The 144,179-nt window shown below is 40.6% G+C and overlaps 3 protein-coding genes across 4 annotated transcripts; 1 reads left to right on the top strand and 2 right to left on the bottom strand.

The window, feature by feature from the left end:
- The first annotated feature begins 87,515 nt into the window (after nucleotides 1-87,515).
- On the top strand, nucleotides 87,516-88,913 carry LOC147218594 (dual specificity protein phosphatase 18-like). Its single transcript, XM_086174182.1, has one exon. The coding sequence runs from the start codon at nucleotides 88,240-88,242 to the stop codon at nucleotides 88,774-88,776; it is 537 nt and encodes a 178-aa protein (XP_086030308.1). The 5' UTR covers nucleotides 87,516-88,239; the 3' UTR covers nucleotides 88,777-88,913.
- On the bottom strand, nucleotides 88,902-95,709 carry tgoln2 (trans-golgi network protein 2). The gene is made up of 4 exons (XM_086174180.1): nucleotides 95,523-95,709; nucleotides 91,961-92,787; nucleotides 90,617-90,700; nucleotides 88,902-90,527 (listed from the first exon to the last, which is right to left on the bottom strand). Exons 1-4 carry the CDS (start codon nucleotides 95,584-95,586, stop codon nucleotides 90,522-90,524), a joined length of 981 nt encoding a protein of 326 aa, XP_086030306.1. The 5' UTR covers nucleotides 95,587-95,709; the 3' UTR covers nucleotides 88,902-90,521.
- A 4,068-nt stretch (nucleotides 95,710-99,777) lies between these two features.
- tcf7l1b (transcription factor 7 like 1b) lies at nucleotides 99,778-132,447 on the bottom strand. 2 transcript variants are annotated; one of them, XM_086174178.1, is made up of 12 exons: nucleotides 131,628-132,447; nucleotides 131,398-131,470; nucleotides 131,163-131,290; nucleotides 113,910-113,993; nucleotides 107,282-107,417; nucleotides 106,001-106,103; nucleotides 105,220-105,303; nucleotides 102,149-102,292; nucleotides 101,861-102,023; nucleotides 101,611-101,718; nucleotides 101,192-101,243; nucleotides 99,778-100,699 (listed from the first exon to the last, which is right to left on the bottom strand). In XM_086174178.1, exons 1-12 carry the CDS (start codon nucleotides 131,811-131,813, stop codon nucleotides 100,206-100,208), a joined length of 1,755 nt encoding a protein of 584 aa, XP_086030304.1. In that variant the 5' UTR covers nucleotides 131,814-132,447; the 3' UTR covers nucleotides 99,778-100,205. The 2 variants fall into 2 exon arrangements, with proteins under 2 accessions (XP_086030304.1, XP_086030305.1); XM_086174179.1 differs by having other exon boundaries at nucleotides 101,861-102,020.
- Nucleotides 132,448-144,179: the final 11,732 nt, after the last annotated feature.

Genomic DNA, 144,179 nt, shown 5'->3' with positions numbered 1-144,179 from the left:
CCTTGTTTATACGGCATACTGTAGAGGATATCTTAAATCAAGTATAGTGTTGCATAACAAGGGCACTGTCTGTTCTAGTAGTGTCAACTCACTATCTTAAAAAAAATACTGCTACAGCTTCAGTATTAAATGTCATTTCTTTTTCGATCTCACAGATTGATTGTTGTTTAACTTCACGGCTTCTTTTTTCAGGAAGACTAAATCAGGTAAAAGAGGATTTTTCCTGACATTGTGGTGTCTTTTCAGATTCTCAAGAGCTCATTTAATGTAAATACAAAGCTACATTATCAAGCCGTTGCACTAATTGGTCTTTGTTGTTTAATCTCGGTTTCTTGTTTATGTTCATACTATGGCATTCAGATTTCTTATCTTGCTGAAGCCACTGAGGCATCAGTAGGACCATATCACAGCTGCAGACCTAATTAATGTGATTTATGCTTGTTTGGTTGCTTGCGAGCTTGCACATTTTTGAGGATAGCAAAATCATCTGCAAGTCATTGTCTTTGGTAAATATGAGAAATTTCAGTAAGCCTTTCGCTGGCTTTTTTTTTCCTGGTGGTCTACAAGCACACAAAGCTCACTTATTCTACCTCACACTCTTATGTAAGCTCTCTTTAAGCCCTGCTTAAAGCCTGCAATAAGCCTGAGGGGTTTTATGAGTAACCACTTTTAATGCAAAACAACAAGCTGCAGACTTTGTGATGTTCCAGTTTATTCATGGTCTCAATTGTCTCTTCTGTGTTTGATGATGTTATTGGTTTTAAAATGAATTAAGAATTACTAATTAGCTTTTAAGTGTCACCTTGCTCTAATTATTTGTCATTCATGGACACAGATGGACATGGGCATATTTATGTATTTCTTGTCCCCGTGTTAATTTTATTCAAACAAACACCAAACAAGGGATGATTCCAATGTACAAATATGTGTTGCAAATATGAACTGCTGTGAGTTGAGACTCTGAACCATGATAATCTCTAACTTCAGCCCTCCAGGTGTAATTGTATTTGACAATGTAAGTCATAAAACCTTAAGGGAGTTCTAAATCATACTCAAGTTACAGTGTTTTCCAAGCCATAACCAAGTAGTTTAATGTCTGACCTAAAACAAATATGATAGTAGTGTAGTAGAAACATATTCTTATTAACATATCTCAGAACTGAAAAGAAGTCACAAGACATAACATAAGAAATGACAGGCTTTCTCCAGCCTTGTCTCTGACCATAGGCTCATTGCTTTTTAAAAAATCTAGTGGGCATAATCACCTTTGTTTTAGCACCAAACTATGTTTGGTATCCCCTCGATGTGTTAAGTTGTCTCAACCCGTTCTGAGCTTGGGCACTCTGGGCTATTTTATACTTTAAAAAAACTGACTCTATGAAGTCAATGGATGCTGTTTCCGTCTCCCGTCAAGTACAACTTCCACCAAACTCCGCTCCTATGCTTTAATTTCTAAGAGCTGTTCTGCGTCGCTTTCCTTTTTTGGATGATGAGGACAGACAAGGCAGGCATTGGAGTAGGTGGCGCAGGGTTTAAGAGAAAAGTGATGCAAAGATCCAACAATGACAGTCCATTAGTGCATAAAATCAAAAGGATTTACATCACACCGAGATCTATAAGATGCTAAGTGCCACCTCAATTCCATAATTATCTTCCATCTTTCTGCCAATGCAGGATGTTGAAATTGACATAGCCATACCTTACACTTTACTTCAAGGTCAGTTAGATGAAACATCAGGTGCGATAAACAATCAAAACTGATATGTTGATATAGTTTTACGGTAATTACTCACGTTGTGGTGTACCGTATACTACCCGTGTTATACAACATGCTGTTTTTCTATTTAAAAGCCAGTCCAGTCCAGTTTTCCTCCTGAATAGTAGAGTGGCTCTTGACAGAGGACTAAATTCCCATAGTGACGTTTTAAATAGCACAGTCTCCTCAAAGTTCCAGTCCATTCACATAGTTCCAGGCTTGCCATTCAAAAATGTAATTAAAAAAAAATAGAAAAGACACAACAAGAAAACTGTGAAATACTGATGTGCTGTGATATTGTGGTGTGAAAATCTTATATTTTGACAGTTCCAAAGTGTCAGGGTCACTGACCAATCTTCCAAATCTGACAAGTTAGAAGTAAGAATATGTTGACACAGTTGGTTCTCCCCTCTACCCGCTTTTTCTCACTGTCTCCCTCTAGACCACACAGTGCAATGTGAGAGGCGGAGCTATTTAAGGCTGCGGAGCTGCCATTTGGCTTGGGGGTCCACATGTGTGCCGGAGGTCCTCATTTTGATTCTAAATCGCCTTGACACCAAAACAAACAAACTCTCCTCACTGCAACAGACCTGCAATATTATGGTGTAGGCGGGGATATGCAATTACAGCAGCTAATTTGTGGTCACCCAAGCTAGTCTCCTTCCCAGTGCCCCCAGACACACTTGTTTTAAATATTGGCGAACAAAGAATGTGTGTTCGTGAATATGCGTACATGTGTGATTGGTTGGGGTCCGAGAGGGGGCTAAGAAGAGATTCCCCCCTCGCAGCTGTAGAAGGGTCAAGTGGCACCGGGGACTATTAGCTTTGCTCATCACGTACAATTAAAATGAGCACTCTGCAAGGTGGAATCTGTTGCTAATTGAAGGAGAATAGATATCATGGAGTTCCATGCATTCCCCGTGCATAAAAATAGGCTCAACTGGAGGTAAATAGACTTTGGCTTCTGTGAAATTGAAATAATGAACCACCTGCATGTCACCCAGGATAAAATTGTCCATCAGCTTCTGAATGTGTAAATGTTCAGAATTATTTTGGCTTAAGCTTGATAATTACTTGTCAGGCAATTTTAAAATGTGTTTTAAATAGTTTCCAAAGTATTACCGCTGTTCAAATGTAGACACGTGAGCAAACGAAGAGACTGGACTTATTTAGGGTGAGAGGGAATGTGAGGTACAGACAAAAGGATGAGCGTGATCACATCAGGAAAAAAAAAAAGAAACTGCTCTTTGAGCTCGATCTGATGCGACTGAATTGTGTGCCCACTGGCCAGCTGACATCAGCCAGTGCCTCTTTGACCCATCTTCCCAGCCCCTTCATGCCAAGGCCAGATACAAACAAAGAAAAGAAATCCAAGGCAAACACTAACACGCTTACATTCAAAATGGGGAGTGCAAATTTGGGAGTTTAAATTCAATCGCTACACATTCACAAAATGCGGATGATACAAACTCTGCTTTTATTTAGGTAAGGTGTAGATATAGATGCAGTCGTTGACGTAGACAGGATGCTCCAGATTTGTTAAAAATAGCGAGAAAGGGGTGTCTCCACCCCGCTCACATTAAGGTATGTGTTACTGATATGATTGGAGCAACCAAAGTAAACTGTAAATTTGGACAAACTTCACAATAGTAATAAACAAAGACTGAAAATTGGTATATGTTTTCCCATTTCCTAACATTATCTGCAAAATGATGAATAACTCAAAACATTCAGTGACTATGACTACATTCGCTGGATACACTGAAGTTACTTAGTTGCTACAGATGGAAGAAAACATTTTGTTCTGATGTATCATGTCCAAATGTTAGGAAAGACAGGGTTTAATTTAAGTTCATAGCAGCAGGACTGAAAGGAATAGTGGTCTCTTGTGAAGCTTACCAAGCTTATCAAGTCCACTAGTCTGTGCAAATGGGGTTTCCAATGTTCACCTTGACTGATCCCAAAAATAAAAATCATCATAATATTATGATAATGTTTAGCTATTTCACACAGGATATTGCCTTTCTAGAAAATAAAATGTATTTCAATTTCTAACATGTTATAAATGAAAACAAATCTCCCTAAAAACCGAATTAGTAATGAACTTAAACTGTTTGTTGAAAAATGAAATTCAGCAACTAACAAAGTCATTCTTCCACATCTGTCAAAAAAATTCTATTTCCAGAGAAGTACCACACAATTGTACAAAAAGAAAGGGTTAGTTTAGGAATGATTTGTCACCTACAACATCTCTAAAGATTTCTAAAGATTTCGTGTTGAAATAGGGAGCATTTCTTTCTATTAAAAACCTGTAAGTTGGTTTAGGGATGGATAAACAACAAAACTCATACTCAAAACAAAACAATCACAAATTGGGTTCGGAAAAAAAAAATAGTTGAAGCTGTTTTGTGACCTTCCAAGTTTCTTCAGTGCCCCCCAATTTCCTCAAACTGGTTCTGATGTGTCTCGTGAACATGTTCTCATCCCAATGTGTCCATCGCATGACAAATGGAGAATTGTCCCTTAGCATCAGGTACCGATGCATTAGAACCTCTTTCTCCATGGAGCGTCATGTCTACATCAAAATCAGTATCTACATCTAAACCTAACCAAAGTAAAAGCAGAGTTTGTATTTCCAACATACTGGACTTCTGTTTTAACTGAGCAATTGCGCTCGTCCACCGACACCGCAATGGAAAAAATAGAGGTTTGTCAAAAATGACGCTCCAGGTTCACCGACACTTGGCTAGAAAACAGTTCCGATGCGTCCGGCCAGGTAGAAAAATTTTCTGGCTGTGATTAGTTGTCAATGTCATAAAAGCTGATTACATACCACAGCAGAAATGGCAGGAAAGCTATTTTGCAAAGTAATAAACTGACACGTACCTTAAAACCTGGCATTGCATGGTGGTGACGTATTTCTTCTGCGGGGAAGAGATTCCCCACTGGTGGACCGTGGAGGGCGGCGGTCTCACCCTGGGACTCTTCGAGGAGCAGCTACAGGTGTGCGGAAGACGAACAACTGAGGTGTGTCTGGAGGCTCAGAGCAGCTCGAGGCTGTTCGGAGGTCACACACACACACACACACACACACACACACACACACACACACACACACACACACGTGCTCAGAGAGAGATGGAAAACTTCAGCAGTTTCATCTGAGACACTCAGTTGCCCAGATGTGTGAATGAGAGGGTGAACAGTTGTTTGCTGGTTGTCTGGTGTGTGAATGAGAGGGTGAATGTTGTATGTGTCCATATAACATGTAATTCCAGTGAATGTTGTATGTCAATGTACTGTAGCGTAAGGTGTGAATGAGGGGGTGAATGGTCGCATGCATCTATATGACGTATGAATGACAGAGTGAATAGCTGTCTGCCTCTATATGATGTGTGAATGAGAGGGTGAATGTTATATGTCTTTATATGACATGTTGTTTGAGTAAATGTGTGTCTATATACAGTATAATCTTCTGAATGAAGGGGTGAATATTGTCCTTCACACCTCAAGTCATCACACCATTCACCCTCTCATTAAGATATCATAAAGACTTATAACGTGAACGGTTGTTTTCGGTGTGAATGACAGGGTGAATGTTGGATGTTTCCACATGACCTGTAATTAGAGTAAATGTTGTATGTCTAGATACAGTTTGACGTATGAATGACAGAGTGAAAACTTGCATTAAGGTTAGATTTAGGGGCGACGTGGCACAGGAAGTAGAGCATTCCTGGTTCGATTCCCGGCTCCTCCTAGTGTGTCAATGTCTTGTTGCGCAAGACGCTGTACCTCTAACTGCTCCCCTGGCGCTGGTGGACAGCATGCCCACTACGCATGGTTCATCCATGATGGGTTAATTGCAGAGAATGAGTTTCCCCACGTGGATTAATAAAGGATACATTATTATTATTTGTAGTTAACCCCAACCCCCTAAAATGGTAATGAAAGTTGCAAAAACTTACCCTTGTGAAACTGGCCACATACAGAGACATGCAACAATGAATCCTCCCATTCACACATACAAACAATTTAGAGTCTTAATCTAGTGCACGTTTTTGGTCTGTGAGAGGAAAATAGGGAATCCAGAGAAAACTCACAAAGGTGGTGAGAACATGCAAAATCTACACAGTATAACTATTGCTCTCCTGGAGTTTAGGACCTCCTTGGGCTGATGCACTAGTTTTAGCTACCACACCATCTTTTTCTGCATCACCAAATTGTCAAAAGAAGCGGATATGTTCACGTATCAGAGCCGAGGTGGTTTTGAAAACAGAACCTCTTAGAAAACGCTTATATGGTAATTGTTTACTGAGCTCCCACACACAGTTATTACTATGCAGACTGTGGGTAAATGCCATGAAGTGAGCAGTGTGGGTGTGTGCAGTAGAAATCATTACAGTGAAATCACCGTCAGATTAAAAGGACGTTTCGGGCTAGGGATAACTATTTTAGTTATTTTGAATTATCGGATGTCTGTACTGAGAAAAAAAAGTGTGTTCCTGTAATGGTTATCAATCGCGATGAATAAAACACGTTATCCAAGCAATCATTCTTTTTATTGTGCATTTCCTTTAATGTTATATTGCATTGAATTCTTGTGGGTTATTGCGTCATTTCGAATAATTTTGGCCCTGAATAATCATTCAAATTTAGGTACATGGGCAAATAAGCCTGTGGTTTAAACACAAAAGAATTAATCAAGAAGCCAAAAGAAGCTAGCATAGATCCTTTTCTTTTACTGTGAAATAATTTTATTTGATCCTTACATCTTATTATTGTGCCTAATGCAGAAAAAACAGTAGGGGGGAGAAGAGTTTATCCTATTTGACCTTGCAGTTTTTCGGACTTGACTCTATGATCTCTTCTTGCTGTTGTCATGTGTGACAAAAGCGAAATCAGAATTTTCTAAATGTAAATGTTGTTGACATTTAAATGGATTCATATTTGATGTTGAGACATTTACTGATACACTGCATTTTTCTTTTTCATCGTGAGGCATGGACATACTTGGAGGTCTTGGCATAATTGCTTCTCCATGGCCAAACCACACACAATGACTTCCTGAGTCATCATGACAAATATCCACCTGTGACCTTCATTTGCTTATAAAGTGTTGAAACTTGGACGAGAGCAACTTTTGATTGGTGGCAGAAAGAAGTATGGGGTATGCAAAATGATTTTCAATAATAAATTTGTGCCTATTTGGAGGAAATGTATTTTATTTTAGGGTTGTTAATCAGTGAGACCCATCGTGGTCTGTTTAGAATACATAAAGTAGGTGTTAATTCCTGCCTCATAATATCACACTCTAATTAGGACTGAGACACTCTAACAAGGGACACCACTATCATCATCACTCAGCCACCTTATCATTATCACCGTTCTCATTATCAAGCCAGGGATCAAATTCCTCCATGGCTCCAGGAGAGTAGGACCTAAGCCTGATGTATTATATGTCATTACATTGTTGTTATTACTGTGCCATAGGGAATACAACTGGAGGAAGATTCACTCCAGTAGGATACAGTATGACTTAACAGGGTTTACACATCCGAAATTTTCCGCCAAATTGCAACAATCGAATGTGGTAAAGGGCTTTTTAAACATGAACATTTCACTTTTTTCACTCTCCCTGTACTTGCCCCATGTGTACATTATATATAAAATAAACATTCCATGCACCAAAAATGTAATTTTATCTGTTTCAGTCCGATATTGATTTTTAACAGATTGAAATCACTCGCAATATCTTGTTTAAATGTCAATGAGATCAACCATAACCCATTCGCGACACCTGCCAGTGGTAACCAGACCTGTCTTGCCCAACATCTTGCTCAGACTCAGCTCTGCCGGGCAGCTCCTGCTAAAAAGGCTGTGCGATGATCTATGGCTTCATCAAGCCTTCCTGATTCCTCCACTTGTGTTGAGAGAACACTTACTTTAACAGGCCCACAGAGAAACGCTTTGATTAGGCTGTGAGAGCACATAACCACAGGGAGCCACTTACGAGAAGAAGCTTTCCATGCAGGAGTCTTTATCAGATTATACATACCCTAACTGACATATATGTGGTGCCATAAACACATAGCATCATTTGCAATTCATTGCATAGCTTCATATGCATGCACTCCCGTGCAAATAGACATGCACACTGTTCCACTCAGTGGTATCAGGAGGGACAGAGTATCCAGCATGGCTGTTGCATCCTAATACTGGCTCTCTGTTGGGGCAGACTGCTGGAGGGATTTACTGTATCACTGGGGGCAATGCAGGGATTGGACGAGTATGAGTCCATCAAGCTTTATCGCTCCCTCAGGTACCAACACAAATCTCTCAATAAATAACCTGTTCTTAATTCTGAGTTCTTAATGTAACTCCAGCAGAGAAGATTAATCAGTTTGAGTGACGCCCCATGATAGCTTGTTCCCATGGAGTTTTGCAATATCATCGCGCAGTTATGTTTGGTTGAACTGAGAATTGATTACTTTATTTTGTTTCTTTTCATTCCGGGACTTAGCACCCTCTACGTTTGGCATGTGCATACTTGTACATTTTTCCACATGTAGCGACACACAGGCAAATTGCGCACCAAAACATGAACGCCACTTCCTTCCAAGGCCTTCTAACATCTGCTTGTTCTTCCTCTGATTAAAAAAATCGTCTGCGTTTCATTATCACTGATTTGCATAGTAATAGCGTGCATATTAAGCAGCTATTTCAGAGGGTGGGCGGTCTAATGAATGCTGCAGTCTCCTCTGTTTTAACTCAATTTTTCCTCATCCATATTCAGTTGTATGCCCCCTCCCAGCTCCCTTACGACCTCCTTTCCTCTGGGACAGCAATTCTGTTTCCGCTGAAATTCCTCCTCCAGCCTTTCCCCAAATCCCAGAACCCTCTCCATTAATCCAATTAATTAGAGCCATTGATATGCAGCCCGCTTAGACCAAGCAGCTGTTTGCCTGCCAATTGCCGTGCTATGAAGGGGAGGTCAGGTTATTGGGGCTCACCAAATGCATATACAGCAAGACTTCATAGAAAATCACCACCAACAATGATCCCACCAAGTCACAGACATCCTTGCAACCACAGAAAAATCCCATGGTTCAGCAGTTTCCAAGTAAGAGAAAGTTTAACAGTGTGTTCAGTCATATCTGTAAAGTGTAAAATCCCTTTTACCCTTTTCACTTTTCCACACAACAGTTGCGCCATTGAAAGCTTTGGCGCCTCGCCATCGTGAAAATGTATTCGGTATTCGTGAAGATTTGAGTTGTGTAAGCAACAGTAATGCCAGATGCAAACAAACTGCTTCGCAGTATGGACTTTGGAATAGAGGTTTGGTAAATAACACTCCACTTCATTTTGTATCATTTACACGTGTATTGTTTTATTACCCTCCTTCATAAGTTTTGTCATGGGGAAATAAAATAAATGAGCAATGGAAGTACCCTTGGCCTTTTATTCAGTAAGCCGCTATATTCCTAGAATACCTCTGTGGCTCGACAAAAAGAACTAAATATACATCAATATCTATAATTCGTCCAATAAAGGAACTAAAATAGACATCCCTTGGTGCCCAAAGTAAGAAGTGTACTTCAGAATTAACATACATAAATGAATAGCATCGACAGTGTCTAATGTTTTCTGACAGTGCATGAATGTGCATGCTCTGTCCCAGCCCAATGCTGGAGCTGCTTATTGAAGATATCAAATTACGAAGCGTTAGAGTCGGAGAGTAATTCACTTTTCTGCTTCACTGGCTATCATTGTGGAGCAAAGGAACATGGTGGTAAACTATATCTATCTCACCTTCAGCCTGTCTCTCTCTTCCTTTTGATTCAACCCTGCCTCTCTATCTCACTCTCTATCTCTTTTAGTGCATATTACCATCTGCCACCCAAATGTCCAGTGTATTTTCTTGGCATTATCTTATTGCTCCTTTTTTATGTTTATTCATGATCGGTTTGAATAAAGCTTTGCATGAATTTATCTTCATGTAATCAATGTATGATATTTAAGTATTACAACACAGTAATGAAATAGTGAGATTTTTTCCAAAATATGTCTTGCATATACTTCTGTTCTTTTGGCTTTTCCCTTCAGAGGTCCCCACAGAGAATCAACCTTCTCCAACTAAAGCATCCTTCTACCAATATAGTCACTATCCCGCTTATGCATATGACCAAACCATGTTGCCTTATCTGCAAAACATCGAGCGTGTGCTGTCCCTCTGATGGTAATAAGCTGGTAGTATCCATCAATGAATTGTCAACCTGGGAAACTGAGAGAAAGGAGGGCTATAAGTCTGTATATTGTATTAATATTTAATGTTTTACCAGTCAAATACACTGATTGTGGTGCAGTGGTCGTCTTACAAGAACACGCCCTATCAAGATACGAAATAAATAAATAAACAATAAAATAATCATAAATGTCCATGTATTTAAAGTTGTTCACTTGCAGACCATTACTCTAGATGAATAATGATGCCCCCATTGTATTCATTCTCTCATTATCTATGATGCTTATCTAGCACTCAGGATGACATAGGTGCTGGAGCCTATCCTGCTGGGTGAGTGATGAGGTACAACCTGGACTGGTCACCAGTCTATCGCAGGGCCGCAAACAGAGCCATTCACAGTCCCACATTTTGGCAACACTGGTCTCCAGTGTACCTATTGCTGGTTTTTGGACTGTGGAAGAGAACCAAAGAACACGGAGTAAAACCCACACAGACACAGGGAGAAAATGCAAAATCCACATAGAAAGACCCCCCTGTCGGAATCCCAGCAAGGATCTTCTTGCTGTGAAGCGGAAGGGCTAACCACTGCTTCACTGTGCTGTCCTATTTACTCATTTATATACTTATATATTTATTTATTGATTGATTGATTTGTCAAACTAGTGATGCAATGGTTAATGACAGGGTGCCAAGAGAAGAACTTTGGTATTGTAGGAGAACATCTGGAGTGGCAGAGAAGTATGTTAGACGGGTGCAGGACATGTATGCTCGCTGTGAGACAGTGGTGCGGTGTGCTGTGGGAGTAACTGAGAAGTTCAAGGTGGAGGTGGGGCACCATCAGGGATCACCTCTGAGCCCCTTCCTGTTCGCAATGGTGATGGACAGGCTGGCAGATGAGGTTAGACAGGAATCTCCATGGACCATGATGTTTGCAGATGACATTGTGATCTGTAGTTAGAGCAGAAAATCTAGAGTAGACATACCTCGCAAGACATGTGTATATGTGTGTGAATGAGAGGAACTCGGATGAAACGGTGAGGCCACAGGAAGTGGAAATCAAGAATTTGGAGGATTCCAGGTACTTATAGTCAACAGTCCAGAGCAACGGAGAGTGTGGAAAAGAGGTGACGAGATAGGTTCAAGCGGGTTAGAATGGGTGAAGAAAAGTGTCAGGTGTACTAGGCGAAAGAAGACTATCACCCAGAATGAAAGGAAAGGTGAACAAGACAGTTGTGAGACCAACAATGTTGTATGGCCTAGAAACAGTTACAATGATGAAAAGACAGGAGGCAGAGCTGGAGCTTGCAGAGATGAAGACGCAAAGGTTCTCTTTGGGAGTGACCATGATGGATAGAATAAGGAATGAGTCTATCAGAGGAACAGCACATGTTAGATGTTTTGGAGAGAGAGACAGAGAAGCTAGACTGAGATGGCTTGGTCATGTACAGGGGAGGGATAGTGAATATATTGGTAGACGGATGCAGGAATTGGAGGTCTCGAGGAAGACCAAAGAGAAGATTTATGGACGTAGCGAGAGGGGATATGACAGTATTTGGTGTGAGAGAGGAGGATACAGAAAATAGGGTTAGATGGAGAGGGTTCATTCGCTGTGGCGAATCCCCTGAAGGGAAAAGCCGAAAGAAGAAGACGGAGAGTGATGACTCGGTTACGTTTTTAAATCTGCAACCTACAGATTATGACAAGAAATATTTCTAACCATGTTCTAGAGCTGATTTGCATCTACCCAGATGTTTGGGTCATTTCTTACATAATGTTTGTCAGATCCCTGTAGGATGAAGCCAGAATCATCTGAAGTGGATTGACCACTGGGCCCCTGCATGGTGCCTGTCCTTCATCCAGGAATATTTAAAGGATTCTTCCACATGATTGGGCCATGGGGAACTTTTTTTTTTTTTTCATTTTCAGTTCAACATGAAACAAAAGTTCACCTGGCTTCCACATGCAAGTTGTTTTTGTGCATAATACAAGTACCCTGTTTGTTCCAATCGCTTTCTTGTTCATATCAATTGTAGAAATGTATATAAATAGAAATCGTCGATTATTCTCTCTGAATTAATGACAAAATGCCCGACAGGCACGCTGCTTTCAGGACCCCGCCCACCACAACTCTAATTCCAAATACCTCATGTATTCACCGTATATGAAATACAACCATTATGACCAAGCTATTTAAAAAAATCAAAGAAACAAGATTTGAATATATAATGTGTATATACAACTAAAAACAAATATTGATGTAAAAACCTTTTCCAAAGGTTGTCAGAGAAAATTCTCAGCGCTTTCAAAATTGGGCATATGACATCAGCAATGTATGGCATATGTTCAACTTCTTCAGCAATATCAAAAGACCATCAAATACATTAAGTTAAATACAGTGCCGCTGTATTCACAGTGCACAATGCGCACAATGATCCAGTGCGAAACCAACTTTCTTCTTGAGTTCATGTGTCACTCCATGAGTGTGGTGGTGGAGTGCAATCCGAATCCAAAGGCAAATCAACAACAGCTTTCAAACAGGACGCGTGAAGGTTGAATCAGATGAGAGAGGGGGTGATTTGTTTACCCTTGATGAAGTGTTGATGTTAGAGGTCTTTGTTTTTAGGAATATACAAATCATTTTGTTTCAAATAGTTCTTCACTTAAGAGACAGAGAAACTTTGGCTTGAACAATAACATGTTAGTTTACAATTCCTCTCTCAGTCTGTATAAAGCTGGCTTTTCAGCTTTACTGAAATGTTATTGCTTTGCAGGACCAAGTAAGAGATCATTCAGAACAATCTGGCCTAAAGCTGTGCCAAACATTTTATTTTCTGGCTGAGGTAAGTTAAGAGTTTGTTTATGCTCTATGGTCGAATCAACCAGAAACCATAAGAAACATGTGAATAACAGAAATTAGATGGGAGTTAGCCCGCCAAACACCTTGAAATTTGCCTATAGCAGATATCCCACCATTCATGACAGGACTATATTTTAACAATTTCAGAACATGTTAGGACTCCATGCAAAAACATACGAGAGAGGAAGGAGAGGACGGGAGATATCTGTTGGTGTAGTTGAGGAAGTACCTCTCTAACGTCCTCACCACTACCCTTTCACATGTCTTCCGGGGCAGAGAGCTGTGACTGAAATACATGGCTGCACCTCGCTTGGGATGGGATCCAAATAAATGGGGAGAATGAGGGCACAGTGGGAGCGATAAAAAGACGGGAGAATCGAGGCTGAAGAGGAGAGATTCTTAAAAAGGGTTGTCAAAATAATGAAAACAAATAGAGACAGAGTCTCCTGAGATGGAGAGGAGAACTTCATTTGTAAACCGTCTTCAGTAGGAGTCCGCTGCGCCAAAGCAAGTCCTCAGTTTAGAGAATAATGGGTGCCTCCCTGGGTGACGGCCGAGGGAAACCGAGGAGAAGAAAAATGAGAGCAGTCATTGTAATAATTGTTCTGGGTCAATTATTCCCACATTGGAGCAAATCACGCTGATACATGTTAGCATGTGGCTGTGAAACGGGGCCTGCTGAATAAAGCAGCACCGTGTGATCTCTAGTTTTCCCTGCGCAAAAAAACAAACTGTAGATTAATCTAAATCAGCTGATCCAATTTCGACCAGGGGATTCAAATGTGTTTGAAGTGTTGACTATACTGGGTTATCAGAGCGTCCCAAAAATGGGAAAAATTCCCGGGCTGTGGATGGCAAAAACATTGTTTTCCAGATGCATAACCTTATTTATCAATTTCACTGAAAAGTCATATCAATTTTAAAAAAATGTCGCTATATCAGGAATATTTCACATAAATAAAAACCAGCGCAAACAACTTTTCCAGTCATGCATCCTACATCCATCTCCTTAGCATCCTGTCTGCATAGTCTAATGTTTGGATTAAAGCAAGGCCAAATGTTATTATCGATTTCACTGAAACACATTATACATTCCTTCCTTTTCCCTCTGCTTCTCCCTTTATCTTTTCTTCCTCTTTCATCCACCCTCCTTCTGTTTCTGGCAACTAACATCTTTTTCTTATCACTGCCTTCCCTCTTCATCCTCCCTCCTTCTCTGACTTTGACTTCATCTTTCAAGTGCAGCAGCCTCAATAGCAGCGTCTTCCCTCCCCTTCCCCATCCTCTTCACATCGCTGTTCGCGGTATTCATTCCTGTCACGTGCCCACCAAAGGTTATATGGCCCACTTTCTTATCAGCTGCATTGTGGGATATCTCAGCTCTCAGGCCTGTCTTCTGGAGAGCTATCTGTACCCCCCTCCTCCCTCTTTTGACTGCTGGGTGGACAACCTTTGTCGACCTTGTTTTTTTCTTCCCTTTAACAGAATAAAAATGAAAGACAGAGCGAATGGCATGCAGAGTGAGAGGGGAAAGAGAAGGGGTAGAATGTAAGAATTAAGGAAAAAAAAAAGAAAAGAAAAAAAGAATGCTTTTAGTCCCCGGAGAGAATATGTGATGAGATTGGTCCAGAGTTAGCCTTGTAAGAAAAGTGCCGTTGGCTTCCTCTCACCAAGTACAGTAGACATTGAATCAATAATGCCCACCCACACCCCTTCAGAAGCATTCTGCCCCGGCGCGTGCCGTCCACCTGTCTGCCCGTCTCAGGGGCTGCAGTCAGCTTGTAGGGCTAGAAAGAGGTATATAGATTTTTGACAGAGCAATGATGTACAATTTCATTTTGGATCTAGCTAGACTTTTGTTCCAATAAGTGCTCACACTCAAGGTCTTTGCGGTCAAGCAGAGAGAGAGAGAGCGGCAGACTGATGCGTGGCAGACAGATGCATGTCTCCGCCGAGATCTTCCACAACCAAAGGATGCATCTTTTGAAGCGGCGTACCACCGACGCATCTCGACTCTTTTAAAGTGGATGTAGTACGTACGCCAGTCGACGGAGCAAATGAGGACATCAGTTGACATCCATAGCTCTATAGTCAGATTCTTTTATTGCGACTAAAGGAAGGGGGGGGCGGATGACCGAAACCAGTTGGACTTCGCCAAAGGGATGGGTAATCTATCTATCCCTTTTTAGGATTCCTCACATTTGCACCTGCTAGTCGGAACGGTTTCGAGAGTGATGTTTGTTCTCCAACTGCAAGAATCACATTTCATGTCGCAATGAAATTATGGGAATCATAACACAGGCAGTAAACATTGGTTAATCCTTAAAAAAGGATGTTTATCCAGCAGAGGATAGACAGCAGACCGCATGTCATTTTGGTAGATGTGAGCAGAAAAGCAGTGACAGATGAGGCCAGTGAAGAATCTCATCAACGGTGAGGGTGGAGGCCTTATTTTACAAAGTAACTATTTTGAAATTATTCCAGTGAACAAAACAAAACTTTACGACCAGATGTTAAGTAGCTTCATGACACAAGGGACAAGCAGAGGAAAGCACGGGTGATCGAGGCAACGCGGCATAAATGCTTTCGCGTACCTTGACTTATATTAAAGCTTAAAAATACGTTTTGACAAATTTTGGAGAGAAAATATAAATACGAACGTGAAATGAAGTATATGTGTGTTTGTGATGCGGTCGAAAAAATTTAATTCTCTCCGAGAGAGTTTTGTTTTTAAAAGAATTAAACGTTGATATTGACTTTGTGGGAGAATCTTAAAAGAGCTTTATTTTAATAGGTACAAGCTCTGCTAGAATCCAGACATAAAATAACAGACCTCTAAATAATTGCGTCACATTTATTTTACCCATTCTTTACAACCATAGTAACAAAGTAACTGTTTAATTTTGTTTTCCTGCTGCTCTGACAGCTTATTTGTTTTTCCACTGACATAAAGGAAGCCTTGTCTGTCTCTTCTCTACCGTCTGCTGGATTCCGTTTGAATGAGCCATTAGCCTAACCAGACATTAACAGTAGTAGTCGCACATCATACAGTTAATGCGATTTATAATGAATACACTAAACATGCCAGATTTTCCTCAATGAAGAAACAACAAGGCCACCGGAGGTGATTTATGATACGCCCTGCACAGAAGTCATTAAAACATGCAAAATTAGACAAAGGTGAAATGCAGTGCATGCATTTTGAATGTGTTAATTTGACTTATCTCTTTATGTTAAGTATGTGCCGTGTCTTCATGCTGCAAAACACGTGATAAAACGCGATATTTCTTTGAAATTGACACGTCTCCTTAGCTAACTCACATAGCTAACCACTTAGTGCGATTTTGGCTACTGGCATTCTTTTTAATTTTTACAATTATTTTTGAAATTATTTTCAGTTATTGTTTAATCACCGTTGCTCTTTTTATAGAATCAAATGAAATGGTGCCGATTGATATAAAAAAATGCATATTTGAATCCATCGTGTTTTTCCGACGCCGAAGAACATTTCACACGGTGTGATGAATTATATCTTACTTTAGTGCCAGTAGGTTGGAGCTACAAACAGCAGCAGGTAACAAAGAGAATTATCCCTCCACGGTGGGCCTGCCACTGAACTGACTCTCAGCCTGCAGCTGCTCAAATGAGTTGGTGCAGTTTAAATTCCTGTCACATTTGAACTATAAGTTTTTTTGTCCTCTGTTGAGTTCAGAGCGTACCAAAAAAAGAAGAGACAGTCATTTTATTATAGGTCTGTTACAACATTTTTATAATGAAAAATTACAAACGGCGGCACTCACATTATTAGTCACTGGTATTTAAACTTTAAAGAAATATAGCCAGGTCCCCATGAGAGGAACATCCATTTTCATTTTAAAGGAAACTTTGGATCCCCATTCACCTAGTGCTGGTCAAAGTACTTCCTCAAATAATTTAATTGCAGCTGCAGTAACTTACATAAATAAAAGATGAGGATGCTTGTTCATTCTGCATCAAAATAAACATCTCTTTGAATTTCAAAAAAATGTCACAGCGAATAAAGATGTTGTGTCTCCACAAGCTCAAAATCTTTTAAGCATTTTTGTAGCTTGGTACGTGGACTACATGTTTTCTGCTATACTAGTGACAGGAACAAAACCTACCGCGGGTGGGAAGCCACACACACACACACACACACATTCCCTCAGAGCCCATTCTGTCTGATCCACCTGAAACCAACCAGCACGGTGCGGGAGTTCTCTATCTATGGCTTGGATTTATCCCTCTTTGCCCCTGTTTTTTCTCAACCGGGTTATTCTTTAGCATCACACAGGACAAGAGCTGGGTTAAGAAGGGCAGTGGGGGTAGCACTTAGTAAGTGAAGGCCGCAGTGGCAGTGTTGGAGTGTTATTTAATGAAGTAGAGGATCAAGATGCACATCGTTGAACACATGGGGTGCTGTAGGTGGTGCTACCAGTGTAAAGAGTGTACGTTTGTGGGTCGGTGTCTCTGCATCGAAGGTGACAGCAGGTTGTTTCGTATGTTCCACATGGAGGGAATGAGCGGTGCTGATATAGCAGGCCCGGGGGTGGATGGGGTGTGGGGTGTGGGGGGTGGGGGGGCTAATAAGACCACTTTTTATTGGCCCACAAGCCCAGAGGAGTGTTTGTTTGTCTGCATGCTTGATGGAGGGGATAAAAAGTTAATGCATAGGCACAGCGGAGCACACACTGGGCTGGTCACTGCTGCCCCCTGCAGGGCGTGTTCAATCTGCGAGCATCACAATGGGTGCTCGGTGTGAGGGAGGCTAAAGGTGTGTTTCTGTTTCTTCTAATGAGGCTTTGGTCATCATTTATGTAAATTAAGAGTCATTTCTTTCGTGACTTTCGTGTGACATGCCTCTCCCGTGCTTTTTTTGTGACTGAAAATTAGGAAGCGATCTGGTGGCCAACAAATTTGTGTGTGTGTGTGTGTGTGTGTGTGTGTGTGTGGGGGGGGGGGGGGGGGGGGGGGTTGGTTTGTTAAGTGATTTATTTTTTTTAGCAAGAAGTAATTATTTGCCAGATAAGCGAAAACATTTTAAGGGGGTTTTAAGTGTTATCTTAAAACTTCCGCCGCTGTGCACGACAGGAGATGGACGGAAGTTTCAGGGTTGGGTAGTAAAACAGAGAGTGAACCGGGGTTCAGGGGGTGTAAATTCAACACAGGAACTTGGTGAGAATATCAATCGGGCATGCAGCGTGGAGGCAGCCTGCCATGGTCTGCTCCAGGAGAAAGATTAGAGAGGGGATCAGTGTCATCAGCAGCAGGAGAGTAATGGTGCAGGCCAGGTTCAAGGCTGGAGCCAAGAACGTATCGGCATCGCAGCCACCCCCATCCCATCACCCAACGCCGACACCCCTTACATGAAATAGAGGTTAACCGCCAATCCAGACTTTTTCCCCTCTTTTACTCAGGGTGAAAACTACCACTGGGAGTCTCAGGACAATTTTTATAAAGGATTAGAAAACAAAAATCAATATTTAATTATCTTTGAGCTTTTTGTGTCACTGCATCTTTAGGTCAGTAAGTGTTCGGCAGCCAGGGTCGCCCAGCACTGTAAGTGAAGGAGTCATTAAAGAACAGGTATCTTTTTTTTTTTTTTTTTATAGAGCTAACATTCTCCAAGGTTAAAGTTTCACAAAGGAGTTGTAGCCTTGTCGTGCAGATTTAACAGTAATTTGTCAGCCGGTTATCAAATAGCGATTCAAAATCTTTTAATGGGTTGTTTTTTGTTACTTTAAGGACGGATATCAAACCAAAATCCAATTTTGTCAGAATGATAGGTATGAAACGAGATGATACAGTCAAAAACATTAGATGGCCCACAGCTATCTCTGGTCCTTTTCACCGAGGCAAACATCCTCACGCGGCCCTAGGTCCAACCCAACACATAAAACACTTGCTATTTACGCAGCTTTCAGATGCTATATTGAATTAAAGTGGCTCTTTAGCTTTTTTTTCCCTTTGGCAGTGGCCGATGAGCCTGTGGAGTGGATGTGACGGCCGCTTAAGCGGTGACAAGCAGAAGGTCAGTGTCGCTGATGAAGGAGTGAGGCCAGCTGGCCCTTGTATGTAGCCATCCTTTAAAGCACAGAGAGAGAATCTATCCTCTTTAAGCCAGACACTGAGACAGACATGGCTGGTGGGCAGCGAGGGGGGTGTGAGCGAGAGAGAGAGAGAGAAAGAGAGAGAGAGAGAGTAGTGAAGAAGAGACAAAAGAAAGTAGGCAAGGTACGAGGAGTGGCAGAGACAGAGAGCTTGAATGTCCCCATTCTGATCAGTACCTCTGTAGCAGGCAAAAATGTTCTCTGGTCCCCTGGGCCATTTATTAAAGTGATGAAGAGCAGTGTAGCCCACCATGAATCAGACCCAGTCTGCTATTTGCTGCATAGGGATACTCATGGCCAGGTACTCTTCATCCTTGATTACAGAGATGCTTTTGAAGCTATCAAAGGACCCGAGATTGCCGTGGCATGTGAACGGGTAGAAGACAGCAAAAGATGCCTTTCTCTATGAACACAAATACATAACTCTTGCGACGTATCGCGTGCGATTAGATCACTTAAAATGACACTTTAATGATTCCTGAAGGGAAATTGTGCCATTACAGCAATACCAAATGAGACATGAGAAGAGGATATTAAAAGAGAATATTGTAAATAAGCAGCGACTTAACACAACTTGCACATTGAAAAAAAGAACTGTTTGGTACGGATGATTCTGCGTCACCACACTGTTTCATGTTAGTCTGAATTCGCATTACCTTTGTTTTTGTAATGTTACATCTGAATTTACAGTAAAAATTTTAATGTAATTTTTATATATATTTTATTCATATCTGTATGTATATACATATATGTGTGTGTGCGTGTGTATGTGTGATTGCATTTGCTTGTGTGTGCTCCCTACACACATTACGAGGTTCAAAAAAATGTCCGTATTGCTAACAGAAATAAAAGTTGCAGGAGAGATTGAATGGATGGAGACATACGGTAACACCTTAGAAGAATCTCTATCTACCTAAGTCTGTTCAGAAAAGGTTCCAAGAAGGTACTTTTGTCACACATATGAGTGAGCTGTCAGGACATTTCCTGCACCTTATCTCCCCTTTGTCTTTCACCTCTCTCCAACACCACCTTTCTCCTTCTCTATCTCTGACACCGTCCCTCAACATAATGCACACCAGCAAGGAATCGATACATACTCAGCTGAGAGCCAAGAAGAATTGTGGCAGCGTAGGCACCACACATTACAGGTTGGCCAAGGCCAATAAGCTGTGGGGGGGAAGAAGAAGAAAGACAAAATGGGAGCTGCGGCTAAATAACAGCTTCTAAACTCAGACTTCCCTCTAATAAAGGGGACATCTTTTTACCACGCACTAAGCTTTTATAGTTCGCTGGTGTTGACGTCTATTCAGATCCGGAGAGATGCTGTCATGTTGATTGAACAGACATCAATTTACAGCCGATCTGATCCTTTTTAAAATAATTTTGCACCACCCACATTATTATGTATATTATGTAGCAAATGTGATGAAATGCACAGAGCGCTGCGGCAAGAGATATGTCGTTTCCGTGGCAACGCGTTATACTGATACAGCTGCATCATATGCTTACGATCTATCAAGCACCTAGATAAGTAATACATTTTTAGTACTGACTGCAAAGCCTCAATCAAGCAAGATTAATTCATTTAATACTGAAATAAATAGTTCAGAGCGACAACTGATAGGTTTCAACTGTACCCGTCATCGAAACATGAAAATAAACGTGTTCATCAATCATTCAAAGTGCTGTTGAGCAAGAATAGATTTACAGTTAAATCCAAACATCAGTGCATTAATTGTGAAACTTTAGCATTTAGCGTTTGATAGAAAAAGGTATCTTGAAAGTAAAAGTGGAGATGTCACCAAGATTATTGAAAGTGGCGTGTGAATAAACAAAACCAAGCATTAATGCCAACGAGTGAACATTCTTTGTTTAGTTCTAGCATTCAACAGCTGTTTTCTCATCATAAATGTAAAATGCGCATCCCATAGTTTTTGTTTGTTTTATGTCTGATTGTTGATAAATGGAGGGGGGCACTTACCATTTTAGTCTCCTGCTGGTAAAAAAAAAAAGATCCCCTGAAGTTACTGAAAGGAAAGGCCTCCTGCGTCATCAGTCCGTCTGATTACAATCAGCAGAAGCATCCAGACGAAGGCGTTGGCAAAAATGAGATGCAAAACACCTGTCATTTTACCTTGGGTATTCAGGAGAAGAATAACAATAGATTAAGAAAAAAAAAATATTTGAGACAGTTAAGCACATCCCTTTATTATATCAATTTGATTTTGTATTTACATTTGAAATGGCATCAATCACCTATACGATAGTTTCTATAGAGGCTGCTTATTCTATATGCATTTTGAATGCACTGGAATTGTTTGTTTTTAGCTATACCTTAGGAGACGGACACATTTGCAATTTTGTTGTTTAATAACTCTATATGAAATGATAACGATATATATGTACAGATATGCTTTTGATAATTACCAGGTTAATAATCGTGGCATGTATCTTGGTACTGCTCAAAAATCCTTGACATCCCAGTAATCTGAGCACAAGGTCAATATACAAAGATACAAAGGTCGTCAACAGCAGAATCCAGTCAATTGTCAGTGCAGACAACACCCAGTCATAAACCGTGGGCAGACAGCTATGATCTCAGCATGATTTTATGATTTTTTATTTTATTTTTTTCAAATTTGAAACACCGCTTTCACACGTTCACACAGTATGAGTAATGTTTGATTCACAGGGAAAAAAAAAACATACAAGAGTGTCACCTACAGGCACGATGCCAAGGATGCTGCCCGCTCAGTTTCTATTTCGGAAATAAAATGAAGTTTTCTGTTCGAGCATTACTTGTATGCACTTTAACTTTCATCTCCCTTCTTCTGTCTTATATTTCCATTTGACACTGATGTCTCAGCTCAATCTGCTCTTTGCCTCCAATTTATCTGCTCTACCTTCCCACCCTCCATCTCCACCTTAATCTCTCTCTTAATCTGTCCTTGCCCCTTCTTCCCTTACAGATTGACTTTTTCCAATTACATGAGCAGTTTCTTCAATCACACTCTAACAAATTACCTGACAACTTTTAAAAAAATACACACCGGTGATATTTCTGGGCTTTAACATGGATGATTTTTACCCTTAATGAAATTTATGTAGCAATACATCAGAAGTCCCTTGTCAGATCCCGCCCATCCTGATCCCACCACATTTTAATAATCTTTGGTCAGATAATCATTTACTGAAGAAATACTCATCGTGATAGCAACTTTGAGGGTGTTGTCCCTCTTTTTCTGATTGTTTTGTTCTTTGAAATCCAAAATAGTCAAGGAAAAGACAGGATATTTTCTTCTATGAGCTGCTTTTAACTGTTGGTATATGTTTTGCTGTAAATAATTGTTTTTAATGTACCACTGCACTGCATTACAAGAAGCCGAACAAGCTTCTGAACAAGCAACATATCCTGCATTATCTGATTGCAACACTTAAATGGTCAGATAATTTCAGTGATTAAGGACTTACATACAGTAATCAGTCAGGTTAGCTTCTTGCTCATTTCAGTCACACTGTCCTTGACTATTCTTTAGTGTAGCCAACAAACACATTTGCAGGGCTTTTTTTTTACTCGGGTGATTAACGTCAGAGTATCTTGGAAATGTGTAAATAAAACGTTTGTCCTGTTCAATGATAGATCTGAGAATACCTCGAAACAGATATTCCAGTCTCTGAGAGGTAAAATCAAATCAGGACGCAGAGAAACATCTGCATTTGAGGCTTACTATTTTTTTTTCCTTCCAAAGTATTAAAATGTTCTTTATCATCCTGTTCCAAATTGAGATCTGTGATGCATCATTGTATAAGCACATCGCAGTGTAAGTTGCGTTCTACATGAGAAACCATCACTGCAAGAAGTATATTCTGTGTACAATGACACACTGATAGCTACCAATAGCAAGCTGACAAAAATAAAGTTGTTGTTGGACATTGTATATAATATGATAATATGCATAAGACACAACTGCTCAGTGGACTGAGGACCTCTCGCTCTTGTTTTGTATAATGAAAACAGCAAGTATTTAGGTGTAATAACTGTCTATGTAATCGGTTATTGTGCTTTTCTCAGCCCTGCACTAATGGCCTACTGAACCTGCCAGTTCATCTTCAGCTGTGTGTGTGTGCGTGTGTGTGTGTGTGTGTGTGTGTGTGTGTGTGTGTGTGTTTGTGTGAGAGAGAGCAAGAGAGAGAGAGAGAGAGAGAAAACCCTCCTTATTGTGAGAAGTCTTATCATTATTGGCAGCTTCATGGTATCTTGGCCTGTACATATTCTTGGTAGGAACGAACAATTTCCAACAATCTCTTTCTCCATGAACATCCAAACATTCCATCAAGAGAAGGGATTCCTGCTGCTGGATGAGGCTCAGGACGCAGAAAGCAGATGCTCGTCCTGGAGCCAAGCCAACATGTGCAGGAGACCAGGGACCTGGACAGTGTGCATGAACAGAGAGAGGGAGAAATGTTTGCTTTTTAGCTGTGGGTTTAAATTTGGGGGAAGAGCTATAAAAAGTGAATGTCCAGAACTGAGTCTTCCAGTCGAGGCCAGAGGTATGTCAGACAAGCAAATGTGCAGTATTGCACACTTTAACTTCCAGTTACACTTCTAGTATCTTTAAAAAACCCTATGGTCAAGCTTTGTTGCTTTACCAAAAAAAAAAATGTAGCTTTCAATTGAACTTACTGGGCTGTTTTTTTAATTGTAGGGCACTTTGTGCATTATTTGCTGCGTAAATCTCGGAAAAGATAGAAATGATATCACGTTCAGAATTGCCTGTTCACCTGTTTATCTTACGCCCATTTAAAAGTTGAAGAAAAAAATGATCACAGAAGTGAAATTGAACAAGCGCCCTGACATCTGTAAGCTTTCCATGAACCTTCCCGGTAGATTTTGAGGGACATCAATCTTTGGGAAATAGCTGTCTTGCTGAGCACCTGCTGGATTACAGGACGGTTCACCTCGGCCTCAACTCAAGGCGCTTCCTCAAGCAGTTCCAAGTCAAAGTAAAGCACACCTAATTCTCCGCTCACGACACCGAATGAGTCGGACGGCTTGCGGTGGCACCGGTCAAGGCCACAGTCATGTTGTTTTACGATGAGCAATGTCATCAAATGCTTTGAATGTATCAGATCTAGATGTTTATGTTGGTCAGGTGCCATGGCTTAACCCCTCTATAAAAGCCTATCGCTTTTAGTTGTTGATTTGCTTGCTTCAAGGTCTTTTTGTTCTATTGACTTAACCTTTAATGAAACCAGGATGTGTGGCCGGTTTAATGACTTTTACACATTAGGTCACGGTCAGACCGAGAAACAAAACAGCCTTCAAGATTGGCAATAGTCACTAGTGTCCTTCTCTTGTATAAATATCAGACTTTTTGTATGTCTGCATTTCCACCTGTTGTTGGTTTTACAACTCGGTCTGGTCTCCCAGAGTTTAACAGAATGCCGTAAAAGTTTAAAAAAAACAAAAAAAATCGTCCCCAGACCTTTCCAGCAAGAAATGAGTAGTAAAACATTATTTGTTCTATGGGAGCACTTTGAATGCAAACAGTTCAGCACAACATGATGCCTCAGCTGCCTCAACATGTGATGTATCTACTGGGATGCTGGTAACTCTGGTCACTTCCTGTCGAAAAAGAAATAGAATTTAGTAATCCATTGGTTCGCCACAGTTCAGCGGTCTGTTTGTGAGGTTGAATTATATTTTATTTAAGGAACAGTGTTTTCTCAAACCTTAACATTTATAGCTGAGTTGCTCTTGAGCAGGACATCTATTTGGAACAACTCCCCTGAGCACGCCACCATGCCTGTGCAGTGTGAGTGTGTGTTCACATTCAGATGGGTTAAAAAAGCAGAGTGCAAGTCCAAGGATTATTTCTTAAACTATCCATCCATCCATTGTCTACTACTTATCCTGCTCAGGGTTGCAGGGGATGCTGGAGCTTATCCCAGCAGCCATCGGGCAAGAGTCGCGGTACACCCTGGACCGGTCGCCGAACAATCGCAGAGTCACATAAACGGACAGACGACCATTCAATCGCTCATTCACACATCTGGTCAATTTTCCAAATATTGCAATTTAACCTGCTGCATGTTTTTGAAGTGTGGAAGCAAACCACAGAACTTGGAGGAAACCCGAGCAGTCACGGGGAGAACACGCAAACTCCAACCAGAAAGGTCCCCCGTCGGAGTCAAACCAGGGTCCTTGGATGCTGTGAGGCCGAAGCGTTAACCGCCACAACAGCGTGCCGCCCTATTTCTCAAACTAGAGTATCGATATAATAAAGGGGAACATATGGAAGAAATAATAACAATAAAAAAATGTATGTTGTTTATTACAATACCAACAAAGGGGAGGCTTTTCTTTAGAGCTTCCTCAAACAGCTCTGTGATAACATGAGCTGAGACATGTGGAAAAGCACTGCTATTGTATGATCCGGTACAGACAAATACTCGAACATCTTTGAAAATAGCCGTTTTCCATCTCACGCCATCATAGAATGTCCCGACATATATTGTTTCGATGGACATTTAATCAGAACCACAGGTTCTGACGTGAGCAACACCACACTAAAGCAATCCACAGGCAGAGTTCCATTAGTGCTGAGTAAACAGAAAATACAAACGCAGGTTATTTAACAAGCCTTCACGTCGCCATCCTTGGATCCCCTTTTCTCCTCCCACCTCCTGCTCCCATCCTGCACCCCTGCCCCAACATCCCCGCCTCTTTACACATTAAGTATGCATTGATTCAGCCTTCCCCTGTGTTATAAATACAGCATCGATCCACGCTGCGATCAATAGACTCATTCACATGCATAGAGCCACTTTGATAACCCTTCTACTCTAAGCCACTTGCAATAGCATCCTTCTGCCTCTCCCCTTTTCTCTCTCCATCTCAATACCTTGACATATCCCTCTATATCATTCGGTGTTTTTTATCCTTTACAAAATATGTGTATATGCACCCACACAAATCCCTCAGACAACCAGCGGTACACTAATTTCTGTAATTTATCTAAATCACTATTTCTGTGTGTCAGCCTGGGCGTATATCCATTATGTTTCTGATAATATTGACGCATGTAGTGACGGTAAAAGTTAAAGCTTTCCCTGTATCCCCCCCCAACCTGTTTTCTTGAACATGGTTTCGGATGTTTTTTGTTTTGTTTTGTTTTTTTAAGAGCCAATGTACAGACTGCAGCATTCAAAAGCAAAGGACTTGGGAACATTTTTACCTATGGGGCAGCACCTGTTTCCTTTCACTGACTCATTTGTTCAAAAAATTGACAAAAGTATCATCTTTAGTTGGCAATTAAGGGTGATGGAATTAATAATCCTCATGTTGCCCCCCACCTCAGACAGTTTCAAAATGCCAATGGACAAATAAACATGAGGACCTGACTCCTTTCTTTTGTAAAGAAGCAAAAATGTGTCTTCAAAACTCAAGAGCAAAGTCAAATGTCAACAGCGACTGTAAATGCACACACACAGAATCCCTTGTAAATACAGGGACATTTGTTCATCTGGATATAGGACGGCCTCTTGGCACGACCGGGAATAATCAGAAACAACCCCGTGTTGCTGTGACATGATATCATAATCTAAAAGAAAGATTTCAAAAGCTGGAAGAGCTTGAAGGCATGGCATAACACGGCAACTATTATTTTCATTAAAACCGAGGGAAAGTGGTGTCAAGTGCATTTCCAAAATTAATGAAAAGAGCTAGGAAATATAATACAGCATAAAAGAAACCATGTCTTGCTTATGGTCTCACATAACACGTTTATTCAAATGGCCATTCCCATTCGTCCAAGTCGTGTGATCGTTCTACTTTCCGAGCAGATGATATTCCACTGCGTGAAACACCAAATGTTGCATTTCATAAGAAAGAAAGGAATTCATTTTGGGGAGTTTTACTCTAAATTATCTTTTGATTCCTTTCTATTTGTGTATGTACTCTTGAGAAATGTTTTGTTCTTCTTTTTCTCCTCCACCTTCTCCCTCTTCCTTCCCCCCTGCCTCTTCTCTTCTTCTTCTTCTTCTTCTTCTTCTTCTTCCCTTGTGTATAACAGCACACGCAATGGATGGCTCTGTTTTCTCCCGCCGACGGCACCGGCCCCCTGCCGCAGATAAATGACCCAAGGTCCAGTCCGCAGTCTTTGGAAATGCTGATTTAATCAAACGTTTTAAAAGGCGGTTGTTTGATTGAGAGTAGAACAATCATTGCCCATTCGACAGCACCGGATCCATAGTTACTCACTTTCTTTACAGTTGTCTGGATGGAAAACCATTTCCAACAAAAACAGATAACCCAACCGAGAGGTAAAATAATTCACGACGTACAATTCTATTTGCAATTAAATAAATATATAGATAAATAAAGATGTAAACAAAATCTTCACAAGTTTTAATCAGACTGCCAGTGGTCGGCTAGATACCATCTGATTTGTTTATGTTTGTTTTACATGCATTATGAACCAGAAATAACTGTACCCAATGTTACTAGTAATTAAAAGGGGGGGGGGGGGGGCTTCCTCACAATTACTTTCACTTCTTTTTACTACCTGGCTTTGACATTCCTATATAGTCTCCCCTCAAAAGGAAGTGAAGGCTGAAGAGGGTTGTTGATGATCTTTACAGGGGTCTGTCCCTGTTGTGCACTTAAGTAGCTCCTCATTGCTTTTATGGCAACTCACTAAAAACTGTCTTGTAAAAAGCAGCCCAGGGAAGGTAAGGAATGAGGGAACACATTCATAGAAGACAGAGACAGAGGGGGTGAAAAAAATCAATGGCCATTTCTCTGCTGCCTATGAATTTTATTCCCATCAGTAGGTCACAAATTTGCCAGTTTTAGATTGAGGTTTGTGAGCATACCTTGACCGCTATGCCATAAGGAAATCGTTGTATTTTGATAGATTTTAGCAGGATCATGAAAATATAATGAACTATATATTTTTTTCTGTCAAAAAATCTTCTTCGCTGTTCTTAATCATTTCTAAATCTATTTTTTACCTTTCGATACTAGTGAATTATGATATCATAAATCCCCGTTTAATTTCTTCTTAAAAAAGCACTCTATTCTTGGATGTTCTCCATATATTGCTAACATTTAGACTAAGCGGGAAGACATGAAGCAAGCGGATCTTGAACACGCAGCGGCACATTTAAAATGACTTGTCTTAATGTCAGAACCTCACTTTACATTAGCCAACGTGTAGAACGAGCAGACAGATAATGTCATTTTGTCGCAGTGCTTTAAAGCTTCTCTATTCTGACGCGAAAGAAGTTTGTCTGGCGGTGTCTCTCATCTGAAAGATCAGCCTTAATTGTGTCAGTGTGCAGGAAGACCCCGCCGTCCTCACTGGGATTCTAATTGGCTTAAACTTAACTTAACCTTTCTGCAGTTGTGGCGGACAAGTGGCGTTCCAAAACTACATTATAAATGAATCTTTTCTTAAGCTACACCGTATTACACGCTGTCACACACCTGTGTCCATCCATTACCGCAGTGGATAGATTCACATAGAGCGTTTGAATTATTTAATTTAGTTAAATTCTAATCGAAGGGATGGATCGATGGACGGACGGGTGGATGGCGGGATGGAGAGGTGATTTTTTTTTTGTTATTTTGGTAGGTAAGTAAGTAGGCGGGTGCGTAGGTACATAGATAGATGGATCTTGCTCCATCGTTTACCTTCATCCGGTAAACTAAATGAATCGCATCAGGGAGAACCGAGGCGAAAGCGTGCTTGGAGTGCATTCAAAGGAGTTGGTGATGTGAGCTCAGGAAGTGAAAAGATTGGACCTCCTCTCAGTGTCCCTATTAATGTACACTTCTTCATTTAGCGCCAATTATATTTTAACATCCCTTTCTGCCGCTAATGCCCGGGCTTGCTGAATCCATGCTAAATTAAGCACTAGATCTTCATTGCAGGCTACGAAGCAATTGACTTAGCCCCTTAATCAATTTATTTCATTAGTTATACATTCCTCTTTTTCCCTCTCGGCCTCCTTCTCCCTCTCTCTCCGCCTTCTATCGTCTCAGGAGTCTGCATGAGGAGAGTGACCTATCCTGGAGGGTGACACGGAGGAGAGTGATTTGAATGATAACCGAATAGCTAGCACGGCCTCTGCTGTGTTTAAAGATCATATGTAAATCAAATGTCGGGGGGGAGAAATTGCTTGGTGGGGTTCTGTCAGAAAACAATTTAGTGATCGTTAAAAGGGATGCCTCGCCATCGTGCAAACCTCCACAAATTAAATCAATGCAGCCACCGGTCTCTAGACCCCTCCCTCTCCCTCGCCCGCTCTCATCTTTCTTCTCTCTCACACATGTGATACACACTAATGCAAAGTGAGGAAAGCAGAGAGTGAGAGCCTAAACCTTAAAGATCCAATGGATAAGAAAGATAAGGATGTTTTTATTACTCTGCTGTTACGCTGCTCAGTTTTGCAGTAACGAAAGGGAAACCTGGAATTGCTAAGCCGTTGTGTAAATAACACAAAGGGACACAGCGTGGCACATGCATGATGACAGGCGTGATAATGCAACATGAGATGGAGGGAGACAGACCCCACCCAGGATGATCTCACCATTTATCCTAATGAGATGAGTTACTAAAGCAGCGCAGACAGCTTTGCAACACAAGACATCTCTACAGCAGTAGTTATGGAGAAAAATACTCCAAAATGTTTACCCACCTCCTCCCCCGGCCCCCCAAGAGAGATACTTATGCTTGGCTCCTATCCCTAAAGCCTGTATGTGTCAATCATAGTCCCCGGGGATAGTCTGCATGTTTCAGAAGACTTAGGAAATAAAAACATGTTGTGGAAAATCTACATTTGGTAGACGGAGGCAATATCACTCACATCACACAACATGTTTGCAGAGTTGTGTGCCATTGTGGGCTACAGATGTGGTTTCCAGTTGAAAAGTAGTATGTATTTTTTTTTTTTTTTTTTTTTTTTGTTCAACCTCCCCCCTTCTTGAGAGATGTGGGTGGGCTCACACATAGGCCCAGGCATGCCCGCATGTACATGTGCTTGTGTTGTCTGCAGGGTGTGTCATCATACACAATAAACACACACTGCAAAAGAAAAAGAGCTCCCGCTTGTGTTGTTTTAGAGCTTCCTCTAGTTGAGAACGACACACAGGCGCTTACACAAGCGACTCACACACACACACACACTCAGTCACACAGAGATTTTGCATTCATACACTCATTGTGTCTGCTTGTCAAATGGCACCTGATATCCGCCAGCGTCTGGGAATCAAATTAAGTGAACGACTGCTGCCAAGGCCTCCTTTTTTCTCATCCGCCATCCCTGGGCATAATTAATTTTATCATCAGCCTCATTATTATTGTTAAATTGTTTTTCATATTTCTTCATTTTTTTTTCCTCTCCCCCCCCCCTCCCTTGTCTGGATGGAATACCAAGTGAATGCTAATGTGTTTTGGAGATTGCCAGCACACACAGAGATGGAAAGAGAGGGAGTGAGAGAGTGGAGGGAGAATGAAAGAGCGTCTGAGATGAGGAGTGGATGCGAGAAGGAGGTGGGGGGGTGGAGGGGGGGGAGGCAGCTGCGGTGGGAAGAGGAGGAGTCCAGTGAGGTTGGAAGGCAGGTTGAGGAGAGGAAGGGTGTCGATGGAAGAGGAAAAAGGTGGGGTGCTCAGGTGGGGGAGGAGACTCTGTTGTGAGGGGCGCATTATGTATTCCACAGACGTATTTGGAACCCAATTAATCAAGCAGAAGAGAGGAGAGATGCAGAAAGGATGAGATCGCCCTTCACATTGATGAGGCCTGGCCGGGGCAAACGCTCAACCACCTGAGCTCCTAACAGCCATGCCGACACAGAAATTATGGCAATACCTTCACTGTTTTTTTCTCCCTCAAACACTCGCTCGAGCTCGCTCTATTCTCTCCTCTCTTCCCTCATCTCGCTGTTTTTTTGCCAGTGAAAGATAGTCTCACCTTTCCTATACAAAGCTTTATTTGCCCATTTGTGACCTCTAAAGTAAGGAGTACAAGTGTGTGTGTGTGTGTGTGTGTGTGTGTGGGTGTGGGTGTGGGTGTATGGAAAGGGGGGTATCTGCCACTGTCTCTGTCTCTTTTTTCTGGCCAATTTTGTAAAACAAATAAATCACATAAAGTTTGCTTACAATAGATTGACACAGGCTTGTGACATCGATTTAGACAGACACAAATAAAAGCTTGCAAATTAATAAGAAGTTATGGTCTCACTGCTTTGATGACATTATTCAATTTGTATTTCGATTTTCCCGCAATAAAAATCCCGTCTAGAGTCGCCTTTAAGCACATCCTACGCTGGCATCTGCCGTGTAAAGCTCTCTCTTTTTACAAATACCGGGTCAAACACGTGATCAGCCGCCACCGACGGTCATTGGGAAATTGACGATCGCACGTAGAAAGAGACCGAGAGAAAAACTCCACTTACTTGGTGAGTTAATTTGATTCCCCTCCCTCGAAAGTGAGCCAATAGATCCCGTATCTACATAGTGCTCCGAACAGGGTCTATAAATATTGACCCTCCGTTTCCTGTGTGTGGTGTTAATGAAGCATTTAGTATACCTACAGCATTATGGAGGACCTATGTAAAGCCACCTTTCCCTTTGTCAATGCCATCCCATCCTACAAGATTACACACACTTAAACAAACGCACGTTGAAAATTACAGTCCCCAAAATAGGGCATCTTAATTTCTTAAGAAACATCTTAATTTCCTGTTTGGTGTGAAAACCAGTAAGAACATACACGTTTGGTTTTTTGTTGTGTTTCACATTTAAAACTTCTGACATCTAACTGGAAAACCACTTCCTGAGCAAGCCAGCAACACAAATATTCTTTCTTCTTATAATTTTTCATATAAACTCTACTTTATTTTCCCTCTTTTTGCTCCAACTTCTCGATGTACTGATGTTAAAAGTGGTGAAATGTGTACAATCCAAGTGGTCTGACCCCGAGTCGAAGTTTGTTGGGAGCTAGACTTTTTTTCAGATCACACATTTAGTGTGAAGGACAGTTTCCCAAAATGTCCTCTCGGTTTTGTTGTTGTTGTTGTCGCTTCTTTTTTCACATCATTTCCCATATCTTTCTGCACCCCTTTATGTCGCTCCCAATACTCACCTGTCACCCCCAACTCAGATCCAAACACCCTCTATCCTTTTTGGGAAAAAAAGAAATAAATTTGTTGTAGGGTCCCCAGGCAGTTTTGTAATTTCATGCCTGTGTATGATAATTTTATGCTGTCCTGCGTCGCGTAATTCAGGGCTGCCAAATGCTGACAGGTGATAAATACGATCTTTTCCGCCCCGTGTGCAACAGACCTGGAAAAAAATGTCAGACAGGGGGGTGGAGGGTGGGGTTCTGGTGTTCGGAGTCGAGGGTTTGTGGGGGTTTTGGAGTGGGGTCGTATTGCAAGTGGCTGGCTGAGGCCTTGATGTGCAGTGTTTTTAGTGTGGGAACAATACCCCTCCCCACCCTCCATCAGTTCATTCACTTGCAACCTGCCCTATCGTTTGCCATCTTTCTCAAGTCTCACCCCTCCCTCTGTCCTTCTCCAGCCAGCAGAGACAGGAGAGGACAGGAACCTTCACGTAGCCTTGAGCAGCTGGGATAGCGCATTTATGCTGTGCACAGGAATCACAGAAAATAAACAGGCGGGCAAGGAGAAATTTACGTCAGGAAGGGGCATAAGAACAGAGGGTGTGGACTATGTGTGCGTGTGTGTGTGTGTGTGTGTGTGTGTGTGTGTGTGTGTGTGTGTTGGGAGGGTTAAGGAAGTGATCCAAGCGTAGAGGACTGATGGTTTTGTGAGTGACGTAATTATTCGCCTCCTTGCGCCGTGCAGTTAGAATGATGATATCAAGAGAAAAAAGTCCGTGCACACATGGCACATGTACACAGAGTACACTGTGACCTTCACATTATACCTGCATGTCATGTGCATTATAGTTTATGGGTTATGGCACAGTCTGGGGAAGGTTCTGCCTTATGCACTATGGCTTCCCACATCTAAAAGACCGATATTTTAAATTCAGCCGTCTGACATTGACATAATTATATTAATTTTGTCAATGTTTCTTTTTTCTTCTTTGGCTGCTCTTACAGGATCCTGACGGCCTTTTAACATGGTAGTGATATTAAAATTTAATATGATGGCTCCTCACATCATATCTGTGGATGCTGCACCATGTCCAAGAAATCCAATCAATCAATCTGGAGATGTGGGCAAGGGGAGGGGGTGTCTGCACCATTGAGGTTCCACGTCATTAAGCAGCCAGAAATTAATTGACTTCACGGTGCTTATATGCCTGAGCGTGGTTTTAGCTCAGGCATTGCAGCCGCTATTAGTTTTGTACTGCATGTTCCTAAAGCTGCAAAATCGGGGGGAGATATAGCCCAACTCGTGTAAGCAAAAAGTGTGTGCTGTCCCAGATAGTGTGATCAATATATAGTAAATATGTCAATGATATATTGTAAATGAAAGGTTAATAATGGACATGCGTGCACTCATTATTCTGCAGATATTGCATGTACATGTCGATACATTCGGTACAGTTTGAACTGAAGTGTGTTGTTCATTAGACAGATCACAGAGTGGAAAGGTGCACATGAATTGACCAGAGGCTTATAGTTACACACAGACACACAAACACACACAAATACACACAGACACACACACACAGACTGCCCTAAAGGCTCTATTTGACCTCTATGTTCGATTTGTCTTTCAGAATCCAATCAGGCTAAAGTCTCCAGAGGGGAAACATATGAGGTGGAGGAGGAAGTGGAAAGGATCAAGAATTCAGAGAGCAACAGGAGTTTAGACTCAACACATTCTCTGTGTGTCCACGCATGTCACTGGAATCATGAGAAAAGGTACCGTGTGAGTGTTGCCTCACTGAAAAATGGTGCATTTGCGCCTGTTTGAATCTGAAAGTCTACATGTTTTCTTATTTTTTCCTCAAACAGTGAGGAATGACTGCCAACAGGCAGAGGTGTTGGGACAGCAATGTGATTCATTTGATTTCACACCATTATAGTACAAGAATGTGGAGTGAGAATGCAAAAACTTAGCCGTTAAATTTTAAGTCTGACAACTACGCAGATCAGATCAGTATATTATTGCCATGTTACCACATCACGAAACACAGTGATTAATATTTGAATATTAATATTCATAGTAGTATTTGAAATGGAAACTTTTATATGATATTTCACATACTAATGTGATATGATATAACGCAGACTCCTCCCGCAGTCCAAATACAATACCCAGGCAAGATAAGCAGTATAGATAATGAAAAAATTAATGAACACATGTATAAATGAATGAATGAATGAATGAATGAATGAATGAATGAATGAATGTAAATTTTTGATGCATGTTGATCAGTGGATCCAGATCATTTGTGTTGACATGGATAAAATGTTATTTAACTGCAAGAAATTAGCTGAGAATACCCGTATTTTTAATGGACAAATTCACTTGCGTCGCCTTAATCAAAATGTGCCAATTAATAATTAACTATGATCATTTATGAATCTGACCAAGTTTATTCCAGTGTTATAATAACATCAAATAATTGGCATAACCATGACTCTTGAAAACAATTTATTAATGTTATTCACTGAAGGATAAAAAAAGTCAATAGAAAGGTAAATTAAATGTATTTTGTATGAGAAATAGGTTCCTTTATGCTATGAGTCTGATCTACACCTAAGGTAGTAACAACAGAGCAAGTGCACCAGACAAATCATTAAAAGTATGTCAGAGAAAAGTCCCACTGAGCTTAATAAAGCGGTACGATTAAAATTCAAGCAAGGATGGTAGTTATTCCATGAAAAAAATAGCTGCCTGCTTAATACTTCTGCAAAAAACAGTTTGCAGGCCCCTGGTCTCTTTGTGGAAGACCTCAGTGACTGAAAGGAGCAAGGTCTTTCTCCATTTTCATCAGTTCAAAAAATTCAAGCTTTACAATTGACCGCAGTTTGGGACAGCGGGCTGTTTCGCCCCTTACGGTGTGAGTTTTTATGTCTCGTCATTCTTTCAGTCTGTCTTCTTTTTTTATTTCTAGGCGTCCAAAATGTCAGGGAGAGCAGCGGTTCCTTAGTCCTCGGAATGTTCTAAGGTCTCTCATTCTTTTACTTCAATAAATAAAAACCATCCCTGTGGGGTGGTTTCCAATTCACTCACTTGGCTGCCAATTGTACAAACAGACAGCCTTCATGAAAGGCATTGAACAGGCAGGTATCTCTTTAGGACTCTGATGGAGATTTGCGATAGGTATCCGTGCGTGTGTATGTGTAAGTGCGTGTCTGTGTGTGTGTGTGTCCGTGCACGTGTGCTTGGTCCGTCAGCTCTTGCACAAGGGAACTCCAGGATGCATTGGGTCACTGCTGATCACACGGCAGAGATAATGGTCCAAACAACCTTGACGAGAGTGGAAGAGGTCTCTCTATTTAATTAGAAACTTTAATATTTCATTCTCGGCTATGCCTCATTAGAGCCCTTCCATCACACCCTCCTTGCCCCATATGCACTACCATACAGTCTTTCTGTCTCGGACAATTCTCAGCGGCCACACTTATAGTTACAGCAATGAAAATCAAACAGTAACAGAGTAGAAAGGTGTCGAAGTCTTTTTTTTTTTTTTTTTTTTTTTTTGTAGCATCTGTATGTCAGACGGAAAGTTGAGTTTTCAGCACAGCGTTACACGAAAATGCTTTGTGAAATGTGCCTAAGAAAAATTCAGAGAAGGGATAGTGAAAGTAAAATAAAAATCTGCTATGTATTTTTTTCTTCTGAACTATAACTGAACTTCTTAAGATAATGCAGTTTTGGTTGAAAAAAAAAATGATGCACATGTTTTAGCAAATAAAGGCTCTAAATTTTAACTTTGGAGAGCAGAAGGCTGCTGGTTAGGTATTCAGTATCTTGACCACAATGCAGGCAATGCAATCTCATCTATTCTTCAGCCTTTTTATGTTTTGTGTGGCATTGTGACATTCTCAGGCCCAGTTAGGAGAGGGAAGGCTTTGCTCAATCATTCTGTCGTCCCAGAGGCTCCCCTGGCCCTGCTAATGGGAGGCAGGAAAGTGATGACAGGACACTTTAAGGGTGATTCTGTTCAAGGGCACATCATTCTGTCAGTGACAACACTTTAATCCTGATCAAGGTGTCTCAGTGGCCACTGCTCACCACCTTCCTCTTCACCTCCTCCCCCAATACTCTCTGCTCTTTAACAGAGGTCTAACTCAAATAAGTGCTACAGAGCCTGCCTCTCCTTTGGTTGTATTTTTTTAAGTCGACTCTTGACTGATATAATTGTTTAATGATTGAGAAAATAAACGCGTTTCACAATTTTCAGATATGATATACGCTCATTGACTGTATACAGGTACTTTACCCACTGTATATATTTACACGAAATACTGCATGCATGAATGTTGAACCTTTTGTGACTTGGAGTGTGTATTTGCATGTGTGTGGTGTATTATAAGTTTGTGTGTGAGGAGGCAGGGGGGAGTTAAAATATGCAGGATAATTACTAGGAAGAGGTTGGGACGCAGATGAAAGGCCTTGTATTGATTCTTGAAAGGACCTGACAGCTCGCCTGAATGTTTTATTTCCTTCGCATTGTTTGTTTTGCATATAAAGGATTCTATTTTCTTGTGAATTTTGATTGCAATAAAGACGGAGGGACCCTCTGCCTACTCGGAGGGGTCCAGGCGAAAGCTACTAAGTGCTTTAAGACTCAGTAGGTGTGGGGGTGGGGATACATATGAGGGTTTCTAGTGGGTCCTCTACCTGTCAGATGACATATGTTTGACAATGACCTGAAACAAACACATATACCTCCATATTCTAAGACAGAATACAGAAACCTGACACATCCCCACACACATGCATGCATTTCAGATATGAAAGTCCTCCATGAAACCGTGGATCTAGATCTGATGAGCCCACCATGTGCGTTGGAATGCATCGGGGTGTAGCGTCTCAGCCCAATGTAAACAACCAGCGCACGTGTGTGCATGCCTCCCCTCCCCGAAAGCTGCTTTCCATTTCCCTTTGGTGCCCATTTCTCATCATTCAGACCTTTGTTCCCCAGAGCAGTCACAGATTAAACCCCACCGCAAGATTTCAGACACAAACACAACATCCGGATTCCCTGCTTGTAGCCTGCAATTCTCATTTTCTCATTGTCTGAATCAGACGTCACACCAACACTTGCATACACCATCTAGTTTTATTGCAAAGCGTGCGCCACGGCACCTTTCCTCGGCAGATAAAAATCACAGCTACTAAGCCGGAGTTGCTGAACATTCGCTCCTCTTTCACAGAATTCCCATAATTGCTATTTGTTTGGGTTCAAATAGCATAACGATTCTAAAATCCAGAATATTTGCCTTAACGTCAAAGCGGCTTGTTCACCTTGGACGCTGTTGTCTTTGGAAAACAATTCATATACCTACCGAATGTGTCCATATTGAATAACATAGGCCTTTGGCCAATGGTAAATATATAATATTGTATTGATCTTAAAAGGAAATTCTCCTTTTGCCTGTGCAGCAGGGCCAAAGGTCAGGGTCAGTGACAGCACATTGCCTCCAGAGCTGATGGGGACCGTATCTTCCTCCCAGACTCCCCAGGGGTTAGACAGCTCCTGATGTTAGGATTATTTTGCAGCTGAATAAGACACTAGAAGAGTGTAGTAAGGTTAATCCAACCCCTCCCGGTACTGTAGTAATGCTACAAACAAACACAACAGAGAAGGGTCCAGATAAAGTGTTTCATGCAAGTTTATCTTGCTACCAATCTAAAAAGTGAAAAGCTCTTGACATTTGGTTGTCAGCATTCATCTTTATCTTCCACAAGATAACAACTTCCAAGATAACAACTCAATATTGATATTGTCTACAGAACACACGTGCCCTTTCCCTAACAGTTGAATGCAAATTTCTCAAAACAACAAGAACTAATTTCTCTTGATAAAACAACCATGAAACATCAGCAGATTCACCAACTGCCAAAAACCCTTTATGAGCGTCCAAAGTATTTTTTTACCTTCATGTACTTATGTAAATTTTGTTAAACATGAGATGCCTTCTGCTCACATATCCTAAAACACATGTTTCATTCAGGCTTTTTTTTTTTTCCTCTTTCGTGTACTTTACTTATCTTTTTACCTCATTTCCCCTGTTTTTTTTTTTTTTCCTATAACCTGTTATATAGTTAATTTCTTAAAATACACTTAACCGGCAGTTCCGCCATCTAAAATGTCACTCCTCCACCCACTGTCACCCCTTTTCAAACTATCAGCCCCCCATCAATGCCATTTTGCTCCTGGGCTGAAAAGCAATTGAAACAATTTTCTTGCAGAGAATTATTGTCCTTAATTGCAATGAAGGGCATGTTTCCCCATCATTCCTTGGGAGTGTTTTTCTCTCTCTGGGTGGAAATGTAGGCATTGCCACTGAGCGTGGGCTCTCTGAAAGAGGTCATAATTACATCCTTCAGTATTCTCGCCATCGGCAAGGATTTTACGCCTTATAATTATTAAATGGCACATTCACTCTGTGTGAGTGTGTGCATGTGTTTGTCTATGTGTGTGCGTGTGTCTGTCTGTCTGTCTGTGTGTGTGTGTGTGTGTGTGTCTGTGTGTGCATGTGTATGTATGTGTGTGCGCGCGAACGCGTGCGCTCAAATTCAGAGTGAAAAGAGTTTTAATTTGAGCGTCAATAAAAGATTGAGAAGAAGCTATTTCAGTATTCAGTGCATATTCACCAAAACTTCTCCTGGTTGAGAGAAGTTCAAAGAAACTTGGCAGCCTTTCTTGTTATTTCCATCTCGATAATGTATTGCAAATCGCAGTCAGCATTATTGGCTTTTACTAAGGAAAACAATGCATGAACAGAAACAAAGTCATTTATCTGCTCCACAAAGCAAAGAGAATTGATTTCAAATACATACTTTAACCAAAGAAAAGAGTACAATCCAATTCATAGATACATTATATTGAAATTGCTATTGAGATGCTTGGAATTAATAATGGCGTTGTTTGGACCGTTATTCTCCTTAGATACATTCATGTCTGCTCAACGTTGCCTCTGACATAATTTCCATATCACATCTTCTTATTTACATAAGAGATTATGCTTAAACCGATCATTTTCCCCCTCGCTCTTTGGACCCCAGCAGTGTTTTGGGTTACCTCTACAAACTTTAACCGTCCAATAAATCTGGATCGTTTTACATGAAAACAGTTATATTAAAAAAAATATTCTATTACAACCACCTTGGTCTTATTGAGAAGCATTGTGAGAAGAACGAATTTGTTGGGACAGACATTCTTGACTTAGTTAGAAGCCTATAAAATGTCAAATCCAATCTTGGCATCCATCCCTCCGCTGCGCCTGTCCTTTGATGAAGTAATGTGGGAGATGATAACAGATTAGCACTCCCCAGACCCCTCTCAGGTCCACTCTTCACTCCTCCAGAGACCGCTGATGCATGATGATATATTTTATATTCTAATCGACTGGAAAGTAAACAATTAGACCTTGCTATTTAACTCCTTTTCTTGCTAATTGCTTTACTGTATATAAATCTGATATTATCATGAGTATATAACGGCAATTCCCGTACACACTAATTGCTCTTTTTCTGTGTGGTTTTTGTGTTGCGTCCAGTGGCTTTTCATGTTACCCAGTGAGAGCTATTAGAAATAATTAGAAGAAAAACTCTTAACTAGGATCGGGTGGGAGTGGAGGGCGCGCTGGTGGGATGTGGAGACACCGGCAACAGAGGAATGAGCTTGTGAGTCGAGTCTTTCCTTCCCTGAGCTCGAGAAAGGCTGAAAATTAAAAAAAAACAAAAAAAAAACACCTTGATTCTATAGTTAGAAACATACGGGTGTACGTTTTTAATTTTGATGTGTAATGTGATTTTCGAGCCCAGTAACTATCCGAAATGTTCCATACGACATATCTGCTTGTCTGATATTTAAATGACATCTATAATTGCAAGTCCATCCATAATAAATTCACGGTGTTAAGCTGTACTACCATCTTGACGTATGTGAATTTTCACATTGATATTGAATATGAAAATTAAATCAGGTCAATCTAATATAGGCAAGGGGTGTCTCTGAGCAGCTTTCTGAAAAGACATGTTTTGGATGTTTTGAATTTAAGTCAGTCAGTGGAAAATAATAAAATAAATGTGACACCTGTGTCTCCTGGGAAAGCCAAGCATCTCCTGCAACAAATAAAAACTTTCTCCGTCTTCCGCAGAGAGGTTGCTGAAAATGCCCTGTTTAGTCGTGTTCTATTTCTTCACAACCGTGCATTTTTCCGGCGAAATGGAGGAATCAAGACTTTTCAGTTGTCGAGCTGCAAACAGACACCTGACTTGGAAAGTGGGAGAGAAGTTGAGCTGTTAGATCTCAGTTGCATACGCTCCCCTGGGGAAGCCGCAGCTCAGGGTATGCAGCTGTGGAGTTAGCTTGAAATGCTGTTGTCACATAGCGATCACAGGGTTCCGCTGATGGTACACAAATAGTCCGCTTGCAAAGCTCTTAAAAGCCCATTAGACGTCACCGCACTCTTTGCTGAGGATGCCAAAGCTAAGTGCTCCTGATGCCAAAGGGAAAGCATGAATACAGACCCAATACAGAAAAATCCAACATTTTCACTTGTTTTTTTTTTTTTTGTGTGTGTTTTTTTTCCTCTCTACCTAGATATGTTTGTTGACTTTAAAATTCATTTTATGCGGTAAATATCGAAGACAGAGGTGACAAGCCTCGGATCAAGATGTGACATCGCCTGCATTATCAAAGTGTGACACTGATGTTTCAATGGCGAATGCCTGTTTCTGGGAAGAAAAAAAAAAAACAATGCACACCCTCTTCCCTCTTAGTAACATCTCAGAGTGAAATCTTTCAGAGTGCAATATGAACCTGCATTGGTTGAGGTCAAGCATGACCACTGCACACAGGAAGCTCCTGGAGAAGTTCTGCAGAGGGGAAAACCCATTTACATCTTACTGAGTTTTGTACGCAACATGTGGAAGCTAAATAGTGCCATCTGGTGACATTTTAAAATAACATGGTAAACGGGGACCCGATGGAGTGATAATATAGTGCGATAACTTTTTTAACAAACTACTAATGACTAAAATGAGAAGTATTGCGCACGCCATGAGAGTGATAATGATTTTTTTAGTCATTTATAAAAATACAGTTTTGGTCAAATATGTGAATTTGCAGTTTTAATCTGATCACTATCTCTAATCACTTTTCATTTTAAGCAGAGCAATGTATCTCACATAATCCTCCCAGGTGATTCTGTTTTCATGTTTTGTTTGTTTTTTTGGTTTTTTTTTTTTGTTCTTTTTTGGTTTTTTTGGAAATGAGATCCGCCAGCGCTCAACATCAACAAACAATTAGTTTGAAGGGAAGAAGGTAGAAGGAAAAAAAAGGGGGAAGCATTAACAGGCAGGGGTGAAAATGTGAGAAACTGGAGACCGAAGCGCGGGGAGTAAACAGCATGTGTGCGCTCCACATTCGGTGAGGATAAATGGAGAGCAGAACTCTGTTTGAGTGTGCGAATGTGTTGGCAGCCTCAGGAGCTCAGTGATTACTCCTCCAAACGGTTGCTGTGGGGATTATGGCTCCTGGAAGTGGAAAAACTAACAGGTTCTAAAGAGGCGCAAGCCCAGAGGGAAGGAAACATTGCTTAGAGCACAAGATCGGCCCAGCCAGTGCTTTTAATTGCACTTCATTATCTCATATTGATTTAATTAGCAGCTGCCTTGCCTTGTGTGCACAGGGTCATGGTTTCCCTTCAAACAAAAGGGTGAAAATATGCATATACTCAGTCGTAGAGGCATTGAGTCAATAAAGCGTGTCATCTGACAACAGTTAGAGTTTAAACACATGCATGTAGACATGCAAAGGTCCAATGTCAAGTTTGCTGTTTGTTTCAGAAAGCTATAAACATTATTTTATTTGACTGTCTTGTTACTCATGCCGTCTCAGCATCAATCGTGTTATTATGGCCTGTAGTAATTATTGTTTATTCTTTAATAAAACACGAAAAAAAATATCCATTAAATCCATCAGAGTAAGTGTTATTTTATTGGCTCTGCCATCTTACAGTAACTCCTGACCAGTCTGACTTGAGTGTTTACTTCCAGTTTGAAAAAAGGAAATGCAAAAGCAGCAAACGCGAATGATTTTAGCAGACATAGAATTAAAGAGTATGTGCCAAGAGGATGACCCAAAGTGTATATAGAAAAACAACAGACAACAGAGACAAGACAAGAGAGAGAAATAGGGAGGACAAGATGCCTTTGTCTAAAGATGGGGAAATATTAAGAAAATATCACACCGCACACACTTGCTTGACCGGGACATTCTTTTGAAGGACTGTTAAACGCTGTGTGTCCAGCATATAGAGACCCAAGGGTGCAGGAAGTTGACATCATATTCTGAAAATACAGGGATGCAGCAGTAGCCCTATAATATGTGTGTCCTTAATTATCCGTGCAGCTTTATAAACAGTCATTTGGTGATACGACTTTACCATGTTTCTCCCCTCACTGTTCCGTCCAATCACAACAATCTGTGCTGAATTATGAGGAACAACTGGGGAGAATTTTAATCAGAAGTAGATGTCATAGAGGGGATGCTAAGAATATGTATTTGTATCAAACTTGTAAAATTCTGTTAATCTTTTTAACACTATGACAAAGCAAGCAACCAATAGCAAACTAAAAAGCAGCCCAAATATTTTTTTCACATCCGCAGACTTTCCTGATTGTCACAGCCTTTTGAACACCCTTATCTGTGTCTTTTTGACAAACATAATGATGGAGTGAATGAACAGGCCAAGTCACAAACAGGGTTCAAAAGGAGCGAGCTTGACTTCACCTCGCTGCTTTTCAATTCAGCAGACACACCGTTTTTTTGCCATCAATTGACTCGTCCACTACAACCAAAGCGGAAGTACCCCCTGTGGTCTTTCACCCTCTGACCTCTAAAGTTTACCGCATCCCATCCATTCCTAACAGGGGCCGTTCTTATTCCGATCTATCCTTACTCATTTCACAAACTGTAGAAAAATCTTGACTAAATCTCCGAACGCAAAGACAGAAGTGCAGTGTGAAGAGTAAGGGAACGAAAAGAGTCTGAGGTTCACGGCGAAGGGGGTCGGGGTGGGGGGTGGAGGTGGTAAATAAAAAACAGCTCTGGTTAGCAGAGAGTGAACCATGAAGTGGAGAGTCCCAGCAGCAATCTGCTAGCACTTAGACTGAAAGCAGCCAAGGGTGGATATCTGAAGCCGAAAATTTAGACATTCTGACAATTTCAGCCACTTGGAATTGTTGAACAAATAATAGTATAGGTATGACTCCATCCTTTTCTTTGTGTTCTTACTTTATGGGTCTTTATGTTTTCTTCATTTTCTCCACTTTCCTCCACTTTTCTGCTTTTGGCAGAACTTGTGGAGTATGTTCCATTCTCCTTTCTCTCTCTGCCGCCTTGGCATGCTGACGCAAAGATAGACGGATGGACTTGGCAGGCGTGTATAGCCAGACTGGTAAAGTGAGAAAATCTGATGCAAATGCAGAGAAGGTACAGATGGACAAGACATGTTGCTGTTTTCTGTTTTTGTCTAATATTTCTATATTCTCTCCAAGTCTGTCTCCTCACATGTGTTTAAACACATACTTTGATGGTTCTCTCAGGGGTCTTTGCTCATGGGCTGAGAATTGGCCATTAGGGTCTGTTGAAAGGACACATCATCAACGGCTAATTAACAATTATTAACAACTCTGCTGTGAAAGTAGACAAATTATCATAAATTACTACCTACTTAAAATATGATCGCTGGCTCAATAGTTATAAATCATTAATTTTTAACACCCTTTTCACATGCTGACGGAACCAATTCAACAAAAGGTCTATAAAAAAAAGGGGAATTCTCAGGGCTTTTTATTTTTTTTTCAACACAAGCCCCACTCTCTCTCTCTCCACCCCAACTGCAGTCATTAACAATAATTACTCAGTGTAACACATTGGCTTTATCCATAGATATAAAGAGCAATTAAACCACGGCCTAATTGCATTAAATGAAGCCTTATGTCGAGGAAGCCCAATCTTACAGCTACATGCATTTAGCGCATTGGGGTTTATGGGCGTATTGTGGTACCTAACCAAGTTAGTAATGAAAGTGAACGGAATGTGGCGCTCCCGCATGAAATAAGCTTTGCTATGCAAGTGTAATTCTCCCTCCATAGTTTTATCCACCACCTACCTGGGTGTTGTGTATTTGTTATCCCAGAACTCCTGTTTTATAGGATTTTCCAGTGTATTTTCTTTTGCCTTCGATCCACAGTCCTCCCGTTAACAAGCCGGCACCAGGTCCAGCAAGGTGAGCAGAGGTGAGGTTGCAGGGGGAGAGGTCTATTGTTTAGTGCGGCTTCCAACTGACATGCAGGTAAATGGGTAAATGTGCACTCTCATCCATATTCCAGCAACCTGGGCAAAGGCATTTGGCCAGAGCATGGTTAGGGCCAGGATATGAAATATTTAAAAGGATAAAGTGAAAGGTGGAGTACCCAGAGGGGCTCTGGACAGTTAAACAGCTCTTTGTGTTGATGCATCCTCACTCCCCGTATCCCCACCTGCCATCCACTTCTCAGTGAGCCCAGGGTTTCAGCAAGCCTCCGTTGTGTACTTCTGTCAAGGTCAGCTCACAGTACACCAAGTTAGAATCAAACTATGCTCTATGAAAACCTCTTACCATCCTAGATCAGCCCTGATGATGGAGCGTGTCCACAGCTCGCTAACAAATCAATAGCTCTCTGGATTGCATGACTGGAGAAGACTCACTGAGCTGGGCAGGAAAAAAAAAAAAAAAATGGAAGATGGAGCTTTCCCATTTTTCCAGCATCACTTGGCAGAATTAAGCACAACCTTCTGTCTGAATGAAAGTGCACCATCCAGGGACCCCAATATATCAGATTTCAATTAACCACAGCTCATGAGAACCATCCACTGATGTGACATGGCCCTCATACTCTCCATCCTCTGCCTAGTTGCAGCCCTAGGGAGCAGGTAATGACATAGCTTTCTATCTAGCACTCAATCTACTCCATCTTTCAGGAAGAAGCCCAGCATTCATGGCCAAAGGGGCCTGTTGACACCTGGGGCAGGTGCTTGCTCCATTTGGGTCTAGTCTACAGCCTCTAAGCATGTCTGGCTAAGAGTCGCCACACAGTTTTCCCCTCTGGAGTGCTCTAGGGGGATAGATAATGAATAGCCTTGGTGCAGATGTGTGTGCTTCTTGTGTGTGTATATGTGCGCATGAATCATAAAACAGGTAGGGCCATAAAAAATTCCACCCAGCTTGCTTAAAATGAAGGTTCTTTACATCAATTTGATCCTGTAACAGAATTTCAGTAGGGTATTGAACAAGGGAGAAAACAAAACGGTCAGGTCACATTTGTCACGGGTTAAAGCAAGAGACCTCGAAGGATTTACATCAGTCCTTAATCACCCCAGGCTAATTTGTATGCTGATTCAATCACAAAAGTGGAAAACAAATTGAGGCTCAGAAATATGACAGCCTATCATTCTGAAACAAGAGAAGGACGCAACAGCAGTTATCCATATAGCAGTAAATTCTCATGAGCTCATCGTGTTACCTGCTGCTACAGCCCACTGTCCAAGGAAATATGTCCATATCAGACAAGAGCACACCTCATGATATACATCCGGTGCCAGTATGCAGTGTATATGTAGTATCGCGCCCTTGATGAACAGCAAGAGAACATAGGGGATTAGATATGTGGGTGTGTGATGGACACGACTCACATGGACTCTACACAGAGTCTATTTATTCGTACCTAATGTGCTAATGTTATGGGTTTCTTTGTTTGTTTTTGCTTTTTTTTTTATTGCCAAATGCATTTGAATACTTTAATACTGCTCGCTTCCGATTTGAGATCCAGATCTAAACAATTCTGGGAAAGGCTTGCCCAAGTATTTCCACACAATGCCAACAAAATTCATAACCGGACTCAGACAGAGAGTTGGGAGGATGCAAAAGTGCATCCGTCACTGAGAGGAATGGCAGTGTCATCACGAACTGTGGTGTGGAATCACAGGCAGTCACTCGAAGATACACTTCTTTATGGAGGCACTTTTTACATTCTGCTGAGTAGCCGTGGAAAAATAAAAGCTAAATCTTAACTGTCAGCAACAGATTTCGTTGCTCTACAACACTGTCCAGTGCACAACTCTCTGCATGCAGCATATACGCATTGAATTTCCACATACTCACTGAGGCTACATGCATCATACAAGAAAAATGGAGAGGCTGCTTACAGCGTTATACATTTGTGTGTGTGTGTGTGTGTGTGTGTGTGTGTGTGCGTGTGGAGAAGAGGGTATAATAAGGGATGAGAAGGTCTCGGCGTGGCTGCACAGCTGCAGTTTCTGAAAATCAAATGGCTGAACAGTCAGTAATGAGGCAGACAACAGAGACTCAGTTGGACCCAGAAGATTTGAAGGGCAGACGGAGGAGGGAGAGGAAGGAGGGGAGGTGAAGGGATGACAAAAGGAGGAGAAAATTATTGAATTAGTCAGACAGTAATAGCAGAAAGGGATGAGTACAATGTGAACATGCAATGGTGAGATGGAGAAAAGGTTGTGACCCCAAATATTAAATCATGCAAAACAATATCAGAACTAACGACAGAGAGATGAAATGCAAGGAACGAAGTTGCGGGAGAAGGTTTGCATTTGAATTATTTATTAGAGGGATCAGTGTGTTATTATCGGGGGGAGAAATGCATCAACACACCAAAATCAACATTAACCAGTTTCTGGTTTGATGTGCGCAAAATTAGTAAAATCCTTAAATAAAATATAACCCCCGGATTTTCGGGGCACTTCTATAGATGCGAAAATGCCTATATACAAGTATATCAACGACACATGATAATAAATGCGAGTGCAAATACCATCAATCAATCAATGTCATCTTGAGTTCAGTGCTCATAATACTATAATGGATTCACTAAACAAACTCAACTATAGACCAAATTGGTATTTGCCAAGCAGGGGGTTATTCTCTTATTCATTACGAAGACACAAGTAATATTAAGTGTGGTAATGAGCATAAACCTCCTGCATCATAATTACTGGATCTTTCTTCCCTTTGATCCCATGATGAACACGTCCAAAGTGCAGAATACATAATCCCATGGACATTTCTGCGAATTCCAGCCACACATATAACTGAATTTGATATCTTCAGACCTATCGAGAGTAGCGTTCCATTCAAATGCAAATCTAAAAAGGTTTCTTTGTATTCTCTTGGATTTTTCAAGCCAGCGTCATAGAAGCGCTATTGTCATATGTGATGACGTAACAACGACAACAAAAAAATCTGTAATGTGTAATCCTTTTTCAATCAATTCAGAAAACGCTCAAACAGATTGTAATAGTATCAGTGAATTTAGATTGACTAAATATAATTTAGATTCACTTTAGTATCATCAGTATTATTATGATTATTTCCTAATTTAGTGTTGTCTTTATGTAGCATGGCAGCAGGCACTACAGTCAAGTCTTACCCATATAGCTCCATTTCAAAAGCAAGCATTTAATTGGACAAATATATACTTAACTTGCACACCAGCACATCTTCAATTGATGAGCTGCACTGATACTTTTCTTTTTAATTTGCTCTCTAGGTTCTATGATCAATTGAAGCTTCAAAGATATGTGAAGTAAGACTACATCAGTATGGTTTAACACTGAGTAAGGTTGTAGCTATTTAATTATTGTAATTATTTCCCTTTTTGTCCACATCTCTACTTGTTTATAACGTGTCAGAGAGCGGACTATCTCCGCTGTGAATTTGGCCAGGAACAGTGGCTGCTGAATGCCTTGTGATACTTCCTGTCTTCCACCTCCCGGGGAGCCCTGCTTTCTGGTATTCCTGGAACGTGGCGATGCTGTGTCGGATTGTTGCTTTCCCTGATCTGCAGTCACACAGCGGATTCCCAGGGAGCGTGTCACAGAGGGCGGGGGAAGAGGGGACTCAAATGCTCTGCTCGTTACTCTAAACGCTGCCTAATTAATAATGTATCAGAGAGGACGCGCTGAGACACAGCAGGGCTCCCGTGCTTGTCACAAGCACTGACGATTGCACACACACATACGCACACATTCGGGGAGGGAGCCGCAAAGCCTCCATCTAGACCTCCTCTTGGTGTTTAGATATAAGCAAGAATCGGGGAGAGGTCGCGAGCTCAGAATGCATGTATACAGCCCATCGGTGATAAGTCTTCCACCCCGCTGAAACCGATGTATACATATGTACGTACAAATACTCCGTGGCAAACAGGGACTGAGAATAACTGTTTTCTCAGGGCTCAGTTTAACAAAATCAACCTACATGAGAATAATTTTATAGTGACTTTGCAGTGGAGAAGCATACTTCCACGGGATTTTCTTTCACCGCAGAAATTCGAGACCCTGCCCCAGGTAGAGCAAACATTTACAGGAATGGTCCGGGATTGGCCCTTTCAGTCTTCTTGGTTTGCGCTGTAGTCAAGACTGGTGATTGGTCTTTTCATTTTGCACCAGATTTGATTATGATAGAAATTCCCAGCTAACTAAAACAACAACAATGCAGAACAAATAGAACAGCAAAATGGGAGACAACAAACAGCGGCGGCAGCCACCTCAGTCGCCTCCAGAGATTTTGCGGTTTTGGTGCAATCAGTATTGATGCTGTGATCAAAGTTGTTTCATATTTATTTCTCCCGTTGTTGGTCCGAGTAACAACCTCCCGGGCAGTATTCGCACAGAATTACAAGCTCAAAGTATCCATATGCCTCAAAAAAATCCCCTGTGAGAAGCCCTGCGGGGGCACTTCCTGGTTTTTCGACACAAATATACATAATACCTAAAAACGGTGACCCGTGAGTTAATGCAGACTGTGGCAATTTTCATTCCGTTCCTTTGTAATTACTCAAATGAAAAGATATAAACGTTTTAAATTATTGCTTTTTTCCCGTTTGGTTTGTTGAGGTTATTTGGTCTCGTCATTATGATGCTCAACACAAACCATCCTCCTGTAAAATATTGTCAGAATGATGAGTAGTAGCAGCTTCCAAAGACAGCAAATGTTAGGACAACTATGGTAGTTGTTTTCTCTAAGAGAGTTACCTTCATAATTGTTCAGGGTTTTTTTTTTTTCCATCAGACAAACAAGGTAAAAATTCAAACCATTTGTCGTCAGGGTCAAGGAAGACAAATCAAAAATCTTCAGATTGGATCTGTTATGATCACAAAATTCAAAAACCAAATCAAAAATCTTTATATAGTGTTATTTATCCCCAGGGCAAATTCAGCTCCTTTTAGCAGGCCGAGCCACAGGTTTCCTCCATTGAACAGAAAGATTTCAGTCAAAGGCTTGCATCTCTAGCCTTTAAGGCCACAGATGTCATGGACTAAGACCAGAAAGTTGCCAAGAGCCCGAAAGCTAAGGCTATGATGAAAATCCCTGTCAAATGAAGAATGCATAGAGGAAGTAATAGTTTACATTTCAGCAGGTTTTTAAAAAAAAAAAAATTGTTCAGACATGTATTAGATGACTCATCTGTTATTGGCATGATTCTAGGTTTCCCTCTCAAAAAAAAAAAAAAAATTGAAAACGTGCAGCTAACTGTGGGGCTGGGGTTTTAACCAAGACTAAAAAGGCCCAAGGTCCTTATAACTGGCTTTGTTTCAGTGAAAGAATCAACTTTAAAATATTGATATCAGTTTATAGCAGCCTGATAATTTAAGGCCAAAACAAACCTCTGATCTTGAGCGAAAACACAGCCCACTAAGACCTCTCAGGTCGCCTGGGATGTGTCTGTTTTTGTTTCTCGGAGTCAAAACTAAACATGGGGGAAAGGGGTTTTTCAGTTTTTCTTCACCACATGTCTGGCAGAAACTCTCTGGAATAGCCAGGTCTGCTGCATCTCTCGCTTTTTTAAAAAACACTGCTCAGTTTACAGCAGTTTTTTTTTTTATTCAATCATATGAACAGCTTTTGATTATCATCTGGCCATCCTTCTTAACTTCTCTGTTTTATTTGTACTATTCAGGGCCTGTGTTTTCACTTTACATTTTTCATTGAAATCAATTATTTTGTTACCACCATATGTGGCTCTTGCATAAAATCATTTTATGATCCTCAACAAGCAGTTGTTAAAATCTGCTCAATTTCCATACATATTATTTCATGCTACTTATACAAACAATGATCTTAGAATGGTCAAATCAACTGCTACTGATGTTCAAGACTATCTGGAACTTAATATATAAAAAAAAGCCTATAATGAGGAACTGTATGGAGAATTATAGTTATATACAGTATATACATTTATGTTGTCATTAAGGTATGCAAGCAGTGTCTGTGCAACTTAACAATTTTATCATACACATATATACATTCTGACATTGATAAACATTCACAGCTTCTCTCTGCCTTCTCTCTCTCTCTCTCTTTCTCTACCTCACATTTGATTTATTTGCTTCTTTGTTTGTGTTTGTCATATGGAGAGATGTAAATTTAGCCACCCCAAGGGAGCGCATCCTCACGAGTGACACAAAAAAGACTGGGGAAAAAATCAGAATAACATAAGCCACAAAAAGTGAGGGGGGAGGGAGGGAAAAAGTAAAGGAGGAATTGTGGTTTGAGAGATGGGAGGGGGGCCAGAACAGGAGAGGGAGGTTTTTAGATGCACAGGACTCTGTAAACAGTCGATGTGGGGGCTGGAAAATTAACGCTGCATAAATTGCGCGAAACATGTCCTATTTTCTCTCCCTTTTTTTTCCTCAGAACCCTCTTTTAAAAGGGTTCAGGATGCGGGGCTGTCAGATGAACGCCAGACAGGCATTTTCCGATTTCGTTTGATCCGACTTCTTTTAAAAACACTTCCCAATGACAGAGAGGAGGCAGAAAGCAGGTCGCGGTGTATGAGGTGCCAGTGGTGAGCAAGGAGGAACGGAGAGACAAGCAGACAGCAGACATATGTAGACAGACTTTCACAGTTATCACACCCTCATTGACACTGCCTTCATAGTCCCAGCAACCACCACCTCTTGCTGGGAGAGCAGCAGGTATTATGTGTCTTGATAAGTGTGTCAGCACCTCAGCACATCTGATGGCAGTGCACGCGGGGCATATTTAGTGCATGCACGGGGGCAGATTTAGCTCTAAATGTCACAGCGGCTGGACACAAAGTGGACAAATGAATCAGGATAAACTAATTTGCATCGAGTTGTATTTTCACACGTCAGAACAGCCTAGAGAAAATGAACGAGAGACTTTACCGGTTTATATCTCTAAGCTACGACTGAACTTAATTTGACATCGATATGAAAAATTTGACCTTTTTTCCCTTGCACTTCTCAAGACCGTATCACACCAGAATACAAAATTCCAGTCCAAAAAAATCCAGACGATGTTCCAAACGGCATAGTTTGTGAAAAGGGAATCGATTTCTGAGTATACACAGCATCTCGCTGTGAAGTTTTGTGAACCTGCCTGTTATAAAATTGGGCCTTTACGGCCACCGATTGCTTCGGTGCGACGTCTAGTTTATTCGCAACACACAACGGGGCCGACTGCTTGTGATCGCGTTGTGATCAACCCTGCTGTTGTGCGATTAATATGGTGTCATTAACATTTTACAGAAGCAAATTTTTATTCTTCCTGGTCCCGCATGTAAAATGAGAATGCAGATCATTTCCCCACTCTAGTTTTTGCATTATGCAACTTTTGCATAAACACCTTTTAAGCTCAATTCCCTAGAAATGATTTTTTTTTTTTTTTCCGTTGTCTTAACCTGATCTTGATTTACAATATTAAAATGCACTTCTTTTCCTCATGGTGCCGCTCCTTCTCATTTTGACTCCATGAACCAGCACCAGAGATATCGGTTAAGACTTGACTGACATTTGAGCTTGCGGAATTTTGGGAGATGTTTCTCAAATTGAACACTCAACACTGAACTGAGCACAAAAGTCAAGTCAGAATCTAGTCAGATTGTATTTTCTGTGACGCCAAATCACAACAGAGTTGTCATGACACTTTCCATGTCAAGCAGGTGTGGACGACACTCTTTCAAATGATGTACAGAAACCCAACATTCCCCCCTGAGCGAGCACTTGGTGACAGCGGCAAGAAAAACTGCCTTTTACCGGTGCAGAAACCTTGGATAGTTTTAAACTCAATGTGGACTTTCTACCTCAACCTCAACCAGTTGGGGATAGAAAGAGAGAGAATGAGAGACAGAGAGGGACGCGAGGCACAAATGATCTCATACAAATAATGACGGTAGCGCTAACAGAGACATGGTAATAGTTGATACAATCTCATGGACAATACATGATACAATTATAGCTTTTTTAATCACAAAAGGAATAACAATGATGGACACCTGGCAAGACCGCTGCAGTAGATCAAGCCATGCTTCCTCAGAACCTGACAAATGAGAGAGCCCAGGGACTATGGAAAAGATAGGAGCACTGTTATTTTGTGTGTGTGTGTGTGTGCATGTGGTTGGGTGGGTGCGTGCATTTCTACTATTATTGCTCAAAATGAACAAAGTAATTTGTCTGAGATTGACTTTGTCTTATGCACTTTGTGCCCCCTAGGGGTTTGAGGTCAGGAGAAAGTGGACAGATAAGAGGACGAGAGTGATGAGACAAAGGATAAGTGAGCGGTAACGTTTTCCTCTGAGAGCCGCACTGGTTTGATTCACACAATGTGGTATTATTTTGCATTTCCTTGTATAAAAGCCCCAAAAAGCGCCTTCCACGTCCTCTCCTGTATGAAACGATTAAAGGCCATTCCATCCGAGAAAATAATCCCAACTTCTTTCCTCCAACCGCTGATATCGACTTCACCCTTTGTGTCAAACCACATCTGCCTCTGGTTCCTTCACCACCTAATGAATTCCAAACAGACGAAAGAAAAAGAAAAGCAAGGCGTCTCTCATTGCTCTCTCGCTCTCTCTCTCTCTCTCGCTCTTTCTTTCTCTCCCTCTCGATCACAAACACCATTTCCATTTATAATTTTGGTTGTTAATTTGCATGAGAAAAATTACTTGGGTGACATGCATGCTGTTTCCCCCCCACACACATTTCTTTTCTGCTTAATTTTCCCACTAATTATAAGCAGCAATGGCACATTATTTACATAAATAATTGTTGTTCCTTCTGTTCACTCATATTTTCCTCCTTTCTTTCTTTGTCAGAGTTGTTTTGGCATTTGTCGTCCGCAGGGGTAATTCTCCTCTGAGAACATTTCACATCTCTCACAACTGAAATATCTTGGATCTTCTGTGTTTTTCACCTGATGTTTGTTGTGGTGTTTTGCTGTCCTTTTCTTTTTCAATAAATAGATTCATCCTACATATTCACTTACCCTGCAGAAGTTCTAAACATTCTTGAATAAATATGTCAGTTCTGAACCCTTCTACTATTTTTACTTTGGTAATAAATATAGTTTCGTATCTTCACCTGTGACTTTACCGCTAAAGTTACGGTACGAAGCATCAAAAGCAGACCTCGGATGTTATCGGGCTTTAAGATAGTCTTTCCTGTTTGTTGATCTTAAAGGTGGTATTGTTCCCACAAGTGTATTAAGAGCGAGATTCAATTAGGGATCAAGATGAGAATGTCTCGCGTGTATCACAGGTGGAGCTATAAACCTCTCCCCTGCTGTTCACACAACTTTCACACTACATAAAGAATTTAACTACCAAGTAATAAGGCAGACTACATTTCACATCCAATCGACTAAGTTAAACATAACAACTACAGTTTGACGTGGATGTAAAGCGGCTCTGACTGATTCAGGCCATCGTGCCTTTTCAAATTTTCACTGTAGCAAGTATGCAAAAAATGTTTAGGGAGGGGAATTTTCTAGACACAGCAGGGATTTTCATTTAAATCTGTTTCGGGGGGAAAATGGCCTTGTAAAAAACTATTTGTGGTAGGATTATTATTATTTTACTTGTGCTAGTATTGGTGGTAGTCATAGTGGTTACCATATATGGCTTTTAATACTGTCTGAACTCCCCATCCTGACAGTCTTTCTTCCATCAAAAGCACATTTTTGCATCGTGACAGCAGCACACGTCGTTTTATTTCTTTATTAATTTTTTTTTAAAAAGAATCTTTTCTTTTTAGCGTCTCCAATAGCTTTTCAGCGGAGCAAAATTAAAGATAAATTTTGTGTCGCCGCCGTACTATTTTGAGCCACTGAATACTGAATACTCCACTGTTCTATTTACAGCATCAGGACAGTTTAACTGGGACTGACTTGAAACAAACTGCTCATCTCAATTCTAAATATTAAATGCCAGCTTTTTCAGGACAATTTGATAATCTACAGAAAGAATAGATGTTGGATTAATGCGTTCTGGTTTTTGGTGGTTAATAGCGAGTTGGTTTATGATGAATCTCTGCATTAATGCAGCTTTCTGTTTTCCCCCTGAAGTGCAAAGCGACGGCCCAGTTTGTTCTCAGTAACAAAGCGAGCCAGAAGTCATTGGGAGCGAAGCAAGCCGGCTATATGTGGGGTCTAGACTTTTAATTGAGGTGAGGAAAAAATCTGCATCACTAGTGTTGTGAGGGGAGTCGGGGCAATCTTCAGAGGCCAATTAATTTGGAATACAAAGCAGTGGTGCAATCTGCTCAGGTTTCTGTCCGAGTGTGTGGCAAGCTCATGCTGACCCTGTCTCTGAGGCATCTGAGATCAAATTAATTTAAACAACCCTTTTTTTTTTTTACTTCCACCACCACTCCACTGCAACACACTTTTTCACAGTCCTGCTCCTGTTATTTCAAATCTGAACTGTCTACGGAAAAAAAAAAAATCTCTCTGCAGCGAGAAGTCATACCATTAAAAGTCACCAGAAACACACCTGCTCCTCACAGTGCATCCCACAAAGAGAAGTCTGTCATCTCAACTGATCACAGCAAGCCTTTCCACTGCAGACTGCTGTGTGTGTGTGTGTGTGTGTGTGTGTGTGTGTGTGTGTGTGTGTGTGTGTGTGTGTGAGAGAGAGAGAGAGAGAGAGAGAGAGAGAGAGCGAGAGAGAGAGAGAGACACTCTAATAGAGTCACATCTTGTCATACCTTGTAAGCACTAGATGTTTTAATTGTTTACAGTCTGGAAACAAGGATGACCAGCCTATAAAAAGAAAGGTCAAATTTAACAATGAGATTTGGATTCAGTCTGGTAATAATTTCAAGAGTGGGATGAGAATTTTGAAGCACGTGATTGTGCATATTGACTTAAATATTTCTATTTCTTATAGCACCATGTTGAGGTTCTTGGAGGTTTTCCATAGAAGCATTTGTAGCAACATCCTCTTACTAGAATCTTAAGTGGATCTTGTTGAGGCACAAACTCATGATGAATGCTGCACACTCGCGCCGACGAAGGTTTGAGCCAGAATGGAATGCAAAGGAAAATCCTGATATATGTCTGAGCTGATGAAGGCCTGAGTAAAAGCAGAGAGATAAGGGAGGCTTACAAAGAGCAGAAAATCTAATTGTGGTGGAGAGCAAGGTTTGCAGGATTGAGCTCCACTGTGAGATGGTTAATTTATAAGACCAGTGGCAGGATAACGTGACAAGCCGAGTAATGCTTAAGAATAGTTTGAATGACTCTTTGTCTCCCGGGTCAGGTTTCTTTTCATGCAACTCAATTTCCTCTTTTATTTTGTTTTTCTCACTTTACTCTTTTGCCTTTTTAAAATTTTTATCACTGGCCACTTTCTAATGAACACCTCTTGACAATAAAAGGCTATTCTTTGCAGAAGTTATCAGTCTTAATCATTGTGCTTAATAAATATTTACATCGACAGAGTCGGCTACCTTCATCCTCCATCTTCTACCTCCGGACATCGAGGTGGGAAAGGTTGTTTTTTTAAGAATGAAACACATTAGATATCTGATATACTTTGTTTTTATTCTATATTTTACCTCCAGTTTTATTAAGATGATGACAACAAGTCATCTCTGTGCCTTGAAGTTGGTCCCTCTCTTTCTCTCTCTCTCTCTCGCTCTGTCTCTGTCTCTCTTTCTCTCTCTGTTCTGCTCCACCTCTCGCACTCTCTCTCTCCCACCCACCTATCTATATCCGTGCCCTTATTGCCAATGCAGGGAGCATAGTTGCAGCCATAGACCTCTGCACGGAAACACCCAGCAGACAAGAAAAATGACGGCCAGCGCAATCTCATTTTCAGAGAGGCTGCAAGTCAGGCAGGAAATGGCTATTATTCCATCGACACTGTCGGTATTAAGTTATTTCCTTCTCTAAATACGAGAATGTTCATGAATATCTATTGAGTTCCAGGTGTGAGTGCTAGAGGTTTGTCACCACACACTTGGATGATTGCAGCCCTATATTCTACCCTGTGCACCTTCACTTCTGAGATTGAAGTGAAAGACAATGGTAGTGGAAATTGACTAATAAATCCAGAGGAGGCAAGAGACTGTTTAGCAATACTGCCAGCTCATGCATGGTTTTTAAGAAGAATAAAACCTCTCGTTTTTTCTCAACCTCATGCTTTTGTAAAAAAGCCTGTGGCCTAGCTAAATAATCTCCATTGCCAAGCCTGCCAGGCTCTGCTCTTTAAAGCTTTGCTTGTGTTGGGAGGGACAGATTTTTTTTCTGCGGTTAAAGGGATCCTGCACGGCTGTATTTTTCTATATGTGCAGCATATATTTGGAAAAAATGCACATCTTTGCCCGTAACGCAGCGACGAGACGGGGTGCAGTATGGAAAGAGGAGAAGCTCCTGACACATCCACCAGTAATTTGCTTTTGTTCCGCGTGTCCGTCTCTCGTTCTGCCACCGGCTGTGTGCTTTGTATATTACGAATCTACGAATCCAAGCCCCGTTCGTAAGGGAACTCAAAGCCAGAGAAGGAACTAGGGAAAGAGGACGGGACAGAAAAAGGGCTGAGGAAAGCTGTAGGCTGATGTCGAGCAACCAATCGAAGGTTCTGGTGACCGGTTACCTCCCACCGCGGAGCAGCGTACGAGGCTGGCAGCAGAAAAAAAAGCAAAAGCTGGATCTCTGCTTACATGTGTCCAGTCAGAGGCAGTTCATCGTGGAGAAGAGACAGGGGCAGAATTGATTGAAGGTGGTGGACCATAAATGAAGGTATTGATTTCAGGGTTAGAGTCGCAGGATGAGGTCTTGAAATAAATTGAAATAAACATATCAATACATCAAGTATATTACACCCCGAGCACACAAATACACTCTCACAGATATTTTATAAACCTCATTTAGCCTAATAGTTGGTTGATAAATGTACATGTAATGGCCTTTACAGATAGCAGGAAAAAAAGCAAACTAGGCAGTGATTTCTAGTTATGAGTTTTAAGCAACTGTGTCTGTGAGAAATATCGCATGGCTGTTAATGCAACGGAATCAAAGATTTCTAAGTATAATGATGGAATTCGTTTTTTTTATGTTTGGCCTCAACGACGCTGGGAGGTTCTTCATCCACTCGCTATATTGTTTTCTATTTCAAAATGTTTAACCACAGCGAGCTGAGTTGACATTACGGCCCTCTTTTCCGCACTCCACAGTAATGGCACTGAAATTAGTTCTGAAAGACAAATTTGAGAATGAAAAGGGATTGCATAGAAAAAAAAGCAGTTCTGAATAGTACCAGTCTGTTTTTTAAATTCTAAAATCCATCCCATCTGCATAATAAAAGAATAAAGAGAGCACTATAAAGCGAGCACTCAAAAAAAGGTTAAAGCACTTCATATTTATGGGTCAGGAGGAGATGGTTTAGCTGCAAGAGGGAGAGAAATTGGTTGGCAGGCAGGCCAACAGAATCTCAGCATAAGGACATGGCAGCCAATTAAGAGAAAGGTCAGACTATAAAAGAGGAAGCGGCACAGGAGAGGGTCTGCACACAAGACACTCAAAAAACCTGCGCAGCAATTACAACATGTTTTCGTGTGTATAATACGATCAGTTTTGTTTTACGAACCATGTTTCACGGGTATCATGTCTGAGGTAGAATTTTAAGAAAAACCCCGTACTCAGTATACGTGATCTTGTTAATATGTTTCGTCTTGGTTGTCAGACAGCAGCGTTGCGGCGGAATGGTGTTTTTACTGCAGGCATTACGTAACTACTGGACAGCGGTTAGCTTTACTGTGCTAATAGAATCACTATTTTATAATGGCAGTCACCTTTTTCTGAAGTCAGCATGAATTCAGATGAGTAAAATTTGCGCGTACGTGTGTTTAACTATGTGGATATTAAATTACCTAAAAGTCATTACTGCTTCTACACGAACCTCACCCTCGATGATGCTATCATCTGAGTCAAGTAAAAACGACAATGTCCTTTTTGTAAAAGAAATCCATGCAAGAACACATAACACTCGATTAGCCATTAATAATAAATATGGTTTTAGAAGAACATACACTACTTCAAATTGATGAACTTTGAAGGGTGTTTGTTTTCAGATGACATGATAAAGGTTTATTGTTAAAGGTAGAAGCCGTAAGGCAGCATTTCAGGGTAAAATGTATTCGGGGATAATAAACATGTGTTTCAGACAGCCTTCACAGTTACTGCTCCTCCAGGAGTTAAATAGATTTTCTCATAAAAGCAAAGGTGATATTTACTTTGAGTGTTAAAAAAACAAGCAGGTACATATCTTGATTTATTTTCAAAACAAAACTCAGCGGAGTCGATCAAATTTTTTTTTCATAAATATTGTAATGGCTTTTGGACATTTAAATGTTTGAGGTATGAATTAATTTCAGCCCGTACAACTGACCGCTGTTTTAAGGCTCTCAGATTTGAGTGCGTGTTGGTTTACGGGCACTTCCTGTGTCGCCCCCTCCACATCACCCACAATCCTCCTCTTCCTCTTGGCGTCATCTAATGATCATCCACAACTTTACAAGTTGCTTCAAAATCTCAACCTGTCACTGAGTGATCTCGGCATCGCTGTAAAACATTCTCATTTTCAGTCTTCTAGTCACTCTCTCGTGCTCCCCTGGACACAGCCTTCACCTTAGCACCAGTCAACTGTAACCTGGTTTCCCTGCCTCATTTAGCAAATATAGTTCGCTTTCTTCAAGTGGTGGCTGTTGGGGGTGGACGAGCTGTCAGGTCGGGCAAAACTCAGAGAGGAAGAACAGGAAAGAAATACCACCACAGGGACTGTATGCGATTAAAAGGATGAGTCTTTTTGGAGTCCCAAAGATTACATTTGCCAAGGTAATGAGACAGAACAAAAGCCGTATAATATCAAGCTGTTCAAATGTATTCTTCTTGCACTCAACACAGGTTTAATGCAGATGTTCTTGCCCACAGGCCGAAAAGTGACAGTAATTATAATTCGCATTTGCGAGAAAAAAAAATCTCTGTGTTATTTGTGAAAAGAGAAGGGGAATATGCAACACGAAAAACATCAAAATATCTAGGCTAACATCTGAAGAACAAAACACAGAATATATTTATTTTTTAACGCTTTAGATAAGAAATTGAATATTGTTGCGTGACTAACTAAAGTGTTTGGAAGAAAAAACAATCCTGAATCTGAATATTTTCACTTCAGTGGAAGTTGGTTTCGCTTTACATTACATATCCTAAGGGTTTTGTCAGAAAACAAGTTTAAGTATAAATGTAACATCAAAATTTGAGTGACATTAATATACGGCGGCAGTGAAACCTTGCCCCGTTCACACTTCTCTCCCTCTCTTGAGCATCTGGCCAAGAATGGGAGGCATGGCATGAGAAATGAAATGTGTAATGTGAAGTGGCGTGACAATTAGGGTGGTGATGTGGTAGTCGAGGTGGGCTTGCTGTGGAGGTCGGTCTTGATCCCGGCTTTACCAAAATCTGCCACGGTGGACTCCCGACAAGATAAAATCAAGTAATGTAGTTTGGCATCAACTAACTTTTTGCTTTTCTATCTGGAGGCACAAAGAGAATTTTAATTCATATTTCAATCGTTAGTAGTTCTCATCTGAAACAAAACTTATAATATGTACATCATGACTGAAGGCATTTTTGGTTGGAAAAAATGGGATATAAACTTTGTGACTTTCTCTTCTGTCAACATTTTTTCCTGGAACTAAACATTGTCATTGGAGTTCAGAATAGGAAAATGTAAAATACGTCAAGTAGATCAAAACGTTGCTTTAATTTTAATACAATAAATTTGTTTGTAGGACATAATGTTCAAATTTGGAACTAATTCACAGCCCACTGACGCCCACCGACTAAAGTACGATGTGATTTACTGCCAAGAAGACAAGATAATGTTGTATTATCAAATTGACGAAACAATGGAGAGGAACATTTCGATCATAAAACCGAGTATAAACTTTTAGGTGCTCTGCTGCAAGAGCTTGCAGCAAAAAATATCCTGATAACAGTAAGTGACATGCTTGACACAGTCCCACCCCAATACTTGTACTCGCACCCTCAGCGGCTGAGTTTTCCAGAGGTGACGGTCAACAGCTGAGAAATGTCCTGCCTGTGGCCACGTTCCTTTCAGATTTTATTTATATAGCACCGAATTCAAAACAGAGTTATTTCATGACTCTTTAGATATACAGCAGGTCTGAACCACATTCTTTAAAATGATTTGCAGAAACCCCACATTGTTCAATGAGCGAACATTAGTTTGAATGGAAGAGAGAGAAAAGGATAGAGATAGAAAGCAAGAGTGTGATAGAGACAGAGGAGGATATAAGGTTGGTAGAAACAAGCACAAATGATCGCTTGCTAATTATAACAATAGCTCTAACAGTTAAAATCATCTAGCTGGTATAATACGTCAATAGCATTAGTATACATAAAAGAAATCACAATGGCGGACAGCACAAGAGTGCTGCAGTGGATCAAGCCACGCCTCCTCTGGACCTAAGAGAGTTTAGGGACTCGGGAGAAGAGAAGGTTACTATCATGCAGTGATGGAGGGATGTGAGTGCAGAGAGGAAAGGAAGAGTGGGAGGAAAGACAGAAGTGCATCATGGGATATCCCTCAACAGAGTAGACCCATGGCGGCATAATTAGGAGCTAGCCGAGCCCTAACTATAAAAGCTTTCTCTAAAAGAAAGGTTTTAAGGCTATCTTAAACAAGGAGAGGGTGGTCTGCACCCCAGATTAAGATTTATATCCCCAAAATGTTCAATGGCCAGCATGGTTGTTTTTCTTCCTAATTCCCGGCGAATGTTTATATTATAGTCATCATGTTATTGCATTACTTCGAAACAACTACATTTTTGAAAATATCTTTAATACTACTGCTAGTCACTACATAGTCCCAAAAAATTGATTTGCTGACTTCACATCTGGTTCGGTAGTGAAGGACCTGCTCCCCCCTTCACCTTTATACTTTTTACTGATGGCGAGTCCAAATACGGGTGTCATGTTGGTGACTTGAAAAGGCTGTCGTGAAAGGGCCTTTGCAGCTACAGTTGGTGTAAAGCATCATGCAAAAGACAATTATTGGGGAAAAAAGCTTTCACTCTATCATTTGTATGTCAATATATATGTTACTATATGTAACTAACACAGATGTTACATGTTACATCTAGCATTTACTGTATTCAGCAAAGAAAGACTTTCATTGACATATATTTCATAAGATAATCAACACATTGAATCACTGAATATTTCCACACACGTATGGATGGATTACCAATGACCTCTGAAGTCAAGTTTATGTAGTTTTCACGCTTGTCTTCAAACACTACTTTTTTGTCTATTTCCTGGTTTCACGTAATTACATCAAGTTTTGCAATCCAACCTGTCTTTTCACAAAATTTGCATATATTTGCATACGATTGAATATAATTCAATTAAAGGAGTCTGACTAGTCAGAAGCTCGTTGCATGTTGCAGCTCAGATGTTGATTTTGATGATCAGTAAAACACGGTTATTATCCCATCACTCTCCATATAGATCTTTCCATGAAATGTAATAAATAGGTATATTGCATGAAGATACTGCTTACAGACATGGGAGTGTTTGTTTTGTGTAGATAAGAAAAGGAAATGTGTAAAAATTTGTAAATAATTTTGTGTTGTCCTTGCATTAATGTTAATTTTCTCTCGTGACTGTGAAGACTTGGAATAACAACATGCAAATGAAAAATGCAAATGGAAAAAAAAAAACCTTTTTATTCTGTTTGTGATTTCCATACAGTTCGGAAAGGCAGCATTTTATATTTCTTTTGTATTTATGGTGGTATAAATATGGATTCATTCATTTGATATCTCAGTTTCATAGCCTCATAGTTGGTGTTTTATAAACTGTGTAGAACAGGGTGCCTAGATGAGCAAAATGAAGGAAAATGGCCCAAACCCAGCGTAAAAAATTTATGAAAGTGAGGAATGTAAAATTAGTATGTCCACTTTACCAGTCGTATTTGAAGCATATTTGCAAACAAAGCATATGCACTCTATGTGGGAAGGTAAACAGGACTGCTTCCTAATAGCTTCCATCTGATAGCACTGTGCAATAAAGGGCCATGCTGTTTTTAGGCTTTTGTACAAAAGTTTTTTTCTCGAGGAATCTCAGGGTTTTGACAGCAGAATGTGTTTACATTGTAATTAGAACTTTATTGCACTAATTATAATCCCAAACCCTGATTATTCAAAATCTTACATCCCGCAGGGCTAAACAACCTATCTCAGCTTCAGTCATCAATATAGACACATGGCATAGCTGTTTCAGTTTAATATTCATCTTATTTTCCTAAAGGTTCAATATGTGTATAAGGTCTACTCAAGACTATCCAGGGAAGGCTGAGACAGATTGATTTCCTTGAAATGTGTTTCTAGCCTGAAGGCAGTAGATTGTTGACCTGTGCTAGTTTTTATACCTTTGTCAAAACTTAATTCATCTAGAAATCATCTATTAATATTTAACAAGATTTTGTTTATCAAAGTCAATTTTCATAGCATCACATAAGACTGCAATTTCCTTTAATTCAGGTTTGTTTGATGCTACATCTCCTTCTTTAAAATCACTGTCATGGGTGTCTGTTCCAGCCGTTGCGGAGAGAAAGATGGTGACAACACATGGAACATTTAAACACCTGTCTCTTTACCCTCTCTGCCTGCCGTCATGGGGCTTCCGGCCAGAAGGGGTCCCATCAGTGGTCCATCTGAGCCTTGAAAGAAGCACTGCCAAGCCCCACTCCCAGTAGAGCACACTGGGCTCTAGCTCTGAACTTGTGTGTGTGTGTGTGTTTGTGTGTGTGTTGGTGTTGGGAAGGGCAGTTTGGCCGGCTGGCTGCTATGTAGTAGCGAAGTGTGGAGCATGTCATAGCCTCTCTTTCTCCCTCTCTCGCTCTCTCTCTCTCTCGGGGGCCTTGCATGGATGAATAGGCCTGAGTCTCTCGGGCACAAACCTCGATCAATCAACAGCAAAGGGGGAAGCGGCGACACATCAATGGTAGTAATGAAGGGATGTGTTTTTAATGTATCGCTTTTTTGCACTATTTGACAAGAACAAATTGCATATTTGGGTGACACGGTGGCGCAGTGGTTAGCGCTTCAGCCAAACCGCTCATAGCACGAAGGACCCTTGTCCGGTTCCGACGAGGGGACGTTTCTGTGTGCATGTTCTCCCCGTGTGTGTGTGGGTTTCCTCGGGGTCGATTGGAAAAAATTGGGAAAATTGCGTCGAATGAGTGTGTGAGTGAATGTTGTCTGTCTTTGTATGTCGCCGGCCTCTCGCCCGATGACAGCTGGGATCTGCTCCAGCATCCCCCACAACCCAGAGTGCAGGATAAGCGGCAGAGGATGAATGGAAATTGCAAATTTGACATGAGGTGATTGATGTAACAGGTTGGTGTTTAAGGAATAATACTTTATTTGTTACGATGATGAGATAAAGCTACAGTCTAGTCGCGATCAACTTAACTTAAGGATAAAGCTCACCGGACTGTTTCTGAAGGAGACAAAATTCTATCTTCACATTTGTGGGCACTGATAGTAAAACCATAGGGCACAGCAGAATGGTTAACTGAGCATGATACAGTATCATGATTTTTTAGCATGATTCTCTTATGGAATGGGTGATCTTAGAATCCATAACAAGCAGCAGTAAATCATCGCTGGAGTAGCTTTCTTTTGACACTGATTGTGCAGATTCAAAAAAAAAACTTTTGATCGTGTTAGTTGTTGTTCTGTTGTCTCTACTAATGTCTACAATTTGCCTAATGATTATAGTGTCACATAAATTCAATATTTCTAAACTGACTGTAATATGAATAACAAGTGAGAACTTTAGGGTGTTCATTTCACAATTTCATTTTTTACATTGAGGAATACCATGTTGTTTCGGTTGTACCTGCCAGTGGCCGGGGTGCATTTGGAATCCTAAGGACGTTTGGAAAGTGGGAATTACTGGCAAACATAAGGTTGTGGGTGAGGTTAACATAACCAGAGTGTAATGACTTGAAGACTGGGCCAGAGCGTCTCCAAGAGGGAAGCTGTGTGAGATGCTGGTGGTATCCAGGTGTCAGTACCAACTAAAAATAGTCCAAGGATGAAGGGTAACTCAAAAAGGGGTATTGCAGAATTACAGGCAGGTGCCCGTAACATCATTTACGAGTCAGTTAAACTTTGCTGTCCATCAACATGAAGCTGTTATATTGAAAACTAATGGATATCTTATATAGTTGGAGTGAAGACGCAAAGCAGACAATTACGTCAAATCCTGCAATACCCAATACCCTTTGACAAGTTTTCCAGTTGGGCAGCAGAGCGGTCCAGGTGGTTTGCAATTTCACTTCACAGCAAGAAGTGAAATTGTATGTTCTCTGTATGTCTTTGTGGATTCTCTCTGGGATCTCAGAGTCTCTCCCATCCAAGACCATGCACCAGGTTAAGTAAAGACTCTAAATCCATATGCGTGAGTTACATAATTAAATATTGCATGTCTGTAAGTGTTCCTGTGATCAACTGGCGTCCTGTCCAGGTAGAATTCCACCTCTCATCATGCAAGGGCTTATTTGGTGCCACCTTGTGAAATCAAGCCACTACTTTGTTGTGTCAACCTCTCGTAATTCTGACAGCTATGCAAACTCCCAGATGCTTCCTAATGGGGTTTATTAACTGGGACAAATGTGTCGAGGAACAGTAAATGCAGCCCGTCTCTATTTATGTAGTCTGTGATTGAAAAGTCTGAAGACATCTTATTCACAAAATGTGAATAAGGGCCATTTTCAAAGGCCCCTACTCCCTGTTACCCAATAAACACCTTTTCAGAAACAGAAACAGAAATACCTTTTATTCGTTCATTTCATTTACTTATACTACACTTAGAGTTGCAGGGGATGTTGGAACCTATCCAAACTGTCATTGCGCGAGAAGCAGGGTACACCCTAGTCTGGTCCCCAGTCAATCGCTGGGACACAGTGTAGTAATTTTCATTATATTTTTTGGATTAAAAAAAGTTTTAGGCAAGGGTGCCATGGTGGTACAGTTGCAAGAAGGTCTCTGGCTTAATTCCATGGTCTCCATGGTCCCCCCAATTGGGTTACCTCTAGATTCTCCAGTTTCCTACCAAAGTATAAAAACATGCATTAGGTAATTGGAGACCCTAAATTGCCCAAACATATCAATAATTGCAAATTTTTGTATGTGTTTATGGTCAACCGGCAATCAGTCCAGGTTGAACCCCACCTCACAAGGAATGTGATCCCTACACGTTTAAGGAGTGAAGACATAAACACAAATTGCAAAATTGCAGTCTTGCTTTGCTAATAGGACACTTTAAGGTGAAGATGTTTGTATTAAAACCAACCGTCAAGTCAATTTTTTTAAATCTAAAACCACTTGCCTCCAGGCTGCAGCTGTCGCATTGAGAGTGTAGATAGCCAGTGCTCAATGCTATTGTACTGAACACCCCATGGTCATCAAGAATTTGGACATTAGTCCAACAGAGCTTTTTGACTGATGACTGCCAAGCACATATCACATATATTCCATGTCACAGGGGAAATTGTTAAAATTGTCACAAACATAATAGTCTTTGGCTGGAACTGTATTACAATTGGTTTCTATTCATGTTTATGAAAACTGTGTTCCACCTTGTTCAACTGCATTGATATTTAGAATATACAGGACTGTCTCAGAAAATTAGAATATTGTGATAAAGTTCTTTATCTTCAGTAATGCAATTACAAAAACAAAAATCTCATACATTCTGGATTCATTACAAATCAATTGAAATATTGTAAGCCTTTTATTATTTTAATATTGATGATTATGGCTTACATCTTAAGAAAACTCAAAAATCCTTTCTCAAAATATTAGAATATCATGAAAAAGTAATTTTTTGTTTTTTTAATTGCATTATAGAAGATAAAGAACTTTATCACAATACTCTAATTTTCTGAGACAGTCCTGTAGACATAGTAGGGAAACAGTAGTAGCTTCATGGGGATTATAAATGTGCCAATCATTTCTTCGGTGTATAATTTTGTGAAACAGGAAATAAAAATTTATGAATGATAAGAAAACAGATCTCGACAGGTTAGGTTTTCCTGAGACACCATCAAGTTTTAGAATCAAAATATGAAAAGAATAGAATAGAACTTTATTCATCCAAAAGGAAATTCTTTTGCCGGAATGCTCCAACATTACATATATTCAATCGAAACAGGCTGTTGATTTTATTGCTGTCAAATTTTCCTTCTTGCAGAAAGGGGAGGAATTATATAGTTATATAGTTTTGATGGCCACAGGTGGCATTCTTTGGTGTTCCTCAGTTGTGTCGGTCCACGGCTGAAAATGCTGTGGTGGGACTTCAGCACAGCGTGCAAGTGTTTCTGAGACTGAGCCACTTCTTCAGCATCGTCTCCTCAGACACCTCCACTAAAGAGTCCAATTCAACTCCCAAGATGGAGCCGGCCTTCCTGATGAGATTATTTAGTCTGTTAGCGTCGGTTGCCTTCAGCTTACTGCCCCGGCACGTTACAGCATAGACGATGATGCTGGACACCGCTGTGTGCTAAAACGTCTGCAGCATGGTTCTGCAGACATTGAAAGACCTGAATCTTCTGAGAAAGAACAGGTGGATCTGACCTTTATTGTATACGGCGTCTGTGAAACAGGAAATGCAAATATTTGCCTGCATACCTTCCTCAATAGAAATCAATGATAGCACATTAGATACCTGCACTGAACCAGTAATTAAAAATCAGTGCATCCATCAGTTATCTTATTTTATTTTCAGTTTCTTCATCTGCAAAAACACCATTAAGAGAAGGATAGCAGGGGATGGACCCTGACTGTGTGATCTGTGCTTAGTCCACACTGCTTGCTCACATCATTTAATGAACCAAGTCCTCTCACTAATGAGGCTAGCAAAGGACTCAGAGGTCAAGTTGTCTCACACTCTCTCTCACACGCACACACACACACACACACACACACACATACACACTTGTTTCCAATTACACTCATTTCAAAGCTCTGCATGAAAATAAAATTCATAGGCACCTTGTTAATTAGTAAGGACAGGTCAGTGTCTCTTCATTAGACTTCAGTTCATTAACCTTTGATGCCACTGGGTGATAATTTTACATTATTGAGTGAAATTAAAATGTTATAACGTCAGAAGATGCCATTTGCCATTCAAGCATTGTCATGATTAAAACTGTTGTGTATCATGATAAATAATAGCACACCTGAGCCCAGTTTATTGAAAAATAAATATACTGCTCAAAAAAATAAAGGGAACACTTGAACAACACAATGTAACTCCAAGTCAATCACACTTCTGTGAAATCATAGTGTCCACTCAGGAAGCAACACAGATTCATTTTGACTTGTTTTAAGGACATTACATCAAAGTTGGATTAGCCTGGAGGTTTGTTTTTACACTTTAATTTTGAGTGTGATTCCTAATCCAGACCTCCATGGGTTGATACAATTGATTTCCATTGATCATTTTTGTGTGATTTTTTTGTCAGCACATTCAACTGTGTAAAGAGCAAAGTATTTCATAAGAATATTTCATTCATTTAGATCTAGGATGTGTTTTTTAAGTGTTCCCTTTATTTTTTTGAGCAGTGTACATTTGATGTATTGACAGAGATAATTACCCAGAGATTTCAATATTCTATATATCGTTGTCACAGCAAATATAAAATCCAAGTTGTTGATGTTTTTTGGAGGTTCGTTTATCCGATCAGTTGATTTTTGGAGCCGATGTCTTGTCAGTGAGGCAGAATATTGAAGCAAATGTCAGATTTATTCTTGGTGTGTGTACCTTTTTACAGTTCTAAATGTTTTGTTTTTTTTTACAATAATGCATAAACCTCGTTGTGGCCATGTAGTCGAAAATAGACACTATGCCATTGAATCTTGTTTCAGTACAACTGAAGGCATCCTTCACTGAGTGGCAAACACAATCACAAGAAAATAATATGTACATGCACGCACACACACACACACACACACACACACACACACAAAATCAGATTCTCCATCTCTGCAGGTGCTGTCATGGGCCCACACTTCTCTTCACCAGCTCTTCTCTCCTCCCTTTGTTCCCAGACGGCACACCGTCATGTCCAGGTCTTGCCTCTGGGGAGTTCAGCCTGGCAGGAGGCTTGTTTTCAGAGCTTTGCTTGCCTCCCCCCTCCCTTCCCTTCTTCTCCTCTCTCCTTTCTGGGTTTTTTCGTCTCTACCAGTGCTAGCTAATTACCGGCGCATTCTCCTCCTGCCAACTGCGTGCTGCTGCTGTCGAGCGCCTACCAACCTCCCAGCCCCCCCACACGCCTCCTCCCCCACTCCTCTGTTCCCCCTCTTCCTCCTCACAAGGAGAGAGTGGAGAAAGGAAGTGAAAGGGACTGCCGGGTTACAGATGTGTATTAATGAAGCGGTGAAGGGCAGGGGCTGACTTATTGAGAAGGAGAGAGAGGGAGGGATTGCAGAGCAAAAGGTGATTTGCATGAAGAGACAATGAGATTCACCGCTTCGACAATGCCTTTCCCTCAATCCATCCCTCTCTTTCTATCTATCTCTGACAGCACACTGTATTCTTCCACCGTCTCGCTCTCTCAGTCTTTCCAACACTCTTTCCTCTAACTCCTTGCCTCTCTCCTTTGCTCTCCAGCTTGCTGCCACTGCTGATTTGAATAATTCAGCACAAGCTGGTATTCTCCAGGGTCCCATTGTCTGTGCGTGGCAGGAGAATGAGAAAAAGAGAGATAGAGGAAGAAATGTAGGGAAGATAGGAATGGGGGAGTGCAGGGCAGTGTGTGTATGAGTATGTGCCCGAGTGTGTAAATGGCGGGTGGGAAGTGGGAGGTCCATCCTGCCTGCCTTCACCTAGCCGTGGTGTAAATCAGCACTAATGAGGTAGAAGAGGAATACCTCGGCCTCCTAACAGACTACAGAGGCCTTCGCCATGCAAGCAATAAAGCACACAGGTAGATACTTAGCAGTCTGCGTGCATACAACACCTCTATAACCTTCACTACTTTGCTGTGTTTCAGTTATTGACTTGTTGCTAACCCCTCTCGCTCCCATGTGTGCTCAACCCGGCATATGTTCAATGTCATCTTGCAGGAGGAAGACTATTGGAGAGAAGAGGGTTAGTCTTACGGAAAACACAAAAAAAAACAGACGACCGGTCAGGAATTCTATTGTTTTACTCACCGTTTGAAGTCACCGAGTCCTCTCGCTCATCCTTCATTTGCACTGATGAATTCAAGCAAGATTGAATTACTGTTATATGACACAAACTAAATAATATCTTGGGTTTTTCCTCAAACGTTGTCAATTGCAAAGGCCGGAGTGTCAGCTTTCGCAGTAAACGCTTAGCGTTTTGTCATAAAGCGAGACAATTCTACTTTTAATCCGGAAATGTTTCCGATCTAACGCATGCAGTGTTTTGTTTGTGGCTATTTGTAGAATTAATGTCAAACAAAAGAGGAGGATTCGTCTGCCAATCTCTGGCCATAATTTGCTTCTCCTCCCTCTGTAGAAATAGATCATAAGCCTCAAATTAAATGCAGAGACCAAAGGCCACACCAAACTTCAGGGCACAAAACAGAACAGATGCTTCCTTCTCCCGACGCTTTGGTTCCATTTGACTTTTGCACTTCCATGCGCCGTCGAACCACCTTGATTTCCTTCACCTCACACCTTACCTGCTGTCGCCCCGGCTCCCCTCTCACCATCCCCGCTCTGACTCTCATCACAGTGGGAGCCTGAAAACTGCCCAGCCATGGATCTCCCCCCCTCCCCCCCCCCTCTCCCGATGACAGGCAACACAGAGACTGGACTCAGATCAGCTGAATTTAACAAAGCTCCAGAGACCGTAGTCTACACTGCAGCTTCTCAACACCCTGCTGGTGATTTGTTCCCATAAGAAAATATGTCAGTAATAGCTACACCTTCATGAATATGGACCAATGCGCAATCTTTGTACTGTCTACGCAGTGACTTCAGTCAAGTACCTCTCTCTTAGGAGATGACATACTGGTCCGTCAGATGTAGGTTTTTTGGTTTCTCAAGAAAAAAGAAAATAAAAAAGAAAATTCATATAATGTCTAGACATCAAAGGAATGACGCAAATGTTGTGAAAGGGCTTTCTTTTGTAAATCTTGTGAACTTGCTGTCAGGCGTGAGTAAAATGTGCATTTTTAAACATTTGGGAGCGTAGATTCAAAACTAAGTATTTCACATTGTTTCTATCAGCAACAGCCTCAGTTCTATATTTGGCTCCTGTGGGTAAAGGCACTCGATAAAACACAATAACTGTGTGTGAGTGGGGGGTCATGAGCGTGAATTTTTATATAGAGGCTTAGATTCCCAGGGTACATTTTACAACTGTAATAATGTAATCTGGAGAGCATTTATTGGGTTGTTTATCTGGTATAACAAGCCAGCAACATGTTAGATAAGCTCAATTAAACAGAGAATCACAAATCTGTGCCTTCTCCTCATTTTCTCTTTTCTTAATTTCTGCTTCCTTCCATTTTATGTTTATTATATTCTACACCCCCATGTTGTAAAGACATCTAAACAACAAGTTGGTTGTTTGTTTGTTTTTTTAAGTTTGGCAGTGTGGAAGGAGAAAACCTGCATTGCTTTTTAGCAAGTTTGACATGATAAATGAATCAACTTCACAGATTTGCTGAAGGAGTAAAACTCTTTTTGGTTATTTTCTTTTAAGGGAAAGAAACACAAGATACTAACTCCCTTTTCTTTTCTTTTTTTTTACTGTTTTAACTCTGAATCCTTCAGCTTAGTCTGAACTTGATTTCCAAATCAAACTACTGAGTACAGGTAATTTCAAGCACACATTTAATGCACATTACTTGTGTTCCTTTAACCCAGCATGACTTACTTTTACGGACGCAGTGGTAAAATCCACTACAGCAGCATTGGTAGAATAAAATGGTATCTATTTTAATTCTTTTATAAAGAGTCCAGACAAACACACCCTAATTCCTGCTTTTACTGTCTTTTCCCTGCCCCTTTAGGTGGAGAAACTTTCTGATGTCCCCAAGCGGGATAATATTCACCACCAGAGCAAATCAGAAACCCAAAGGAGGTCAATGTACAGGAAGAAAGTCTTCGTGATAGAAGATAGCTGCTTGTTTACTTTGGCGTCCTCGAGTCAAGACTTAACAAATCATATACAGTGATCGCTCGGCAGATGAATATCCAGGGATATTTCTTTTCTTGATCATGTTCACTTTTTGACATGTGTAGGTTTAGGGTCTTGTTGGTGGAAAGAAAGGAAGAAAGAAAGAGAGAGAGAAAGGAAAGAGACATCTGTTAAGCAGCTGGGAGAAATTCTCTGGTACACAGGGAAAAAAAAAAGAGGAATTAAACACAAGAAGGAGGAGGAGACAGTGGGAGAAAGCTAGGAGAGAAGACAAACATGGGATCCAAAATGGCTGGACTGGATTAAGTGGCAGGGTGAAAAGGAACGTCTGTGTTTTCCTGTTTAGCTCGGCCCGCGACATGTAGAAATGATTTCGACTGGAAGTCGGAATGCATTCCAGGCAGGTTTTACGCTGACCTTTATGTTTAAGACTCACTTTACCGTTTGCACCTGATGTGAGGCTCTACATAATAGGGGCAGGTTTTCACCACATCGGGTTTGATGTAACACCTTCTCCTGTATTTTTCCCATCTTCTCAACAGCTGCAAAGTGCCACGAAAATGGGGTTCCATACATAAACGCGGTATGTGAGGACCCGGCTTGGCTGGGCTGTGTCACTCCTACAGGCCCTGACAGTAATCAGGAGGAGAAGTGAGAGCTGAGGAAGTGTCAACAGAAACAAACCTTGTGCTTCGTTTAGGCCAGATTGAACTGATAGCTCATTGGCAGTGACATAATTTAGATGAATGGTGTGTGCAATCCATCAGAAGAGTACCGTTGGTGTGAGCGTGGGGAAGAGGAGGGGTGTGACCCTTTCCGTGCCTGACTGCCAGTAGGGATCCCATTACCCTACACCTGTTAACAACACCAAGCCCCTTGTTTAAACAGTAAAGCGATCCGTTTCTTGAAGGTAACGAGAGAGACCGAGAAAGCAGGAAAGAAAGGGAATGTGGAGAATGTGCGAAATAGTGAGAGGCCAGATGAAAAGCAGGAATAAAGAAATGTTTTCTTGTTTGCTTTCTGGAGAGGCTGGCATCTCTGGACATGATAGATGAACCCAGGGTCTGGGGAGACAAGTCATGGACAGATGGTTCAGATACACACTCCATCACGCCACAGCTTCCTTCACGATAAAGCAAGAGGGACATCTAGTGGTGGAGAGTTGACGGACCAATAAAAACAATGAAACAGGTTGGGAATTACAGTCAAGTATCCACTCACAACTGAGACCAGGACGGGCGGACGGACGGACGGACGGATGGATGGATGGATGGATGGATGGATGGATGGATGGATGGATGGATGGATGGATGGATGGATGGATGGAGTCAAAGAAATCCTTCACTTGCTTAATATTGCTTTGTATGTTACTACATGTCATGATGTAATCCAGTCCTGGATTTCAAGTAAAGGAACAGAGGAAAAACTACTAAAGCAATCACAATGACAATTATCCCTTGGGTGACAATAATGATAATGATAATAATAATAATAGTAATAGTAATAGTAATAGAAATAGTAATAGTAATAATAATAATAATAATTTTCCCACATCGCTTTTATTGGCAGATAATGCCTTTGGCAGATAATGTGATGTCTTGGTTTATCAAAAGCACTAATGATTGGAATTACATATGAAAAACAGCAGAAGAGACACCTCTCTCAACAGTTGCTATTGATTTTGATGCAGTCACATTGTTGTCAATTTTATTAAAATCCCTCCGTGTTAAGAAACTTATTCCGTGATCTGGACTTGAATCGCAATAGATAACACAAAGGGCTTTAAATGTTGTTGATAATCTCATTTGTCATGATCAGTTTTTGCATGCTCTCTCTTTTTCATAACAGCTGGCCTCTCAGCAATAAGGCTTATTCTCAATTTGTGGGATTTATAGTACAATTGTTTGAGAAAAGCGAGTGGCCATTATTCACCTCTGATGATTTCTTTTTCTCAGAATGAATTGGTCATGCAGAAAAATTGAAGGAGCCACTACTGGGGAAAGGCAACCATTTCGACCACTAATTGCCTTTTTTTTAGAAAACGGAACAAAAGGAATGAATCAGAATTCCTGAAATGTTGAACAAAATAAACCTCCTACAGTGTTGCTTATATTTTCTACTGAAAAACTAAAATGTTGAAAACACTAAGTAGTTACCTGGAACCTTTTCTGTTAACCTGTTTTATAGCTTTGCTGTTTTCTCAATTGTACACTGACTCAACAGGGACAAAGAGAGTTGGAACTGTAAGACAAGGCTTTGGAAGTGAGATGGACAGAAGTGCTACCTTTTTTTGATAAATTAATCATATTTTGGGGGGATTAACTGTCAGATTGCAAATATGTAGTTCTAATTCTGATTAATACCACATTTATTTTAGAAAACTTTCTGGTACACTGTGTTAACACAGGCTTAATACATCTGGAGATAGAAATTACTGGAATAGGAACAATGACCTTTCAAAACTAAATCTACTGTCTATGAGTGTGATTGGACTTGAGATGAGTTGTGAAAATTAAATGGATTTGAAAAAGAATAGACTATCATTTTGATTTGTTTTCATTCAATTAAAAGTTTCTTGCGAGAAATGTAATGTAAAGTTGATGAGATGACAGAGGCCATTCTGTGGTTGTTATCGGGAGTATGTTTTTTAAACTCACGTTGAGGACAGAGTAATCTATAATGACGCCCAAAAAGTGTGATGGAAGAGGTGACATCAGATTAATCGGTTTATGTTGTAGGTTGTAGTTGAAGTCTGCTTCTTGGTTTGAGTCCGACAAAACCTCAGTCCATGCTGATGAGAGATCTTTGTTTTTTATGCCTCAAGTAATATAATTTTATGAGTTTCTCAAAAGTTCAATGACACAGACAATATGCCTCAGAGCAGCGGTGTGTGTGGTGTGTGTGTGTGTGTGTGTGTGTGTGTGTGTGTGTGTGTGTGGCTGGTGTGAGTCCCTGGCCAGATGGTCTTGTTGACTTTTTCATTTGTTTGTTTCTGTTTACCTCTGTATTTGCTTACTTGCTTATCTGGTTTTGTATTTTAGCCTTGTACAGAGCCAGTCCTTGCGTAACCCCTGTCTCTATACACAAGCTTAGGCTCACCGGCTGCCGGCTCTAAAATCAGGAGGTTGGTTAAATATCATATAGCAATTTATGGACATAGCAACATAAAATTATTGGGTTCGCAGTCACACCATTCACGCAAATGATATTTGTTCATATGGTGTTTTGACAATGGTGAATTACAGCTACTGCAAAATCAGCCAAAAGTTTTTGAGCTTTTTCTGGTTGCTGTGAAAGCAATAGGATATCATTTGGATTCTTACAGACATCAAGCCGTCCAATTTCTAATCTCTTCTGTTTTCATTGCATTCATTATGCTCGTCAACTCATTTATTATGTTTCCTCTCATTTTTGCAGTCTTCTGTGCTAAACAGTTGGGGATATGTCTAGTTCTTAAAAAAAAAAAAACAGGGAACATTGACCCTACATTCTGTTGCTCAAAAGGAGGACAACATTATCACATTTTTCGTTAAAACCACCAGACGGTTTTGAATGCATTAACAGGGGCTTAAAATTGTGGAAAACACTTCACAGTGTTACAGACAAACCGAGTGGATCTCTGAAAAAATGATTTCAGGGAAGTCTTGTGAATATTTCCACAGTTGTATCTAATATTCCTAACTTGGAGTCTCGTTGAACAAAAGTATCGCATTTCAGTGAGTTTGAATAAACTGAATTTTGTGGGAGCAGAAATGGAGCAGCCTATGGAAAAACAGTCATCCACAGAAAGGCTGACCCCCCCCCCCCCCCCCCCCCCCCCCCTTTTGCACTCATACTCTGTCTCTAACAAGTCACGTCCATCCAGCAATTATTATGAAATTAAAGCTATTTTCCATACCCGTTTTTTGCCCCAGTAATAACCACACCAAGATAGGCTTCATTCATTTAGCGTTTTAGTTCGGCTCAATTCCTGTCGCATTAGCAGGAGGAGCAAAATCGGAGTGTCACTCAGATATTCTGCTTAATGGTTTGGCAATGGCCTGGCCTTTTCTTCCTTTCCTTTCGGGATCCTCCTAACCCTATCTGCCTGCCAATTACGCTGTTTAATCTATATGTAGATAATGGTGTCCAGGACCTCCCTGTTGAAATGTCAGGTGTGAAGAGGTTATTAGCTAACTTCTAATTACTGTCCATCATTCACCCACCTGCAGGACAGATAGGCTTTCTCTGACTGTCCGTTTATCCATACTCTGAATGTTGTCTGCAGAGAGGGGAAGAAGAGACATTTAGGAGGCGCTGGGTCTCGGCTAAATATCACCATTTTCCCGCTATTACCAAGACTTGTTCTGCAGAGGACATAACCGAGAGGAAGGTGAGAATGGTGAGACCGCGTACTGTAGATCTTATGTGTCAAATGGTGAAACCGGTCGGGGTGATGGGCGGGAAGAGGGGGGGGGGGGTTGATTTAAAAGTTTGAGGCAGACTAAGTTTGTGAAGCAAGAATTTTTTGGAAAAGGAATATGAAAGTAATCTTCCATGAACATAACTCAGGACAAGAATCTGGGCTTTCACATTTTCCAAAATACTTGGACCGCGATGTGTTTTGTGGTTCTGCAGACTGTGAGTCATCTCCGTCCGTGGACATTTTGTTGTTCTGAAGAGCTCAAGAAAGAAAGCCCAGTTCATACAGATAGATTTTTCTCTTCTTCAAATGTCTGAAAAGTCTGTAAGCCATTTGTGTGAACTCCCCCTGCCCTTCTATTAAAGCCCCTATTGAACATTTAAAGACCAGCAACCCCTGACCCAAATTCTACCGCTCAAGCTTCCATTCCAGCTCTGCAATACTTGTGTTGGGGCCCAAAATAATATGAGCGCTGGCCACAAGCCCTGAAGTCTTTCTACATCTGTGGGTGCGAGGGTTAACTTTATCATGCAAAAAAAGAACATCAAGCTATTAAAATGCAAATGCAGCATTTTTATTTCTGAGATGTACAATACGTTTCTTGTAAAATAAAGAAAATGAATCGAGTAATTAAAACAAACACAAAGAACATGGAGTGCCATGTTCCTGCTGGTAAAGCTCAATTGAAATTTTCATACTTCTGTTGACTTTTTTCAGTGTGTTTTTTTTAACTATAGTGTTTTCCATACATTCCTTATGATACGCTGTGGAAAATAGAGTGGAGAAATAGAGCTCCCCGGCAAGAAATGATTTCTAACACTTTACTCCATTAAAGACTGTAAATCATGGTATATCTGACAACATTGTATCCTAAAAATAGACAACTTCAAGGATATTATAGGCATTCACACACATCTTTATTTGAAATACAAGCAGACACACACATAAGCACACATACCTGTAGGCGGACCAATCTCTGCTCAGCCCTTGAACTGTCTGAGCGGATTTACTATTTTAAACTCTGCAGGGCCAAGCACTGCTGATTGCAGCGCCACAGAAAAAGACTTCCAAAGCTTACTTTTCTTCTTCTCCCTCACAATCTCTACAGCTTACAGACAAATTCCATTGGAGGCGGTGAGCTGTTACACCACCAGCTATCCTCTATGTGATGAAGGCTCTGGTTACACTGAACTTCTAGATCACACACTTGTGCATGCACACATATACACATACACACATACACACACACACATAGACATAAATGGATGCACCACACAGAGCCATGCACTTAAAAATGCACACACACATAGAGCAAAGGCTGTAAATGTAGACAGTTGTCACTTTGGACAAGGAAAGAGTACATTTTCCAGAAATTCCTGAATAGTGAGCTAAAAGTAGATTTATTCCATGTCTTTTCCACACTTTCTTAATTTATTTTTTTTTTCTTTGTAACATCAGCATTCCAGGATCCAAGTCGCTGTAAATGGAGGTCTTAGTGTGTTTCCGTGGACTTTCAAAAGTATAACCATTTGAGAACATCATTAAGACAATTAATGTTTTTCATCGCAGCAGCCTTTGAACTGAGTTTGGTATGATATTTAAGACTTTAAGTGGAGCCTCACTGTGAGAGGTATTGTGCGTGTTAAGTCTATGCGCTCTGGGCTTTGCAGTGAATTACGGCTGACCCATGCAGACCCCAGACCTCGATGCCTCTACCTATGGAAAACCCATGTCATCTGGATCACATCGGGCTCAAATTTGGGGGGTAGCAGGAGGGAGGATAGCTCTCTTTATTGGAAATCCACATGCAGATGTATGCGTTTGTGTGTGTGTGTGTGTTTGTGTGTGTCATTGTATAATAGTGTAATTGTATGTTGGTACTCCTAATGTTGTGAGGATGGACACTTGTTTGCATAGCAACAGCAATAGAACATAATAAATAAATGAATCCCACAAGGAAAGTCTTCATTCAAGCAAAACTTTGCTTGGTGACGTGACAATAAGCTATAATGAAATACATACATAGACACTAGTTGCAAAGTGTACTGTAAGAAAAACAAAGAATACAAAGGATACAGCCCAAATAATGTTATTCTAAAGGTTACTCCAATTACAAAGTCTCTATCACCTTATTATCTCATTCTGGACTGTAAAATAAAATTGTAAGAGTCAGTGTAAAGGATGTCAGGAAGCGTGAAGGTATTTGATCTGGAGTCCATGACTGGCAAAGTCTGTTCAAGTCAAGTCAAATTTATATTATATAACCACAGAATCACAAGCATGGTTTGCCTGATAGTAATCTTCAATCTGTCAAAGGGAAGACATTTTCTGCGCAAGGACCCTAAAAGAAGAGAAGCCTTAGAATTGAAGCCTTCAAAGAAGAGACTCTGAGTGGACAGATCTTGCATTAATCACAAGCAATCTACAGAACATTTTTGACAAATTTACTTTTGCGAAGCATGATCTGGACTGTGTCAAAAGCTGGGCCACATAAACTGGAAGCTGGAGAAAATTTTATTTTGCCGCTGCCATAGAATGTGGAATACAACAGCCAGCTGACTGTTTATGAGGTCATGGATGGCATTTTTGTGCCAGACCTGTTGAAGGAAATTAGGTCATTGAAACTGGGACTGAACCAATGACACAATTTGTTTGAGGTGAGGTTATAAATAAAAATGACCACATGATTTCTGTAATGTTTTGTTATTAAATATCACCAATGAAAAAAGTATTGGATACCCACCCAAGTTTTAAGGTAGCCCCAGAGGATATCATAAAAACAGCCAAAAGGATTCTCCAAGCTCTGTCCCACACCTTGGACCCAGACTTGGAGTTGCTCCCATCAGTTCGCAGACTCCATGCCTGCAAAACACGGAGGAGGAAGGCAACCTTTGTCCCCAGAGCTTTCCTTCTCCTCAACTCCCAGCGACTTTGCAAACCCCTCATCGCCATGCTGCCCCCTTACCCCATACCGCTCATGGTATATTTGTTATATAAATGCAGAGCGCAGTTTACTTTACAGTCTCTTCTGCCAATGGCAATCTGCACAGTGCTGTATAGTAATTTATTATACAACCTTTCACATAAGTACGGTCACTTTTTACTTCTACTCTTTTTTTATCTACTGCTATTTTTAATTTACTCTTGTCTATATTTTATATATTCATCCATATATTTATTGAATGTTTACAATTTAATGCTGCTCCCCTCTATGCCCCCCAATTTGCCCTAGGGGACAAATAAAGTTTTTCTGATTCTGATTCTGATTGTACAGCATGGTATTAACTGCTGTGCTGCAACTGAAGACAATATTCATGTTTACCTTGTAGACAACACTCAGATGCCATTTTTTGTGGAAATAAAATAGAATGATGATAATAATAATACTTATACTACTATTACTACTACTACTCATAATAATAATGATCATTTTAATTATAAATGTTGTATAATTTTATATTATATAATTATTATTATCTGTATTATTATTATTATTATTGTTATTATTATTATTATTATTATTAACAACATTCTTCGGCAACACAGAAAAAGTCCTGAATTCTTGCTCAACACATACTTGGACAATAGTTTAGTCAACTATATCAAGAAATTACAGAAATGGATTTGCGTCTTTTCAAATAATAATATTCTCTCATATACAAGCACTATGTTCGGAAATTGAATAACGTGAAATGTATCAGACAACAATACTGCATTTGGTCGTAATAAAATGAATTCATTAAATAGTGAATACTGCAATCCCATAAATTATGTCTCTTGTCCTCGGAACATCAACTTTTCATAGTTTGTAGGCTGCTGCCCCCTGCTGTACACATGCAGGTAGGAAACTCAGTACACGCACTCAAGCATCTTTATCCATTTCGATCACAGCAGAAACTGTCATTTTCAGGGTACATCTTGAATGTGGGAACTCCTGCAAACTATGAATCCTATTTTAGAAACAAATCAAATCAAATATATTATTTCTATAATGTTACTGTAATTCTTGTTCTTTTTTTGTTGCAAGGACAAAATCTCTCTATCTCTATCTATCTATCTGTGTGTGTGTGTGTGTGTGTGTGTGTGTGTGTGTGTGTGTGTGTGTGTGTGTGTGTGTGTGTGTGTGTGTGTGTGTGTGTGTGAGAGAGAGAAAGAGAGAGAGAGGGTCTTGAGAAAGTGTGATGTGATTACAGATGTTGTAAACAGGCAGTGCTCTTGACTCTGCATGTGCTGAATGCCAGCGTCAGTAATCATGCCTCACTGTGATTACAGCAATCAACCGACTTGAGATGTTGCTTATGAAGACGAAACTCCATAATGCCACAGAATGAAAATATCTTATAATTTGCGTGTAGTTTACAGAATGCATGTTTCAGAGCACTGTGATCTTTAACCATCTCTTTGTTAGGGGCAATTTAAAATTAGATTAGATTGAATAATGTATTTTTAGAGCCATATATCTAAGTTATCGAGGGCGTTAACACGAGAAACAATGAAATGAAACCTGTTTATGTGTCAACTTGTTTATTACATAGCAGGAGTAAAGTAGATCCAGAAGACACTTGCTTGGACTCCAAAACCATAATTGCTTTATTTCAAGTCTCCTTCTCGGGCAATATGAATAATTCATAAAATCTGTAAATTTTTACACTTGACTTTCACGATACAGAATGATGCAGCTGCTGGGTCGATGCTGAGAGACTGTTTTCACATTTGTTTGCTTAATAATAGCAATTCATCTGTATTAACCTAAATAACTTTAATGCAGAAACATCCCGTACATGCAACATCACATCTTTTGGGGGCATCTGTTGCATTTGTTATACATTTTGCTGTCTAAACAAGAACCATTTCTTTGTTATGAGGTCAGACACCTTTTTTCCAGTGCGCATAATATAGATTATTGATTAGGAATTGTGTCTTTGACACACATTAAGATGGGATCTGAAAATGATTTTTTTTTCAGGTATTGGCACGATCCTTAACTGTACATTGAGCAAAAGATCTTCGATTTTAACTGCTCTACTTGATGCTCAACTGTGTTTGAAAAGTCATTTTAACAGTGTTAAACCAAAATAGTATAGATTCATTTTAACATGAATTAGCACATTAATTAGAATTCAACATTGCACATCAAGGTCAGATCCCATTTAATTGGGGTTACATACACAAACATACACTCACACAGAATCCTCTCATTCCCATTCACACAAGAAGCACGTTGAACCCTGCTGATGCATTCGAAAACTGATGCAACTTCCCTTCTTCTGGGAGCAATCGCCTCAGTCACTTAGCACAAAATTACTGACAAAAGTTAGTTTTGTTAGTTTATTAGTAGGTTAGTTTGTTAGTTTGTCAGGGGTTATTAAAAGCATGTTGTTAGTATTTGCTTAAGTTAGATGCTGAAGGAGAGAACAAAACTGCCGGTAAGATTGTCAGCTGATTGAGCATGTCACAAACACTGTTAGTACATGTAGTAAAGGTATTGTTTCTAAATGCTACCGCAAAATAAGCAACATTCTCATGCTAGGACAGGCCATGCTTCGGACAGGTGGTGTAGCATAGACAGAATAATGTGCCTGCAGACGTCAAGAACTTCAAATTAGTGTTTCTGTCCAAGAGATTAGAGATGTTAGCAATTTTTCGCAGTCGACCCGCTGTTACTTTCATCACCACGAGGAGTGGAGCCGCAGTTTGTTTTGCTTGGGTTTTGAAATTATCTGGTGACATTGAGCCGGTCGTTCGTCTGAAATACACTGACAGCACACAGTGCACATAAAAAAAAAACAGTAGCTGATCTCTGATGTCATTTTAGATTGTGACGTGTGACACAGCATGCTAATACCATATACAAGCAGAAAACTCAGCATCAGCAGGATCTCGTGGATTTATATGGCCAGTCGAGTATCATCGGCATGGGATAAGTACTATGTTCCTTTCCAAGTCTTGAAACCCTTCATCATTATTAACCAATAATATACCTAAATAGGTAATTGCTTGAAGAAGGATTGCAGGATCATGCGAAAGGCCTGAGTACGTATGACTGAAGGCATTGAGCAGAGGGTTAGTGCGTGAGTAAGAACAAGGCCAGCCACGGCAGAGAACAGATTAGTTACTAACCAACTGCTAGCAGACATTAGTAATGTTAGGAATTAGTGAGATAATGTTAGTACAAGCCAGACCTGGGTAAAATTTGCAAGTCATTTGTTTTCATTTGCTGATCAGATGATGGGGCTGTTGGAATTACATAAAAAGTAATTATGAATAATTTAGACAAGGACACAATATTCACATGGAGAAAAATTCTTGTGGTCTCTTAAATCCCCGTTTATCTGAAATAACAGATTACGCGCTCTTTTTTTTAATTTTTCCCTTGTCTGGTAAAATCCTTGGTGAAAGACATTGAAAAGCAGCTTTGAACTCAGGTATGTTGTGACTGTGTCATATCTGACAGAGAATAGTATGCATGCATGTCAAGTACAGAAACTTAGACAAACATCACACCGCCACACATGCATACGTAGTCCTGGGAAAAAGGTTTGCCAAAAAGACTTTCTGATAGAGAGGGAAGGAAATGGTGTGGTTCAATTGCGAGCGTAAAAAGTTTCATTTTTGACATCAAAGTATATATTGGGGAGTAATTTAACATATCAGAATTTATTGTTCTATCATGTGTGTGTGGGTGGGTGTCTGGTTATTAAATCCATCTTTAATAGTAATATTACATTAATATTAACTGCTCATAAGAAACTTTAAAAAGGTTTTCTCATACAAAGATCTTTAAGGCAAACTTCTCTATTGTGCTCCTACACAGACATGCACTCACACAGTCACGCAAACCCACTTATAGCAATAAAGAAAAATATAACAAAAGAACATGTTAGAACCCGTTACAGTTTGGCCCAGATATATATGGACAGGGACACAATCTTCCTGATTTGGGCTCTGCGTGCCACCACATTGGATTTGAAATGATATAAGTACAACTGAATTGAAGTGCAGATTTTAAGGTTTAATTCAGGGGGTTGAACGAAAATATGTGATTAAACATGAAGGAATTGTAGCTAGTTTTATACAAACACTCCTCATTTCAGGGGCTCAAAAGTAATTGGACAAATAAACCTAACCCTAAGCAAAATGTCACTTTTTTAATATTTTGTTGAGAATCCTTTGTGGGCAATGACTGCCTGAAGTCTGGAACCCATGGACATCACCCAATGCTGGGTTTCCTCCTTTGTGATGCTTTGCCAGGCCTGTACTGCAGCAGTCTTCAGTTGTTGCTTGTTTGTGGGTCTTTCTGCCTTAAGTTTTGTCTTTAGCAAGTGAAATGCATGCTTGATTGGGTTGAGATCTGGCGATTGACTCGGCCATTGCAGAATATTCCACTTCCTTGCTTTTAAAAACTCCTGAGTTGCTTCTGCAGTACATTTGGGATCATTGTCCATCTGTACTGTGAAGCGCCGTCCAATCAACTTTGCTGCATTTGGCTGAATCTGAGCAGAGAGTATTTCCCTATACATTTCAGAATTCATCCGGGTGCTTGCGTCTTTTGTCACATCATCAATAAACACAAGTGAGCCAGTGCCATTGGATGCCATGCATGCCCATGCCATCACACTGCCTCCACCATGTTTTACAGAATATGTGGTGTGCTTTGGATCACTAGCTGTTCCAATTCTTCTCCAAACTTTCTTCTTCCTAGCATTCTGGTACAGGTTGATCTTAGTCACATCTGTCCAAAGAATGCTGTTCCAGAACTGGGCTGGCTTTTTCAGGTGTTTTTTGGCAAAGTCGATTCTGGCCTTTCTATTTTGGAGGCCGATTAAAGGTTTGCACCCTGTGGTGAATCCTGTGTATTTACTCTCATTAAGTCTTCTCTTTATGGTAGACTTAGATACTGACACACCTACTTCCTGGAGAGTGTTCTTCACTTGAGTGGATGTTGTGAAGGGGTTTTTCTTTACCATGGAAAGGATTCTGCGATCATCCACCACTGTGGTCTTTCGTGGACGTCCGGGCCTTTTTGTGTTCCCAAGCTCACCAGTACACTCTTTTTTTCTCAGAATGTACCAAACTGTTGATTTGGCCACTCCTAACATTTCCGCTATCTCTCTGGTGGATTTCTTCTTTTTTTTCAGGCTCAGGATGGTCTGTTTCACCTCCATTGAGAGCTCCTTTGACCTCATGTTGTGTGTTCACAGCAGCAGCTTCCAAATGCAAACGCCACACCTGGAATCACTCCAGACTGCTTAACCGATGACAGGTTGCCGAGGGAAGAGCCCACGCAGCCTTGTTATTTTTTTGCAGCCTTCTGAGTCAATTGTCCAATTACTTTTGGTCCCTTGAAAATGAGGCGGCTACATATTAAAGAGCTGTAATACCTAAAACCCTTGCTCCAGTTTGGATGTGAACACTCTCAAATTACAGCTGAGAGTCTGCACTTTAAGCCCACTTTGATTATATAATTGTATCCTGAATATATTTAGCTGTAAACAGCTAAAATAACAAAACTTGTGTCACGGTCAGAATATTTCTTGGCCTAACTCTATATGATAGGGAAAAGTGTAAAATTCATCTGCAAGTGTGACTTCCAACTACAGTAGTATTTCCAGGTAAATAAAAGCCAGCACAAGATGAACACATAATATGGCACATCATATGGCACATCTATAGAAACAGACATCTAATAAGATAATATGTAGAGTAACCACAGTCAAGGAGCAAGCACATTGCTTCATGCAGTTAATTTAAAAAAGCGATCACTAGTTCTTGCCTGCTTCGATCTATGCAGCGTCACTATTTTCCAATAGTCAAAAGATGCCAGCAGATAGTGAAGCTATACTGTATTAGGGAAACTTTGAAAATATACATACGTATATATATATATATATATGTGTATATATATATATATATACATACATATATATGTATGATTGAGGGAAACAGTAGACTATTGATACACAGGACTAGTAACACCGCTTATGCTTTACCTCCCTGTTACAAATGATTCATCTCTAAACACAAAGCAATTGGAGCAATTTCAACTCCTCAGTGTTTTTTCCCCTGATGTGCAAACGCTTCAGAGGTTATCTTTGAGCACGGATCCTGAGAAGGCGCAGGAGTGCAGATATGGCACCAGGCATCAAACACTGCAGGAAAAATGGCATCACAGCTGTTACAGTCAAAAGTAAACTGCGAAATGAAAAAGAACGTCAAATAAATTGTGTAATTTTGTCACCAGGAAATCATTCTTTATGCCCTCCTCAAAATGATATTATTTTCAAACTATAAGTGCAAATATAATCTTGAATAGTGATTTACATGTGTAATGCAGATAATGCTAATCCGATTTGGCCACTGTCTCCCATTTCAGGTTTGTTTATCTCCCCTCTCAGACATAATTCTGGAAGGATTTTAGTCAATACGAAATATTTGCAGTGTTTTGAAGCACTGTGTTTATCTCCCATGTTCTGCGGCTTGCCACATAGAATATATAGAAAAATCAAAAGAGGTGAAAATTAGCAGTGCAGTTAAATGTTGTGCCAGAGTGAACATGCAGAAAATGAATCTGCAGAGAGTGTCAGTACCAATCCTTGAGGCGGCACGGGCAGGATGAGGTGGAACAATGACACCAGGGGCACAAAGCGGTCCAGCAAGAGCCCTGATCTGGTTATTTCATCGATGTAACTGAGAAACACAGAAAAAAGGGCAACAGAAATGTGGGGAGCATATCAACTGTCCTCCCAAGCTGGGATACAGATTCTTAAATCTTCATTGATTCCTCACGTTTTCATTTTCTAACCAAAAATTCACTTGATTTATGCACACAGCTAGTAAATATATTACTCCCCTAACAAGGATTTGTTGATGTTATTCATCTAAATGCCCAAGTAATGCTATTGAAATCCCCAGCTAAATCTCTGTGCTTGGAATTAACCTCCTTCTTGACTTTAATTGAGAAAATCCAGCCTGTACACATAACCTTTCCTGCAGTCGGTCGATCCTCCCAGCATCCTGACCGGAGTCCAGCACTAGGGCTCGCAAGAATACCTAAAACCACAAGTATGTCATCATGATTACATACTGGGTGGTGTTACAGGACTTTAGGCCTGTTTTGCTGCGATATTTCCTGACAAATAATAAAATGTAGACTATCAGAAGCACAGCCAAAGACTAGTCAATCCACATGAGTCATTTAATTTGGCCGAGCAGTATTTAAATATGAATACATTTCTGCTTTCTATCCCGTGCGATATCATACTGCCAACCGTTGAGAGATTAATCCCATCAGTGGATAACACGTAAACGCCTTATCCATATAAGCATGATCTACTGAATATGAATTAACACCGCAAAGATGCGGGGGGGGGAAATAAATGGATTACAAAAAAGCTTGCTTCAACTTGAAGGGGAGGGGGTCATGACGACCACTCAGCATGTTCTTACCAGGGTAGAGACCTCCGGGATGCATGCACCTGTCCCGCGGCATTAAATGCGCAACATCTTCATCCTCGCCGTCATCTTTCATGCTGAGGCCAAGCGCGTCCCGAGATGCGGACCCACGTCGTGAATTTGTGTGTGTGAGAGAGATAGAGAGAGAGGAGAGGGAGAGAGAGAGAGTGGTTTACACCTCTCGACCGCCCTGGACCCCCCCACACCAACGCGATCCACGGCCGAGCCTTCGTCTGCAAAGACCGCCGCGCTCGTACCGGCAGATGTGGGCGCGCCGGCAGCAGCTGCGCGTCGGTCGGGTCCGAGGCGAGAAGCGCAGGGCGGAGCGCAGACGGAAGCGCCGACAACAATGGCTGGAGGCTGGAGGCTGTTAAATCGAACAGCAGTGTTTTTTTTTTTGACGGCCTCGGTGTCCAGCTGCTGCCACAGGTTTGCTTGTATGCCCGTCCCTCATCCACCATCTGTGTTACCCGGGCAACACAGGACTGGCTGAGGGCGTCAACACCACCAGCGCACAACAATATCATTACAAAAGCACTATCCAGCTCCGGCTCCTTGCCCGGGGCCCCACACCCCATCCGTGAAGTAGATAAAAACACGATGGTTTTGACAGATTATTTGACATGATGTTGTTCCGCTATCCGCTTTCGGTTTGGTTTTGTGTTTCCGTCCCATTTCGTTGCAGTTTTTTTAGTGTTTTGTTGGACTAAATAGTAATTGGCTCCTGTTTGAGAGGTCCTTTCGTCTTATTGAATTTATTTACTTATGTTTACATGAATGAATGTGTATGTGTGTGCATTATTCATTTATTACCTCCAGTGAGCTAAAATGATCGTCATTTATAACTGTTACAACTAGGGTGCTATTTGAATACGGGCGTTTCTATACTAAGCATAATCATTGTCGTTTTGGTTGTTTGTTTGATTTTTTTTTTTTTTTTTTACATCTTGTTAGATGATGCATTTCAGTGCAACCCGTCTTCCAGGTGACTTTCATAAACAGCCAGTGCTGATGGAGAGAAAGATTTCAGGATTCAAATGAGATTCAGAGCGAGTAGTCAGCGATTATAGCAGATGCTATTGCAATGCAAGCTGCCATTGAGTATTAATTAAGTCATTAATAATTCAAGGGCAGGCTGCGGGGGTGGTGCCGTGAAGTGTACTTCATTTTATGATACCATGTGTAAGGGAAATAAGTCCCAGAGTAGTTGTACTTCAAAAAATAACGAATCCGCTGCAGCTGTTGTGGTAAAAAAAAAAAAAACTAAACGTCCAAATTGATTGGATAAAGACAATTTTGCAAATGTTCAGTGTACTGCGTAAAAATGTAAGTTTATCGATCCTTCTTCAATTGTAATGTTAATCAGAGTTCCTCTGTGGAATACGTTATTTATTCTATGCGTAACAGAAAAGGGGAAAAAGAAGAATTGCAAGTATTTGCTCTTGGGGGCGACAGAGAGAGCGCGCTTTGAGAAGTTTGGCCGCGTTCGTTTCCCGTACAGCAGCTCCGGCAGCCGCCAGGAAACCGGAAGTAGAGGCGAGAAAGCCGGAAGTGGTGGAAGAGGAAACGGCGAATTTGGAACCGCTGGTACACTGAACCTCAACCTTTGTTTTGGAAACAGCGTTGGCAAAGACGGCGCCGATGCAGCGGCCCGCCGGTCTTTCCCACTTGGTTCGAATCTCAGAGAATCTGTACCTCGGTAATCGCAGAGCGGCTAGCTCTGTCTCCCAGCTAAGTCTCAATCAAATCACATGCGTCATTAATGTGACCGAAACGAGTACGGATCCGGTTCCCGTCGGGATTGAGTACATCCACATCCCCGTGTCTGACTCCCCGTCCACTCCTCTCAGCGACCACTTTGACGTCGTGGCGGATAAGATCGAGGAGGTGGCGGGGCGCGGTGGCCGGACGTTGGTGCATTGCAACGCCGGCGTGAGTCGCTCTGCCGCCCTCTGCATGGCTTTCCTGCTCAAGCACCGAGACGTGACGCTGCTGGAGGCCCATCGGTGGATGAAGAGCTGCCGCCCCGTGGTCAGACCGAATAACGGCTTTTGGAGGCAGCTTATCTGCTATGAGGAGAATCTCCGTGGCTGCACTTCCGTCCAGATGGTCTCCTCCACGATGGGAGAAATACCTGACCTCTATGAGGAGGAGGTCAGAAATATGATTCCACTGTAACAACTCACTGACTTTGTATCAGAGAACAGGGATGAATGTCAGGCACTGTAAGGTGTGTGTGTGCGTGTGTGTCACATGCGGGGTGTAACTAATGACCGGTGCAGTCAAGAAAAATCCAAGTCTTGCAGACCAGAGTAAAAAAAAAGCATTTATTTAACGTATGATTCGCACTAACACCAGATCATAGACAGCCATTTCAAACAAGTTCTCCCATGTGGCTGTGATGGCTTTTCATTGCAGATTTCATAATAAAATATATATGAGGACATCATGAGGGAATAAAGTTTTCTTTTTCTCATAAAGGATTTTCCACAAATAAGTGCATCTCCTATGACCACAGCCAAGTTAGAGCTCATTTTGTAAACAAACAAGATGACAGGTTTGAACCTCTGTGAAACCCTTTGAAATTTGGCACATCAGTCATCCCTGATCATCACCACACAACTGAATTAAGAAGGAGGCTTATACTTCATTAGATCCCAAACCCACATTCATTAGTTTTCTCAAAGCGCAGCCCACCTATCAAAACAATGCATCTTTGAGCCTATTTCAATCTTAACAGTTCAAACTAGTTATTTGACACAAAGTAGCAAGTGGTAAAAGACTTGAGTAAATGGCCACAGCGATGCTGGGTAATCTCACAGTAAGCCACCTGAATGTATAGATAATTTGTTATTTTACAAAAGTGCAGCGTTACCACAGACATATAGATCTAATGAATATAGAAGTTTTACATGCATGACACTGACAGCTGCTGAAACAGCACTGTGAAATTAAAGGAATGATTAAACATTTTTGGAAACCGCCTTTCTTGATAGGCGTCGTCAGTCAGTCTTAAGTTTGTAACTGCAATTTGAAGTACAGCTATGGGTCAGTTTGCTTTGCATAATCAGCACATAGTTCAGGCTTTAAGAAAAAAAAATAATAATGCTGCTTATTATTTGGAACAAAAAGTACAGCTTTACAACAATCACTAAATGCTTTTGAATGATTTTGCCAAAATACAGTGCCTAGTCATTATGCAATTAAAAAGTGCTCATTGTATCCTGTTGCATTTACTGGACGGATGCAAGACGGCATCCTTTTATCAGGAAGGCAAATAAGTAATTTAGTGTCTAAATATAATTTAGAAAAATTGTTCCCTACCTCACTTGAAAATGCTGGATACCATTAAATTCATTTCACAGACACTATATGGTTATATAGAAGTAGGAAATTCATTGTGATGCTGTACTCTTGAAACATTTCAGATCAATTTTGATTTTCATCATGGAGAGATTTAATATCACCAAATCATTTGTAAACAGCTAACAGTTTATAAAGAGCAAGATGGCTTATTTGGATTCACAGTGCAAACACTAATATCCTGTACAAACAAGGCTAGAATTCAAACAACTCATATTTTCACCTGCTACAGAAATATCCTGAGTCATGGGACCTTAGTCAGTTTTATTATTAGATTGCCTAAAAAAGTGGACTTGTGACACATGTGCAAAAACTGCATGCTTAACTTTGCCCTCACTGCATTTCACTATTTCCCCTCAATAAGGCAATAATGTCATCTGCATAGTCATGCAAAAGCATTCGACAAAGGTAAAACAAAAAAACAGAACAATGTTCACTGCAAATTAAGTGAAATCAATGCCGAATGCACAAAATAAATTTCAAATGCTTATATCCACTCCCCAACTTCACCACGATAGGGGTATTGAGCTGCTCCAGAAAATGGCCTCAAGGGAATGACATCACATCTGTGGGAGGAAAAATTATTAAAAAAGAAAATAAAAAAAACTTTTTAGTCATCAAGTTTATTTGTATTCCTCTCTTAGGAATAACTTACATGTTGCTCCAGCTTTTGGTATTCTGTGGATTTAGGTCGACGCGCAGATCTTGATCTCTTTCCTTCTAAAACAAAGGCAATTATCTGCAATGGGAAAAAAAAAGATTTTTAAACTTTCACTGGGGCTGAAAATGCAATCCCTCAAATAAAGAAAATATATAGAACTAAGAGACATAGCAGACTGTTAATCTGTATAATAGCATTACAGAGTAGGTAAGACAAATGCAAATGACAAATGCATGTTGTATTCGTTTAGCATAAAAACAGTGGGGAATAAAATTATAAAAACATTAGCTGTTTATCTAAAAGACTCCCTTTGAAGATGTAATAATGAGTCAGTCTTTTCAAATGCTCCTACTGATGTGGTCATGCAATGAATCCTTCAGTAAAAATTACTCTGAAAATCTTCAAACTTCTCAAAGAGTCCCACAGACTGATTTGCCTAATCTCTAGAACTTTTAGCGGTAACATAAAAAAAGTGGTTTCCAGAAATATGTGTGATTTGCTGAGAGGTAATGGCCGAAGTTTGGGCAGTGCTAGTTAATGCCAATGTCTAAGTAAATGCATTGCGCTTAAAATTATCCAGAGAATTAATTGGCGGCAAGAACCCCACCTGTTTAATATTACAAGATTATTCATTCCAAAGTTTGAAGATCCTAGAGAATATTTTAGACGCACAAAAAGGAAATGGGGGCAAAGAAGTACAGATTTAGAAATAAGTAGTGGCTTTAAGAAAAAAAAAAAAAAAAAAAAAAAGCTCAACCTTGTCACTGAAACAACAGCTTAAGTCATATGATGGTTACAGTTTCCAAGCAAAATTTGGGCGAAGCCAAGGAAAATTTCATCAATTTATACTTTGTTTATGAGTGGACCAATTAGACATTTTGGAAAGGGCAAGCTCTTAATGATAAGCTTCACATTTACCTTACAAAGATCAACAGTATATAGCTGCCATGTAATGCATTGCTTGGGGACAAAAAATATATTTGCAATCCACAACCAAACAACTTGTACCAAACATCAGCTTGTGAGCAATTAGATCAGTTGTTTCAATTATTTCAGCCCTAAAATGAGGGCCCATTGCAGTGCCTTGGTCCAGTTTACTGTCAAACTATACAGCAAATCAAGCTATCAATAAATTCAATAAAAACTACTATTCACATCTGGTGTACACATGACAGACTACTATTTTTTGTAACCTGCTTATCAATTTTTTGTTTTAATAAAGCTAAATTTTTCACTGTCATCTTTTTGTTGTGGATGTAACAAGATAGTGGACACAGAAAAAAAACTGAAAAGGATTTAGAGACCTAAGTTAGAGTGAGACTTTTAACAGCCAAGTACCTTGCGTTTGTTGTGGTAAGTAATGTAGAGAACCGCAACCAGCACAGCTGCGCAGACAAGGTATGCAAAGAAATGGCTGTTTTCTGAATCATCTTTACCACCAGAACGGCCATGTTGACCTTTTTCTTCTGTGTCTGACTTTCTGTCAACCCCGTCTTCAGTTTTCTTGTTTTTGATATCTATTACTTCAGAAGTCTCTGTATTGCCTCCATCAGGTTTCTGCTGAATGCTGTCTTTAGGTTTGTCATTACTGCCATCGTCAGATTTTTCCTTGTTTACTTCTTGTGATTTCCCCGTTTTGCCCTCTCCTGAATTCTTCTTGTCGTGTTCTTCAATTTTCCCATCTTGCACTTGCTGTGAATTTGGGCCCTCACCAGTCACCACTCCTGGCTTTTTTTCATCACCTGAACCATCCTTTGTCTTATTCCCCCCTGATTTTTTCTGGATATCTTCCCCTTGTGTAATTGTCTTTCCAGGAAGAGGGGATGTTTGAAGATGTTTTTCAGGTGTTTGCCCCCCATGTTCATCATCGTGATGTGTCTGCTTCTGTGGATTTGTCCCTGCGTTTTTACTCAGAGGTTTTTGAGATGACCCCTGTTGATCTTTATCGGGAGACTCAAGTTTTTTAATATTGTCATTTTCTTGAGGTTTTAAATCAGGTTTTGATGCCTGGTCAAATGGTTTAGTGTTTTCAGGAGCAGCCGTGTTTTGATTTTCTCCTTGTGTAGGCTGAACAGCAAGAGTTTCTGCTGGGGAAAATTCATTGCTATTCTGATGTGCTGAAGAATGGTCCTCTCCGGGCACATTAGGTAATATGGCTGGAGCCCCTGTATGGAGAAGACAGAAGGAAATTAAGGTCAAACGACATTGTCAAATTAAGCTGATTCATGTTTGATCTTGAGTCGTCTTCCTCGTGCACTACCTCCTTGTGCCCAATGAAGGTGAAATTAGTATAGTCTAGTTTTCCTATTCTTACCAAAACTTTGGTCTGAGATAAGTATCTAAAGCATTCAGCAATTCATTGTGAAACACTGTATTCCATCTATGCAAGCAGACTTATCGACAATTGTTCAAAAGGAAACTCTGGATGATTTGATCTTTATATCTGATTTTTACCATAAATGGAGTATCTTTTGAATTAAAGTTTGTTGTTAAAATTTATCCATGTAAATGATAGTTTCCAAAAGTATCTTGACGGTTTATAACCACTTGTTGAGAGAGGGTTTGAGCTCTCTAAAATTCGACTGAGCGATTTGGCAAGGTTTTGAGTTTTAAAACGTGGTTCAATTAAGTCAACACACTGAAACATTTAGCAGTGTGAACCTTTCATCTATGCTGTCTAATGTTCATACTCAGGTGACAAAAAAAAACTTCCTGCTCAAGCATTTCCAGTTCCATGGTACCACCTGAAACCTGGGTTGACTGGAATCAGAAAAGATGACAAAGACCTTTTTAAGTTCTATTTGAAATATATTCTATTTGAATACACACTAATCTCCACATTAAACTAAGAAAAGTGAAAGCTAAAACAAATCTCCCAATTCAGAATGAGAGTTGATGGATAAAATTACCAAGAAGCTGAGAAAGTCAACTGGGTTGTATGTCAAACACTTCCCCACACCTGCGGCAGAAATTGAAATCAATAAGGAAGTGAAGCAGATAAAAGCGTGGGGTAAAAGGGCGCCCTGATCTGCAAGAAACATACCACAATCCAACCAAGTGACATGCGCCAGAACATTCTGTATCATCATCATGCTCATTTTGAGCCAAGACTCACTGGGAGAGAGATGTGCATTTTAAGCTTGGGCTATGCTAACAGTGGCGCAAACATAAAGGATAGAAAGCATGTGTTTTAAAGCGGCATCATCACCAGACTGCAAACATCCTCGACACCCGCTTCAATGACTGGATGGTGGTCTAAGAGAAGGTCTACTGACAAGGCTGATAATGAATACTTGTGTTTTCCAACATTCTTCACATATATCTAGATAAATATCTGATATGGGCTATTGGAGGTAATGCAGCCTCAGGGGAACACAAGCCAGACTTTCTGAGCCAGTCCCAAGCCTAGGTAAATGCACAGGGTTGTGCCAGGAAGGGCATTAGGTGTAAAACCTATGCCGAAAATCCAATATCTGGAGGTAGAAATTGAAGGTGTGATGCTAAATGTTAGTGGCTATGCCCCCAGGAGGGATGATGAGTAAGAGGAAAAGGAAAAATTCTGGAGCGAGTTAGATGAATTGATGCAGAATATCCCCAGAGCTGAGAGCAGTAATTGATGCAGACTTCAATGGACACATTGGTTAAAGCAGTAGAGATGATGAGCAGGTTTGGCAACCAGGGTAGCATGAGTGACTACTTTCTTCCAAAAGAGGCAGGGGTAGATATACTATATATTGTATAGACAATGTAATCCGAAGGAGGCCAGTAACAAAGTAGTGGTAGATAAGAGTGTATCCAGACAGTATAGGATGATGGTTTGTATGTACAGAAGAGAGATAGTGAATATATCAGAATAAGGATGCTGATGTTGGAACTGCCAGGCAGGATGCCAAGAGGAAAACCCAAGAGAAGATTTATGGATGTAGTGGAAGAGGACCTGAAGTTAGTTACTGAGAGAAGAGGATTCAGGAGGTTGATTCACTGTAGCGACCCCTGAAGGGAAAAGCCAAAAGGAAAAGAAGTGATAAGGGGCATGAGGTTAATGGTGTGTGAGAAAAGGATATAGAAAATAGGGTTAGTTGGAGGAAGTTGATTTGCTGTGGCGACCCCTTAAGGGAAAAGCCAAATAGAAGAAAGAAGAGTGACTTTAACTGTACCCTCATTAAAAGCTACATCATAAGAATTATGACCCCAAACTGTAAAACAATCGGATATTCTTGATAATCCCGACTGGCCTCCTCGATGTGAATCAATAAATTTTTGAGCTTGTTAGTTCGAGAGTAGCATTCTCAACAACAAAAAACATCTGTTTCCTATAGTGGGATTTAGGAGAAACTAAACGCTAAATATTTACGGAGATTTTGTTTGATGTTTAGATCTTTTTGTTGCATGAATTTTCCTTGGATTCAAAAAAATGATTAAGTCTAGACTGTTGACACACATGATTATTGATTGGACGTTTAATGTGTCACCCTGATTACGGCCCTTATTGGTCGTTGCAAATGGGCCGTCTTTATAAAAAGGAGGGGCAGAAACTCGACGTTTCCATGAAATAAAGTGGGAAATTATTTTTAAAAAGGAACCTGTCCAATAGTCATTTGGGATATCTAGCGAACACACGAAAAGATAGCCCTGTGTTTTTGCTAACTGTACAACAACAAGAGTATTTGTGAAGCGGTCGACAGCTAACAGCACCTATTAGCCTACAATGTTGGCTAACTGTAAGCTAATTATTAGCATACACCGTCCTTAGTAGCCTACAGTGTAGGCTAAATATTAGCCTACGTAGGCTAATAAAGTAGAGCTACATTATCGACAGGAGTAATGACGATTCAAACGAGTCCCTGCTGTCATCGTTCCGGACGTGGCATGAACTGCCAACACAACAAACCCCACTCACCTGCGACCAAACACGGACACAGAAAGACCGCAAGTGCCAGGAAAACAGCCCTCATGGTGAGCATATCTTGGGGGGAAACAACGCCACGGGTTGATTATTAAATATTGGCTCGTAACAAGCCAACCGGTTAAGGGATTTGACAGTGGATCATGTCTTCCAGTTACTAATGTGAGTCCCTCCGTGAACGCCCACGTTCTTCCTCGGTGGCTGCACAGACACTGTGCGATCAGCTCATTAGTGACATGCACTGGAAACTTCTGGACATTACACTTGTTTTGCCAGTTTATTATTTCAAAGAAAAGTTTCACCTGATTTCAGGGGAAATGAAGCTGAAAGTGTTGAGGTTCAGAAGTGACTGGGATGGAGAGGATCAACAATGAGTCCATCAGAGGGACAGCACATGTTAGATGTTGTGGAGACAAAGTTAGAGAGGCCAGATTGATATGGTTTGGACATGTAAAGAGGAACAAAAGTGAATATATGGGAAGGAGGATGCCGAGATTGGAGCTGTCAGGCAGGCAGCTGAGAGGAAGCTCGAGGAGGAGATTTATGGATGTAGTGAAGGAGGACATAAAGTCATTTGGCATGAGAGAAGAGGATACAGACAATGGTGTTTTTAGTGTCAATGCTAAGGAGAACTGAAAGAACTAAGGGAAAAAAAAGAATATATTTAAATGAAAACCAGATAAAATGCAAGTTGTTCTTTGCGGAATGTATTGAGAAAGAATATATCGATGCAATGGTGAGCACTTCTACCTCACAGCAAGAAGGCCCGTGATTTAATTTCAACAGGGGTCCCCTATGTGTGAACTTTGCCTGTTCTCCCTGTGTCTGTGTGGATTTATTCTGGGTTCTACTGTTTTCTCCCAGAAATATGCAGAAGGCTTTTTGAAAAAAATTGAAAATTGCCTGGATGTATGACAGAGAGTGAGTTGTTTGTTTCTAAATGTGGCCTAGCGGCATGACTGGCAACCAGTCCAGGGTAAACCTTGCCTCTCGCCCAGTGACAGCTGGAATAGGTACCAGCATCCCCTTGAACCTAAGTTTTGGATAAACGGTAGATAACGAATGATGAATGAAAATTCCCTCATTTTTTATTACACCAAAAGGCAGTCCCTAATGACACCAAATACAGCAGGCCTGGCCAACCTGTGGCTCCTGAGCCGCATGGGGCTCTTACGTTCATGTCGACTTTTGTGTTTGTGTGTTTTTTACTTGTGCAATCACGTGCCGCTCCAGTGTTCTCCGCGCACAGCAAAAAAAAACCCACACAAATACAAGAATCGACATGAACGTAAGAGCCGCATGTGGCTTGGGAGCCACAGGTTGGCCAGGCCTGAAATACAGTGTTTAGTTATACTGTGTCTTTACTACCTCCTTGTGCTAAAAGTACTGACATGAGCCATGTGTTACCATGTGACACCAGATGGCAGTATTGATATAAGGTTCAGTAAAATAATGGAGGCACTGACTGTCATTAAATTAATGTATAACACATCATCTAAACTAATGACACCAACCTTGACTTGAGTCAATATGTTTTCTATGTAAAACATTTTTGAATTATACTGTACTATTGAGTGCTGTAAGTGAAATGCATTATCATGTGAATTACCATGAAAGATGTGCACAAGCTCAGGACAAATTATCGAAATTTTAACTGGAGGTGTTTTAAATCTCAGCCGAGTGTACATAGGCCTGGAGGTGTGTTTGTGTGAGAGGAGTGGCTGTGGGATCTTTAAATTACTGCTTCCTGGCTATTTGACATTTGAAAACTCCAATGATCCCTATCAATCTTGACACACATTTAAATTTCATCTTTAAGGTCAAATTGTCATGAATAATACATTAACAAGGTTCTTAAGCTCACAGCCAGTCATATTTGTCTGCACAAAGGCACCAGCCGAGTCCTGCCAAGCTCAGCAAGTGCAACAGAAACGATCAATTAATATCACTTAGGGGAAGCAGATGTGACACAAACACATCTTCCTGTTATTAATAAGGATATAAGGTAATGAGTCCCTGAGGGATATTGGATTGTGCTTTTCTATTTAATATCAAGTCGTGCAGTCCCAGAGGTTATGATAAAAACACCCATAAGTATCTCTCATTTGATAGTTTGCTTTTAATTATAAGGAAGTCATGGGTCCGGGTGTGTTCTTAGCACTTAAAATGTAAGGTTTTAGACATATGGGGATTCCTCAAATAGCCACAGACAGTATGAGGCTCACTGATACACATATGATCTATCAAAGGGTTAACCTAAAAAAAAAAATCCTGATCAAAGGAAGACCCCAAAAAAAACCTTGGCAGGAGATTGGAAGAATTTAATGAGCAAAATTAACATGCATTAAATCTGACCTCTGCTTACATGGCAGATGTTGAGCGGTGCAGCAAACAGATACATTTTTAGTGGTAAATACTGGCAGATTTCATTTATAGCATTTATTTGACACACATTCTTTTCCATTTCAAATTCATATTGAGTTCAAAATTGGGGGAAAATGTTCCTGATTATGGCACACATAGCATTTGAGAAATATGTTGATTTTCTGACCAACTAGCTGCCAGCGAATACATTTCATGTACCTTGTGGTGAATTAAAACCAAAAAATCTGCAAATGTAGGGAAAACCTAGAATGACAGGCATATTTCAGTGGGATTTAGTTGTGTAAGAAAGGTAATGCTTTGGGAAGAGCTGGAAGAGCAGCGGTGGATAGGACTCGGAGAAGGTTGATTTGAAGCCAGCCACCCATCCGTTCTTCGTCTGACGCTTATCCTGTGATTTGACGCCTGTTTTGACAATCCATTACCTGTAATTTAAATGACAGATAGGCAAAGTGCCTAGAGGACAGCAGCTATGGTTTTGTTACGCTTCAAGTCTGGAATCATGTTGAACACAATTGTAAAAAAAGCAGAGACTTTTATTACCACTGTAAAATTGCAGGAAACAATGCAGATGATAGATTTGGCATTCCACACGCAAGTCACCTGGTCCTAGATTCAGAAACTTCCCTATATCATGCAGAACCCCTCTGTTGGTCTGTTGGTGCTGTCTATTATAAGTTGAGTTTTTGGTGGGTTAAAAATTGGGGTCATAATGAATCCGTAAATTCAGTATTCGTTTGGGGATAATGAGAGGCTCATATTGAAATTGATACTGAAAATATAAAAAATAATCTTAGTTTGTTTTTATTCCCTTTCACGTATATACATTTCATTCATTTTCCATGTCTCAGTTACGTAGTTTCTTACTTCTTACTCCGAAGACATTCTTCCAATGTGAACGTTAAAGCATGAAAAAAAGTATTTCTTTTTAGTCTTTCTAAATGAACTTTGGAATCAAGAACAGGTCAGAGACCTACAGAGCCCTGCTGGGTTTACTGATCACAAATTAATGGGCTTGACATGCAACACATCCTGCAGCTTCTCACCGTGATTTCCCAGATTCTTTTTTCATGACATGAGTCTGATTGTTAATGCCTCTACTTATTGTAAATATTTAATGACCAATCCAGACAGCAGACTGTTAAAAGGTAACATTCTTTTAAATTCATGGCTCTATTATAATCCTCAGCAAGATCTTGAAGAAGTCTACATGCAGTAGGTGTGGGAGACATCGGTGTGCTTGTCCAGGTCAGTCCCCCCCGCTCTGACATAATTGGTCCATCCCTGGCAATATTCCTTATCTCCAAATCCACCAAAAACTGTAACCTACCTTGTGTATTTTTCACTAATTGAAAGCCTAATGAGGTCCCAGGGGCTCCATCCCATTACCTCAGAGTTAATTAAAGCCTAAGCTGTGTGCCAAACAGTGAATAAAGATGCAGTAAAAAGTGCAAGAGGAACAGGGAACCTAGTTATGTGATGGGACAGAGATGACCTGTTTTTTTGTCACTGAAATGGGACGCCACATTTTGAGAATGCGGAGCTGCCCATTATTCTTTTATTTGGCAAATTTTGGGCCTGAAATTTTGGAGGCCTAGTTCGGATCTTCATTTTCCAGAGTGGTTTGCCTCATTGTCATTTAATAAAATTTTAACTCCATCATCACAGAGATTTTGAAAAACATGCCGAAAAACAGCAGATGTCTTATAAACTCTTATTTAATGACACAATAGTTGTAAAATAATTATACTGCTCTTTAATCTACAAAGACTATATGAAAAGATAATTATCAGATGTTTATCATCATATTGATCCTGACCACATCAGCTTCTTATTGCATAATATAAACAAAAAAAAGGAAAAGACATTTCTTTTAAGAAACAATTTCAAATGTTTATTTAACATGTCAAAGAAGGGCCACACACTCGTGAAATGAAAATGGGGCTGTAAATTATTGGCCAGAACTAGGACTTAAAACATAATACTAACATTAATCAGATTTTGGCTACAAAAAAATGTGTTTTTGTTCCTTTTTGTTTTTATAAAGAAACTGTATGTACATTGGTTCTTTTATACAAGAGGTTCACTGGATAAATGCATCAAAACAAGACCAGTTTTGCAGTAAACTTTACAAAAAATACATTTTGTTTCATTGAGAGATGTAGAAAAGGAGGCAGTCAAATATTGACCAATAATATCTCTTCCTTTTCAGCATTTAGAAAAAACATTCTAATATCTATTTTCAAGAAAAGCAATATACAGCACATTAAATGGTAGAAAAATGCCTTTGCAGATTCATTCACTTGGTTTGGTTACCAAAGAGAGGGGCTGTGACTGGAACAGGGCATGATGTGAGTGAAGAGCCGCCTGATGGAAAGGGGAAGGAGGAGAGAGCATAGAGGGGTGCAGAGAGGTAAAGGGGATCGGCCGGGTCAGGATGGGCGTGGTCGACTGGCTACCCGAAGTACCAATTGGGATGGAAATGGTAGGCTGGGTGGCAGAGGAGGAAGAGGAGGAGGATGAGGAGGAGGATGAGGAGGAAGATGTCGACCCAGAGGCCTTTCCAGGTACAGAGAAGTGGTGGTGCATACGTCCCTCTGGTTTTGTGGTGAGTGATAGTGGCTGGGCCTGCTCGGAATGGGTGGCCGCAGGGGCAGCAGGGGAGGCCAAAGCTGCAGAGGGAGTGGCTGGTGAGTCCAGCATGCTTCCGTGGGACGATGCAGGGCTGTCACACATCTTCTCTGTGGGAAGGTACTGCACACATTGCTTCTTGCTTCTTATTGAAAAGTCTTGGGAAAACAAAAGGAGAGTAAAGACACTGAATTATGGATCCTGTGCTGGCTGCAAATCTGGTACAAGTCCCTGACAGCTGCCAGAGACGGAAGTCAATGCATGATTACAAAAACAGTGGAGATGGTAGCAATGAAAGCTTGGAAACATGTGTTTGCAACGATTTGAAACCAGAACTTTCAAACAAGGATGTGGAGCGAGATGTTTAACATTTGAATGGCATTTGAGAAGGATGATAAACATACAATACATTAAACATTTAAATGCATGGACCCCTTTTGTTTCATGTTAATTGCAGAACAGCAGACATACCTGCCACTATTAGCACTGAAGCTCATAAGCTGCTTGTCAAAATGTATATAATAAGAGAAATTAGTAGACAAGTGTTAGTAAAATGGGCACATGAATAAGAAACTGAGGCAGCAGTACAGCTTCCACTCCAGATTATGGAAACAATACTTGTAGAATAAGGATGGGGAGAATCCTCTTACCTTCTGGTTTTGAGTCAGGTTTATTCTCTCTCTTCCTTTTTTTCCGCTTCCCCTGTACAGATAGCAACTACAGTTAAATTTCTCTACTATCTTTTTTGTCATGAGAACATAATTGATGTAATTCCGAAAATCATTTTGCATTGATCCATGTCGATAACTCTAAAACCTTTGGCACTACAGCAATATACTGAGTGTCATCACATTATGAAATTGTGTACTGCGTAGTTTTGTATGTGGAGAATTTATAAGGGCTGTGAAAGCCTTCTGAAAAGATAAACATGATTTCAACTGTTTTCATTTTATATTTGGTTCAAATTTCTTTTCTCTGACAAGCATCTGGGCCGTTTTTTTTAAGACTTATATAACCATAATTTCCTCCCAGCCCTGAACTCATTGACAGATGAGATGATTCCACTCACGTAGTTATCTCGTGCTGACCATCCAGGATAGAGCTGGGAGTGGAGTTGCCTCTCTTTTCTTGCTAGTTCATAGTATTTGGCTTGCTCCTCTCTGGACAGGGAATGCCACTGAGGACAAAGACAGAGGAGATATCATTGGATTAGTAAACATTCCACACACTTATAATAATGATAAACTCACACACACATTTACACATGAGCCCGAAGGCGCACACGCACGCACACACACACCTCTGCCTGCACTACTTACCCGTCTCCCAAGGATCTGGTTGATGGCAGCGCTCTCTTTCAGAGTGCACTCTGCCACTACTTTGGCTCTCATCTCCTTCATATACAGCATGAAAGCATTCAGGGGCTTTTTGATATGAGGCTTCTTGTCTTCTTCTTTCTTGGGAGGAATAGGGGATTTCCTGCTAATCCAAAACATCGAAGAGATGCTGTTAATAAAGAGTGAGTTACAGCGAGCACAAGTAAACATTGTGCAACGCAGAAACACAGGATTGGATTTCACAAGATGAATTATTGGTAATGTTCTTACGCATGCATGGAGGGGCTGCTGTTGTCGCTGTTGGGCTCCTGCTTAATGGCTGGGGAGACGATGGCAGGATGAGGAATGCCGGTCTGGTGGAGGCTGTGTGGCGGTGGAGTCACCATGTGAGGGGAAAAGCGGCTGGACACCAAGCTGGGAGTTGAGAGAGGGAAACTTTTTACAAACCAGTTCCATTTAGCCAACTGGTAATGTGACATGACACGGTTTAGCCAACTTGCTTCATAACGTCCACATTTTACCTTGGAGTTGCAGTCACATTCTATCAGACCAGAACTAATTTCATACACACAATGAGTTGCATGCTTTCTTTTTGTTCAAATGAAGAAATTTTTCAAAAGCCTCTTTATTCAGCTATGACTAGAGAAAAGTCAAGTGTGTCGTTACCATAGCGACAGCATGGCCATGACACCTGAAACCACTTTCCTTGCCACGTTCCAGACCATAGAGTGTTCTGACAGCTGTCCACAATGAACACCTTTGCAAAGAATCTTTTTCAATTTCTCAACTGCTAATACAATGGAGTATTGTAATGTAAAAGGTAAAAATTGAGCTCCATAACGCAAGCATCACACACTCCAACTAATGTTAAATTGGAAAATTCCTTGATTCATCATTTGAAACGTTAAACAGATTGTCATGAGAGACATTACACAATGTGGCCTTGTGCTGGCTTGAGGTGAGTCTAGAGTTGGGAGCTTTACCTTAAAAATACACAGACTGGCACAGTGTGAGCTTTTATACTGAGGTTGTTTTAGCTGTTCATAAACAGATTTGGGGCTGAACCACAGAAACCTCTTGATATGCAGATCCTATCTTACAAATCCTCTCCACACATGTATAAAGGCATTCAAAAATAGAGTACTGAATACTGCAATGTGTCATAAGTTTTTGTTTAAAAAATGAAAATGTCATTGACTCTTTCGCTTTTTAAAAAGTGCAGGACAGAAAAACATGCCCACTCACTAATACATTTGTTATTCTTACATTTTACAACACATGTTATACTGCTAGAGCTGGAACTTAACTATAATCTCAGAGCTTGTCTGATAAAAGTTTCAAAATGTCCAATGACACTTCTGTATGCTTAATACTGATCCAGAACTTACCTTAGAACGATTAATTTTGTTAAAAATTTTACTTGGAGGTCTGATTTTTAAGAAAGTACAAAAAAAATTGACTGTGCCAAAACAACCATGTAGTGTCAAATCTGCATATCTATCATTTTGCAGTGTGCAACAAACAGTCAAGTGAAGGAACATTTTTGACTGCAGGGGAAATTTGACTGTTTGGTAACCATAGAAACTAGAGTTAGGACCTGATTTAGCAAAACAACTTTAACAGACAAACAGTATTAAGACACAAAATTTGTTTCTATACTAACTTTGCAACGGAAAGTGTAAGTGCATTAACCTAACAAATTAAATGAGTAAAGTGTCCTGACAATGGTTTTGAGGCACCGCAAATTCAAACTTTCATTTTTTAACCATTTTGTTTAACCAACCATTTAATCTCTGCAGCTTCTATTTTAGCCCTTCCAAACAACCAAAGAAATATCAATATGCAAAACTACCTGGTGCCTTGTATTCTGATTCATTGCATAGAGATCGAGAACACAGGTCTCTCTCATAAGCAATGAAGTGACCCTGGAGGAGCCACCACTGCTTTTCTTCAGTCCTTTGAACTATCTTCTGTGTTCCTCTAATTAATTATTGTCACTCTTACTTATTTTGCCTTCAAAAACATCAATATTCCTTCTCATACCGATTATGGTGAATGGATCATTTGAAATTTTCCAAGTCTCACAACAACATATCCCTCTTGTATTTGAGTAACCACTGTTTAAAAAAAGCCTCAATGGGCTATAAATTAGCTTGGTGGGACGAAAAATGAAAAATAGCACCTGTTGCTAGGGAACAGTAAATGTGTCTATGGTGTTAGTCTGAGTGGTAGCTGTATCAGGTTTTTCTAATGTGAGATAAGTCAGGATGAAAATGAGAAAGGGATTTCCAAAGATTAGATGTGATTTGCTTCTGTAGGGTCTTATTTAAAAAATGCATCTTAAGAAAGACTTCAGTTGTTCACTGCTAAGAACACAGTGTTCTCCTTGATGAAGTAAACACTACATTTATAGAAGCGATATTAGTATTAGTGTTTCACGGAGATTCTGCCAAATCAATTATTACTGTCTATTACATGTGTTGAACCTGACAGTAGGTGTCTCTATTTAAATCCACCAGAGTCAATTTCAATCCAAGACACCGAGATTATACATTTATTTAAATTGAAAAAAAGGACGGCTGCTTGCGGTGCTTGGTGTGCACAAAGATCTTGGGCATTTAATATTGTAAAAGCTTTTTTTTCTTTTTTTTCTGATTTAGAGATGCTTGAGGTATGTTTTGATTAGTTGTGAGCCCATCATAGACTAGAGACACGCGTTCTATTGATTAAGGAGACCCCTGTGAATATTTAATTTCATACTAACTGTAAGGTTTGCTACAAATCTTTCTAGTTTCAACAGAGTTTGAGTTTAGACTTATAACTCTTCTGGGTGCAGATGAGCTTTGATTTGTCCTAATCGATGCCCAGCCTTTTCATCTCTGTGGTATGTGTGTTTGTTGTGGAATGGTTAGGAACATCGGCACGACTACAGAACTTAAACTTATGAAAGGAAAAACATGTGAGGAGAGCTGTATGCCAATATTCCTCTTACTGAACTTGTATTTTATAGATTGGTAATTCACAACCCTTTGTAATACTTACACCAAATTCTGTCTGTGATCTGAAGTATGGTATTAAATTTTACTTGATATGTCACATATTTATGAGCAGCAATATCATGCACTGCCTACTAAAAATGAGATGTATGCTGTTTCTTTAAAATTTAAACAATGACAAGAGCAGAACCTATCACTAACGCAACTACAATTTATTTGACCTTTTGTTTTACAACACTGGCAAAGAGAGTAGCAGAAATGTGACTATAGGATTTCACACAGGCAGCAGATATTGAATTTCTCCCTGTGGAAAGGTGAGGTTGTTGGTGAACATGATCCACTCACCTGGACATAGATGCATTCATGGCTAATGCTGGATATGGGTGACGGAATCCCCCTGGAGGGATAGAGTACATGGGCTGGCCCTGCCTGAAAAACAGTGGGAGACAGAGTGAGGGGAATCTCAAGTGTGAGCGGGATCAAACACAGCTGACAGCTAAGGCAGCTAACCCACCAGCACTAATCCCCTACTCATCAACTCAAATCCCCTACTTGTGGAAAAGCACCGTTGCAATTGATTACAAGACATGCAGTAAAATCCATGTCCATTTTTTCCTTAAAATTCTCTCATTTATGATTCTTATGATAAGATGTCATTTTGGCGAGAGGAACTTGTCTGGCGGGATACACTGGACCAGATGCAGAGCGGCATAGAGACATACAACCAGTCACACTCACATTTATACCTAATAATGACTTGGTCGCCATCTGATGTCGTACATGTTTTTGAGCTGCGGTAGGAAGCCTTAACAAAAAGGCCCCGGTTGGAATCAAACCTTGCTCTGAGGCAGGAATCCAACACTGTGCCCCCTCCCCCCCTTGATCATGGCATTATTGTTAAAAAAATTCTGCTGTCCTTTGCAACACAAGTCTTACCATAAATAGCTGCCTAATATTGGCCACTGAGCCAAGCACATAGAATGCGAAATCACAACCTTGGCTAAACAATCTTATGAATAAGCCCATGTGTGTTACTCAAATTTATTTTGAGTATTATTTGTTTATATTGCACTTATAGGACCAAAACAAATTGCATTGAGCTGTTCTTGACTTGAAATTGACTTACTGTGGCATCAGCCAGCCCAGGGGATGTGCAATTGAACCAACAGCACCTGGCGACAGGGGATAGTATGGAGAGAGCTCTGATGGATGAGGTGTCCGTGGAATACCTGCAGGTAATAAAGATAAATAATAAATACCTTCATAAATGAAGTAGGTAAAGTAGTATAAACATCAATTCAAGGTCAATCCAAAACCATTCCATATAAGCGAAGGAAAACTTATAGTTATTTGATACATCTATAACATAAACCAAGACTAAATGTCTTTAAGCTGATATTGTCACAAAAAAAAAGTCAAACAATTTCAACATGTAAAGACATTCAGAGGTTCCAGTTTGATTTCGACTGTTTGCTTTTCATCTCTCACTTTCTTTGCTGCACCTCTTTGATCTATCATTAGCATGTATGCCAAATACTATTTGGTATTTTGGGATTTCTTTAGGCTATTATCTATTCAAAAATAGGTGTCTTAGATTGCTTGCCAAAACTGTTTTTTTGACCTCAAAGATCATTGTTGTCAGGAGTTTCACAAGTAGGTTTTCAGGGAAAATGTAGTTTCTGCTGGAAAAACAGTACATTTATGGTCTAAATTAAACGTACAATAAATGCTAGCTGTAATGATAAATGCAATAAATTAAAAAACTAACTAGGAAGACATTTTGCTCACATTTTTCCGCATCGTTGTCAAATCACCAAGTCATTTTACATTTGTGATTCTAGCACCACATTTTTTCGTCTCCGATTAGATAACTGAAGAAGATAAGGATTGCTAAACTTAACTGCCAAACTAATTCAATCCTGCTGAGATAACAGATAGAAAATCTAATCTTAAAAGCCACAAAAAAATGTATGCTCATTTTCACCGTACTCCTGATACTCTGATATTATTAGTGCCACTAACAGTGAGTACTGGAACTGAAGTCAGCTTGTCTTCACAATGGATTTTAACAAATAAAAAGGTGGACAGCATGAGCATATTATTCATTGAACATTCTCAACTTTAAACACTCCAACACTCAAGTATTTTTTTAATCTGTACATTGTATTCAAAAATACCATACCTTGGGCACATTGAGCATAACAACAGGGGTGTGCATTTGTTTTTGATCATTATACTAAGAAAGACTGTCATTTCTGTTGTCAGACCTTGCCATATGATAAAAGCTATGTCATCAACAGAAGGAGAATGCTGCCTCTAACCTCCTTAAAAACTTGCAAATTCTGACAGCCTCATGCAACCGAAGGTCATTCTAAATTTACTTCACTGAGTTAACTTTATACTTTACCTGTCTTTGGATCAAGGATTTCTGGGGAGAGGTGTGATGGCGGCGTGCCGGGTGAGAAGTGTTCGTTGCTATAGGTGATGAGGGGCGTCAGCGGGTGGACATGGTGCGCATGCTGCACCACCGGGACTTTATTGGACTGTTGATAGAGAAAAAACATGGAATAGTTTATTTGCGGTAGCTAACCACTGCAAGGTGTCTGGCATAACATTCAAAATACAGAACTGGATATGGAGCATAGCACATCATGACAAATATGTTTGTTATTAAGATATTGTTTTCCCATTTTGTGTGCTGCATTTGACTTCTGATGGCCATTGTTCCAAGACATTCTCTGAAAAAACGGGCCGTTATTTGTGAAAGTCCATGGTAAACATCGCAGTTTGTGTGTATGACCGGCCCTCTGATGCAATCTGGACCGGCACCAAGGAACACTAAAAAGCCTTGCAGACACATGCCAAGACCATTACAGTCATTTAGCTGAGAAAAGAACTGTTTGTTCAGTCGGACTAGGAAAACAACAGTGCCAGCAAGTCCAAAAGTCACACCAGCAACACACAAACAAACACAATTGGGCTAAGGTAAACTTCACACTGATAAACAACTGGAGACATCATGTTCCACAGTCTGACAGAAGTCCTTTGAAGGAAATATGGGATATTCACACACATGGCTGGATTATACTGGCACATTGGGCTGCATGTGACCCCAATGTTACACAAGCTCTTGAAATTCAGAATAACTTAACACAGGTGTTGAAGACCACAAAGTCCGGACATGACATTGTTTATACTTGGAACTAATTGCATGGCTTTCGAAGCCATTTCATCTGAATTTTGCGAACAATGGAATCGTATAGATACAGCATTTGACTGGCATTACGACTTCGATGAGGATAAGGATAATAATAACAACCAGCGTCCCTACTTTCATTAAGCAATGCTCAGCCTAGCAGTCATTTCCCCTGGCTGCCTGCTGAATAGAGTACTTGTTGGCTCAACTTGTCACATGGGAGGGTCAAGGATGGGGGTGGGGGGGTGGGGGGGAGAAAGGAGTCTTGTTCCTCCAGACTAACCTTTCTTCAATATCCCTCCCCACCCCCTTTTCAACCTCTCGTCTCTCCAACGTGGTCTGCTGGAGAACAAGGTTTGCATTGAGACATTTGTACACTCTCTTGCTTCACGCTGCTTAGAATTGTTCCAAATCTTAACCGTGCTTTTTTTTCTGCTACCTTTTAAAGGAAAGTCCTGCCTTTTCCTCCTTTTAAATCTTCAGCAAATTGGTTTCTCCAATGTCTAAAGCGCACTTTGATTCTCGTAATGCCAGTTGGAGAGAGGAAAATATTTACTGGTGTTAAACATGGCTATATTAAGATCACTTTACCCCAGACCCTTTTGGTTTTTACAGACCTTGAGCATTTAAGGTCATCACTTAAGTGCAGTTGAAAATACAATTTTGCATACAACAAAGAAAAGCCTTTGATAAGCTTCAAGGCAGAAATATTGTTGATTTACAGGGTAGAAATCCCAGGTCCCGCATGTCATGTATATTTGAGTTGTACTTTGTTGTTCTACTTCGTGTACAATATGCCTGAATTTTCCCTATATTGTGAGGGATGTTTGAGACCTCTAGACCTGGGTGCCAACACATTTTGGGAAGCAGTTCAGTGAGAATTTGAAATGATGCCTATGAATAATTCATATTCTGGAATACACCAATCGTGTGCTCTAAACATATTTCTAAGTTTGAAAGCACCAGCTTCAACTCCATGCTGCCTTTGAGCTCAGCAGTCAGACAAAATGTGGAAAAAAAACGGCGCTATCGTGTTGCACATATGTAAAACTATTCCAACCTGTTATCTAACTTCCAGAGTTTGTCCATAAGGGATGGCGATGGTTGTCATGTAAATTCCTCCTTTCAAAATAATAACACTTGTGAATATCTGTTCATATCAAATTATATCATTCAACCCCTCCTGTTGAGTGTATTTGAAAGGAATTGATATTTACCTCACTCATTTCTCAAAATTAAAAAATTATGTATCAGTGGCTTCATTAATCTCCTCTGTGTAAAGAGGTTATTTCTCCCATGGCAGCTTCATACACTTTCATGACCCACATGCAAAGTGTTAAAAGGAAACCACACGGAATATGAGCCAGGTTTTAAATATAAACAACATCTACAGTATGTGATAGGACAGATAACAGACAACCTGGAACCAGATGGTATATGCATTGACAGAAATCATGCCCTTTATAGATGTGTGTGCTGTAAAAATGTCTGTGGCGGTGCGTAACACTCATTTAAAAAGTAAACACACGCCAGAGTGGTGCTAAAATGATTTGAGTTGAGTGATAATAAAAGAAAGTTCTGAGGAGAACACAGCAAAAACTTGCTGAGCTGGTCAGGAGAAAAGATGTCTGTCTCTTAAGGGGTTTGAAGCTAAAAAGGCCGAGGTGGCAGTACCTCACTTGGCTGTTCAACTTGGACCAGCGCTAAGAAAAGCACAGTCCTTGGTCAATGTGGGTGGAGGGGTGGATTTCATTCAAGCAAACATGTTTTTGGATCCTGCACATCTGAATTGAATTACTAGGCAAACAGCCGATGGGGAAGAGAGCTTAGAACAAACTGAATAACCCTGCAGCTTTGTGTGTCTTTATGCTTGGCGATTGTGGGTGGGAGGCTCACGGGCCTTTCAAAACTCCAGGAAAGACAGGCTGAAAAGAATGCCTGGCATGCTGAGAAATCCAAGCCTTGTTTGTCAACGCCAACAGGAAGCGGACGTGAGAGGGGACTGACCGTGTCGCATGTCTTTAAAATCAACCGCTCCAAAACTATGCCATTCATCACAGACAACGTGCACTTTACATCTGGTCATCGCCTGTGAAGAGGTCAATGGCATAATATCCTAGGTTATAATCATAAAGCATTGAGTGCCGTCATATTATTGTAGTCACCATCAGGTGGAATGAAAAAATAGATGGATATCAGAATTTAGTCAGGAAGCAAACACACTTTCTAATAAATTTTCGAATACATTTGCCACTATAATCATTATCAGTGATAATTCAAATCTCAAACTATTACAGTCTGCCTGTATCCAAATCTGTTCATTTGACAGAATTCAAGGCACTAGTTCCTTATTCTATTCTGAGGAGGATCTTGTTTCTGCAGTAGCCCAGCAGGACTGCAGACCCTGGATCAGTATTCAGTTCAGTCCTCCTGAAGCCTTTGATTTCATGATGGATCCTGGTTCTTCACTGCCTGATGCAAAGTGAAAAAAAATCCTCAGTTTCCCAGTAGGGGCAGTTGAGAGAAAACTGGTTTGAGTTACATACATGTATCATTTCACGTCAAAAAAGTCCCAAATCCTTTATAGTTAATACCATTACCTTTGTGAAGGTCAAAATTGTTGAGCAAGTATATCCTCGCTGGATACAGAGAAACAAAAGCCATTCAAAGAATGCTGCTCTAGACCAGGCTACTGCAATTCACCTTAAAAATGTGTTGACTAAGTGACTTATGACATGCTGGTAGGACCTGCCCCCTTGTTGCCTTGATTAGACTTGGCACTGATACATGTTTTGAACAATGAGGATTATTCTTGTGTTCCTGTCAAGTAAATATCTGCCCATATTTGAATGAAATGCTATCAGATAAGTGATGGGGAAGTCCTTTGATTAGTTCTACCTCATATAAGAGTAAAAGCTCTTTTTAATTCAGCATAACAGTAGCGAGTACTGACAAAGAGAGACGGCCTTCTGGTCAAATTACAGCTAGTGACTGAATGACCTCAGTCATGCAGCGACATCATTATCAACTCAATTGTAATGACTGTGAATAAGTGTGTTGCTGAAGATCAGTTCGAGCACACATAATTCAGACAGCAGCACCACCTCCCTATTCTCTCCCCTCCTTTTTGGCCCGGCATAGCCACCAATGATGGGGTGACAAGTTCCTCATACTGCATCACCTGGCTCTGCAGCTCTTTTGATGTTTATTCATGAAGAGGCAACCCCCTCTACACTGATACGGGGGCATCCAGGTTCTGGACCTGTGTCTGAGTGTGTGTGTCTTTGAGCTTGCGCACAGGTGTGAGTGTGTGTATGTGGACACACGTGCATTTGCATGTTTTCGTATGTTAAAAAAAAAACTTGTTCCCTTCTTCCCAGCCGCCCCCCCATCACCACCACCATCATCCCTACTAAAAGCAATACCAACTGAATGCTAAACAAACCTGTCTGTTGAATAATTGAGGCTCTTGGGCCAGGAGGCTCTGATTAGCATACAGGCCTTACAGACGCAATCTGCACAGTGGCAGGACGGCCTTTCCACTGACTTTCAATGCTACTAAAAATCACATTTTCGATAAGACTTCCTGTTACCATGTTGCACATGGCTAGAATTAGACGCAGAGCAAAGACAATTTGATTACACAAATAAGAATTCCAATGATCTCTGTAGTCAACGATAGATACACAAGATAATTGAGAAAATCTAAATATGCACAGAGGGATTTATTCATTTCCACAAACACTCCGCTGAGCAAGTTTTTAGCGAATACATGACCAAACTTTATCGGCGAGCTTAAATTACAACTAGCTGACAAGCACAGAATAACTTGGGACTTTCATGAGCCTGGAAAAAGTCAAACCATGCTAGTCCATTAAGAAACACAACAATGTCAGCCTTTGGGTACAGGTCTGCTTCAGGAGTTCCTACTGGTGTCTCTTTGCTGCCTTTCCTCAGGTCTCTCTCTTAGCCCTGGGCAGTAATCCCTGCCCCCCGTGTGTGCCCATCCGCTCCCCCTGCTCTCATTAGTGCAGTGTTGGGGCCTGGGGAGCCTGTAGGCCTGGGGAGCCAGCCTGCTGCTACCCTCCCACTCCCTCTATCCTCGGCTGGAGTAATGAGCACATAATCAGCCTGGCTCCCTGTCAGAGGCAGCACACCAGAGGGGCATGTGGGCTCCTAGCCCAGAGTGGGGGGTATGGACACTGCAGGGTTTTCCACTTTCTGTCTTCTATGCCCAGGGTATGCAGTATTAGAGCTTTCCACCACACATCAAATGCCCCCCTGGATGCAGGTCAAGCATGGCCACTTCCTCTTTCAGTTCACAGAATGAAAAGCTGGTGCTCTCTGAATGAACTACCATCTTGATGTCTGTTAAAATGAAAGTGTTTTCAGAGCAGTTGTTTTTTATTTCCTACAAAAGTCATTTTTCTTGATTGATCATAGATAACTGAACAGTCCACTAATAATGTGTCTGTTATAGGATTTATTAAGTTTAAAAATAAGCGGACTTTTATAAAGCATAATCACAGAATAGAGGGAAATCAAATGGAATTGTAAATATGTTTGATGGATTCGAACTTCCCAGATCAATAACTTTGACGAAAATATTTTTAAAAAACAATTTTACAGTAAAAAAGATCAGTTCTATTGGCCAGGCCTAGTGGTTCCTGTCATTAAGTGATGAAAATCATTTCTCGGTCCATACATTACAAGGTCGATATGGTATAAATAAGAAAAACTAACAGGTCAGTAAAAGGTCAGGGTTGTTTGTATTAACTTGTTTGTCATAGAAACAAACACTTTCACAAGTTTCACTCTGCAAATTGAGAACTTTCATGTGCATCGCCATGATTCTACAACGCAGCAAATCAACCACAAAGTCAGCCTGTACCTCCAGCCGAGAAGTAAGGACAAGAGACAATCACAGCGGTTTCATTACTAAAAAGCAGCTCTCACTTCCATCCATAGCATGAATCCCACATCTGAAAAAAAATTCATTTTAAAAATCCTGATATAATCAAACAAGTAAGGGTCTACATAGATGCTCAGAACTTCATGCAAAATTTGAGCGACGAAAAATATTTTCGGACCAACGTTTCACAGCACAACCGCAAACCAAACAGGTCTGCGGAGGCTCCGCATTGTCTAACCAGAGTGAGACACCACTGTGACTAGTTCACACCTACACGCTAAAGTTCAAGAACGGTAAATAGGTTCAAACTTGATAGTTTTATGGACAAGACAGAGTTGCTGTGGTGAGAACAGACAGACGACTCAGCAGTTGTCCTGTACGTGCTCTAGGGTTCGTGAAGGTAGATGCAGACAGATGTGTGTGAAACAGTAAATTTAAATGCACACTATAATTTCATTATTGTGAAGAGCTGATAGTTTGATTAAAGCATTCATTTTACTCACAGTAAATGGATTCTCACATTAAGGTTGGACAATTTGTTTGATAATTGGGTTAATGTCCCAAAGGCTGTAGCCTGGAGGAAATGTCTTATTAGTTCCAAATTATACAGAGGTAAAATGTTGGTTGTTTCTTGATCTGAAAATGCCTGAATTTTTCAAGCACTATTGGACTATTGGTGTGCCTTTCCACCGGATTTTGTGATTTTCTGCCTCCTTTACTTCCCACACTGCTTTCTCAAACACAGCACTTGCTCATTCTTCCTGAGACACTGCTTTGCTCAATCTTCCTGAAACCCGACACATGTGACTGCAGTGTATAATCTGGATTCATTACATCTGAGCAGTCAGACTTCTCTTAGATTTGAACTTTAAAAAAATCCCTCATCTTGATCAAGACATGCAGGCTGTAGTGTTTGTGTCTACTTACTAAATGGCCCGGGGTTGGTGAGCGGGAGTCTTTGAGACCTGCAGAGCCAGGGACATCCAAAAGAGGCCATTTCATCTGCAGGTACTACGGATGAGAATTAGAAGAGATTCATGTATCAACTATAAAAGTCAATTTGGAAAAAAAAACAACATCATTTTACACAAATAGGAAAGACTGAACAAAGAACAAAGAGAAAAATGTGATAATCTGCGAAATGCTTTTGCTTTGCAATGACCTCCGGACACCTGCAGCAACCCCATGTTTGCTGCTTGAGTCTGACAGCGAGTTCTGGAGAGGGAGCAATGCGAACACAACAGACGGGTGGAAGTTGAAATTGCCGTTTGTCAAGGAAAAACAAGAGACCAGCTGTGGATGCCCATCGCTGAGCAGTGAGACAGCTGGAAGGGAGCCCCATCCACAGTGAAGCCAATGGTTGAGCAGGGGAGTTGAGGCAAACTGCTATCTGCCTCGATTGTTCTGGCCTTTTGACCTGAACAAATCTCGTCCCACCTCTGTCAGAATCATTATTTTTCCACACATGTATCAAAGTTATCAGATAGTTGTGTAACTGTTTGCTTTCGCTCCTTTTTGTCACTTGTCACAAACTTGTATTACTTCTGCTAACTTTGCCATGAAGTAAGAGCTGTGAATTCAATAGTTTTACTGGCCTACACAAAAAACTTGCCTTTTTTTTGTCCTCGAGCAATCGAGATAGCATGAAGTCAGGGCTCCAATAGCACGGCTCAAACATCTGGTTTATGAATCACCTTAAATACCGGATATAGCAACTCATGCATGCTTTTTTTCCCTAGTGCAATTTCAAATTAATTAAAATGGTATTTTATATCATAAGTTACAACATATGAAACATATGAGGATTGTCAAGGATTATATACGTCCTGTTTGGGTCAGTATTAAGAGTGGTAAATACCCTCTGTAATAGGTGGTCAAACAATCTCAAAGTTCATCCATTGTTATCATTCTCCAATGTGTATGATAATTCTTATTGGAAAGGCATTATATTCCCAAACTCCCATGCTCAAACACTTTTGACATTGTCAAACTTAAAACATTTGATAAATGAACAGGCTGAAAGTTAAATAAAGAAATAATAAATGTATGTATATGTATGCAACACATTCTTTGCTTTTCAGAGGTTGGTGCAGGATAAATGATGAGAAATAAGCAAAATGGAGGAGTCATGCATTCAGTGGTGGATTTTTAAAACTTCATTCATCACACGGTTTGTAAGGAGGAAGGAAGCTTGGATTGCTGTGGGTTAAAAATGGAAAAGACATTATAGCAGGAGGGGGAAAAGGGAGAGCAGGGAGAAAAAAAAAACATTTTCAGGAATGAGTTTGTCGGAGCAGGCAGAGGGTATTGTTTCCTGACAGCTGGGGTCCAACAGAGTACCGAGGCAGGGGGAAGGGGGACCCTTTTTTTCCCTTCGAAAAGGGGGGAAATTCTTGACATCAGCCCTCTTCATTTTCACTATACTGTGCAAAGCTGAATCGTAGGTTCCAACTAATGGGCCCAAGTCCATACAACTGTCAGGAGGCAGTTACTTTTAGAGGCTGCTAGCTCCCTATTGAAACTTTACACTGTTGTGTGCATGGTGCCTAATGAATGCTCCTCTCAGGAGTAAAAATTCAAAACAATGCAGTTTCCCCTGTCTAATCTATGTCAATCATGAGTCCTTCCACAAATGAAACAAGCACTATTGTGAGCATTTGGTGTAGCCCAGCCGTGCCCACCTCGACTCTCCTACACCAATCCATCCCTGATTTGACAGCTTCTGCCAAGACTGAGAAACCTGCCCTGAGGCATTTTTTTTTCTGTGCGCCTACTTTTCTTTTAATTGCCAGTGTGCCCTGTGGAACAAATGTTCACACACATCCAGTGCCAGCCAACCAGGTATTGCAAGTCTCACGCTGTCACATTATCAGCTTGGCCTTTATCTGCCCAGAATACAACACATCCTCACTAACATATGAGAGTGTCCGTGTATGCTATTTGCCGAAGGAAACAAAACGAATTGTGGGCTGAGCTGCTCTGCAAAAACTGTCGAAATACCAACAGAACAAGAGCCGGCACGTCATGGCATGGAATCTTTTCTTTTAACAGAATCTAGAGTAAACTTATTAGAGCTAGAAAGTGTCACTACTTACTGAATTAAATGATTGTGTTAAGAGACGTTTACAAAGAAGACATATGGATGTAGTGAAAGGGGGGATGAAGTTAGTTGGTGTGAGAGAAGAGGATACAGAGAATAGGGTTGGATGGAGAAGGTTGATTCACTGTGGCGACCCCTGAAGGGAATCGTGAAAAAGGATAAAGAAGTTAAGAGACATTTTGTAGATATCGAGTGAATATGCATGTAAACTGTCACTTAAAGTAAAAATGGGAAATTACAGCGTTGAAATTCACTCGAAATTGTCGCTTTGATGGTTGTCACTATTTAGAGTTGATTATTTTCATGACAAATCAATTTTTTGATTATTTGATATTTTGATGACAGAAAACAATGAAAATGGTCTGGCTGTTGAAAAGGGGCTTAATTATGAGAAATAAATAATAATTATAACAGCATCTGATTAAAATAATAACTCATACACTTGTAAGAGGTTAGAATTATATTTCTGTTAAGATGTGCAATGTCAGTGAAAACAAAATGCCTGTAAATATATTTAAAAGAGAAAAAAACAAAAACCACAGCAAGGGAAAGTGACAAAGTAATTGTTACTTCCCACTTTTAACTTTTGACAGCACATCACCCGCAGTTTCAACAAACATATGGTGGTGGCCCATCGCAATGCCTGTCGGCGCAGTAGCTGGAAGCTGTGGCACTTAGAATCGGATGGAGTAATGAAAAAAAAAAGTGTAAATAAAGCGAAGCTTTGCTGATCCAATTTCAGAGCGCCTCTACTTGTCTTCCAACATTCCCTGATGCGTCCAACACTCAGAATAGACATCAGTAGAATGTGCTACTTTTACGGGACCCAGATGCAACAAAGGTGGCAGAGATGCCCCTGAAATTTTCCAAAAAGCTACACTGGAGTCCTTTGGTTTTTTGAACAGAGAGAATGCAACATATGCTCTGGGGCATGTGGCCTGCCAGAGCTGGGTTGTAATTGTTACACTGCTCTCACACAGCGAAGAAAAACACTGCCAAGAGTCTTTGTCATCTCTGAAGTGTGTTGTGCTCTTCTGCAGGCCAACATCAGAATACAGAATAGAGACAGATGTCTGGACATTTGCTGTCAAACTAAGTCACGCACTCTGCCAAGGGGACAGAAACTTTGTGACTTCAGGCTGAAACTTCACACATAAAGACTTTCAGTCTGGAAAGAAAAAAAAAAAGCCAAGTAACCAGGGACTTACTACATAATTACATCTATAATTGTTTAAAATCGGCAACACTTAAATAGCCGTGCGGTGAAATGAAAAAAAAATCAAAAACACAGCAATGCTTACTTCTGTGGAGCTAAAATTCAATCAGACAAAGACAAACAACAAACAAAAGAGTGAATGTGTGTAAGTGGCAGCTCAGACGAGGCCTCGCGCTTGTGAAATGGCTTTGCCTAACTTGCAGTGAATAGCATAGCAGCAGGAATGCCTCCACGGATCGCTGCAGCAGATAATGTCAATCACCCACTGTGTGGAGAACCCCTCCCCATTGTTTTCTTTTACCCCCCAACAGAAAACAAATGGCCCACACAGCTTGCTGTTTGGCTGAGGTGTTAATTACCGTCCCTTGCCCATATGAACAGCAACTTCAGACAATACCCCTGTCATGCCCCTACACAACAGTCCCTCCCTGGTTCGCTGTGCTGATATCACCTGCTCATGCGGGGCCATTGACACCTAAACCTGATCTATGCCTGAAACACAATTAAAGCTCTCAAGACAAAAGACAATGTGATAAGTAAGCCCCCGCCTTGTCTCATAGTTTGCATTAAGACTTATTGTTTGCCAACATTATAGGCAATTACACTGACAATTCTTAAGCAAACCTCGGCAGTCATTGTGCTAATTAGTGTGTAATTGATGGGGAAACGACAGGCAGCTCAGCTGGTCAGACCCGCATTGCCCTATTGGCTACAGCTTTTCTGAACGACAGCCATGTCCTATTATCCACTGTGAAGTAAGTAGATTAGCGAGAGAGGAAACTATTTATTAAGACTATCTAGAAAGAATGTACAAAAAGAAACAACAGGACCATTTTAATTGACAAAAGTAGACTTGGTTTTTTTTTTTTTTTCGGACAAATCTAAAACATTTCCACGGTCATTTTCATTCCACGGCCTCGTTTTGATGTTTCTTCTTCACACTTTATTTGGATGCGATATAAAAAAAAAAATCTGTGATTTGACAAGACATTTTAAAAAGGGGTACCCATTGGACTACAGGAAGTAGTTTTCTCCCTTTATTCGGCTTGTCACTCAGCACAGACTCATAGTTATACTAATCCTGACAAGCCCACAGCCTTGCAGTGGAGATAGCATACTGCTAATGGCGACCACATTTGAAGTGCCCATTAGCCCATAGAGGAATGAAGTTAAGTGACTATGTCAGGGACACTCCCTCAGTTTGCTGGGCCTCCATTGTGACCTGGTTGGTTGTCCTGCACTCTTATTCACAGCCAGTAAAAAACTGGGTCAAAGGTCAGACATCCAGAGTGCTCTGGTTTCTATGGTAACGTGGCCTATTAAGGCCAGGCTCATTGGCCTCTTAACATGCTCTTGTACACAAAAGAACTATTAGTGCGAAGAGGGAGAGAGGAGAGTAAAGAGGGGAGGCAGTGTGAGGGAGGTCCTTCCACCGCAGTGTCAAGGTTTTTCCAAGATTTTCAAGATGGTTAGACACTTCACGCAGCTCCATCTATCGCCGTGGATGAGGCGATCACAGGGTGTGTCTTTTCAAAGTCAAGTAATGCACACAGTGTCATGCTTAAAAGTCTATCACGCTAAATTTTTCCGTGAAAGATAACATATATCCCTGGACTGAACTTTAACTTCTGTGCGACTGCTCATGCATATTTAATCCAAAGCCAATCTGCCCCGCAAATTGGCTTCATTTCAAAAAGCCCGGGAGTTAGTTGACTGCCTTTTCAGTCGTAAAACGGCTTGAACAGAATTCAAGGCCAAAGCACCCCCCTCCCAACCCCCAGCAGCTTCTTGAACATTCTAACCCTATTAGTTTGCGACTTCAGCAGGAGTTTGCATTTTGCAAGTTAGGCAACTCTTTAAGGATTTTTTCTTCCTTTTGTATGACATGATCCAGAGTTATTACTTCCTGTACCATGGCTATAGAGTGTTACCTTTAGGCTCGTATGTGTCTAAATGAAGTATCCATTGTTCTTACTTGGTCTCGTTGACTTTTGGGTCATTTCAAATATTTTCAATTCAAGGAAAGCTCTTTACGTGAGGTTGAAGGTAGGAATAAGTGAGTAATACTATTACAGAAAACAATAGAGGTTATATAAAACTCACTGTATAATTAGACACACGAGAAAATAATTATGCATCTGTTAAGAGCAAAACCATCTCATAAAGGCTGGAAGGGGGTTGAGAAGCTATTTAAGTCCATGATAAGAAGTCAGTTATGTGGTTTCCTGTACCTGGGAGATCTGCCTTCAATCATGACCCCCACCACTTAATGTCAACACGATCTCATGTCAAGACAGGCTACACCTCCGATGTCAAAATGCAGCCCTCCACTTTGTCCTGTGGCATTGTTTGTCCAGTCTCACAGGAACACAGCTTTTTATTGTTTGGGGACTTGCCTTGTTTCATTGAAATTCAGAACCGTAAACGTCTTTATAATTAACTCCAGAGCACAGGGTGGTTATAGTGGTTCACTGGATGTTTACAGTAAAGCCCGACTCAGAGAGAGTGCGCTTGTGTCGTCCGTAGGTGTGCATTCGAATCTTTGCCAATGACACACAAGTGAGATCAGAATTTTTCATTTATGGCCGAACACAAATTAACTGGAGACAGCATGGGTTACCAATATAATACGGCGTTTCCTGCCAATGCTTTTAGGAGGCAATAATAAGTCCAGTATGCAACCTCACATTGAAAACAATGCTGCACAGTAATTACTCCACACTGTTGATTATATGGAAATGAATCTTCTTTTTCTTCTTTTAACAGAAATTGCGGACAAATATTTACACCCTTGCCCACAAGAGTACTTTTGTGCATTTCAGTGTATCAGCTGCCTTTTTTTCTGACATGGCACAGTGCACAATTGTCTCTTTTTTTCTCTGTACTTTTCTTGGCTTTCTTTAAAAAAAAAAAAAAAAAACTTCCTAAGAGCAGCTGACAAGAGGCAGGAGCACCAGAGAGGCATCTTGACGGGAAAAAGTCAGTTTTGAAATACCGAGGTGGGCATAAGTGGGTATATTGGAGAAGGCAAGGGAGAAGAAAGGGCCTAAATTAAACACATTTGTTTCTGCTCGCACATACCACAAGTCTTATGAAAACAGAAGGCTGATTGTGTTCACTCTGCTAGTACCCCACCACCGCCCCACCACCATCCCCTCCTCTCCTCACTACCACCTAACACCACCGAGCCCCACCCCCCCAACCCCCCTATCCTCAGCAGCAGCCCCTCCCCCCCCATGCACACAGCTGCCTGCAGATGCCTCCTGTGTTTGCTCTCTGAGTGTGAGTACAAATCTCCAGGCCTGCAGACTTGTGGGGCCCTGCCTCATCTCAGTTTTTACTACCTGACATCCCTATCACCCCACCGCTAACCCCACTCTCCAACACTGCTCTGCTTGCCCCACCACCTGCACTCCAGCTCTGTCCTACTCAAACAAACACATTCACATGCCACAGGTATGCTCTGACACTCGGACTTTGTATGCAGAGAATAATTCTGAAGAGAATTCTTAGCAGGAGACAGATACTGTCTACTGGATGGCAACAAAAAGATGAAAAAATTACAACTTAAATTAAAAAATACAATTGCCATATGTTCCAAATGCAAGGAGTATCCTTCTTTTTCCTTTACAATCCCGGCAGGCAAATGAAACAAAACAAAAAAAAAAACAGTTGAGTTATAGTGGTGGGAAAAACATAGACATTATGTGATCTATACATTACATAGGATCTGACAAAACATTTTTCAAACTTGGACTCATCCTTCTACAGTGAACAAACAGTGCACAACTTACTACCATGACATTCCCCAGGATTAGTTATGCGTATTGTCAGCAGACTGCAGGGAGGTCTGGACAGACTCCAAAACATTTTTATACCTGTAACGTTTGTAAAAGTCATTGCAGAGTCTGCAACCTAGAGGCTTCATTCTCATCATACTGCACATGTAATACGGAGCTCTAAATCATGTTGAGCATTGGGTTTGGCTATAAATTCAATCCACATTCATGTCCTACGCTCATCTTCCACATCTGAAACTTTGCAACGTATACATTCTTGAGCAAAAAAGAAAGAAAGATTTTTGAGGAGTGAAAAAGCATTGGAGCAGCCACAACACAAGTCAGGAGGTCCACTTTGAGAAAGGGACTCTTGAATCTAACTTAAGTGTATACGGTTTGAATTTGTCAATACTGACAAATAACCTGTAACACAGCTTAAGAGGAGAGAATTTTTTTGTAGGAATAAACATCCAATCACTTTAAATAGCTCCATAACAAGAAGCAGGCCTAAGGGAGGCCAAGGCCAAACATGCTTTTTAAAATAATACATACAGCAGCTGCTATCTTTCAGTTTCAATAGAATCTAATGAGAACGTCAAGGTGATTATGATCAGGGGTTGCTATAAATATCAGATTTCAGGGATATACTTTAGTAGAGGGCCCTTACTACTACACTGGATTCAAGAATGCAGAGCATGATCCAGAATTACAGAATGTTGAACAAAAATGCTCACATTCCAATTTGGACATGAAAACTTACACCATGCAACAGAAAACCTTCATGAAAAGGCATGCAAGTAGGAGAATTTGTCTTTCATGAAGACTTGTTTCAATAAACCAAAAGGCTATGCCTCAAACTTTTACTCCATCCAAACTGCAAACTTCTGCAAACAATTAGTGTTAAAACCCAAGAACTGTAAGCTACTCAGATCGAGCGACTGAGCAAAAGACAAGAAGAGAGAAAGAGAAAGAGAAAGAGAGAGAGCGAGAAAGAGAGTGAGAGAGAGAGAGAGAGCAAAGGGGGAGTGACTGAAGGAGTGAGGTGCTTGTGCACAATTACAGCAGGGATTTATGGCCTGAGAAACAATTTATAAATCACAGCGCCTGAGCTAATGTGCTCCAGATTGTTCACCATGCAGCTGCAATTTTGGTCTGCGTGAAACGGCATAATAAACCTGGCTGGAGGAAATGTTTGGTCGGTGGTGGTGGAGAACGGAGAGGTTCAAATTGTGGGTGGGGGCTGCGATGAGGGTACGGCAGTCAAGTCCAAAACTCTTAGAGGCGTCTGAAACAAAGGAATGGGGTTCTTTTCCTCCCATTTTGCTGAGGTTTCATTCTTAAAAGTTGTTGATTGGATTCACATATCTTGGGAAATTTTGATTAAGGAATATTTTCATATAAATATTTTTACAGTTATAGTAGACCAGCACAGTAGCTGGAAAAAAATAAATTGTACCTGATCCAACACAAGGAGTGTTACGAAGGCACTGCACAAGTTTCCACTTAGAAACAATGCAAGTAATCAAACCTTAGAATGGAAAGCAGATTTATGACCTCTTTGTGAGACTGCAAGCTATTACACCTTGACATGTGTGAAAATTAATTCTAAATTATAATAAGAAGTGACAAAAGTTGAGAATTGATCCCTTCATTGTAGGTAAAGACTGGTGCAGAGAGATCGGATGTGCTGAGGAAAGCCTGGGCTTTTGTGACCACTCAGCCAACTGGCCCTGAACCTTGACCTCTAACCCTTCACCCTAGGGGGCAAACAAAGCTCTGAGTGACATCTGAAACTAGACACTCTGTGGGGAGAGTGTCTGGACAGGACTCAAATAACCCCATTAACTTTGCAGAAAAGATTTATGGCTTTTTATTCAGCAGAGTCGCACAGATCTGTCAAAAATAATCGAGCAGTCAGAGGTGGTCAGTTTGAGTAGAGTTGTGATTACAAGAGCCAGTAGTTGGAGCATATCAAACAAAATTTTGTTGAATAACACATTGATGCTAAACTTCAGTTTTCTTTGGAGGAACACTGATTTATATTCACCACCATCCCTGATAGATTATATACAATGGATTACATCCACAGCAGACACAGAGAAAAGTTGATGGCAAGTGTGCTATGGTGAATGTGAGCCTCCATCGACAGAATGCTGAAAGCCACTGTAGTATTTAAATCAGGCAAGGAGGGAGGAAGACTGGGCCAAGCATTCTGTAGCTCAGCTGTGAGGCTCTAAGCCATTGCCCTAGGGTCTTTGTCCTGCTTTTCAGGGCAAGTCTGAGGTAGTCAAAGACCCTATTCATGACCGGCGCTCCCCCTGCCAACACACCCATACAGCCCCAGTCAAGTCAGCCGAGAGCTATAGAGCCTTCCCATTTCACACGAGAATCAGACCTGCCCCTAAAGCCTGCTTCAGGGATTTCCAATAGCCAGCCCCTCCAACCCATGTACAAATCAAACAAAAGGCTCCTTGGCCTATTTCATGTCATATAAGGCTGATTAGATCTCTCTTTTTTTTCCTCCGATGTAGCCACTCTAAATTGGTGCCGAAAAAAGTCACATTTGTAAAGATTTGGTACCCGGCCCATGGACATACATGTAGGATTATGACAGCAGGGGTATGGAGATGCCATTCTGCTCTTATTTACCCATCACTCATTTCCAACACAATATCTAGGCTACTCTTACACACACACACATTTGTAAAAGGAGTACAACCTAAAGACATCAACCCCAGCATGTCGACTGATTAAGTGACTAAACAAAGAAACCTAATCACGCTGATCGTCTGAGACGAGCACAAGGGGAGGCGAACTGGTGTCTTGTGTCTGAGGAGCACAACATCCTTTAACCGCAGCCATTACTCATAACTAATCAAGAACATTACCTCATCATTCTCAACCGAGCAGATAAGGTCACTGATATCCCGTGGCAGTGGCCAATGACAACATATCAGTATTTTGTGCTGTTTCTGCTGTTCATTCTAACAGGATCTATAAGTCTAGTTAGAGATAAGGAGGCCACACATTTTACATGACTTGTGTCTGTTCTCATCTTAAATTGAATTTGAAGCTCCGCAGAACATTGTGACTCCTTAACAAGTACAATTGGTTTATGAGTGTAACGGAGAGAAGAAGGGGCACCCAAAGGTTAAACTCTTATCAATATTAGAACAAAAATCTTATGTATTCATCAAACTGTTTTGATATGTTCATGCCTTCACCCTGACACTCATTCACTGAAAAAAAGACATTGAAATTTCATGTTCAAAAGTATTTTCACAGTATTTCTCCAATTTCACAGAAACCCCTTGGAAAAAAATTGGCATCAGGTCTCCAGGATATGTAACGTACAATTCTTATGTGATACTTTCCAAGCTTCCGTCAGAGTAGAGACATTGAAAGCCAGAAATTATTTAAATCCCAGTCGATCCCCCTTCTGAGCAGTTTGCAGCACTGCAACTAAAAAGACAGTTAACTTTTATCACAGCAAAGTTTCTTTTTTTTCTTCATAAGAGAGAACAGTTCAGGATTTGTTGTAAGTAGCTGGCCATTGAAAAATGTGACATACTGCAAAAATATAAAACTGGCCAATGCCTGAGTTCCAGGCAGCGCTCACAGCTGGCTTATGTCACGCTGTCCATGAGCTGGTCCGCATTTTGGATGTCTCGAAACTGGGCTTGAGACATCTAATTGCCCAATTCGGCTGATGTTATTGCTGATTTGACTTCACTTACTTTTGAAGTGACTAAATCGATTGTTTACCAATGTGCTAAAAAACACTGATTATTACTCCACATGCATTATAAATACATTTCTAAAGGGCAAATTTGGCGGAGTCAAACATATAATGAAATTTACACACTACCATTGTCGTGGGACCCTCTGCATAATTCAGATTCATCTTTGGTCTAATTTCTTTGGCAGATAGGTACATTACAGCTGTGGCTGTTGAGTAAATATGATTCCACAAGATCAAGAGTCCAAAAAAAAATAAGCTGATAAGGCTTTCTCAGTGGTAGGTGTGGTAAAGTCGAGAAAAATGTGATAGATAACCTGTATATAACCAATACAATGCTGCAAAGCTTTCGTCAAAGGGGATTATGTGTAACACTTGACTTATTGTCTTCTTAGTCTTAAATCACTGACATTCATCCTGGCTCTATCAAGCCTACTTTCAGTAAAATGTATTGCAATATGTTGACATAACTGTAAATGTATGTGTCTGGGGAGATGTGAGGCACCAACCATCTCCCACATTGCAGGAGGAAAAAAAACTTGGTGAGAAGCAGACAAAAATGATTTATTACTTCAACGTGAAGAACAGCTGCTCTGCTCTGTCAGCTAACCTTCCTCCTGGATGAATGTCTGTCCACATATTAATTTAGTATGACCACTACAACCTCGTCTGTGCAGAGAAAAAGCATGTACATGTCCCGTATTTGAACTGTAACAAGCCGATAGGAATCTTGGTCGTACTGATGCTACATGTGCATCTGATCTGATAACCCCCCGCTGTTTGTCGGTCGGGGAGTGACTGTAAGGGAATGGCGAGGCAGAATTGTCTATGACGAGGAAACGGTGCTCTGTGGGAGACAGAATCCCTCAGATAAGTGAGTGCCTCAAGGTCTGGAAGCCGGCCCACCTCAGGATAACAGGCAAAGGAATAGCAAGACCCGTATCTGCCCCAGTTTATGCTCCCACCACCACATCTCATCAACAATCTTCTCTCTTGCCTTCTTTCTCTGTTCCTCTCCTGCTGCCTATAGTACTTAAACTTAAAACAGCTGCTTGGAATACCAGACTGATGAAACCCTGTTTAAAGCGTTTTCTTTTACTTTCTGCTGTACAATCACGTTTTATTAGCATGGAGCAAAGCGTTTAAGGTACAATTACGGACAAAAAACATTTCTTTATGTGAAAAAAAAAACAAAAAACAGTGTGATTACAGCTCTGCACCAGCCATACACAGTGTAGCCAAGTGCAGCTTAATGTCACCACACACCCCCGGTTACCACTCGGATATTAGCGTCCCTGCTGCAACTATTCAGCACTATTTCGTAATCATCCACTCATCATGTAGTAAATCTATAAAATATCAGATATATTGTATATGGACAGATACAAACACACATTTTTAATCTGGACAATCAGAAACTCTGTGTCACCCTGCCCCTGCCCCGGCAGTGACTGCTGACTCCCAGTTAATAACGCAACACAGACATGACGAATCTGGTATTCACACACATACAGCGGAGTACATCTCTTAGACCTCCACTTCCCAGATCCCAAATGCCTTGACAAAAACTATTTTATTTTCAATAGCTGGCAGCTGCGCATATCTCCACAATTTCTATCCCGGTCTTGCTCTCGGACCCCACCCTGCTTGACTGCTTCGATTTACCCACTGACCCTCCACAATGCCAGTGACTGACAACAGGCATTGCAATGACCTGAACAGTCAACAATAAATAGCCACATTCTTTTGAAACATTTGGTAATGTTTCGAAAGAACTTGGTATTTCAGTTGTTTCACCTCTAAATAAAAGAAGTGGTTCTGAAGTGAACTCAGGTGAGTTTGAATGGTTCACCTTTGCAAAAGTGTCAGCATCCACAAGTACATGTTGGTCCACATTTTCACACGATGAAAAACTACACACCAAACCCCCTAGCTGTGCAGAAGCACTGGCCAAACATAGCAAATGAGAAAAACACATGAATTGATAAAAACATATTTGCACACATATTCATCTTGGCACATCAAAGGGATTCATTGATGTCACTGAACATGGGGAGTCTGCGGCTGGAGAGAGGAGAAAGGGAGATGTTGGTTATCCTTTCCTCAAAGGGTGCTGAGATGCTCCTGATGGGCCCTGTGCTGGAGAAGCCAGAGAGCACTATAAACAGAATTTCTAATGTCAGGCGGGCGGGTGGGTAGGTAGAGAACTAGCAGGCTATGGGGTAGTGGGAGGAATTGACGCCAGCTCATGCTTTCCACAGAGACCAAAGAGAGAAGGATGCAGACCAGGACTGACACCATTTCAGTACATTGAGCCTGAACATCCTCTGGCTGAAAACAAAATGCAAATGTGCGTTTCCATACAAGCAGGAAAGCCACGGCTTGCTAGTGAAGCAACAGATTATTTGAGAATATTACTTCCAGTTGTGTACACAGTCAGGGATTTATACATGCATAGACATGTGAAGTGGAACACTTGTGAAATTTCATAATGACCTCTAATCTTTCAAGAAAAATAAGAATAATAGCTAAACTTGATTTTCTCAAAAATGAGACTCGGTAAGAAGGGGTATATGGATGGGGAAATTCCAAACAGTTGTATTGACATGAGTAGAGATGACCCAGTTTTTTAAGGGTAAAAGTCTTTCTGTCTCTGAATGATTTAATATCTAAAAAAAAAAAAAAAAAAAAAAAAAAACATGGCCAAATTTAATTTCCTCAAGCTTAGAGAAGCTTCAGGCAGCAGTTTATATGGTGGCTGTCTATTTTTTTTTTTTTTTAATTGACAAATGTAACTAAAATATTGGAGATGTTTTGGTCTTTGAAGAAAAAAAAAATTATTTAAAAACATATGCCCAGTGAAAAATCTTACCTCTGTTGACATAGTGCTTGGTTGAAAAAATATTTGTGCGCTAACATTCAGATTACTTGCAGCGGTGGAATACAACACTGAGGGTTGTCAGAATTTGAGGCTGATACACTGTTCCCTCTGTTGCAAAGTCTCACCTGAACACGCCATCGCCGCCTCCCCTTACCCTTACAGACACACAAATGTTCAGCACACATGTATTCATGTGTGCACATACACTAAGTACACATGTATGCGCCAAGGTAAAATGAAATGCATAGCGAGCATCCCGATGAAAAGACACCTCCACACAAACAGCACTTGCTTATGTAGGGAGAGGCCCTATTATTCGCTGGGACAATGTCTATGTTGACTTTTCTTTGTCTGCACATTTTTAAGCGCCAAAAGCAACACCAAGGGAAAAAAGAAGGAGCTGGGGAGGCACGCTATTCTATTGTCACCTCTAACATGTTCAAACTTATACAGGGTCCCCGTTCACATCTCAAAGTCTAACAATATTCGATTCGACAACGATGCTTAAGAGTTTGAGAATCCCGCTGTGTATTTGATGAAGATATATTTGTGCAGCTAACCTCGCTCTCACTTGCTCGCCACTTCTCACACACAAGAGGCATTTCACTCTTTAGTGGTGATGATGATGTGCTTGCAGAGTTATCTAAAAGTGCTGATGAAGCTGTCAGGGATGGCATCAAGCGGAGTGTATGTTCACCAATTAAATCTGGCACCCATCTGTCACTACAGGAACAATGTGCAAATGATTACATCAGTGAATTGACAAACATCAGGCTAGATTTGTCATCCGGATTTTGTTGGGAAAACCACCACCCTAGAGCAGGCTAAAGTCTGGTGGAACATCTCTCCATACACAAAACCTCCTCCTCAGCTCTCAGTGGATTACAGCGGAATGTCAGCTCTGTGCAGGCTTTAAATTAGTTATGCTTGGCCCTCGGGGGAACTCTGCGTTGATCCCATGTAGGCCTGTCTCTCATTGCTCATGATAAGGTTGCCACATCCAAATTGAATAGTTGGGCTTTAAATCCTTCATCGTGTTGCACATCATGAGGTGAAATCACTGACAACTCTGAAGCAACATATCACATGTGTCCTTTTAATTTCATGAAGAGGATGAATAAGCAATGCCCTCCTTTAAATAAGATTTGTAAATCAATAAAAGAAGCCGAACTCGATTGCCCCCTATACATGCATGCACGCATTGTTGCGCATATAACATGAAAAATATTTGTTGAATATCCATCGGAATGCATCTCTCGACTGGAAGAAGCAAGCAAACTATTCTGTTACCTGATATCATTCATATGGTCCGTTTGAGAGACATTACTGGCTCACGTAGCGCAGGTAAAACATTACACACATTTACAAATCAATCTCTCCGTCTCAATACAGCTTTCCAAGACTCACAGTACACAAAAAGTGTGCCCGGGCCCGAAGGCCAGTTTGTTCATCAAGGTTCACATGGGATGTACATATTTGAGTACCCTGGGAGAATATTCTATCTCACAAGCCAGTAAGCATGTTGCACATATGTGTTCCTAATAAATTTAACAGCACAGCTCATTTGTCGGTGAAAGCCACTGGTAAATGTCATCCAGTGAATCTAACGGCATTGAATTTCATCCGCAGGTGTAAACAAACCAAACCCTGACTTGGGAGTCTAAAACGGCACTGAGTCAAACCTCTCATCAATCAAAGTCACTCCTTTCACACTAAGCTCCAAGCACTATGCAATATGGACATCTTGAGACATCTCTTAAGTATGCCAGCCATTGTTTGACTCCTTTCCCTTAGCATGGTGATGATTGATGCAGTCAGCTCAATCTGTGCCATTGACCTCATTCTTCTCATGAAGAGGATTTACTTTTAATTCTTTAACAGGAAAACCTGAGAAACAGCTGTTTTTAAAATCAAATGTCTTCTTTTTTGTGAAAATACAACACCTGAGATTACAGACTGAAAAAAAGTCAAGAAGCGTGATTTTTTTTCTTTTTCTTTTTTTCAAATCAATCAGTCAGAAATGCTATTGTTACATTCTCATACATTTGCCAAAAAGTCTTGGAATTTCATCTAAAATAACAGAGGACTGTTATTTCAGTCAAGACCCCATATATATGTCTCCGATTTTTTTTTCGTCAGATTACTCATACGCAACCAAGAGATTGCGAAATACGATCTACAAGTTGTATCACCCAACACAAGCAGAGTAGCCATTTAGTTAATGAGCCCCAATGGAGACCTCCAATGAAGCCATCAAGACTGATCAGAATAACAATGGTCAACTAACGCCTTTCTAATTGAATGGAAGGTACGGAGAGGCGAGGGGAGTGGGCCCGAAACAGTGAAAAGATGACAAAAAGGGAGAGGAGGAGGGGGGGTTTCAGTCCGATGCCTGCCAGGCTTTAACGAAAGTACTTTTTTAAAGGGGGGGGGCGATTGGGGTGGGGGGAGGGACAAGCCCCGAGGAACACAAATCTCCAGCAGGAATTATTTCAAGAAAGTTTGCATAATCCCGCTTGCATTTCATTGCATTCCACATATCGAAATACAACAACATCATCAACTATCACTCGTTTCTTCACCGAGTTTGTGATGCAACATTTCTGTGGAATACTCGTAGCATGCCAGCTTAATGATAAGAAAACAACTAATGATATGAATAAAAATCAAGCATATGAAAATGCTGTCACATCCCCGACGTCTCACGGACGGCCGATGTGATGTAACCGCGCACCAAATGACAACAAGTGGGACTCGGTGCAAGCTTTGCATCGAGAACACTCACTACTCACTCCAGTCTGTCAACCTTGTGTTGACTTTTCCAAAAAAAAAAAAAAAAAGGTCTCAACAAACAGCTGTCACGGACAATGCGGTGAGATGCCTCCAATGTGTGTCAAAGCATGGTACTACATTGTTGTTACTCTTGGGTCCATTACTTTCTTTGTTTCTCATTTGGGGGAAAAAACAGGTTTCATTTCATGCCAAGTTCAAAAAGAAAAGCAATCTTGCACGAATACTGCAACCAAAAGTAACACCAAAGTGGATTTTACATCATCATAAGGTCCTGCACTGCTGATTTAGTGATAGCATGCGGTTAGCCCTGCGTTATGAAAACACGGCTCCATGATCCATAATCCTGTAATTAACACGGAGTGCATTTGGGTTGTGTGTTTTTTCGATATGCAAATTGTCAAACAACATTTAGTTCGACTAAACTAGTGCAGTTGCGAAACGCAGGTCTTGTGGAGGGTGGGTGGCAGGGAGCGATTTATATCCCCCAAAAAAGAACAAAGAAGTAGTTAGTCTTCCTTGAGAGGCCACTCGGAGGGAATATGGCGGTCTGGCAACGCACAAGGAACTTTTACGCACGTCCAAAGTTTTTTTGGAGGGGAGGAGGAGACGAGATGGGAGGGGAGGAGGGGGTGAAAGAAAGAAGTAAAGAGTAACATCCGCATGGACACTTACTGTTCGTGCACTGGGAGACAGAGACCCGTTGGAAAGGTACGGGTTCGTGAGGTCCGGGATCATGAGAAACGGGTAGCTTGGATAGTGAGGACTCTTAAAAAAGCCACCATCTTGCTGTCTCCTTAGAGCTGCAGGGATTCACAAGAGTCTGGGTTAATAATGGCAAGAGTGGGGAGAAACAGGGCTGCAGGAGCGCACTGTGTAAAGGGTGTTTGTTTTAGTGCATTTATTTTACCTTCACTGAAGTATTCTCTCGTTTTCTCATAACTTTCTGAGTCTCCTCTGGCTTGGGGGCGCCTCTCCGCTTGCTGACGGGTTAGAATCCACACACACACACACACACACACACACATGGGGAGAGGGAAAACTGTTGAAACACTCGGCTGCAGCACTGGTTAAAAGGAACGGCTCTCGGCGCCGAGCCGTGCTGTGGGGAATATTCTCCGAAAAAAAACGCTTTCTTACCTCTGAGTCCGACGAACTGCTGTTGTTTTCCGACTCGTTCACTAACGACGATTTGACATCGTCCAGATCCCTTTCCGCGGAGACGTTTTCGGATATCTTTTCCTCCTGCTCCCCTTCGTCTTTGAAAGATATCATTTCATCGTTGGCACCCAAATCGTCGCCGCCACCACCGTTCAACTGTGGCATTTTTGTCTTTTTTTTATTTCTATTAGTCACTGAGAAGATAAGTCTATCTCGAGGGAGAAAACAAACAAAACGACAAAAAAAAACAACCAACAACGGGAGAGAACAAGAGCGACTTCAGATCAGATCGTTGTAGTCCGAGCAAGTCATAAGCTAACTACAACAAACTACTCATTTCCCCCCTTTTTTTCATCCTCGGAAGCCGATCCCGGTGTCCATGGCGAGTCGTCGGATAATCCACAGTCCAAGCAACGACAAAATAGTCTGACAGAAAATGTCGATGCGCAGTAAGTTGTCAAAACTTTTGTCTCTGCGGACAACTTGTGGCCCCTGTGTATCTTTCCTTGTACCGCCGGGGAACTGGATTTCCTCCCCCCGAGCCCGGGAACCACAGAAACTACAGTCCAAAACGACCCGAGAGGCGACTCAATAGGATTTCATCTAGTATCCATAAAATAAGATATTTCTCGAGGAAAAAAAAAAAAAAAACACGAGATGGCCAGTATGAAGAGTTTTTTTTTTTTTGCAGTTCCGAAGTTTCAACTGACGCTTTGTTGTTTCCAAGCGCAAAAAAAAAATATAGAAAAAAAAGAAAGAAAGAAAAAAAAACCATAGAAATGTAACAAAAAAAAAAGTTCAACTGAAGGCGATCGTTCTTTCCCTCCACATCGCTGCCGGGGAATGCGTCCCGAAAAGTATTTGGTTGTTCAAGTGGAAGAGGAGCGCAGCCCGTTCGGCCGTAGAGGAGGAGTTTACGCTGAAAACCGACACTCCATTCACCACCGTGCACATCAGCTATTATTAACCCCCAAGCCACCAGCGCACCACAAAACACAACAAATGATCACGACACTTTCCCTGCCATACGGCAGAAGGGCTCACATGGTGATTGCCCAATATGAACATTTATTATTGTTCGCAGTAGTAGTTGTAGTATTTGCATTAGTGTTAGAACAACAATACAACAGCCGAAGACACGCATTGTGCACATGTAAACCTTTTTTTGTTGTTGTTGTTGTTTCACTCATCGCTTTATGTGTTTTGCTAAACTACCTATGTCTCTTTTATATAACTAACACCCAATCTACTGGCTTCACTGCAGACAGCACAGTAATAGTTTGCACACTTTGCTGTAAAGGGGAAGCCTGTTTCCTTACCGCGTGTATGACAGTAAACTCTTTGAATCCTTTGAAAGATATGTCTTGTTCCATCCTTAACAACATTAGTTGCGGGGTTGGATGTTTCATCAAACAGAATTAGCACCAGTGCCTTTCATTAATTGTGTTTTTATGCCGGTCAAAGTCACTTGAGCGACCCTGCTATTAAGGCTAGAGACACCAACCAACCGCATGGCTTTGGAACCGCCATGCCAGGATGAGCGAGAAAGTCGTAATTACACTCCACCATGAAAAGTGCAAGTCTCCATGTGCACGTCTCCATATGTTGTGGAGGACAAGGTAATAACGCCTGAGAAAAGCGTGGCCATTGTGGTGCAACTAAAGGCGTGGAAGTGTGAGCAACGCGAGGCCTCATATCACAGGAGAAGCCTTACTGCTTTTTTTCTGTGCAATAAAACGCATGAACATATTGTTGATTTGAGGAACAGGATTTGAGGCCCCATTTTGCAAGACGACTTGGAAGAACAAGGGAAGTGGTCAAAAGATTTGCTCCTGTGGCGTCATTTGCGCATAAATAATAATAACGTTTTGAAAAAGATACGCGCTTTCACAAAATATTAAAAGTTGCAGGGTTTTTTTTTTCTGATGCAAGAAAAAGCGAGTTACTCCTCATGTGTATCCTTTCACAATATTTCCTGCCCACATCCTTCACCTTTTCCTGCCCAAGTCCAGTGTACATACAACTCTTAAGTTCTGATGCAATATGACAGGCTTCCCTTGATTGAAAAAAAAAACAACAAATCCTTGATGTTGTCGACTGTATGTCAGCAAGCTGAGGGTTGACTGACAATCCAGCAGTGTCTCCACGGGCCTCATTAGATCCCCACTCCTCCTGGGTGCTTGTGTGTGCGCACACTTCACTTTGTGTATCTGTATTCAGTTAATATCAGCTACAGTTGCATACTGCATTTCTATGAACGTCATGCAGGGTGGTGGGTTTCTTGAACGCGCAAATACACGTTTGTGCTTGCATGCACACACACATGTGAATATTTGCCTTCAGGGCTATATCTTTGTTTTCATGGGCTACAGTATGTGGGGAATGTAACAGAATACATTTTCCATGATTCTAGGTGTAGTTTTTGATTTTTCTTTCTTCAAATGTATGATCAGGCGCCGTTTTTTGCAATTAAACTAGTTTTCTCTCTAAATGAATCTGAGAAAGCAGAGGTTTTTTGTTGTTTGTTTGTTTTCAAAATGAATCACATGTCAGGTACGTAATGGTCCGTGTACGTCCCAGCAGGTGTAAATACATTCATTACTCATGAACGATAGCTGTATGAATGATTAATAATGTAAATCAAATATTAAAAGAAGTCAACACAGGGAAAAAAAAAATAATTTCATGCATAAGTCTCAGCTGAACTAGACCGTCTCTTAAACATTGACACCTCTCACACTTCCATGCTTTTCAGCAGTGTATTGTACAGTATGTCGAAGCATTTACCTGCAATAGCAATGTTCCTGTTAACAGTAAGCTGCAAACAATGAGATGTAACATTTAAAAAAAAAAACACGGTATCTAGGAGGTTTTATTCCAACCCTTGTAAAGTAATACGTGTCATAAAATGGCCACCTGGATTAAAATGAAGACAGTTACTCTTTTCAGAATTGATTTAGTCAAAAAACCATCTTCAGTGTTTACACAAGGGCTCCTAAAAAATAAATGAAAATCAGCAGAACTGCTTTTGTTTCCAAACACGTTTGTCAAGAATGTGATGAAAATGATACCCTGTATACCCGCAATCAATTAAGTAGATCTTATCTACTCAAGTTTAACCAGCCCCCCCCCCATTTTTTGCTTATGTCTGCCTTGATAGAAATGGTTTGGATTTAAGTGTGAGTTGATGACTGGTCAGGAGAGATGCGAACAGCCACAATCTTAGCCCGGGGGCAGATTGACTGGTGGCCAGAAAATTTATGCAGAGGGTGCTGTCCCTGCATCTGCCTTACTTTGAAGTTGCTCTCTCAACTCTGGTGCGTCGTACGTGACTGTGTATTCATTTTTTTTTTTTTTTTTAATTCACTACAGCAAGTGGGAAAAAGTAGAAATGGTGTGCTCTCATGTGTCAGTCTATACATGTATGTGAAGTGTTGTATAGGCACTTGCGGTGTCGTGTGTGCACATTTTTAGACAATGTGGATGAGTGCAAACATAAGATGGGGGGAGAGAGAACGCAAGCTGATGCGCACCAATCTATACTTGCCCCGGAGAATTCAAGGTCATCCTTTCATGATTTGCCAACCATCGATCAATCACTTTGCAATCAAAGTGGAGCTTAATTCAGCAGTAATTCTCATCTCCTCATCATGTTTTCACCTCGGTCTTTTCAGAGCCTTCCCTTGTCTTGCCTCTGATCTATTGCAGTGTGTCCAATATGTCTTGCCAGGCCAAACGCATTCTGTCAAGCGCTCTGATAAAACAAGTTAAGCTGTTCAGAGGACAAGTAAGATCCCCAAAATGCACTATTGCTGCTTCCATCTATCTCACTTCAGGACATTTAGTCTACTGTTGACTGTTTTTGAAGTGTTCCCAAGTCCTTCTAAATAGTTTCATCAGCCCTTCAGAATGCATCCATTCAATGTATGTATCACTTATCCATCTGTTATGATTAGAAAAGAAAGAAAATGTAGAAAGAAAATGTATATTTAGATATATCTGATCATACTATTAATGTTTTGTTGTTTTTTTTTATTCAACTTGACGTAAAGCAGGACTTTGTTTTATAATGCTTTCTTCATCCTTATGACGATCCAATTCCATTTATTCGGAGCCTGCCTGCAAGTTTACATTCAGGCATGTTGTATCACTGGGTGTCAACATTCTTCCTGACAAGAAAAAACAATAAGCAAAAGCTACAGAGTACCGTAATCAACCAATGGGTAGATCTGCTTCAGATGAACTCACACAAATCTTTGCATCACCATTTCCATATTATCTCTCCTTCTCAGTCGTCACACTAAGTCTGCATGGGAGTGGCTCGCGCAATCATGGATCTCACAAAAACAACCTCATATCCGTTTTAATCCACAGAAAGGTCCCCTTTCCAAGCTGGTATGGGCGTATATGCCATTTAAGACTGTGTGAGGATATGATTAGATGACAGTTTTTATGGCTTAAAGGGTGTAACTGAAACACTAAACTGTGTGGAGACGGGAAAATACAAGACTGTGTTGCAAAGTTTTATTTCTGCCTTTCTCATTCTTCTGGTGTTTTGTTGCACTTGCGGTATCCCTTTTCCATGACTTTTTTTTTTTTTCAGAATATACATTCTAAGACGAAATCCTGCACTATGTAAATGGATGCTCAACTGTGATAAAACCTCCATTTAGAGACTCAGTAAAAGAGAATGAATCACTCATTTTAGACAAATGGAAGCACCATCAGTAATATGCATGTATACGTATGAGGTTGTAGCATTTCAAACATGTCAAAGTCCTCTTGTGCAGATTTAAATGGTTGCTAAGGAGGCCTTGCGCACACCTCTTGTCTGAAATAAGCCTACATGTTCATTTTTTCCTTTATCAGCGAGGATGCTTTTAAGGAGCATTATTTCTGAGGACTTCAAAGCATGCTGAAAGCACTATTCCTTTGGAGTCTGCAGTTGCTTGAAAATGTACTTACATTTTCCGAATGGACAGGAAGAGGCCCCCACTGGTATTAGGTGATGTTAATACAGTGTAGCTGTAGTTTGCAGCGTAACTCCGTTTACAGCCAAAGTACAACATTTTATTAAGTACTATTAATTTTTAACAGGCCCGATTTTATATTCACTTTACTTTTCCCCTCATTATAAATACAAGAGAAGTCATAAATACATTTTGTTGTTTCTATATGTGTTTTGCAGTTTGAGGGAAAAATAAGCACTAGGCAAACAGGTCTTCTGTGGACTCTATTTACCATTAATAGATGTAACTTTCATAATTAACCACAAAGCTGATGTCAAACTCTCTCCAGATGCTACATGCAGACCTTCTGCTATCACGTATTTTATTGATCTAGTTAACATTATCATTTGCAAGGTCACAGTCCTTAACTGTCTGTGTTTTTTCAGCTGAAGATGGATTGCTTAGCTCCGCAGAGGATTAGAGATTCTTTCCTGTGATGTAAACCAACCAAGTGAGAGGCTGTTGACTTTATTTAATACGTCCACCAGATTTTTACGTGCATTACTCAAATGAAATGGTTTGCATTATTCTTGAACCATACCGTTCACAGAGGCATGAGCGGCTGTAGACAGCTGGAAGTAACTTGAGCTCTCTTGGTCACTTATCAGCCCTGGCATCCCTGCCATTTCCCATAGCCATCTTCAAGCCAGAAGAATCCAGCCATTGTTTTCATCTGTGTGGGCCCTGTGTTAACTCAGCGATGCTTTGCTGATTGTTGCAGAGATATTACAGAAAATGATAGATTGTTATTCAAAAAAAAACTATATTGGATATGCAAGATATATTTGTAAGTATGGATTCCACTGGCCACCGTTCTAGAGAGCAGCTGCACCTGCCCTCTATGTCTTCAACCGGGCCTGGGGCGTCCACTGAAGAGGAGAGGTGGCTATCACTACACAGGCCTCACTGAAGCTGCTTACTGTCTCAGGAAAACAGCGACAATGCCGCTCTCCTGCTCCATCGAGCTTACATCCACTCCGTACCTGGTCTGTGTGGTCTTGAGATTGTCTTCAGACTGAGCACTCATCGTACAAGCTTACTGTACTGCCTCTGGTCCCCTTGTTTTTGTGGCTCAAAAGTTTCCAGGATGCTTTTTGACTGTCTGTTTTACACATAGAGACAGGATCCCCTGTGGGAGTTGTTGGGAGGTTACAGGGCGGTAGTATTAGGGTCAGGGAGAAACTGTCAGTCTATTTCCTTTCACTGGCCTTGGGAAACTGCACCACAAGTCTTTTGCATATTTTTAGTGTCCTTGCTGGTTTTTGTCGACAAATCCTCCGAAGGAGATAAAGATATTCCCAGACCACGAGGGCTTTTGTTTTTCACATGAATTACCTATTATTAGTTTTGTCTTTTGGCTTATTTTCCTCTCCTAACGATGACCATGTCCAGCACACAATCTGTCATAATAATGCAGAGAGTCTGGAAACCATCATATTCATGTGTTGGTGCAAAAAAAATCTCTCCTATGGAATTACTGCTCAAACCTATAGTGGTTGTGTTGTCTCTATGATACTCATATGTCTACAGCTGCCTGTGTGTGTGTGTGTGTGTGTGTGTGTGTGTGTGTGTGTGTGTGTGTGTGTGTGTGTGTGTGTGTGTGTGTGTGTGTGTGTCACAAAGAGACACCCCCAATTTTTACAGCATGATTGCTCCATTTACTTGAATGTTGGCATCGGTTCAAGTCAAGATATGAATTTCCTCTAGAAATTGGGTCAAGCTGTGGTAATTTAAGGTGCGAAAGTTAATATTCTGTGGATGTTGCATTGACTGTGGTTATCAGTGCAGGATAAAATAATCCATTCTTCTTCCTGTTTCTAAACAGTGGCTTTTCAGGAAACCGAGTTATGTTAATCTGAGGCATAGAGAATAATCTAACAACATGGAAAAAGTATTTAAGAAATTTAATGAGATAAGTCAGTACAAGTATTGCCAATCACCCTTCAACATATCTCTCACTTGTAGGAGTCATGGTAAGGTCAGCTAAGAGACTCAGCTATAATAAAACTAAAAATAATAAAGTAAAGGACAATCATGCTCATTCACAGTCAGACAACATTTACATAGAATTCCACTAATGAAGTGTTGTCACAGCCAGTATTGGTCAGACATGTCAGACCTGCTGCTGCTCATTCCATTAGGTTTACAGTAGTTGCTCATCTAGCCGATAGACGAATTTATAATACCCGTTGCACTGCCAAAGACCCGTATTTGCTACTCTTGATATGTGTTCAAGTGCTGTCCCGCGTGCGCATGCCCGTGTTTGTGTGTGTTTGTGTGAGGACAGCATAGTGTGAAGACAGTTGCCTGACATAATGCCTATTTAACATTTAATAATATTAATAAAGATATTCTCGATCTCTAACCTCCACAATACAGATATATCATGACTTAGGAGCCGCATGCCAATTAAAAGAAGTCATTTCTTTGTCTCTATGACCAACCACTCCATAATGCACAGATTCACAGCTGCACAGTGGAAAACAAACTGTGTTTTGCAGCTGGGCCCCTCAAGACAGTGAAGGGGGAATTTCAATACCATTTTTTTCTTTGGCACCAGTCAGATTTATTTGGTCATAAAGGAAGGAAAAGCACCCCAACATCTGAGAAGGATTGGGATATAAGACTGCAAATTATACAATTTCCCCAGTTGCTAACACAACAAGCCAGGAAATGAATCCCCCATAGGTTAAAGGGCATAAGGCAGAAGAGTCAAACCAGCCCAAATAATGGCATATCACCGGAATACCTGGAAAGCTCATGTCAATATGCCACACTTACGGAGATTTCTGAAAATTGAGTTCATATGCTACATTGTACACATATGCTACACTGATTTTTATGATGGTATTATTCAAAGTAACTGATTTATCACCTTAAGGCGCAAAAGTATTACAGCCAAAAGCTAACCTACATATGTTAGTCATCCATTCCCTGAAGCCGAGTCTGAAAACAAACTTTACAGCTGACACATCCCTCATCCACTATATCCTAACCTGATATGGCAAGGTAAGACAAGGTGAGGGTCAGGCCGTAGGGGATGATTCATAACATGTAACTCAAACTTTCAGTATTGTGATCACATTTGCTTGTGGTTGAAATGTGAGCTCCCGCCGTGCTGAGCATCTATTTTTCTAACGTTACCTGAATGAACGTCTAACTTTACATTAGACATTGCAAACTTTCATTGATACAATTAACTGGATAAGGGCAATGAATTTCACAATCATGTAGTTCTGTAATGTAGCAAAGTGTGTTCACTCAAAAGCAGTACTTTCACATTACTTCAACAGTGAATACTGTATTTCTGTCTACTAAATTGCTTTTGGTGACACTCACACAGTTAAAGAGGATTTAAAATGAAGACTACCTACAATGGGAAAATGGACGATGATCGGTTTATCTTATAAATACTTTCTTTACACACTTCGTGCACCTTTTTCTAAAATCAATACTTTCTGTTCAAATGTAATTTTGAGTACAAGATACTTTTTCTAATACAATATCTTAAAAAACATTGCTGTTCAGCTGCGTTTACCGAATAAAGCCATGAAATTGAGATAGGTTCATAAGGTACATCGAATTAAATAAATATAAAATGAACAGAAAAAACACCTACACACCTTGGGAAACAGATGCATACAGGAATGTACGATTTCATTTGTTAAGAGGCTGGATATAACAGTTGATTTGGAAGCAAGCAATAAAGCAATACACTAACATCTGGAATATTGTTCAAAACTTCAGCTTACTTCCATAAAAAAGATAATTGTGTCCCTGTGAAGGCCCAGAGAATAACATGTCTACTCGTCCACTTCCTCCACTGAGAACAGGCAGCAGGCCTTGAAGAGAAGGCAATAAAAAACAAATCTATTGCTCAAAATGTCTTAAAAAGTAAACATATAACTCATCTTGAAGGCACATACACAAAGAGGAAAAAAGTGAAGCTTGTGCTGTGAGTTTGTATGTAGAACTTTCCATTATGACATCATGCATGCAGCCACTCTAAAAGTCTACAGCCATTAAGCCACATTTTTATCTCGCTGCAAAAAACTGCATTTAAATTTGTCTCTTTATAGGCTCTCTCGTTAAAATAAGGGTCACTGCAATCACACATACTCATTGTCCCTGCCTGTGTGTATTTGAGATCTCAGTTTTTCTTTTCTTTTTAACGCCACAATGCAACCACTTCTTTTCTCGTTCGTTTTTTTCTTTAATAATATGCTTATCCTATTTTAAATGATTCTCTATTTTTGTAAAAAAAAAAAAAAAAAAGGAGAAGCTTGTGGAACTGTCAACTACATGCAAAGAACGAAAGCTTTTACGCAATTAATACCAAAGGATTGTTCTGACTTCATTTCTTCAAAATCTCGATGGTGATGGCTGAATCTTTTGCCAAAACGGGGGAGACGACAATATTTTAATGTTTTGTTTATTAAGTGGTGTGCATATGTGTGTCTGGAGGGAGTGTTCTTTATCATGACTCAGATCCAACCTCTTAACTCCCCTTTGGGCCTTTAGGAGCATCCTGTGACCCATGACCTCTGTGACAATAGAGGCTAGGACGTTTCCCAGTGAGCAGCGATGGAGCCAACAACAGGAACATGAGGGGTGCTCATGGGAAACAAACTGTTTATTGTGCGGCAGGATGAACAGCCTCCCCATGTCTGTCATTTACGTATACATTCACAAACATAATCATGGACATTAACGCACAACTCTTTCAATAAAAGAAAATTGCTAAAAAATTACAGGTAGAAGTTTTAACACCACTTAAACTCAATTTTATACAAATCTCATCCGCCAAACCCCAAGAAAGAAGAACAAGTTTAGTTTTTAGCTTTTCTTAAATAGCTAGAAAGAACTTTAACTTTCCTTCAGTGCTGAAAATATCACAAAAAGAATTCATAAATTGTTTAGTTTTTTTCATGGGATCTTTGCATATGTAGAAAAAATGGACAATGTTCTTTTCAGCTTCATACCTGCACTGCTTGAGAGGATGATAATTACTTTATATTGAGGCAGATTTTTATTTGATAATATTACCCAGCCATTTGCTGGCACTGCCACTGCTTGTGTGTGTAGAGGAAATCCCTCCTTTGTCTCCCAAGGAAGCTTAGCAAACTGGGAAAACCTGAAATTGTCATTGGAACAGATGTAACACATTTGGATTCTGAGTGTTTCTCAAAATGTATTAGTCAACACTCCAGACTAGTTATTACCATACTCTAGAGACGACTCACTTCAATAGCTGCTCTGTAAAACAGTTTCCAGAGCTGTCAATCAATGTGCAAGAACGCCGGTGTAACAGAGTAATGCAGAGGGCTTGGGTGATTGCACTTTAAGTGCTTAACTCCAGAGGATTACTCTTACTTTGTGACTATGTGTGGTTTCTGTCTGTGCTCCAGATGATGTGCATCTGATAAGAGTTGGATCAGATGTGAGAGAAACAATTTAAGTCTTAAAAATGACACTGGAATGAAAAAAAAATCTGTTAGGAGGTCAGACTTGCTGTTATAGATGAAAATTGTTTTTATTTTATCCAAGAGTGGAAGAACAGTATGCTCAGTTTAGTGCAATATTGATTCCTGAAATTATAGTGCCAATTCAGCTGCTAACCTATAATGTCTTGCTTATTGTTATATCACTGTTATGCTAAAGATTAATATGAGTCTAGATCAGGGAGCAGTCAGTTTGTCCTCATGAAAATATGGAAAGTTAAAGTTCTTTTACTCATTTCATTATTTTAGACATGAACTTACTGGCTGTTGTAATATCAGACCATTGTTTGTATACAGTTTATAGTCCAATAGCTAAACAATCATTATGTAAAATCAGATTATAATGGCAAAGCATTAGAAGTTAGTTTACCCCTTATCCCCTTTGCCCATCTGATCTATTTAGTTAATAACAGTGTTCGTAAGATCCATACATCCTGTTCTTTTTGCAGAAAGGAAGGAAGACATGAACATAAGAATCAAGAACTGACAAGTTAATTCTAAACTGAAATATTATCATTGAGTACACAAGCGTAAAATCTGATGAAACAACCTAACATTTTTATTTTTGAGTGTTGCATTTTTTTTCAAAGGCTATGAATTGAGATATTTCTTCACTTCGCATATCAGGCCTTTACAATTTAAAAAAATGGAATGTGATTTATCAGTTTGAACAGTTCTATTCTCAGGAAGAACTGAAATTTAGCTTTAGTTTGTGCTTGGAATTCTGACATCATTAGCAGTTACTTCAGTTAAACCAGTTCATTTCACCACAACCCCACCTAAACTATATAATGTCTTTCAAGAAACACATTCTCAAGGCCATAAATGTTTGCGTGATTACATCATGTACATTTTGTAAAACAAATTACAAAATCAAACAAATGCATTCACTCACCAGCATGTTTAAATATCGTCTACAAACAAAAAGCATAAGGCTGCTAAAGGCTCCCTTGCTGAAATTTTATCTTTGATATATCATAATTATTATTGTTAGATATAATAGCCACAAAAGCAAAAAGAAATTGTTGAGGAATGATTTGGAGATTTTCTAGGTCAAAGGCCTGCTTAACACTGACAAGCAAAATCAAATCACAGCTAAGGAAATGAGCCATGAAACACAGATTGCTTCATACATAATGACCTTTTTTCCAGTTGCTTAGCTCAAGAGTTATTTGATTGTGCAGAGTGCTGACTTCACTGCAAACATGAGTCCAGCTTGCACATATGCCCTGAGTGTATAATCAAATCAAGACCATTGATACAAGAAGTGGACAAATATCTCTCAGTATATGACAACAATGGATCTTTGACTGAAGGTAGAACACCTCTAGGGACTGTGAGCCTAGCCTGTGCTCAAAATTAATTGGTTCTGCTTTTATTGGATAATTTGGGGATTAACAAGACCAATTTAAGTTAATTTTGAAAATGACAGTGAGAATATGCGGTTTGTCATGGCAACCATGGGAAAAATGCCACTGTGAGGAATGTACTTAAACTCAGACATTGCTATTGCTTAGTTTCCACAATAAATGAAATTCTTGCTGTTATTCACTGGAACTTCTGCTAATGATAAATCATGCGACTAAAGAGATGGATCACTGGAGTGTGCAGTCTATGGTGTCAAATAACCACACTCTGGGCTATGTTCCTCAGACAGGTCAGCAAAACTCCCTCCCCCACCCATATCACCCCAGTCCCGGATTCACTCACACCTTCACTAATACATCAGTTTGAAACTCAGGGCAGCAGTCATGTAACTAAAGATTCAACTTCTGGGTATGGCTGGGAAATTCCCTATACACGTCAGTGACGTGTTGCTATTTTGAAACAGAGACATGTATTGGTACATTTGTACAAATGTTTACAAGGTAGCGTGTATTCCATAAACTGAGGAAGTGTACGTCAACTACAACCCCTGTGAGTATAACAAACGCGCTAACATGCAAACCCATATGATTTCAGAAGGAACAACATTAGGGTAACTATGGGAGACGATGTGATCTGAGGCTTCAAGCCAACAA

This window comes from Fistularia commersonii, chromosome 26 (genome assembly GCF_037954325.1).
Source record: "Fistularia commersonii isolate RoL2024-O1a breed Wild chromosome 26, RoL_Fcom_v1.0, whole genome shotgun sequence".
Taxonomy (NCBI): Eukaryota; Metazoa; Chordata; class Actinopteri; order Syngnathiformes; family Fistulariidae; genus Fistularia; species Fistularia commersonii.
This window is presented reverse-complemented; position numbering and strand designations above follow the sequence as displayed.

Coding starts and splice junctions, on each gene's coding strand:
- LOC147218594 (XM_086174182.1), top strand. CDS start 88,240: ATGCAGCGGCCCGCCGGTCTTTCCCACTTGGTTCGAATCTCAGAGAAT.
- tgoln2 (XM_086174180.1), bottom strand. CDS start 95,586: ATGCTCACCATGAGGGCTGTTTTCCTGGCACTTGCGGTCTTTCTGTGT. Junction 92,788..95,522: donor GTGTCCGTGTTTGGTCGCAG/GTGAGTGGGGTT, acceptor TTCTCCATACAG/GGGCTCCAGCCATATTACCT. Junction 90,701..91,960: donor CTTACCACAACAAACGCAAG/GTACTTGGCTGT, acceptor TTCCCATTGCAG/ATAATTGCCTTTGTTTTAGA.
- tcf7l1b (XM_086174178.1), bottom strand. CDS start 131,813: ATGCCACAGTTGAACGGTGGTGGCGGCGACGATTTGGGTGCCAACGAT. Junction 102,293..105,219: donor ATGAATGCATCTATGTCCAG/GTGAGTGGATCA, acceptor CTCAACTCCCAG/CTTGGTGTCCAGCCGCTTTT. Junction 101,244..101,610: donor GGTCAGCACGAGATAACTAC/GTGAGTGGAATC, acceptor CTATCTGTACAG/GGGAAGCGGAAAAAAAGGAA.